We start from the raw sequence: 139,326 nt of genomic DNA on the forward strand, positions 1-139,326 counted from the left end.
GAAAATACTAAATTACAAAAAAGCAATTTTTACTGCCATGTAATTATGAATTGTATTGGCTACTCGAAATGGATCAAGCAAGCATTCATTCAATAATATTAAATATGCAGTATGAAAGTAGTAAACCTTGGTGTAAAAAAGGCTGTCAAAGTTCAAGGTGCCTTAGTTGATGAGTATGTTTTCAAGAGTCTAATGGTCAATTCTCTTATATGCATTTTTTTTTATCAAAACAACATAATAACAATCTTTGGCCTTGTGAAGAATATATCAAGGATGTAACAGCATTCCACAGATTAAGATGCCATGTACTGCAACTGATTATTCAGGAGAATGTGTTGAAATTAATACATATTAGTGCACCCACCCTTTGGCCAGTTGTTTTTAGAAACCCTGGATCCACCCATACTAGCTACTCAAAAATGAATGCAATGGAGGAAAATACTAAATTACTGAAAGTTCTTAATTCCATTTTTTTATTTCAAACCAAACCATGTCCATTGACTTATGGTTGGGGTAGAGAGGAATAAATAAACAAATAAACAGAAAGTCAATGGGGAGTTGAAAGGGAGAAATGCGCCTCTATTTGAAAAATAACGTGAATCTACTTTTAAAAAATATATGACAAAAATGCAATAATAGCTTGACTGAGCACTTTTCTAACATTTTCCCCTTTCCCTATTACCTTTAGGTTTGATATAAAACTGTTTTCTTTACAGATTTATTATTGAAAAAGCACAAGTTTGTTATTATCTTTATATAATTTATTAAGTATGTACCTTGCCCTAATGAAAACCCTTTTATAGAAGTTCCATTAATGTAAACTTGTATCAAAGCTACATTCTGACCGGCTTTGCCCTGAATGGTAGTGTAGAGCCTCTCCTCTCTTAGTCCTCTGCGGGATTTTACATCGGCTTTTACTTCAGACAAAACGTTTCCTTAAAAAAATTCGGCCCATTAAAATCCGCTTATTTTCTCATTAAATACTATTTCCAAGCTGCCTTTCTTCTGTGAACATATACGAACTTTGCAGCACAAAGCGAGGCGGCAAAAAACACACAACAGCGTAAGATCGAGTGGGGCCTGAGAGTTGCACGATTGACTAGATGGATGGATTGTGACACCACAGGGTAACCGCGCGATTACCGCAAAACCAAGTCGCTAACTATACCATATTTCTATACCTATGGAGCTCCGCGCGCGGCCCGCTATAAGTTTATTGTGAATTATAGGTGTATTTACTGTACTTACCATCCTCACTATCCTTTGCGCTTACAGGGACAAATGGTTCAGGCATACTGCTGCATGCTTGATCTATAATAGAAACAGTGAGCAACAAGTAACACTGAACCATTTCGTTCCCCAGCCTTTCAGTCATTCAGATAAGCCCTCCCCCAAAAAAGAGGTCCTGTCTCCTGACACTTACCTTATAATAATTTCATTATTATGATCACTATCATTATCAATATTATTATCAATCATATTATATTATCATTATAAATAGTGCTGATTTTTTGCATTTTGACCTACATTTTCTGGGAGAAAGCATGTCACAATCAATTCTACAAACCACAGCAACACCCAATATTTGACACTAGGGCTGTGGTTTAATTTTAGAGTCAACAAGAGGAATAAAACTGTAGTGGAGTCTCACCAGGTGCTTGAAACATGTAAATAACATTTTTGGCAATAAACTAAATTACATTTTTTGCCAATTACAATCAATGAATAATTAACTACAACTACGTAAGTGACTATGTAATTACTTCAGGAGCTCAACTTCCGGAACACACTCCCCCCTTGACTCCTATAAGTCAAGCACAGCCCCGATCGCTATCTTATCCTGCGCGCGCAACGCTGCTGCTCGCGTAGACTGGGCTCTGGCTTGCACATTCCCTCCGCTGTTTGCTCGCGTGCCATGTGTTGCGTCTGCGCATCTAATCTCTATGGGGTACAGTCGCTGGACTGGTCGGTCTAGCCGTTGCGGCTTGCCTTTCGTAACAAGTCCTACTCTAGCTCCTCTCACTATGTCATCTCTACCTTTAATCAACTGCTCCACTACGGCCATTTTCCACTGGTTCCGCTTACTACCGTCGTCATGCATGGTCACTACGTCTCCCACTTGCACGGTCTCCCTGTGCTCGTTACCTCGATGAGCACAGTGGAATTCCCTGGTCAAGTACTGGTCAAGTACTCTCCACTCCATCCCTTCCAGAAATGAGACAGCTTAGCACTGAGATACTTGAACCTACTATTGTGGTCTCCATCACGAACATCATCCGGTTCTACTACCTCATCGGGCAAACTATTTAAGTGTCTACCATACATAAGATGGGCTGGCGTAAGTGCCTCGTCTCCTATCTCATCGTACACGTATGTCAGTGGCCTGTCATTAAGGGTGCTCTCTACTTCAATTAAAACTGTCAGTAGCTCGTCAAATGTCAGCCGAGCTTCACCAAGGGTCTTCCTCAAACATCTCTTAATGCTACCAACCATCCTTTCGTAAAACCCTCCCCACCATAGGGCCTTCTCTAGATTAAACCTCCATGTTATTCTGTGGGTCTCTAGGTAAGCCTGTACTTCTGGGTGATCATACAACCTAATGTCTGGGCTGTGGCTTTGAATGTCTTGGCGTTGTCTGACACTATCAGAGTCGGAGCTCCTCTTCTAGCTGTAAACCGCCTAAGGCACCTTCTAAAGGTGATTGCCTCTAAATCTTCCACTAAATCTAAGTGCAAGGCTCGCGTCGCACAGCACGAGAAAAGCGCTACATAAGCTTTCTGCATCCCTGTATTACCTTTGTAATAGAGTGGGGCTGCGAAATCTACTCCCACCTTAGAGAATGGTTCTGCCTGTCGCACTCTAAAGTCTGGCAAGTCTGCCTCTGGAGGTGCCGCGTAGGCCTTTCCCTCTAATCTTCTACACGTGACACACCTACGAAGGAGTCCTTTCACTACTTGTCTCCCTTGTGGCACCCAGTACCTCGTCCGTAACTGAGTTAAAGTGCCTCTAACGCCACAGTGATGGAACTTCCTGTGACAGTCTAATATGAGCATCACTGTCAACCTATGTTGTCTAGGTAGTATTATAGGCATCCGAGCATCTGCCTCGAGCTCAGAGTTGATATCAATCACTGCAGAGATGTCTTCAGCCTATCTCTCGTTATTGACAACCATACATACTGTACTCTTCTCTTCCTCAGCCCCAGCAGTGGTTTTCCTTATGTCAGTTTTAGGCCATTCTTCCTCGGTCTCAGAGAGCCATGATGGTCCGTTCCACCATAGCGTACTGCTCTTAAGCTTAGAGGCTAGGGCACCTCGTGACCCAATGTGAGCTGGGTTCTGTTCACCTGGACAGTGTTTCCACTCACCTTCTCCGGTTAGGCGCAAGATCTCATCCACTCGGTGTCGCACGAACTGTTTCCATTCGCCTTTGTTTTCTAACCAGTATAACACTGTCATGCTGTCTGACCAGTATAGCTGCCTTCCTACCTCTACTAGGTCACCTAGAGCCTCTTTAACATTGTGCACAAGGCGCCCAAGAATCAACGCAGCCATTAATTCTAGTCTAGGGATTGACAAATCCTTTAGAGGGGCTACCCGTGTTTTGCTGCAGAGCAATCTTACCTGCCTCTCTCCCCCCTTGTCGTACGCAAGATAGACAACTGCACAGTATGTCTTGTGACTAGCGTCTGCGAATCCATGGATTTCTACCTTGCCATTGAATGTTTGAAGTACACACCTGGGAAGGTCAATATTAATTACCCTCTCCAGGTCCTCGACCCAGGCCTCCCATTGTTTTCTAATTTCCCCTGTCAACTCCTCGTCCCAGGTCAACTCGGTTGTTCGGCATAGGGTCTGGAACAAAATTCTCGCTGCTACCGTTATTGGCCAGTGGGTCAAACATACCTGCGAGAACACTCAGCACATTCCGCTTGGTTGCCTTTAGCTGCTGGGCCTTGTCATAGATACCCTGAAACGCTATCCCTATGATGTCTCTCTTCCTATCCCAGGGTAGACCTAACACCCTTTGTACCCCATTCTCACAGTTCGCACCCTGACTATTCCCTGTCTCGGTCTGTGTATCACTACTGGGTTGCGTCACCATTCAACTTACCCTGGAGCTCGCAGTCGTTTGTGTTCCATTTGCGTAAGTTGAACCCGCCCTTTGCAAGTCTCTCTTTAGACTTGTGGAACAACTCAAATGCTTCCTCTGGGGAGCGGCTGCCAGTGACAAGGTCGTCTACATAGAAGCTTTGAACTAAAATATCTACAAACCTAGGGTCAATCTCTTGAAACTTCATTAAGTGCTACCTCAAGGTTCCATTTAACAGAAAAGGCGAGGCGTTTAGACCGAATACCACTCTACAAAACCGTTATACCTTGATGACCGAATCTTCCTTTCTCGGATCCTCAGGGAACAGGAATCGCAAGCAATCTCTGTCCTTCAGGTCCACCTCGATGTTCAAGAAAGCCTTTTCTATGTCCGCTGTCAAAGCTATCCTGTGTAGACGGAATCTCAACAACACATTAAACAAAAGAGCGTTCAGAGACGGCCCTACGTGTAAACAATCGTTGAGCGACACTCCCCCCTTACCTGTCTTCGCCGACTCATCATAGATCACTATAACTGGTGTACTAGTGGGAATGTGTCTACGCACTACAGCTCTATGTGCCAAATAATGTATCTTATTACCCTCTTCTAATGCATGAACTGGCTCTATCACTCCCGCTTCTAACTGATTCTTGATAACTGCCTCATACTGATCAAGCACTTCTGGCTCCTGCCTGAACTTTCTCATCGTGCTATGAAGGCGGCCTAAGCTACTTTCGTTATTCGTAGGCAACGGCTTATGATTGACCTTCCACGGTAACTTCACTGAGTACCTCTCTCCATTGAAACTAATGTTATCTAAAAACTCCTCTTGTACTCCCCGCGTTTCCCTGATACCTAACGTCTCTAGGTCCCACAGTTTCGCTATCTCTCTATCTAAACACTCGGTCTGCTCTGAAGGCTGGTCTTGAACTAGCAAATTCGTTTGAACTATCTCTTCATGATTACTATCAGCTGTCATAGGGCCTGACAATACCCATCCTAGCTCTGTTTCTATGGCAACGGGTTCCTCTGCCTCGAATTACACAACCTCTCTGAAATTGCCAAAGATTATCGGCTCCAACTAAAACCTCTATCTCTAGTCTCTCCTCACCTCTATTTACATCTGAAAACCACAAGCCCTCTAAGTGTGGAAACTGGTCTCTGACTAACTCGACATGACTATTATGAATGTAAGAGATCTCTGGCACTACAAACGCCTGCATGCTAATGCTATTTCCCCCATTAACAGGATTTACACTAAACTCCACGACTTCCCTGAGCGCGCCCTTTTGGTTGCGCTGACCAAACGCGTTGATGCATACCCATTCACGCCTGACTACCGGAAGCGTGGCTTTGCGCGCCCCTGATTGGGTAATGAACGATCGGTGACTACCGGTGTCAAACAAAAACCTTGTCCTTGAAGTTCCGCCCCCTTCGCCTTTTACAATACCCTGCGCTGTTTGTAAAGCTACGCGCGTGCCAGAGCCCACATGCAAATTATCCGTACCCCCCGAAGTTACGTGATTAGAAGTAATTTCATCTAACTGTTCATTCTCCCCCCGTTCTTGCTGCGACTCTTCCTAACCACTAGCTTGCTTAGCCTCGTTACGTTCACAAATAGATACATGATGCGCGCCCCCATCTCTTACATTTGTTGTCTTTAGATCTACAATCAAACGATCTGTGATTCTTTCTTAAGCATCTAAAACATCTAGCATACCTAATAAGTAGCTTCTTACGCTCTACAGGAAGCTTGATCTCCTCGCATTTCTCTGAGCTGTGTTTTCCGAGACAATAGACACAAGTTCCCTGTCCATTTGATACAACCAGCGAGCTTGCTGATGATTTGACGGCCGTTCCCTCCTGCGGTTTCTTGTTCGTTCCCGCTGAGACTTTGTGTTCTTCCCTCAGCTCTACCTCTGCTCTGATCTGTTCTAGTAATTCCTCCATACCCCAGGCCATGAAGTCCGGGTGTCCACGTGTAATTGTCAATCGAAATGTGTTAGGCAATTTTTGGATCAACGCCGGCACCACGATTCCCGAGTATATACTTTCGTTTACCTTCAGCGCTTGTAATCCGCGGTAATGCGTTTCGGCCGTATCAAGAAATCGCCTCAGCTTCACCAAGTCTCCATCAGTAAACACGGGCGAGAGGTTTAAAAGGTCGGTAATGTGTTACCTTTGAATAACTTCGGGTTTCCCATACCTTTTTCGTAGCAATTCCACTGCCGCGTGATAGTTCGCCGCCGTCATTGCAAAGCCCGCGATCGTGGGTTTCGCTTCATCTAGCAGAAGCCCCTTCAAATAGGCGAACTTGTCAGCGTCCGAGAGACACTCATTGTTATGAATAGCGCTCTCGAACGAGTCCCAGAACTCGGGCCATTCTTGAATCTTCCCTCCAAATTTTCTGACTTCAAGTTTAGGCAATCTAGCCCTCACCTTGGGGTTGTTTTCGTGTTCGCTCGAGGCGACTGAAGTAACTGAGCCTCGGCACTAGTATTCATCGTTTTCTGAGATAACAGTTCTTCTATCTTGAACACTATCTTGTGGAGTTTCCCCCGCATCTCATCTACTTCATCGAGGAACTTTTCTAAATCTTCGACCAGGAGTTTTAAAATCTCGTCGTCCAACGCGCGCAGCGTGGCGATCTTCTCCTTTGCACTACCGCAAATCTGTCTTAAATCATCTTCGGCGTCTGATTCTTCTCCATCTAAAAGGGCATGTGCCTTCTGTATTAGTCTCGTAGCTGCACCTCTGTGAGCTCCCCGGACTTTCTTCTTTTTTGCGAGTTCCGCCATGGCGATCAGCACGCTTGAAACTTCTCGATCTCAACTCTTGAACCGCTCGCGATCACAAATCCGGCTCGAAGGACCACGTGTTGGAAATGTATCTATCCAAATGACACTGGGAACGATCTCCGTTTTCTCTTCTTTATTCTTCACAATCTCTTCGATATTCGGTAACAATCTCGTAGCAATCTCTCTTAACAATCTCTTTCACAAAAAAAACCCCGATCTAACGCATGTCCGTTCTTATATACCATGAGTATCAAATAACAATCAATTACAATCAATGAATAATTAACTACAAAGATCACCGGTTATCGCAACAGTGTTGAACCTCCCACGAACTAGAACGCCCCAAATCTTGTTCTGTAACGGCGGCCCTTTGTGTAGACAGTCATTAAGTGATGGCGCCTCCCTGTGTTCCTTAGCTGACTCGTCGTAGACGATACGTAATTTACTGCTTTCAGCTTGAGTACGTAAGACGGCTTTGTGAGGGATATAGAATTCCCTGCCTATGCTCGGTCCTTCGGCGGCCTCTACGATTCCTTCGGTAATTTGTTCTTCTATTATCTCTGCGTACTTTGCTGTGAGATCTTGCCGCTCGAGCTTCTTTGTTAAACTAGCCAGTCGCTGTAAACTTCCTGCCTTGTTGCTAGGCAGTGGCGGGTGATCGCCTTTCCATGAGAGTCCAGTTTTATAACAGCCGTTTTCATCTCTCGCTAACTGTTCTTTGAACTCTTGATACACTGTGTCTTGACTGTTTGTAGGCGTATCCTTGAGTCCCAAAATGTCAAGCTTGCATAACTCTTCGTAGTCAACTTGCGTAGTTTGACATGCCAACATGTCAATATCGATAGGTTCTTTTCCAGGAGATATTATAGTCCATCCAAATCTAGTAAGTTCTGCGACCGGTTGCCCCGGCATTCCAATCTTTGGTGCAGTTTCTGTTTTGACTTTAGCGTATTCGCTAGCCCCAAGAATAATATGAATGGTTAATTTGTCCTTTGTACTTGTGTCTTGAACATTGACTTGATTTAAATCCGCATGTTCTCCAATCAGCTTAATGTAGTTGGGATTATCGATAAACAAAAGTTCTCCTTTGTTTACTTTGGTCACCTCGACACACATTTCAAACTTGCCATTTTTTGAGTCGATCAAGCAGCGCGGCTGATGCGTACGAACTCCCGGCACCCGTGTCCAGTAACGCTCGGCATTTAATTGCTTCGACATCCACAATGACCACTGGATATACAACTTGACCAACGGGGACTCCTGCGGTGACAAGTAGTGGGTTGCTGTTGGACTTTACATCCGAATCGCAGATAGACGTGTGGTGGCGCTGTTTGCACTTAAAACAGTTTGACTTGCTTTTGCATTCTTCAGCACGATGTTTTCCCTTGGTGCAATTAAAACACAGTTTCTCTTTGAAGAGTATCCGTTTTCGTTCCTTTATGACAGTAACCTTTGCACAATCAACCCCTTTGTGAGCACCGCCACAATAAACGCATGTAAGGTTATTCACTGCCCGTTGACCTTCAGAACTATTAACGGTACTTGTTTGATATAGCCTAGATGATCGCGCTTGTTGAAAATTGTTAGACTTGGTTTTATCCTCAAAGTTACTTTCAACAGGGTTAATCTCTGTCCAGCGCTTAAGTTGTTGTAATAGATGATTGAACCCAGATTGGACTTAATCCCCTTCAACTTGTCGAGCGTGCCACGAACATTTCCTCGAACGTCGTGCAACCGTCCCAGTGTTTCCAAGCTCTGCACATTAAATCGCAGTGTTTTATAAAAGTCTTTCACTTTTCGTGGGCTTGTGCCTGTTATGACCGGCAAATCCATAATGTTTTTGATATAGATATTTATAATATCGTTGGAGTTCCCGTACTCTTCCTTTAGAATGGTTTTAGCCTTTTCATAGCCCTCAACAGTGAACGGCAATCCATCAATATCTTGTCTGATTTCGTGTATAAGATACTCTTTGAGTTAGGCAAATTTCGTTACTGGGGATGCGTTTGTGGCGTCAACCTCACAGCTAAACTTTCCCCAGAACGACAGCCAATTCTCCGACTTTCCATTAAACTTCGTGATGGTCAATTTCGGAAGTTTAGTGTTCGTAGCACTGTTGTTGCTAGCTGAGTGATCCATGCTCGAAGTGGTGTTTTGATCCTTCTCAAATGTTGCCTTTTGTTGAAGTAGTTCCTGCTGATACTTCAGCTGCTTAAGATGGCTCTCGTAGCATCTCTTGTCTTCTTCTTCTTTTTGCGCATATTGTATGGCAGCCTGAAGTTTTGCGTTAGCGGAATCTGCGTCCTCTAACTCCTTCTCTACGCTTTCGCCCCATTGTCCTATTTCTTCCTCGCTCTCGCCCTTCGCGCATTTCTTTTCTTCTAGCGGCTCTTTGATATCACTCACCGCATTAATCCCGTTCGTGATAGAGTTGTAATGTCGCTCCAAGGCTTGTTTATCCTTTGTCAGGACATCGTTTGTTTTCAGCACTCGAAATCTCAACGTTTTAAGCTTCGCTTCTAACTCCTTAGTTAGCTTCTCCATCTTGACAAATCCGTTCTTATCCGCTAGGTTCTTGCTGTTTAAGCCGTGTGTCCCTTCGTGGTCGCCACTTTGTGTTGTGAAATTAAAAGAACATTTATTTGAAGATGGATAATGATTTTGTAGTAGTTACAGTTGATTTCTTGATCTGCTCGCTGTCTCTGTTCACTGTCTTCTCGTTCTATCGTTCTGTCGTACCAGCGTGATTCATACCGTTTTATCAGGAAAAGGCTAGGCGTCTATTTACACAGCTGCAACAAGTATCTATTGTGATCAACTAATCTCTTAATTAAAAATAGTTTAGATAATTAGATCTCAGGAATAATTTACATAATCACTCAATCTCCGACAACACTAAGGTGAAGTAAAAATTAATTGTTCATATTAAACTGTTGTAGAAGTTCGTTCCCAATGTTAAGGGGTTCAACAGGCTTATTGTAAAATCTAGCGAATGTCAATTCTGTTGACCAGGCCCCTGCTTTCAGAATATCTTGCAAGGGTAACCCTGCACTAGCGCTACAAGATGCGGCTGCAGTTCTGCTACTGTGCGCAGAAAATACGTTCGTGTCAATCCCACTGTCTTGTAGTGTAGATTTAACCCATCTGGCGACAGTGGCATTCGTGACAGGGTTGTGCGGCTTTGCGTGACTAATCAGTAGGGCCGTGTGTTGACCTCGTAATGTTTGCGTACGCTGAACGTAGCTATTTATAAGTGTAACAGGGCATAATCTATTATCGGCCTCATAAGCGTGAAGCTCTATTGGTTGTATGTGCTTTCCTGGTCTTGAAGTTTTTAGAGTCTCCCTAATTGTGAACACGATCTTTTTATCCATGATTTGCACGTATTGAGTGTCAAGTTTAACTAGAGTTTGACATCGTTGAACTGTTAATATCGCCAAGAGAGTTGTGAGTTTTTTTGGTCAGTTCCTTAAGTGATAGTTCCATATGGGGCGACATAGATCGAAGATACCGAAGCACTACCCCTATGTCCCAGATATGTTTATACCTAGGCAGCGAAGGCCTCAGCTCGAAAATACCTTTCAGGAAACGTGTCACTAGGGGGTGTTCACCGAAGGTGCCGTTGCTAGTGGTTATGACTGTAGATAATGCGGACCGGGCTGTGTTAATAGCACTATAGCCCAGACCCTCATGGTATAGCCGTGTGAGGAAAGTTAGCCCATCTTGCACTGTTGCGCGTTCCAATGAGATTGCGTTATCTTTGCAAAATGCCAACCAACGCTGTAAATACACATTGTATTGTTTACACGTGCCCGTCCTCCAGGACGCCATAATAATATCGATAGTCTCCTTTCCTAGATCGTTACCTTCTAGGGTTTGCCGGATAAGAGGCAGACCAGCAGGCGAAGGGACTTGTGCAGCGGGTGTATCTCGTGAGGGTGACCCGGCAATGACAGCATGTTCCTCTGTAGGCCGAGGGTGATCGGTTGCTTGAGACACATGGTCTTGACTTTCGGGTACCAAGCCTGTGTCGGCCAGACGGGGACGACACAGATTCCCGTTGCGTGGTCCTGTTGGACTTTCTGCATTCAATGATGATAGCGTCAGTGTAAACGTGTCTACTGCTAACGCTCCCGGGTCGGGTTTGAACGACACATAACGAGTGAATTGTTTATTAAGCCTACTGGCAAATAGATCAATGCTAGGGCTGAATTCCAGCTCAGAAAGTGCAAATGACACTAGATCTGTATTGAGCATCCACTCTGTTTGTCGTATTTTGGTTCTAGATTCCCGGTCTGCGAGGCAGTTAGCGATCCCGGGGATATGGGCTGAGCTAAGCCATATGCCTCTAGTTATACACCACTCCCAAATAGTCTTCCCCAGTAGGTTAAGTTCTGGAGAGTGGCTCGTTCCCATGTAGTTTAGAACTGCGATGGCCGTTGTGTTATCAATCATAGCTCTAACGTGCGCATCACGAAGATCCTTACAGTATGTCTTTAACCCTAAAAATACCGCTAACAGCTCGAGATTGTTAATATGGTGTTTTTGATCCTTTACGGACCAGGTACCCCCTGTGCTATCATTCTCAAATACCGCGCCCCAGCCTAGATTCGACGCATCGGTCGTGAGGGTATGCGACGGGGCCCCGTGGGATATGACATTTTTGTTGTCAAGGACATTATTTTTTTCCCACCATTCAAGCTCTGCGGTTGAACTTCGTGACAATGTCATGTACGCATCAAAGTTACCTCGGTTGGATTTTAGCGCCTTAGATTTATCACTCTCAAGGCATCGATAATATAGTGGGCCATACATAACTCCTGGGAATGAAGATATAATTTTCCCAATAATAATAATAATAATAATAATAATAATAATAATAATAATAATAATAATAATAATCGTTTATTCATACTTTTGTAGCATAAGCTAAATTACAGTATGTCGGCCGATGCACACTACACTTAACAATGTATAAATAAATACTGGAATAACTACTGGAAACGAATTGTGATAAAGTTATTATACCTTTCAGTTACACCAACTGATTTATCCAAACGGCTGCAACCCCCCCTTAGCGAATAACCATGGGCGACCTCAGTCCCAGATTGTATTATATATTTTATAGGCTCAGTGCATCTTGCTTTAGCCATGAATCGACGGCACAGTTCTGCTCTGCGGACTGTAAGTGAGTCCATTTTTGCTACTTTGAGCCCTGATTCATAGCTAAGGCAAGGGTAGATTATTCGAATAGCTTTTCGTTGTACTGTTTCGATAAGCTCTGCAAGGTACTCAGGAAGGGAGGCCCAGACAGGAGCAGCGTACTCAAGGACTGACCGAATTAACGAGCAATAGATAAGAACCATATCTGACTGCTGGACACCTGCCTTCCTGAGTACCCTGAGGGCATAGAGGCGCTTGCTAGCCTTCTTAACAATGTGGTCAACGTGAACATTCCATGACAGATCTGCTGATATATGTACACCTAATAGCTTGTAATGTTCAACTTTCTCAACAACTGCGCTCCCTAGGATTAATCTTTGGGGGACAGAAGGTTGGTACTTTAAGAAATTAATTTGAAGCTCTTTGCATTTCTTGGGGTTCAGACGCATTCCCCTTGATGACGCATATTCCTTGATATCATTAACAATAAATTGTATGTAACTGGGAGAGCATCTTGGAACAATTTCAAATACGGTGGTATCGTCAACATATTTAACTCTATTAGGCCACCTTGCAAGCATACGGTTGACTAAGATTGCAAACAAAAGCGGAGCCGATTTCGTGCCCTGGGGAATACCCCCATTGGAAACAACTACAGATGACAATGCATTGCCTACTCTTACACGTTGAGGCCTATTTGAGAGAAAACAGCAGATCCACCTTATAATTACATTATGAACGTTAAGCAGTTTCATTTCGTTCACTAATGCATTATGATCAACCAAATCAAAACCTTTAGAAAAGTCTGCAAAGAACACTCTTATAAAGCAATTACCTTTGTCTAAGGCAGCTAGTATAATATGGAGCATATAAACTAAGGCATGTGTTGTTGATCTGCCTGGCATCGAAAACTGCTTAATGTCCAGGTTCTCTGCAACTTGATTCATCAGGTGTTCGAGAGTGAAGCCCTCTAGAATTTTGGCCAACGGTGACGTAAGAGTAATTGGTCTGAGATCATCCTCAACTGTCTTGGGTGGGGTGACCTTGGGTGTAGGAATGACCAGGGATGTCTTCAAGATCTCTGGAACACGCCCTTCTCTGAGAGAGCTGTTGTACAAATCACTCACAATCGGAGCTAGTTCAAATGCAAACTCTTTCCAAACTCGCGACGGCACTTGATCTGGGCCAGGGGACTTGTTTGATTTGATTGAGCGCAGAGCTTTATACGCCTTCTCATCAGTGACAAGGAACCCAGGGGGGACATAGAGGTTTTCATCCGCCAGACTACTGATATCGAGTGGGGCAAACATATAACACAGGTTAGTTCGCGAATGGTCAGGCGTGAAGCTACCCTGAGATCGTGACAGCGCTTTTGAAGGCTAATCGCTTTTTCTTGCGTGAGCCTGATTGACATGCCGACTGAATTAATTATAAACCCAAGCAGTACTAGGCTCTGTGACGGAATAAACACGGATTTTTCCGGGTGGATAACAAAGCCCAAGGAGTCGAATAGTGTAAACGTTTCAATAATGTTGTTTGTACATTCGGCATATGTTTTGCCTTGTAGGAACAAATCGTCAATGTAACTAGCGACAATATGACCGTTCCTATGGAGCTCTGCGAGCGGAGGCTTAAGCAGTTTTGTGAATACCCGAGGGCATGAGGCTAACCCGTTGGGGAGGCAAGTGAATTGGTAAAGTTGATCGTTCCAATAAAACCGGAGGTATCTACGGAACGAGGGGCTGACTGCGACTGAAAAATAGGCGTCTTTAAGATCTAAGCTCGCCATATAGCAATTCTGATCGACCAGTTTAAGTATTGACGCTAGTGTATCCATCTTAAAGTGGTGGTACGTCACGAACTCATTGAGCCCCTTAAGGTTAAGGATCATGCGATAACTACCGTCCTTTTTAGGGCGGACAAAAATATTAGAGATAATCTCCCCGGTGAATGATGTGCTGATTCAATAATAGCTTTTTTGAATAGCTTAGCTATCTCAGCCTCGATGATACCTGACTCATGTTCGGAGAACGTGATCTGCGGCCGGTGGCCATTATGCGGCGTGTCATCAAAACTTTTCCTTATCAGAGGTGATACTATGCCAAACATGCAAGCGGTGGTGTAAGCATCCGGCCACAAAGCTGTCACATTTACTTTTAAGATATTGTGTAACGTTAGCTATCACTATGGGTATGACAACTTACCGAATCTTTTATATCTTTTAGGCGGCGTATTAATTCTTGTCCTTGCGCGGTTTCCCCCTGAACGGTGTTCGGGGGCCCTTGGACAAAAAAGGCTGTCTGTCCCTTGACCGGTTATGGTATCCACCGCGCCCCGTCTAAGAGGAGATAGGCTTTCCGCCCTGCTTTCCTTTGTTTGAATTCGGGTCTCGTCCCTAGCGATTTTGAGATGCTGTTCATCTCCTTGGCGTCCCTGATTTGCTTCGCTAGGTCTTCCCCGAATAACAGGCTACACTTATCCTGATCCGGGCCTGGTTTAGCGCACAGGGAGGCGAACTCCTTGTTCAGGACGGGCTTGATTTGCTCCCGTCGCACGTGCGAGAGCTCAGCTGTGGCATGACCAACAAGGCGGATGGCGTCTATTGCCTTCGACAGGTTGTCAGTGGTGTCCGCTTTTTTAGTTTGCTTGAGTAAGCTATCGCAGCATTGTAAAATGCTGAATGTGGCTTTCTGCAGGGTCTGCTGGACATTGGCCACTTTAATGTCAGCTTTCCGCTTAAACCCCGGCATTTTAGCCCAAATTTCGGAGTTCACTCGAGGCACTGTAATTTCGTGGCAGTTCTGCGGTTTCGCATGTTTTGTTAGTAATGGCTTCAGCCTATCGGCCGCAATGCTCGAACCCCATAGCTTTTTCGCTATTTTTGCTATTCGGTCGTTGACCGCCTCACAGACCGCTTCCTCGTCTTCGATATCGGCCTCTAGGACCTCGAAGAACGTGTCCTCACCCGGGTAGGGTACATTTTCGTTGGGATTGCCCTCGTTAGTGTCAGGCTGAGTAGACTTTAGAAATTCCTCGATTTCCTCGTCCTCCACGGTTTGGCTAAGACGGTCCGCTCGGTCGCGCCGCTTGGGACCTTTTGCCCCCTCTTCCTCGTCGTCCGAGCTACTGAGCGTGTTATCCGGCGGTGCCGTTTTGCGCTTTCTTGAGCGTTGACGCCCTGTGCTGTGTGGGCACTCATGAAGGAGACCATGTTTCTGTTTAAATCGTTCAAGGTACGGAGTACCTCGTGGCTTTCGCCATTACCCTGGCGGGGTTCAGTTTGCATCGGTGATGCCGTGTGGGTGTCCGATGGACCGCTAGCCTCATCTTCGAGCATGTGCTAAAGGGAGGCATTTTCAGCTTTGTTCGACATGTTTTAGTAAGGTACTAAAAATATATAGAACAAGTGACGATTAGTTAGTACTTCGGGGTTAACAACCCCGGTTAACAACGATTACAAAGGTAATAGTTGAAGTGGATGTAGAATTTTTGAAGTAGTTGATCTGCGATCAGGTAGGCGTGTAGCTGCTGTGAAAGCAAGCGCGCATGCTTCTCATGTTACTCCGTAGTGACGTATGACTGATGACAGATAGAATGGGTTTTATGCCGGGACGCGAAGAATATCATAAGAGGTTTATCTGATGGCGGCCTCATGACAAGGGTGATTGATCCTGGCGGTAAAAGGTATGTTGATGGCCCTGTCGTTGACAGGGTATATAAACACTTCTCTGACCCCTTTGCTCATGTTAAGCGCAGTTATAGAAAAAACCCGTATTTTAGTGCTTGGTCATTCCTTTATCCGCCGTCTCAATGATTTCTTACAGGACGAGAGTCCTGAGATACGAGCTAAACTTTATGATTTAGGCTGTGTTTGTTTACATGGTATAGGCGGTCGGACAATAGACAAATGTATTCTTAGGGATCTAAATTTCGTCCGTCGTTTTCGCCCAGATATTGTTATTCTAGAACTGGGGACGAACGACCTAGCTAGCCTGCCTCCGCAGACGGTTGGTTCTAAGCTCGAGGGTTTGATACGTCTTCTGCACGACTCGTACAGCGTGTTGATTGTGGGAGTGGTGCTTCGACGCGGGAACCACCCTGCCTTTAATTCTAAACTGAGAAGGCTTCAAATGTATCTAAAAGTGGTCTTAGAAGACATCCCTTATTGCTTTTACTGGCATCATAGGGGTTTCTGGAATTGTACTTCTGACATTTTCCTACCAGATGGAATACATTAAAACCGTCTTGGAATTTATAAATTGTTCTACATTCAACTACATTCCTAGCTGAAGGCAGCGAGTCATCAGGCGCGTCGACGCCTTTGAATCCCCAGCCCCGAGAAACACTCCTGCAAGGCGAAAATCCGGGTTTATTGTGCCTTGATCCTGTTCACTCTAAGAAAAAGGCTTTGTTTCTCCATGAGTAGGTGACAGCTTTTAACATTTATGTTGCCGTTTTTGTGTCAAAGGAGCCCACTGCCGCTTCGGGGTTGTTAAAATATTCCGCAGTAGTGAGGGATATCGCGTCCCGGGGCGGAAATTGGCGTTTTTATGACGAGCAATTCCGCTTAATTCGACAGTCACAGCCTAATACCTATGGCTGGAACACTATTAATTGGGAATTGTGGAACCAGGCTTGCCATCCGATTTCAGTCCCACGATCAAATCCCACCGATAACAAAGTCGCCAATCGGCGACAAAACCAAAACCGGCCTTTCCCGTCCATGCCAAAAGGGTACTGTTTTCGTTTCCACACCGGGCAATTCTGTGACGGGGGCTGTCGCTTCAAGCATGCCTGCTTTCGGTGTGGCGCTTCCCACTCCGCGAACCTCTGCTCAAAATCCGGACCAAAAGTCACCCCCTCTTCAGGCATGGACGGAGGAGGGCCTTCTTTACCAGCGCGGGCCCTCGCCGGCAAAAGTGGTGCCCCTCGCTCTTTATCTGCAGGGGTACGACCCCAGCCTCTTTAATTTTATTTGTAATGGATTTCGGAACGGTTTTCGCATCAATTTCATGGGAAATCAATCCTCTTCGGGATCCAAAAATCTCGACAGCGCATTGCGCAACCCTCAGGCCGTAGCAGAAAAGATGGCTCAAGAAATAGCAGCAGGGCGAATCCTAGGACCCTTTGACGCTCCTCCTTTTAAAAACTTTCGGGTTTCTCCTCTAGGCGTAGTTCCGAAAAAGTCCCCTGGAGAATTTCGGCTTATACATAATTTATCCTTCCCCGCTGGACTATCATGAAGGCTTTGTTCCCCAAGAACTGAAGGAGTCGATTGTCCATCCAGTGCCAAAGTGCTCCCCTCCAAAGACTCTGAGTGAGGACCTTAGACCCATTACCCTGACCTCTCAGTTAGCTAAAGTTAGGGAGGGATTTGCACTTAATTCGCTCTTCGCATGCGTTAAGGATAAGCTTGACCCTAAACAGTTCTCTGTAACAGGGAAGTCTACTGTGCAGGCCCTGGTATATTTTATCCATTGCATCCTTGAACCCTGAATCGCTTGAAAGAGGCGAAAGTTATGTGCGCATATTTTTTGCCGACTTTTCAAAGGGCTTTGACCATAACGTCTTAATGTCTGAGCTCGACCTCCTGGGAGTCAACGAGTATCTCCAAAATTGGATTGCTGCCTTTCTAACAGCCCGACCACAGCGCGTCAAAATCAGTGGCCACACCTCGTCGCCTGTGTTCCCTAATGGGGGCATACCACAAGGCACTAAGCTTGCTCCACTATTGTTTGCTATACTTGTAAAACAGGCTGGCGAGCACTTTGCCATATCGCATTAAGTATGTTGATGACACCACCATCTTTGAAGTGATTCCCATGTGCTCGCCAAGTTATCTGCCATTTATTGCTAATGATATTTGCAATTTTGCTACGGAGCGTGGGATGAGGCTCAACCCCAAAAAGTGTCGGGAATTAGTCATTAATTCCCTGCAGTACCAGCCCTCGCCAGTTAATGCCCTGCAACTCATGGGCTCCGTGATTAGAAGGGTTGGGAGCTACAAAATCCTCGGCGTCCACATTAGCTCAGATCTATCGTGGAATAAGCACGTAGACTATGTAGTTAAGAAGGCAAACAAAAGGCTCTACGCTCTCCGGCTCCTTAAGAAATCTGGAGTACCGGTCCAGGATCTTGTTGCCATCTAGTAAGATCGGTAGTGGAGTACGCAGGTCCAGTATGGGCTAATATACCAGGGTTCCTTGTCGACATTGTTGAGGGCATCCAAAAGAGGGCCCTCCGTATCGTTTTACCCCATCTACGATACAAGGAGGCCTTAGACTCCAAAGTCTTGCTGACAGCAGGCGCGAGCTTTGTATCAGTTTCATGACCTCCGCTAAGGAGCTAGAACCCCTTCGATCTGTAATTACTGGAGGCGTAATTAATAACGAGCATGGTTATTCACTAAGATCCGGAAGTATGAATACCTACAAACATAGTTCTGTAACTAAACGCTTTTGTGACTTTGTAACTTATCGATTTCTGTAATATTTTAACGCTATATGTGCTGGCCCTTTGCCGTAATTCAGTCTGTAATACTGCCATGGCAATTCAATAAAACCCTACCTACCTACCCACCCACCCACCCACCTACCTATCTACCTACCTACCTACCTACCTACCTACCTACCTATCCAGTAATATATCCTAAGAATGTTATCGCCCTTCTTTTCTGAGGCTGTTTAGCAGGAGTTATCACAGTTGCTTCTACTGAATGAAAGTTAGAGTCAGTGATATGCATAACACAGTTAAAAACATTAGCTACTGCCTGAATAATTTTGTTGTCAGCCCATGTCCCTTGTTTAGACATTTCCTCAATATGTTTTGCCATGAATTGTTTGAAATGCTTTCAATGAAAAGGTCTGGGTTTTCAGCCAGGTATGCAATACCTGCACTTCTTATTTGGTAATGCAAATCAGGTTTCCCATAAAGTTGATGTGAAACTGCTGTAAAAAAGCAATCACCACAGCCTCCGACATCAAGCGGCTCTAAGCCTATCAAACCTTATTTGCTGGCTAAACAATGATAAGGTGTAACATTTGCATCACTGGGAAACATGCCACCCGTTAAATTGGTTGCATTTTTGTTTGTGACAGTGTCTGGCATTTACAAACTTAATGTTGACCATTTTGGAAGTCAAAAAGAAGCTACTGTAAAAACTGTCTTGCCTCCGTACAAAATCGACATAGCAATACTTGTAATTAGCAATTGCATGGAAAATAACAGATGACATCGGTACCATCTTTTTCAACGCATTCTTCGCTGAGTTTCTCGTTTTCCTCTTATGGAAATTGTTTAGAAACTTTCGCTTAGCAAACCTGAAGGGTTCACGATCTCTGCGGAATTTAATATTCGATTGTTTGGAATGTTTTCTAACTGAGTTTCAGATTTCATTGGTGTCATACGAGAGTACCACAGCATTCAAAGATTTGTGATCACTAGGAGCTTTGCAGCTACTAAGGTTGCAAGTCAAGTCAAGAGAATCATAAATAGATTTTGTTTTAACAGTGTTTCCAAAAGCCATAGACTCCGTAGGCGTTTGGGCTAGAATATCCCGCCCTAATAAGCACTGGGTTAATTCTGGCTGTGTGGATTCCCAAAGCCATACAGCCATTAGGCATTGGGTTATTGTTATGGACTGGTAAGTTTTTCCAAACGCCGTACAGTTCATAGGCAAGTGGGCTAGGGTATTTAGGCATTGAGTTGGGGTGCCAGTTGTTCGTTTTGCTCGTTTTATGCTCAATTTTGTCGATATCTCCATCGACTGCGGGAGACGCGACCATGGCACGTGTGCTAGTACGAATGTTACGCTTCCGACCCGACTCATAAGTCGGCAAAATCGGTCTGATGCTGTTATTAAATTCTCCTTCAACACTCTTTGAATGCTGATGAGTAATTATTCGGAGTTTTCAGGAGGACTTGGAGAGACATCAGACGTAAGTTATAAATAATTTTACAATCTTTGCATATGTGTTAGCTAAGTTGATTTATCAAATCCCTTGTATTATAGTTTTTACCGTGGATCACACACAACGAATAAAAACGAATCAAACTCTGGTAGTGTGTATCACTGGTTAATACTGGCGGACTAGAGGAACGCGACATTAAAAGTCTGATCGATTAAAAGAGAAGTTTTAAAGTGGAGACGAATTGGGCCAACGTCCATGAGGTAAGACCGTTTTCGATTCTTTAAAACTGGACCCGTCCGAAGACAACACGGCACACCATGCGGGAGGAGCCGAGCGGGGAGCAGGGAGAGCTCGGCAAATTTTCAGAAAGGCTCTGGAAACCGCTTATACGGACAAGCGAACCGAGCTCGCTTGCTTACACAAGAAGCTAACCGTAATTCAATTTCTCGCGAGCCGGGAGCCTGACACGGTCTCCGATGAAGCCTTAAACGAGTTGAGAACCGTGACAGAGCAGTTTAGAATTACCATGAGAGATATATATGATTTGTACGAGCAGGACAAGTTTAGAGCAATAAATAAAAATGAGCTAGAACTAGCAAATAAAAAACAAACATTGAACACTGCTTTACATTTTCTTATAAAGAATAAACAATCCGACAAACCGTCGGATATAAGTCGCTCGCGCCGCAGCAAGGGCTCTGATAGTTCTGCGATCAGCTCTACACGAATCAAAGCAATAGCAGAAGCTGCGGCGGCGAGATAAAGCGCCAATTTTTAACCTTTTAATCGCACAAAGTGAGGAGGAAGAGGAAACCAGGATAAGGAACGATATCCCCGGGGTTCCTATCCTGCTTAATGGAAATAAAACGTCTGCCAATCCACAAAAGACCAATCCACAAAAGTATTGCCTTTTCCTGCTAGCCAGTCAATCGATGGTGGAACCGTATCTCCCACCATCGGATACAAGACTCAGCCTAGCGGTGAAGAAAATCAAATAATAGCAGATACCCCTTAAGCGCGCTTCCAGCAAAATCCTCTTGTTTCTTCCACCCCATGTCGCGATCTAACCAGAGAACGCTTCCTAGAATCACTTACAATTTTAAATCGGGAAAAAGTAGCGAGTCTGGCGCGACAAAACTTGCCAAAATGCCATCCAGACGTATTGTCAGGTGATCCCGTATTGTTTCACCCTTGGAAAAGGGCATTCATAGCTATGGTCAGAGATGCGCGCGCAACGCCAGATCTAGAAATAAATTACCTGGTTGGCTTCACCGAAGGAGAAGTGCGCAAAGTAGTTGATAATTATAGGAAGCGCATTCAAAACAATCCACGCACGCTACTACATAATTTATGGTCGGAGCCGGAGAGGCGTTTTGGTAGCACAGCAGTGATCACGAACACTCTCCTAGAACGCTTGCGCTATTCAGCAGCTTTCGGAGACCACGATAATCTTAAGCTTCAGGAATTCTCAGATATCTGCGCAGATGTTCTTAGTCAGATAGAACACTTACCGGGTCTAGCCTGCCTTAATTTCGCGAACGCAATCAATCCTATTGTAGAGAAGCTGCGCGCAAAAAGGGAGAAGACCGTTGTTAAGTTCGCGGAAAAACAGTTCGCACGCATAGTTGAAGAACGCGCTAAAACAAAAAAAATCATCCTAACATCCTCACCGCTGGCACCCCCACGGTAGCGTCTACGACCCCTAGGAGAGAGAGGCCTGTGAGTCGACGAGCACTTACTTACAAACTCTCGCAAGGACGCACAACCCACAGATCCGCAAGCAGACACAGTTAAGCCGCCCGACAAGTCCCCACCAAAGAACACACCAAAGTTTTGTCCGTTCCACGAGCGTGACAGCCACGGAATTTATTGCCTTCGGATAAGAAAACGGAGTGTGTTTCAGATGCTTTGCGCCACGTGACGATGCTTCATAAAAAGAACGCTCAGAGAGAAGTAAAACCGAAATGCACCGCTATTTGCAACCAAGAGGAGGGCGGTCTTTCATGCGCCAAAATCGTTCTAGTCGACGTTTTCGACGGGAAGAATCCGGAGAAACTGTTTCGCGTGTACGCGATAGTTGACGATAAGAGCAATTCGTTCATGATCAGTTCCGAGTTGGCTGACGAGATTGGTGCCGATGGCCCCCCGGAGAAGTACTTGTTATCGACTTGCACATCGAGTAAAGAGGTCAGTTACGGCCGAAGAGTCGACAACCTGCAAGTTAGATCTATGAACGATACTGTTATGAGGCTACCGACCCTTAAATGCGGTCAACTACCCAGCGACAAGAAAGAGATACCGACGCCCGACCTTGCAAAGAACTACGCACACCTTCGAGACATCGCAAATGAAATACCGCCGATAGACCCTGAAGCCGAGGTTCACGTTCCTGAAAGTTCGAGAGTTTAAAAACGGTCCTAAAGGGGCTCCATGGGCACAGAAGTTACTACTCGGATGGAAAATCTCCGGCCAACTTTGTCTGGATGCTCTCAGCGCAAATTGAGTTCAAATCAACGTGCACCGCACTAGACTGAGCAACCCTGAAAATGCCACGCACAGCGTACAATACAGTCGTGCTGCATGCACGACCTGGAAGCGTATCCCATCATGCTGTGTGCACCCGATCCTTCTTTTGGGCGGTTCAACGATTTGTCCGCAGGACACAAACAAACGAGAACGCGACACTTATACGTGAACTGATAGAGACAAACAGGAAGAAATCTGTGCTAGCAGGGTAATAAAACATTTGGCGGGTAGTACATTTTCGGCTTTGAGCCCAAAAGGGACGACGGGATTCGTCACGGGCTTAAAACGCTATAGATTCTGGGAAAGGTCAAGAATTTCGCCAAGCAGTGGACGGCACACTTGACCCTTCCCAGAATGCCTTGCGCGCATATGGTGGATATTTCCTGTGAGCATGAATTTGATGTCACGTGTCTGGTTTGTTTTACGTTAGCATGAAAAGGATGACATGCGCATTAGCTTTCGGTTTTTTTTATTAAAAAGCCTTATTTAGTTTTATCTATATAAAAATGATTATCAATACGTAAGGTATAAATGCTGTACGCTCTATTCCCATCATGCCCAGGGGGGATTGTGCCCCTCCCCCTGTATTAACGATCAGAAACGGGTGTGTTGCGTGGTTTTTGTGGTCAAAAATTGAAATAATTCTTTTATCGAGAGCACCCTCGTCTCATTATGAAATTCATGAATGCTTGTCATTTTAGAACTAGTAATAATAATAAAAAAAAACACTACAACAGTTGCAAGGAAGAAATACTCTACTCTAATGTCTTTCACGCTGGTACTTTAAACTTGCAGTTTATAGGTTCTAAACTTTAGAATGGTATCCCCGGCAACCGAGAGCATCGTGATCAAGCAAACCGCAAACGAGCAAGCAGGATTCGTTTGCCTCCTATTTTTCCGCAAACTGACGTCCTTGGTCCTTGGCAGCACTGAGGATGGGCGCACATTCCATGGGTGTGTGGATAGTAGCAAATTTGGCAGCGGTGTGCAATTTATTGGTTTGGGGTATTTTAGTAATTCAGTGGGTAGGTGGGTGGGTAGGTGGGTATGTAGCTGATAATTATGCACAGGTTTTCTAAGGGTGGGGGTAATCTAGGCATGTGAGCGCATCCCATGGTTGTCTTGAACAATCCATAACTCGTCCTGTTCAATGGAGGCAAGCTCGACACCCGTGTTTTCCCAGGTCCAGCGCAAATGGGTGTGATTCATCACTTGCAGGTGGCCAAACCTAAGACCAGAATGCCAAAAAAGGGAATGATCCTTGACGAATATCAAAGAATGGAAAATTAACCCACAACACCACTGTCTTAAGATTTTGCTTACCCATAGTCAAAAATGTATTTGGCAAGATGACGTTTGGGCCCAAGTCCATGGGAGATTTTTTCTTTTGATCCTGCAGAGCCAGCAACAATCACTGTCATGAATTTTGGATTAACATAGACATTCTTCTTATCTGGCCTGTCCACTTCATCTTGGTAATCTAAGAAATCGAAGATAATCATCAATTGACACAAAGGGAGTAAACAGGATAGCATTAGACCAGAGACTAGAGCCAACAAATGTCTCATGAAACTCATGTTAGTATGGTATCATACCTTAGAGGGAAGTGCCATGTAAGTGCCATGTAAGTACCATGCAAGTGCCATGCAAGTGCCATGCAAGTAACATGCAAGTACCATGTAAGCACCATGTAAGTACCATGTAAGTACCATAAAAGTACCATAAAAGTACTTACATGTAAGTATCGTGAAAGTATCAGGATTAAGGTTGCAATCAAGTTAGGAGGCCCATGTATGGTATATTGTACATACTCAGATTTTGGTAATAAACCATTAAATCCAGGCTTGCTTTTACTAATATGAATGCCACAACAAATTGATGTAAACTATGAAACTGCTATTTTAAACAATATTTTCCTCATCGGTACTAATTACTATTTTTATTCCTTACTAAGGAAAACATCTCTAAACTGACATAAAAGACTAAATTACCTTTTCTCAACTCGAAATATTTTGCATTTTCGCACGCAAATGTTACCCATGCCCATGACGACAAAAACGAACATAAGATACAATACACACCAACAAGGATACAATACACACCAACAAGGATACAATACACACCAACAAGGATACAATACACACCAACAAGGATACAATACACACCAACAAGGATACAATACACACCAACAAGGATACAATACAAACCAACAAGGATACAATACACACCAACAAGGATACAATACACACCAACAAGGATACAATACACACCAACAAGGATACAATACACACCAACAAGGATACAATACACACCAACAAGGATACATACAATACACACTTACAAGGATAGTGCCTCTGGTAGTTGTGAGAGTGCCCACAGAAGTGTATGTCCACTCCATATTTGTGCAACAGCGGGCTGATGTGAGTGAAGTTTGTTTCGTCCATAAAATCAATCTGTCAAAAAAGGGTAGAAGTTTTAGAGAACTGTGTTGTATCGTGGCCACTAAGTCAAAACTGTGAAGAGAGTGCTGTCAAGCATCAGTCAGTCAATGACTTGCATGACTAACCATTTAACTGCAAATAAATTTGCCATTACTTTCAGATTTTGAATTTCTATGTATAAATTTTATTATTCTATTATAATTGTAAATATGTAAATTTGCAATTCAGCGTTAGAGATGCAATATTTTTTACCAAAAAAACAATCTATCATTATCTATCTATCAAACTTGGGACAATTATAGTAATGGTAGTTTTAATGAAACTTCGGCATCTATGAAAGATAAGGCCGCAATCTAATAATCTTGCTATTGCCATTATTAACAGAAGCAAGCCTCGTCATTATACAGTACATTGCTTTCCTGTAGCGGGGCATTTATCCTTGCCATGTTTGTATCCACACTTTCCACATATTTGGGCTGGTGTCTTGTTTTGCCCTTTGTATTTTTTCGATTGCTCCTTCGATCTTGACTGTATCTTGAACACACTAGGGTCTTCCTCTGTCATTGTTTTTGTAGTGTTAGCCATTTTGGGTACCCTGTGGTACCTGCCTCGTTTTGAGGTAATAAAGATGTTGTTGATATCCAATATGGCCGTCTCGTGTTGGCTTGTGTCAGTGTGCAGGAATCTACTTCCATCGTCGTTAAGAAAACACTACAGTTTTGAGCTGTATCTGTGATTGCTCCATTGTAATGTAATAACATTACAATTAATTGTAATTGCTTTTTCTAGTGCCGCAATCTTTGACTAGAAGCTTGAGATCTGTCAAGAATTGTTCAAACGGCACATTTGCGTCTTTGTGTGGAATTTATATCTGGAGAAGATTCTGTTGGACTTGGGCTTCACATACGCTTCGTACTTATCGTAGTAAGTTTTTAGCTTTTTTTCGTCTCCTTCTTCCAGAGTCCACGTCTGAAATATATCACGGCCCTTCTCACCTACCCAGATCATGAGATAGTTGCATTTTTGTTCCTCGGACTTCGACTGCAAAGGACCACCAAACATAAACTGTGCGTGACGTTTGAACGACGTCCATGCCATTGGCAAGTCTTTACTTGTCCAATCCATTCTAGGCGTATTTGAGTTCGAAATTCCTTCCATCTTCTCATCAGTGTCTGCTTTACACTTTTCTCTGGCTTATTCCGTTTGGATTCAGGGAGGATGGGTTCTTTTTCCTTGTGGTTTCACAGGATTTTGTCTAACACCATGTAATGTCGTGTACGAGTCGCCATATTGGAATTCAAAACTGCTCTATTCCCAAGAAGCATTGCGATACATTGGTGATGGTGACATACATTACAAATACATCCATGTATCACCATCAATGCAGAGCTTCAATGTGTAATCAATACTTACATGTATCACCATCAAAGCAGAGCTTCAATGTGTAATCAATACTTACATGTATCACCATCAAAGCAGAGCTTCAATGTGTAATCAATACTTACATGTATCACCATCAATGCAGAGCTTCAATGTGTAATCAATACTTCCATGTATCACCATCAATGCAGAGCTTCAATGTGTAATCAATACTTACATGTATCACCATCAATGCAGGGCTTCAATGTGTAATCAATACTTACATGTATCACCATCAATGCAGAGCTTCAACGTGTAATCAATACTTACATGTATCACCATTAATGCAGAGCTTCAATGTGTAATCAATACTTACGTGTATCACCATCAAAGCAGAGCTTCAATGTGTAATCAATACTTCCATGTATCACCATCAATGCAGAGCTTCAATGTGTAATCAATACTTACATGTATCACCATCAATGCAGAGCTTCAATGTGTAATCAATAACTTACCTTGTGAGCAAGAGAGACGATCCAAGGCCTCTTATCTCTGTTGGTATTGGCCTGTCAAAAACAATTACTACAATGTAGTGTGTAACGGCAGCCACTAAACACATTCAATACCCTGAGGGGGGTAGGGGAGGTAAGATTTCCACTCAGGATAACATACACCATTCACTGGCACATAATTTTGCCTTCCCCCTCCCCTTACAAGACCCATACGTACTGGGTAACAAATTTTAAACAAGAGTATAGGGAAAGCAGACAATACAGAGAATATGTATAAAAGCAAAGGGAAAGCAGAAAAAACAGAAGTCGAAAGATTCCACTGTTTCAGACTTTAATTTCAGGGTGGCTATAAAACCGTTACCCCGATGAAGGACTGAAATTAAAGTCTGAAACGTTGGAGTCTTTCGACTTCTGTTTTGTCTGCTTACCCTATACTATTATACATATTCTCCAGACATTGCATCCAGCCGGCCACCAACACATTGCTGTTGTAGGTTTTTACTTTTCTGTCCAAATTGTAAACAAATAGGCGTGAAGCTTCTGATAAGCCACATACGAGTTCGAGTGAGAAATTCAAGTTTGAATGAAGCCGAGCCAGAGATATTTTAAATAGGTATTCTGTTTCTCCTAAGAAGCAAATAAAGCATAAAACATACCAAATATTTTCTATGGCAGCCATAAACAGTTTGAGTTATTTCAAGGGGATTTCCAGAGGAGTGTTAACAACCATATGATATTAGACTGAGTGTTAGCTACTATATGATCTTAGACTGAGTGCTAGCTACTATATGATATTAGACTGAGTGTTAGCTACTATATGATCTTAGACTGAAAGTTAGCCACTATATGATCTTAGACTGAGTGTTAGCTACTATATGATATTAGACTGAGTGTTAGCTACTATATGATCTTAGACTGAAAGTTAGCCACTATATGATCTTAGACTGAGTGTTAGCTACTATATGATCTTAGACTGAGTGTTAGCCACTATATGATCTTGGACTGAGTGTTAGCCACTATATGATCTTAGACTGAGTGTTAGCTACTATATGATATTAGACTGAGTGTTAGCTACTATATGATATTAGACTGAGTGTTAGCTACTATATGATCTTAGACTGAAAGTTAGCCACTATATGATCTTAGACTGAGTGTTAGCCACTATATGATCTTAGACTAAGTGTTAGCCACTATATGATCTTAGACTAGGTGCTGGCCACTAAATGATCTTAGAGTGAGCGTTGGCTACTATATGATGTTGGACTAAGTGTTAGCTACTATATGATCTTAGACTGAGTGTTAGCTACTATATGATCTTAGATTGAGTGTTAGCTACTATATGATCTTAGACTGAGTGTTAGCTACTATATGATCTTAGACTGAGTGTTAGCTACTATATGATCTTAGACTGAGTGCTAGCTACTATATGATATTAGACTGAGTGTTAGCTACTATATGATCTTAGACTGAAAGTTAGCCACTATATGATCTTAGACTGAGTGTTAGCTACTATATGATATTAGACTGAGTGTTAGCTACTATATGATCTTAGACTGAAAGTTAGCCACTATATGATCTTAGACTGAGTGTTAGCTACTATATGATCTTAGACTGAGTGTTAGCCACTATATGATCTTAGACTGAGTGTTAGCCACTATATGATCTTAGACTGAGTGTTAGCTACTATATGATATTAGACTGAGTGTTAGCTACTATATGATCTTAGACTGAAAGTTAGCCACTATATGATCTTAGACTGAGTGTTAGCTACTATATGATCTTAGACTGAGTGTTAGCCACTATATGATCTTGGACTGAGTGTTAGCCACTATATGATCTTAGACTGAGTGTTAGCTACTATATGATATTAGACTGAGTGTTAGCTACTATATGATATTAGACTGAGTGTTAGCTACTATATGATCTTAGACTGAAAGTTAGCCACTATATGATCTTAGACTGAGTGTTAGCCACTATATGATCTTAGACTAAGTGTTAGCCACTATATGATCTTAGACTAGGTGCTGGCCACTAAATGATCTTAGAGTGAGCGTTGGCTACTATATGATGTTGGACTAAGTGTTAGCTACTATATGATCTTAGACTGAGTGTTAGCTACTATATGATCTTAGATTGAGTGTTAGCTACTATATGATCTTAGACTGAGTGTTAGCTACTATATGATCTTAGACTGAGTGTTAGCTACTATATGATCTTAGACTGAGTGCTAGCTACTATATGATATTAGACTGAGTGTTAGCTACTATATGATCTTAGACTGAAAGTTAGCCACTATATGATCTTAGACTGAGTGTTAGCTACTATATGATATTAGACTGAGTGTTAGCTACTATATGATCTTAGACTGAAAGTTAGCCACTATATGATCTTAGACTGAGTGTTAGCTACTATATGATCTTAGACTGAGTGTTAGCCACTATATGATCTTAGACTGAGTGTTAGCCACTATATGATCTTAGACTGAGTGTTAGCTACTATATGATATTAGACTGAGTGTTAGCTACTATATGATATTAGACTGAGTGTTAGCCACTATATGATCTTAGACTGAGTGTTAGCCACTATATGATCTTAGACTGAGTGTTAGCTACTATATGATATTAGACTGAGTGTTAGCTACTATATGATATTAGACTGAGTGTTAGCTACTATATGATCTTAGACTGAAAGTTAGCCACTATATGATCTTAGACTGAGTGTTAGCCACTATATGATCTTAGACTAAGTGTTAGCCACTATATGATCTTAGACTAGGTGCTGGCCACTAAATGATCTTAGAGTGAGCGTTGGCTACTATATGATGTTGGACTAAGTGTTAGCTACTATATGATCTTAGACTGAGTGTTAGCTACTATATGATCTTAGATTGAGTGTTAGCTACTATATGATCTTAGACTGAGTGTTAGCTACTATATGATCTTAGACTGAGTGTTAGCTACTATATGATCTTAGACTGAGTGTTAGCCACTATATGATCTTAGACTGAGTGTTAGCCACTATATGATCTTGCCATTATACAATCTCAGACAGGGTCAGACATACCCAGGATTTGATAAGCAATAATCTGTACTGTAGTGTATCATATTCAAAAAGACAGCATTGGATGAAATTGTAATAGGTTTGATCAAGAAAAAATGTCACCTTTGCAAGATCAGCCTCCAGCCAATTGAGCTGCCTCTGGATTTGGCCCTTTCAAAAACAAAATAAAAATGAATGTCAGTTAAATCACAAATTTCGGCTGAATAATTATATACTAATGTTTTATTTCAATGCAGGTCAAGCACAATTCAACAGACAAAATTGATGTTCTATTACGAGTGGAATAACATGCAGAAAGTGAATGAATTGACACCTCAACCGGCCTGTACCGGACGAAAGGAGTACCCACAAACCAAATAATTCATCAATGAAAACTAAACGCAACGAGATAAGATAGTCAGGTATTAATCTAAGTCATAAATGGTCTTGAAGATGCTAAGGGATAAATGGTCTTGAAGATATGCATCAAGCCAAGGTGATAGCAACTACACTATTTAGCCAAATAATAACTCAGGTTCTTTGGCAAATTTCCAATCAAACAAGAAAAACGGAGAAACTACCCTCTCAACAAAATACCACACAAGGGAAAGAAATCAGCAAACACAGCTCAAGATGCAAATAGATATGTAATTTTATTCTGATACTATATTTCCATGGCCTCAAAACACAATGTCCACCCCTTGAAGGCTTCTGAAACCATCTTGCTGCCATTACAGATTGCAAAGCATTCTGGGAGATCCATGGAAAGTGAAGTGAAGGGTCAGTTAGCATGCCTCTACCCAAAAAGCAGATTTTTTTTAGAATTTTTTTAGAAGTATTTTCTCATCCCGGCAAAGCCAAACAAGAAGAAATCCTGATGAATCCACCCTTGCTTACAAACATCCGTAGGCACAGCACTCAATTATGCCCCAATAGACTTCATGATGTAATAGGACACTATCATAACATGCTCATAGCTGTATTTATAATGAAAAATACAAACCCATTAAATTGTGCTTGTATTAGCACTGCAATGAGGGTTTATTTGAAACACCTGGTGACTTGGCGATTCTCCCTCTAGTGTACATGTCTGTACCCACCCCTAGTGTACATGTCTGTACCCACCCCTAGTGTACATGTCTGTACCCACCCCTAGTGTACATGTCTATACCCACCCCTAGTGTACATGTCTGTACCCACCCCTAGTGTACATGTCTATACCCACCCCAAGTGTACATGTCTATACCCACCCCAAGTGTACATGTCTGTACCCACCCCTAGTGTACATGTCTGTACCCACCCCTAGTGTACATGTCTGTACCCACCCCTAGTGTACATGTCTGTACCCACCCCAAGTGTACATGTCTGTACCCACCCCTAGTGTACATGTCTGTACCCACCCCAAGTGTACATGTCTGTACCCACCCCTAGTATACATGTCTGTACCCACCCCTAGTGTACATGTCTGTACCCACCCCTAGTGTACATGTCTGTACCCACCCCTAGTGTACATGTCTGTACCCACCCCTAGTGTACATGTCTGTACCCACCCCTAGTGTACATGTCTGTACCCACCCCTAGTGTACATGTCTGTACCCACCCCTAGTGTACATGTCTGTACCCACCTCTAGTGTACATGTCTGTGCCCACCCCTAGTGTACATGTCTGTACCCACCCCTAGTGTACATGTCTGTACCCACCCCTAGTGTACACGTCTGTACCCACCCCTAGTGTACACGTCTGTACCCACCCCTAGTGTACACGTCTGTACCCACCCCTAGTGTACATGTCTGTACCCACCCCTAGTGTACACGTCTGTACCCACCCCTAGTGTACACGTCTGTACCCACCCCTAGTGTACACGTCTGTACCCACCCCTAGTGTACATGTCTGTACCCACCCCTAGTGTACATGTCTGTACCCACCCCTAGTGTACATGTCTGTACCCACCCCTAGTGTACATGTCTGTACCCACCCCTAGTGTACATGTCTGTACCCACCCCTAGTGTACATGTCTGTACCCACCCCTAGTGTACACGTCTGTACCCACCCCTAGTGTACACGTCTGTACCCACCCCTAGTGTACACGTCTGTACCCACCCCTAGTGTACATGTCTGTACCCACCCCTAGTGTACATGTCTGTACCCACCCCTAGTGTACATGTCTGTACCCACCCCTAGTGTACATGTCTGTACCCACCCCTAGTGTGCATGTCTGTACCCACCCCTAGTGTGCATGTCTGTACCCACCCCTAGTGTACATGTCTATACCCACCCCTAGTGTACATGTCTGTGCCCACCCCTAGTGTACATGTTTGTACCCACCCCTAGTGTACATGTTTGTACCCACCCCTAGTGTACATGTCTGTACCCACCCCTAGTGTACATGTCTGTACCCACCCCTAGTGTACATGTCTGTACCCACCCCTAGTGTACATGTCTGTACCCACCCCTAGTGTGCATGTCTGTACCCACCCCTAGTGTACATGTCTGTACCCACCCCTAGTGTACATGTCTGTACCCACCCCTAGTGTACATGTCTGTACCCACCCCTAGTGTACATGTCTATACCCACCCCTAGTGTACATGTCTGTACCCACCCCTAGTGTACTGTACATGTCTGTACCCACCCCTAGTGTACATGTCTGTACCCACCCCTAGTGTACATGTCTAAGTTTCAGTTTGGGTTCACACTAAACTTGCATGGTTTAAACTTACAACATCTGAGAAGTAGTTGAAAACCTCAGTATCAAAAGCCACAAAATGGATAAGACCAACATTAAAACTGTACCTGAAAAACACAGAAAACTTGCTTAGTCAGAAGGCTATATTTGAAAAAGGAAATAAAATAAGTACCATAGGCTTGTATCACTACCACTAGTAGCACCAGGACCAAGCTTCATGTTTGAAAAGCGATTCTTGTAGTGGCTAAAGTTGAAGCGATGCTGAAAAAGGAATAAGTTGACCAACAAATTATTAGCCCATCTCTCATCTAGCTTAGCACAAGCAATGCTTATCAGAAGGGGCCCAGGTGGAGCAGTACTTGATATGCAGTGGTACAATGACTTCACCAAAAGACCTTCACAACAAACACGACAAACACCTCCCCCCCAAAGAGGAGAATACAGATATTTTATTTGGAAGCATATACAACGTAATTGTATATTGGTTGACATCCAATTATTATTAAAGATAAGAAAAAAACATCAATTATACAGTATTTTAAGTTTGATATTGATCCCGGAGAGATGGGTCTTCCGTGTATTGTACCTCATGGTTCCCCCCCCTCCCCAATGGAAGAGATGGGTCTTCCGTGTATTGTACCTCATGGTCCCCCCCCAAGGAAGAGATGGGTCTTCCGTGTATTGTACCTCATGGTCCCCCCCAAGGAGGAGATGGGTCTTCTGTGTATTGTACCTCATGGTCCCCCCCAAGGAGGAGATGGGTCTTCTGTGTATTGTACCTCATGGTCCCCCCCAAAGGAGGAGATGGGTCTTCTGTGTATTGTACCTCATGGTCCCCCCCAAGGAGGAGATGGGTCTTCTGTGTATTGTACCTCATGGTCCCCCCCAAGGAGGAGATGGGTCTTCTGTGTATTGTACCTCATGGTCCCCCCCCCCAGGAGGAGATGGGTCTTTTGTGTATTGTACCTCATGGTCCCCCCCCCAAGGAGGAGATGGGTCTTTTGTGTATTGTACCTCATGGTCCCCCCCAAGGAGGAGATGGGTCTTTTGTGTATTGTACCTTATGGTCCCCCCCCAAGGAGGAGATGGGTCTTTTGTGTATTGTACCTCATGGTCCCCCCCAAGGAGGAGATGGGTCTTTTGTGTATTGTACCTCATGGTCCCCCCCCCCAAGGGGGAGATGGGTCTTCTGTGTATTGTACCTCATGGTCCCCCCCCAAGGAGAAGATGGGTCTTCTGTGTATTGTACCTCATGGTCCCCCCCCAAAGGAGGAGATGGGTCTTCAGACAGACAGACAATGATAATCCTTCTGTCTACTTCATGTTCCACGCCCACTCTCCCCCCATACCCACTCTCCCCCCCCATGCCCACTCTCCCCCCCACACCCACTCTCCCCCACGCCCACTTTCTCCCCCCCACGCCCACTCTCTCCCACCACGCCCACTCTCCCCCCACACCCACTTTCTCCCCCCCACGCCCACTCCCCCCCCCCCGCACCCACTCTCCCCCACGCCCACTCTCTCCCCCCACGCCCACTCTCTCCCCCCACGCCCACTCTCCCCCCATTGCCCACTCTCTCCCCCCCACGCCCACTCTCCCCCCACGCCCACTCTCCCCCCCCATGCCCACTCTCCCCCCCACACCCACTCTCCCCCCACGCCCACTCTCTCCCACCACGCCCACTCTCCCCCCACACCCACTTTCTCCCCCCCACGCCCACTCCCCCCCCCCGCACCCACTCTCCCCCACGCCCACTCTCTCCCCCCACGCCCACTCTCTCCCCCCACGCCCACTCTCCCCCCATTGCCCACTCTCTCCCCCCCACGCCCACTCTCCCCCCACGCCCACTCTCCCCCCCCATGCCCACTCTCCCCCCCACACCCACTCTCCCCCCACGCCCACTCTCTCCCACCACGCCCACTCTCCCCCCACACCCACTTTCTCCCCCCCACGCCCACTCCCCCCCCGCACCCACTCTCCCCCACGCCCACTCTCTCCCCCCACGCCCACTCTCCCCCCATTGCCCACTCTCTCCCCCCCACGCCCACTCTCCCCCCACGCCCACTCTCCCCCCATGCCCACTCTCCCCCCCCATGCCCACTCTCCCCCCCCATGCCCACTCTCCCCCCCACACCCACTCTCCCCCACGCCCACTCTCTCCCACCACGCCCACTCTCCCCCCACACCCACTTTCTCCCCCCCCACGCCCACTCCCCCCCCCGCACCCACTCTCCCCCACGCCCACTCTCTCCCCCCACGCCCACTCTCTCCCCCCATTGCCCACTCTCTCCCCCCACGCCCACTCTCCCCCCATTGCCCACTCTCCCCCCACACCCACTCTCCCCCCACGCCCACTCTTCCCCCCCCCCAACCCCCAAGGAAGAGATGGGTCTTCAGTTTACCTCGTGATTTCCAGGCAAAGCCATGTATGGAACAAGTGTTGCCACAGGCTGGATCGCATTCATAAAACTATATACAATCAAATCACAAATAAATATCACCAGAGAAATATCCCCTTATATATGGCATTAATTTCCCTCCATCACAGCTGATAACATTCTATTAACATTTCAATAAACAAATTTTCTTTAGAATATAGATGTGTAGGAGCATTTCATGTTAAAGCAATCACTTACTTATCTCCTGTATCAGCATCTTTTTGATAAAAATCATATGCCAGATCTGGAGAAGATGAGCATACGGTTATCTACCTGGTGGATAGGAACCTGGCAACGCCCACTCTACATTTGCTTGATCATTTTCTTTTTGGCAAATCATTTTCAAATCCATTACCTCCAACATGAATAACTGCCTGAAAGTGTCCATCCCGTGCCTCTTGGACAAGCTGGGGTAGGCTGACTGCATTAGAATACCCCATGTCGCCATACACCTGGGAAAAAAACATAGCAACTCATAATAGTCATGTTGTTCTATACACAGCAAACAAAAGCACCAAACTTGGTATGAATATAGCCTAGAGGATGGTAATCAATATTGAGCCCAGTGCCCACCGGTATTATTAGCAGATCCAGTCAGTGCATGAGAAAAATTTTGAACCAAGGTGCTTGTCTTCTAGTTTCCACCAGGGAAACAAATAGAAGGCAGCTCCATGATCAGCACAGGCCAAGACCAGAGTATTTGATCTCGTGATACCTAATCAACATTAGACAAGATCCATGTGGGGTGATTTTGATTGCAGTGTGCTAATGACAAAAAAAAACTAAACTGCGGATATGTAAATCAACTGTTTGATTAGAGAATTGTTTGTGAAAATGTGCTGGTCTCTATGTAGAGGGACAAAAAGAACAATGCGTATGAAATGCCCTGATCCACTGAACTGTGTTTGCTCATCCAACCTAATATTACTCGTAGTTACGAGTTTATTTCCTCTGTGATCATGGTATTAAAAGAGGTGGCTTTTCCTAAGGCACAGGAGCAGTGATTGGCTGAAAGTTATAGCATGGCATCTCGGGGAATTTAGTGATTAAATGCCCCCTAAACCTCAGGATGACTACCTTAAAGTCCCTCCACTTGCGGTGTCGGGACTTCAACTAATCATCCCTTGGTTGGGGGGACATTTAATCACTAAATTCCCCTCGTGCCATGCTATGTATAACTTTCGGCCAATCACTGCTCCTGTGCCTTAGGAAAAGCCACCTCTAAAACTCTGTCCTTTAGTAAAAATCGGTTAGTTAGAGTATTCCCCATTCCGGAAATCTCCTAATGTGTCTCATGCACATTGTGGAGCTCAGGCATCACAAAAAAGGCACATACCATTTTTAGTGGTCTCACTCATATATTCTAATAAAATCTATTCTAAGCCCGACAAAAGCTCTATACTTTTTTATCACCGGGGGGTGATACTACCTGGAGACCTTTCCATTTATTATTCTCCACAGCTTTTTCCATCCCTGAGGCTTTTCCCATCCCTGAGACGGCAATACTACAAAATATTGCAATGCTACCCACAAGGAAGCAAAGATAATTTAAAGCAGAGAATATTATATCAAAAAATTGTTTTGTTGTAGGATTTAAAAAAAGCATGCTCGTGAGAATGCTGCCATTCTTGATTGTGAATGCAGTGCGCATGCACAATGCAAAAACAATTTATAGACTACAAAATATCTGCTAAATTTTGCAGATTTATAATCTTTTGGCTACCAGGTTGAGATGTACAGTAAACATGATGGTAAAACTTGTAACCACAAAACAATCTTTAGCAATAACTAAGACAAGAAGATGGGAACTAGCTTAGCGCATGCATATATTTTCTTATATAAGTTGATTGATCTATGTCACATATGTGTGGACCTAGGCCTTTCAGTTCACTGCCTTTTTTGGAAGGTTAATCAAAATACCTTAATTCTTGGTTTGCAAACATGTGACCAAATCAAATGCAAACAAGCTAATTTGACCGGGTTTCCTGTGGATGGAGGTCTAGCAAAAATCCAATATGGCAGCCGTGTGCACTGTTTTCCGTTAATTATCAGAAGAAAATTGGTCCAAGTCATGAGACAGCCACAACGGAAAGAAGAATAATATGTTCCTTACCCATATGTACTAAAGTTTCAGATTTTTACTTCGTTTTACTATGTGCTACCGGGCATTTCTGTTGGGCATCAAGGTCGTTTGTAAACATCTTTGGAAAATTATGTAGGTTTAGATTACTTCTTTATCGCTGAGACACGCAGAAGAAAAAGGCTCACTTGAGATAAATTGTTCTTTTGGCTATAGTAGATGCATGTGACCAGTAAAGTTTTCATTTAAATTGTTTTCAAGTTTAGTTCGCCTCTGCCTTTCTCTGGATCAATAGGCCATTCCAGCTATGAGCATGCGCGCGCACTCGCCATGGAAACCTACCTCAACTACCGACATGCAGTGCGTGCTTCGTTTAGTCCAAGCTTGAAAATGCATGCGCTGCATTCTGGTAGTTGAGGTAGGTTTCTATGGTAATGCAAGCGCAAACTTATAGCTGGAATAGCCTATTAAAATAATAATATGGATGTAATTTATTTGCAGACATTTTTTTAACTTTGATATATATGTAGATGTGATTTCATTATCATTAATCTGTGTAACTCTATTTAACGCTTCATTGGTATGTTTTTTGATATAAGCTTACATTTTTTCAAGAATCATCATAGCAATTGAATTTTTAAAAGCAAAACTAAGAACATCCATAATACAAATTAAGTTAAAAACACAGGCCTGCTTTAGCTGTAGAAATTTTATACAGTAGATAAAATCTAAGTGTGTTGTAGGTACAATAATGTATTTACCTGACATATATTTAAGTGTTAGATAACGATAATTCCTGTATAGATAAATTAATTATATAGCATGAAATATTGATAATTACTGTAAATAAATTGATTATAAAAACACTTTGGTTTTAGTTCTATTGGATCATTCAATAACCGATGGCAAATTTGCTTTTGCCATTATTTCTTTCTGGAATTGCTGTAGCGCAATTGGATATTGACTATTTTTTACTATGTATTTTGAGCTTAAAAAACACGGGTAAACACCGTATGGTATGTGTGGTAGAACTCATGAACAATTTGTGGTTTCCTTTGTTGTTTACTGAAGGTCATTGTCTCTAGTCTCTGTAGTCTCATAGAGCAATAGTCACATTTTTTCTCCTATTCCATAATATTGGAGGTATAACAGTTGTTAGTTTGGAGCCACTCATTCCTGACAGTTTTCTCAATCATTTAATCATTCGAAAATCCTTTGTTATCAAGTGGGGTTACATATGGGTAATATTTTTGTACAGCTATAACAGTACAACATAACGCCCCCCTGTTTGTTTTTGATGAGTTTGTTATCAAACTTTCACACGTTCGATAACGTCGCAAAATGTGTTTGGACCTCCAACATGGCAGCTGGTGGTTATGCTAATGGGCATGAGGTCACATGCAAACCAAGAATATTACAGATTTGAGTTATTCATGTGAACACGGGTTTTATAGGGTCCATACAAACCACATACCATTTGGAAGAAATACGAAACAAACAGAGAGACTAGTTATCCCAGCTGTTGATGTGGGCATGTACTGCGGACTTGCAGAAATGAGCTGGAAATCAAGCCTGGGCTAAACATTGCTGGGCTTCAAAAGAATAGTTTCATTTACTTACTGCATAGATGATGTTGTTTTCTTTCGTGGAAAAGCTGAATGTGTCACTCATAGTTTGATTGACATCTCCCACTTTGTAGTAATACTTGGTATTCGGTTGAAGACCTGTCAACTGCAAGATACATACGGTAGCAGATATTATTGTACTTAACTTTATAGTGTTAAAGGATTTGAGAATAGTAACCAGTTTCCAATATTATTTGAAGTTATTTTATGACAACTTATTTTAAGTTGTGAAAATATATTGTTGTGATGATTATAACCACCTTCCAAACTTACCCCTCCAAAGGAACGCGATAATAAATTTTACCTTTACATTATGAATACTAAATTGCCTCGGATCTGCTTTAGAAACATTGTAGATTGCGCTGATCTCCGGGTCTTTGTGCCACAAGGGAATATCATAGACGAACGAATCGCCGATTGCTTTTAACGATAGCCTGTCTGGATCTGTTCCGTAAGCCACCATTGTCCCAAGACCTTCGTCTGTGGATTGTGTCACATAGTTGACGATTCTCTCGCTTGAGGTTCCAGTGTAGGCCAGATGTATTTGTTCAGGTCTTGTATCATCTGCTTGACAAGCCTCAACGAGGATTAAAAGTAGGCAAAGGGAAAGAGTCGCCATGCTGAATCCAAAATCACCAGGAGTTTTGGTTGAGGTGTGACGATCACATGTTTAGTTGTCTATGCACGGAGAAACACAGGCAACCCAATGCTATCAAAATATAATTATATGGAGTTGAAACTTATCAAATAATTACCTATAGCTGTTTCTCTCAATCAATTCCTATGATAATTCATTAAATATTTTTCTCTTTTTTCTTTTCGCTTACTGAGCACAGTGAATAGTTAAGGTTGGTTCTCACTAGGATGCAAGCGTAAGCGCAACACAAGTGAGAATCAGTCGAAGACAGGGGTAAGAAAATCAAGCAGTTGTCTTGCGCTTGCGCTTGCGCTTATGTTCTAGAGAGAATCGGAAAACTACGTGCGTTCCGCTTGCGCTTACGTCCAAGTGAGAACCAACCTTTACATTTTTGTAAGCGGGCTTGCTGTGGATCTCCTCATGCCCCATGATGCCCCATGAAGCCCCGCGAACGTCGCGCTTCCTTCAAGATGGCGACCATTAAACAAGAGTTGCCCCCGAAAGGCGGGTATGCTCCCCTTGGTTTCACGAAGAACCTTCCCAAAAGAGGAGTATCTGGGTGGCTAACTATTCTTGGAGGTGCTGCTGTAATGACTGGAGGTTTTGCCATGGTAATCCGCGGCAATAGACAAAGATGGTGAGCACGAAATTCAGATGTTGGCTCATTGAGCTGGTTGTGAACCTTGTTAAGGTACTCGTGCCTATTATCGGCCACTTTAGGTTCACGCTAAGATATCTCGCGAACAAAACAAATTCGTTCCCGATAATTTGCAACGAAGATTCTTTGACTATTCGACATAAGTATTCTAGAAAAAACATTTTCAATTAAACGGTTTGTTTAGAGAGGAAACAATAACATACCTGTCAACCCACAATTTTTTTAAGATTCCTCCGGGGAGGTTCGCGTATGTGGGGGGTGGGGAGAGGGGGAGGGTAGGCCTGAGTGATAATTGAATTTGAATTTGACATACGGGATAATGCACTGTTTTATTAGGTTTAGCTAGTCTATTTTGCTACAACTTTAATAACAATGCAAACAGTTTTACTTATCATAATACACATTTTCATAAATGCCCCATTTTCCACCACCACAATTCCATAACAACGATAAAAAAAACGGTGTTTTTGCTTTCAACTTTATAAAAAGGGTGCTTTTTTACGTTTTATTAATAAATGAGGCACCATTTTCAATTCACTATATAGGTCCAAAGTCTGGGCGGAGCATCCCTGTATACAGATCTTCGAAGAATAACTCTCCATGGACCCGACCGGTCAATGAAATTTTCTTCTCTCTTTCATTTAATTACTTCCTTTTGTGGATCTGCCAGCCCAGCGAACTAAAGAAAAAGGACTGGTGTCTATATAGCAGGGGATCTGTGCGGAAAAAAGTGACAACTCCAGCCCCTCCCCCAGGAGTCGAAATTGCCTGATCGGCCATGAATGAATTGTCCTAGACCTAATTAAATTCCTACTTTAAAAATTAATATATTTTGGCCGGTTGTTTCCAGCAACTTTTTTTAATCCACTTCATTACAGTGGAATCATTTATTTATGCTCCAGCTAATGCAAAAGACAAAATTATTTTTCTAAAAGTGTAGGAAAGGTTCAATGCTAGTGGAAAACGTGGGGAATTTTAAGATTTGCTGTTTGTTGGCAACGCAAAATAGTCGATTTTACTCACCTGGCGAATTAAATGCTTGCGTCTGAACGTCAAGTGGAGCTATATCTTTCAGCTTTTTCTCCACTAGGTTTGTTAACCCTATGAATCCCGAAGGAAGTGCCCCTAAAAACTCTCAACAATTCGCCAAAAATAACTCACACGTTGTGTTTTTCAAAACATTTTATTCATCATCACGACGTCTTCGGGCAGTTACAACTTAAAGTCTCCGAGAATACGACTTAACCTGGAGATTTAGCGTTAAACCTGGAGACCTGGAGATTTGCTGCAAAACCTGGATGCTCCCGGTTTATCCGGGAGAGTTGACAGATCTGCAATAACTAGTACAGAGTGTTTGACTTTCCTATTATCGGCCACCTTTACCTATTATCGGCCAGGCATGTTCTATTTTAGGCCACTCGCCAATTTCAGGAAAATAGCACAGAAAACTTGGTTCATTTTAGCCAAAATACCACAGACAATAATTCCTGACAAATGTAGTTTGCAAAAGTGCTTTTCAATTCTAATTTAAGCTTCATTTGGCTCCGTACTAAGTGATTGAAAACTGACATTACACGCGCGTGTCACACTGCACGGCGAAACTCGCAATCGCTCAAATCGCCCAAATTTGTCTTGAATCGTTTGAGTGGCCGATATTAGGACATGTGACCGAGGGCCACAACAAAGAAAAAAAGACCAGAAAGCACCCTGGGAGATCAACAACAGAATAGCCGATTTCCCGATCAATTTTCATTGCGATCGGTAAATGTTGGAGAATTTTACAGCTTCTTTTTGTCCTTGCGTTTTCATCTATAAGACAATTTTTTGTACGCTATTTTACGGTGCGTATGAATAAATTGTCGTAGCTAAGGAAATAATAAACAATAGTAAAAGGCTTTCGAAAACATGTTTCACGGGTGTGTTTCTTCGTATTGATTGGTCATTTTCGGCTTGTTCTTCATAGTTTAAGAAATATTTGACATTATTTTCAGGTGGCCGATAATAGGAAGTGGCTGATAATCGGCACAAGTACCTTACTTATTTACTCTCACTTACTATAGTATCATACCTGCCAACTCTCCCGGTTTTTTTTATCAAATCTCCCTGTTTTACCTTAAACCTCCCAATTCCCAGTCAAGTTGTTTTTGAAGTAGATGTTGGATTTTAGCCACAAAGTTCTGCTATTATGACGTTTTTAGTTTTTTCGATCGTTTCTTGTAGACCACAGGACTCCACAATACCTAAATGTTTGCAGATATCGACCATATAAGTTTGACCAATTTCGTGCGAATTGTTGAGAAATTGGCGCATACTTTGGAGCCGTTTTCGCGCTTCTTTGTAAGGCGGCATTGTAGATAATGCCAGCCACAAACTTCAAGGATCTTCAAAGAGAACTTTTAGGCGCTCTGTGATCAGGATACAATGGAATTAAAACGCTGGCCTCAAGTTGGCCTCAAGTTGGCCTCAAGTAGTTGAAATTGATGTTTAGTCCAGTCAATTTAGTGTTTTACCAAAAACTTATTGCTACACAATTAATTTCACTCTTAAATGACAGAGTAGTACTTATGTCTTTAACTTCCCAAAAGTTGTCCAAAGTTCTCGTGGAGGAACATCTCGAAAATTTTGATCAAAGATTTTGCCATTTTACCACAGGGTACCCATTTATCATATTTTATCAAATATATAATAACCCATTGACTCCTGGCTATTTTTGAGCTGAATTCACAAAACAGACTGAAAACGAATACCTCCCCCCCTATTCTGAGTTTTATACAGCCTGTCAAAGTCAAACACAGCTGCACCTAGTCAGCGGTATCCAAGCTTTCCAACAGTGCTTTGCGGTCCCCACTTTTAATCCCTCGTCGTTGTGCTGAAGCCAGCACAAGTTGATAGTTGCTTGTATTTTTCATCAAAAATACAGCTATGAGCATATTAGGAGAGTGTCTCAGGACATCATGAAGTCTTTTGGGGCATAATTGAGTGCATTGCTTATGAATATTTTCAAGCAAAGGTGGATTAATGATGATTTTTTCTTGTTTGGCTTTGCCTGGATGAGAAAATAATTTTCTAATGGATCACCACAGCTCTCCTAAATGCTGTCTTTTCTGAAACCAAATTGATTCCAAAATTGTTTACACTGCTATTCTGGGTCTGTATCATGTGCTGCGTGTGTTGCACTAAGAGAAGCTACTGGCAGACTATTGTACAAGTGAGAAGTGTATGTACTGTAGGTGCTAATAGACAAGGTGTACACTTTGTAGCATTTAGCTTTGGGAAATATTGTATTCTAATAATTCTTTTTTCTATTCAAGTGAACTAAGGAAGGAGCAACTCCAAGCAAGAATTGCCCTCTTGCCCCTCTTACAAGCAGAAAGTGATAGAAGGTAGGTAAAACCATTTGATTACCCTCAATTATCAGTACAGTGTGTTGCCCCAATTCTAGACGGTACCCAATTCCGGACAGTTTGCATCGAAAGCCTGTTTAAAATATACGGAAGCAAAAATCTTACGTGGCCTAATTATCAACAAATCTTCACACTCACACGTTGTTGGCGTTATTACCAGCGGGAAAATTCAAGTTTGTTTGAAGGTGAGTCGAACGTTTGTTCTCGAACGGTGCAGTGAATTTAAAAACGCTTTACATAAACCAGTCCTTCTGGTAAATTAGGAAAAAATACCGACTTGTTTGGTGGGAATGAAGCATAGTAAAATACTTTTACAATAGAAGTTCTTTGATCTCGCTACTAATTTAAAAGAATGAAAGCGTTTTGAAAATGTTCACAAAGTGTGCTTAACCACGGACACAAATAGACTGCTTATTGGAAATATGTTTTAAAAAATAATTAGAATTAATTTTTGCATTTAAACTACATTTTGAACGTTGTGTCAATTTGTGCAATCATATGATAAAGACAATGCTCGCAAAAAATTGCAACACTATTATCAGCTTGTAAAAAAGTTACAAATATTTAGTCTGATGGCTATTTAGACAGGTTACAGGTTAGGGCCAGGTGGCCGGGATTAGGGCAAATCAAGGACACATACCGTACTTTTCAAGCATGGCACCCTAAACTTAAAAAAATATATTTATATATATTATAAGTATTTTATTAGGTTATGGTCTAATCTTGTTACTGGCAAAATATCAAAAGTGTTCTTTTTATTGCTAAAAACTTATGGAGCTAACTGCAAAAACTGTCTGTAATTGGGGCAACACACTGTACACACAGTCAACCTAGACCTACTGCAAACTACAGACATTCCATTGTACACCATTAGGAACTGAAGTGTAATGTTTGTCTTTAGGAACTGAGTTGTAATGTTTGTCTTTAGGAACTGAGGTGTAATTTTTGTCTTCAAGAACAAAGGTGTAATGTTTGTTTTAAGAACAAAGGTGTAATGTTTGTCTTTAAGAACAAAGGTGTAATGTTTGTCTTTAAGAACAAAGGTGTAATGTTTGTCTTTAGGGACAAAGGTGTAATGTTTGTCTTTAGGAACAAAGGTGTAATATTTGTCTTTAGGAACAAAGGTGTAATCTTTGTCTTTAGGAAAAAAGGTGTAATGTTTGTCTTTAGGAACAAAGGTGTAATGTGTGTCTTTAGGAACTACTGTAAGGTGTAATGTTTGTCTTTAGGAATTACTGTAATGAGCTATGGTGTAACGTTTGTCATTAGGAACTAAGGTGTATTAATATTATCATTTGTTTTGCACTTGCACATAGTGAAAACATTTCTAAATTGCAGGGTACTGAGAGGTCTGAAAGAAAATGAAGAATTAGAAGCTTTGATCATGAAAGATGTGAAAGGGTGGAATGTTGGAGAAAGTGTGTATCACACTAATAAATGGGTTACACCAATGCCAGAGCAGGTCCTTTAACCGTGAATATGTCAATCACAATGTCAGTTTGGTGTTTTGTATATTTTATTGTTAACAGTGTTATAATGATTGTAATTATGAGATAAATTGATTTAACTCTGCCTATTCTATGGGTTATTTGTCCCAGCACACACAGCAATTGTGTTATTCCAGATTAAAACAAATTCATACTCTCCAAAGACATAATTATTATAAAAGAAGGTTGATTTAACCCCAAATAACAAGCATTGGAAAACCCCATCCCCCAATAGTTTCCATTTACCACCATAAGGAAGAAATATTCTGGAGAAATTCACACATACAGTAATTATCTTACTACCCTGTTGCTTAGTGCGCAACATAAATAAAATGGATATTCAAAAAGTATATCCTACAAGGCATCAAATTGATGGGAGTACACGAAGATCCAAATGTCATTCTTCTCAATAAGAAAAGCCTCTAATAAATCTTTTTTTTTTGCTTCTAACACACAACAAGAATGCCAAACCTTGAGTTTCCTGAGTCTCATTTCTAAACAAGCCATGACTTACTAAATCACTTTGTCATTTGTAATGCACGCTACTCTTGTTTACATTCCTTGGCACAGCTTTAATCTTGTAAGGTGCTGGGTTCTGAGTGAACCCCTTCACGGCTTTGATAATGGGTGGAGCCTGACCAATAGCCATGACTTACTAAATCACTTTGTCATTTGTAATGCACGCTACTCTTGTTTACATTCCTTGGCACAGCTTTAATCTTGTAAGGTGCTGGGTTCTGAGTGAACCCCTTCACGGCTTTGATAATGGGTGGAGTCTGACCCTCCCCCTCCTCTGGGACAAAATGAAACTTTTGGAGCATCCAGGACAAGAACAAAAACAGCTCAGCCTTGGCCAGAGCCTCTCCTGAACACACTCTTCTGCCAGCCGAGAAAGGCAACCAGTTTCCTTGGGAAGTAACAAGCTCTCCATTGGCATCTAGGTGTCGGCGTGGCTCAAACAAGGTTGGGTTGTCCCAGCACACTGGGTGTCGGTGGAGAGCCTCCAGGTCCACATTGACTACAGTGTCCTTTGGGATGCGGTAGCCTGTTAGGGTGGTGTCGCAGAGGGTGTAGTGAGGGATCGACTGGTCTGCTACATTACCAAGGCGGAGAGTCTCCATGATGACAGCTTGTGTGTACGGCAGGTGTGGTCTGTCATTGATGGAAGGCATTCTATTTGGTCCAACAACCTGAAGGGGAAAAAATGTTTATGACAAAACACTTTAGCCACATAAGCATACAGTAGCGGGGTGGGGGCAATAATGGCCATCAATTAATAATATTATTAATGATAATAATTGATAATGATAATGATAGCGGAGCTCCATAGGTATGGGGAAATGGTATATAACTATGCGACTTTTGGTCATCGCGCGGGTAGCCTGTGCTCGCCCGCTAGCCAATTTTGCGATAATTTCGCTATACGTCTCCCAACAAAAAAAAAAAAAAATTAAAAATGAATACACTTTTGCACTATCTGGGATTGCTAAATCCGTTAGAGAACCCTCACAGTTACAGTAAAAACCTACAATAATTTGAATTTCTGTATTTTGTGCTTGCACTATCACGGGAACCCTGCGTCTAAATTTTTCGCGCGTTTTTGCTCTTGCAACTCGCGGCCAACACAGTGAATATTGTTTTTTGCATTATTTTTTCGTCGTGGCTGAAACCAAGAAAAAAAAAATCGATAAACTTAACACTTTTATTAAATAAAGACGTACAAACGATGGACGGAAGGACAAGCGATGGGTTTCGGAAAAGGAGGTAAGTAAGACTTTATTTTTAGCGTTTCGCAGGATTAAAACTCCTTGTGTTGACATTTTTCTAGCAACCTAATTTAAGTGTACTCACTCAAGCATTCTTAACTTATTTATTTAAGCTTGTTATAAGTACAAACCTTACCTAACGAGTAATTCAGCTAGGTTGTTCACCATTATTTCCATAAAAAAACAATAGGGAAATCATGTGGTAATTGTTTTTTTCAATCAAAGAAAATGTTGTTAAATACAAGAAATAAGCTACTCCAGCTTTCTTTTGTGAAAGATATCAAGGGACGGTATTAGTAATTTTGTTAATACAAAGAACATTTGACATGACCATAAGATACTTTACTGTCATAAAATTCTTGACTTCAGAAAAAAAGTTTCATATTTAAGGTTATTTTACCTACAAATTTCCCTTTATGCCTATGATCCTTTTTACAATATTCCACATGAAAATATCTTGAATATCCCTGGGCACCTCAATGTTTTGATACAGTTTTGACTCAAATGCTGTTTTCCAAACTTTTTCAGGTGAATCCACCCACAAAAGAAGCTCCAAACAAGCTGCCAGCTTGGGGACATGATGTTAGGGCAGGATGTACGTATAAGGCATTGCATATTGCTGCATTAAGTTAATGCAGCTAAGGGAAAAGTAGGATAACTTGAGTAACAAAAAGATAGATTAATAGTTTTGCAAATGAAAACTTGTTATAAAATACTGTACCAGACTAATATAATAAACAAATATTTAAAGATAAATTTTGAAACCAAGTTAGAATGATCTATTCAATTCACCTAGATGGGAGTAGGGAGATGTGCTTTATGGGTGAATATCGTTATAAATGTTGGAGAGAATGAAGAAAGCACCGATTTTTGCTGTAAGAAACTATAATTCAGTTTCAGTTCTTCTATTTTCCTTAATCTATTATACCTCCATAAACAACATAAGTTTTTCCAAATTAAAGAAAATTAAAAACTATCTCAAGTATCTGCTAGTAAATATATATACAAACTCATTGAAGAGGCTACCAGGTTTTCTTGGCACCTATATCTTATCTTCATTCAGAAGTCTTCATCATGGTGATTCACATAATGCATTATGATATGGCTCAAATTGAATGTATGCTGGCCCCGCTTTTAGGCAGTGCCTAAATCTATATATTAATAATAATAACAATAGAAACCAAAAGTCATCCATTGACTTGACACTAAATAGTCCATGTTAACATATTGACCCCTCAACCGGCCTGTAGGTACCTCCCTCAACCGGGAGGTATCTGTTTTCAGTCTGTTTTTTGTAAATTCAGCTCAAAAAAAGCCAGGAGTCAATGGGCTAATCAACCATCCCTAGATTTTAATCAAAATAACTAGACCTTTTTAGACTTGTGCTGTGACATACACCAGTGGATTGGATCACATATATGCCATTTCTAGCAAGTGAATATCTTTAACCTAGAAAATAGAATTTTTTTTACTTGGACATGACTGGACTCATTGATAGGGATGATATGCATAGCTTTTTTAGGAAAAAATGCCCAAGAAAACATCAGATTCAGGCAAGGTTTTGTGATAAGATTACTTTGACGGTGAATATACAGGAAAAGTACCAAAAGTGGGTTGACACTGCTGCTTTGAATTTATAAAGGCAAATATTTTCATAGAATTTGGGCTCCCTGTGGTTTCCCCAATGGTTTTAACATAAGAATTATCTGTTAGAATATCAGCCATAACTTAAAGGAGGGTTGTTTGTCTATCAAGCAGAATTTGCTTACACTGTTGTATGCACCTAAGCTTGCGAAAAAGGCATTGTTCTCAGGCAGTGAGGCAAGCATGATTTTTAGGGTGTGTTGGTAGACACATTGACCCCTCAACCGGCCTGTACCGGCTTTGGGAAGTACCCACAACCCAAAAAATCCATAAATGCAAACTAAACACAACAAGATGAAGATACTCAGGCATCAGTCTAAGGGATAAATGGTCTTGCAGATATGCATCCAACCAAGGTGTTGGCATCTACTCTTAAGCCAAATAATAGCACAGGTTCTTTGACAAATCTCAAATCGAATAAGGAGAGAAAAGCAGAATCACCCCTCTCAATAAAACGCTCAAAATACCACACAAGGAAGAGAGATCAGCAAACACAGCTCAAGACACAAATAGATACCTTTATTCTGATCCTCCAGGTACATTTCCATGGCATCAAAACACAATGTCCACTCCTTGAAGGATTGTACAACCACGAAGATGTCTTTACGTTTTGCAAAGCATTCTGGGAGATCCAGGGGAAAATTTACGAGGGGAGGGCCAGTCAACACTCCTCTCCCCAAAGTCAGATGGTTTTTTAGAAGTCTTTTTACCCCGAAGCCAAACAAATCTATTCCAGGTCATACAGACCCAGAATAGCAGTGTAAACAATTTTGGAATCAATTTGGTTTCAGAAAAGACAGCATTTAGGAGAGCTGTGGTGATTCATTAGAAAATTATTTTCTCATCCAGGCAAAGCCAAACAAGAAAAAATCATCATGAATCCACCTTTGCTTGCAAATATCCATAAGCAAAGCACTCAATTATGCCCCAAAAGACTTCATGATGTCCTGAGACACTCTCCTAATATGCTCATAGCTGTATTTTTGATGAAAAATACAAGCAACCATCAACTTGTGCTGGCTTCAGCACAACGACGAGGGATTAAAAGTGGGGACCGCAAAGCACTGTTGGAAAGTTTGGATACCGCTGACTAGGTGCAGCTGTTTGACCTTGACAGGCTGTATAAAACTCAGAATAGGGGGGGGAGGTATCTGTTTTCAGTCTGTTTTTTGTAAATTCAGCTCAAAAATAGCCAGGAGTCAATGGGTTAAGAATACCAGATTTGGCCCTGTATTTGAACAGGGAGGGGGTTGTGACCCATTTAGTGGCCTATTTTTCAATTATCGGAGTGGACCTTTCAAGTGAATGGGGAGATTCTTCCAAACACCTGTGGGCCTGATACTAAAAGAACTTCCTGGCTATTGGCCTGGTACTACAAGAACTTCCTGGCCACGGGCCTGGTACTAAAAGAACTTCCTGGCTATTGGCCTGGTACTACAAGAACTTCCTGGCTATGGGCCTGATACTACAAGAACTTCCTGGCTATGGTCCTGGTACTACAAGAACTTCCTGGCTATGGGCCTGATACTGCAAGAACTTCCTGGCTATTGGCCTGGTACTACAAGAACTTCCTGGCTATAGGCCTGGTACTAAAATAACTTCCTGGCTATTGGTAACTTACTCCTTGCTTACTTACTTGCTACTGTTAACCTTATTCACCTTGGTTAGTTCAGCTTGAATTGTTGTCTGTACATCAGGATAGTTCACCAGGTACACAATACTCCACTTGAGGGTAGCTGCTGTTGTCTCGTATCCTGCCGCCATCATATCATATAAGCTGCCAATCAAGTAATCGTCAGATAGCAGAGCTTTCTTTTCCTCCTCATTTTCATGTTCGGCTTCAGACCTGGCCTTCAGAAGACCCATCATGAGATTATCAACTTGTTTAGTGTCATAATGTGCTTTTCCCTCTTCTAGAACTCTTCTTATAATTCCCAGCACTGTATCAAAATCTGCTTGATTCTCCTTATAAGCACTGAATGGGAAATATCTCGTAAAGTAAAACAAATCAAGGAGAAACAGTTGATCATTCAATTCAGTGTCTCCAAATGATTTGTTGGTCAGTTTAAGAAATGTTTTGAAATCTTTGTGCCAAGACCCAAAGTATTTCCCAAATGTAATTCCACAGATCACATCAGCGATGCTTGTCATGAGTATATCTGAGGGGTCAAAAGGTTGTTCTTTTTGGTATTCGAGAAACTTAAGCAGCTTTTTTGCTTGTTCGCCAACACAGGACTCCAGGAGGGGGACATTGGACACATATTGCCGCAGACAAGTGGAGAAGAGTTTGCGATGAAGTTTCCAGGCTGAACCATAGTTTCCAAAGGCAATGTCTTTACCACCTTAACAAACACAGGGTGGTATGTACTTAGCGGTAAACAAAACAAACACAGGGTGGTATGTACTTAGCGGTGAACAAAACAAACACAGGGTGGTATGTACTTAGCGGTAAACAAAACAAACACAGGGTGGTATGTACTTAGCGGTAAACAAAACAAACACAGGGTGGTATGTACTTAGCGGTGAACAAAACAAACACAGGGTGGTATGTACTTAGCGGTGAACAAAACAAACACAGGGTGGTATGTACTTAGGGGTAAACAAAACAAACACAGGGTGGTATGTACTTAGTGGTAAACAAAACAAACACAGGGTGGTATGTACTTAGTGGTAAACAAAACAAACACAGGGTGGTATGTACTAAGCGGAAAACAAAACAAACACAGGGTGGTATGTACTTAGTGGTAAACAAAACAAACACAGGGTGGTATGTACTTAGCGGTAAACAAAACAAACACAGGGTGGTATGTACTTAGCGGTAAACAAAACAAACACAGGGTGGTATGTACTTAGCGGTAAACAAAACAAACACAGGGTGGTATGTACTTAGCGGTAAACAAAACAAACACAGGGTGGTATGTACTTAGCGGTAAACAAGACAAACACAGGGTGGTATGTACTTAGCGGTAAACAAAACAAACACAGGGTCCCCCCCTCCCCCATCACCTTTACAACAGACTTGTGTACTCACCTAATGTCTCCACACCGACAACAGAGGTGTGTACTCACCTAATGTCTTCCCCTCCCCCCACACTTTACAACAGACTTGTGTACCCACCTGATGTCTCCACACTGACAACAGAGGTGTGTACTCACCTAATGTCTTCCCCTCCCCCCACACTTTACAACAGACTTGTGTACCCACCTAATGTCTCCACACTGACAACAGAGGTGTGTACTCACCTAATGTCTTCCCCTCCCCCCACACTTTACAACAGACTTGTGTACTCACCTAATGTCTCCACACTGACAACAGAGGTGTTTACTCACCTAATGTCTTCCCCTCCCCCCACACTTTACAACAGACTTGTGTACTCACCTAATGTCTCCACACTGACAACAGAGGTGTGTACTCACCTAATGTCTTCCCCTCCCCCCACACTTTACAACAGACTTGTGTACTCACCTAATGTCTCCACACTGACAACAGAGGTGTGTACTCACCTAATGTCTTCCCCTCCCCCCACACTTTACAACAGACTTGTGTACTCACCTAATGTCTCCACACTGACAACAGAGGTGTGTACTCACCTAATGTCTTCCCCTCCCCCCACACTTTACAACAGACTTGTGTACCCACCTGATGTCTCCACACTGACAACAGAGGTGTGTACTCACCTAATGTCTTCCCCTCCCCCACACTTTACAACAGACTTGTGTACCCACCTAATGTCTCCACACTGACAACAGAGGTGTGTACTCACCTAATGTCTTCCCTCCCCCCACACTTTACAACAGACTTGTGTACTCACCTAATGTCTCCACACTGACAACAGAGGTGTGTACTCACCTAATGTCTTCCCCTCCCCCCACACTTTACAACAGACTTGTGTACTCACCTAATGTCTCCACACTGACAACAGAGGTGTGTACTCACCTAATGTCTTCCCCTCCCCCCACACTTTACAACAGACTTGTGTACTCACCTAATGTCTCCACACTGACAACAGAGGTGTGTACTCACCTAATGTCTTCCCCTCCCCCCACACTTTACAACAGACTTGTGTACCCACCTAATGTCTCCACACTGACAACAGAGGTGTGTACTCACCTAATGTCTTCCCTCCCCCCACACTTTACAACAGACTTGTGTACTCACCTAATGTCTCCACACTGACAACAGAGGTGTGTACTCACCTAATGTCTTCCCCTCCCCCCACACTTTACAACAGACTTGTGTACCCACCTAATGTCTCCACATTGACAACAGAGGTGTGTACTCACCTAATGTCTTCCCCTCCCCCCACACTTTACAACAGACTTGTGTACCCACCTGATGTCTCCACACTGACAACAGAGGTGTGTACTCACCTAATGTCTTCCCCTCCCCCACACTTTACAACAGACTTGTGTACCCACCTAATGTCTCCACACTGACAACAGAGGTGTGTACTCACCTAATGTCTTCCCTCCCCCCACACTTTACAACAGACTTGTGTACTCACCTAATGTCTCCACACTGACAACAGAGGTGTGTACTCACCTAATGTCTTCCCCTCCCCCCACACTTTACAACAGACTTGTGTACTCACCTAATGTCTCCACACTGACAACAGAGGTGTGTACTCACCTAATGTCTTCCCCTCCCCCCACACTTTACAACAGACTTGTGTACTCACCTAATGTCTCCACACTGACAACAGAGGTGTGTACTCACCTAATGTCTTCCCCTCCCCCCACACTTTACAACAGACTTGTGTACCCACCTAATGTCTCCACACTGACAACAGAGGTGTGTACTCACCTAATGTCTTCCCTCCCCCCACACTTTACAACAGACTTGTGTACTCACCTAATGTCTCCACACTGACAACAGAGGTGTGTACTCACCTAATGTCTTCCCCTCCCCCCACACTTTACAACAGACTTGTGTACCCACCTAATGTCTCCACATTGACAACAGAGGTGTGTACTCACCTAATGTCTTCCCCTCCCCCCACACTTTACAACAGACTTGTGTACCCACCTGATGTCTCCACACCGACAACAGAGGTGTGTACTCACCTAATGTCTTCCCCTCCCCCCACACTTTACAACAGACTTGTGTACCCACCTAATGTCTCCACCAAGAAACTATAAAATGGGGGTCTCCCAGCATAATCAGCACTCTTGGAGATGAGGATTTCTTTAATAGCCTCTGGAGTACCAGCCTGAACAACCTTCCAGCTACCAACTTGGAATGAAAAAACCTCACCATACTTTTGCTTGAGACTAAGAGAAGGCAAAAAGATACCTTTATTAGGATTTTATTGCAACAGGCTCACAAACTGTGTTATAAGGGAACCTTGGGGAAGTGATTTTTGATTTGCTGAAAAGCTAGGGCATGTGTAGGACATGTGATCAACAAAAAAAGATGACATACTCTATGACAATTACATACTCTATAAAATGGCGTAATACAACAGTACCATTTCTTTTCCTTGCACACTATCTGCCAATATCCCAGACGCCAGAAGGGTTTATTTTAACTTATAGCATGGCACGAGGGGAATTTAGTGATTAAATGTCCCCGCAACCGAGGGATGATTAGGGAAGTCCCAACGCCGCAATCAGAGGGACATTTAATCACTAAATTACCTGAGATGCCATGCTATTACTTTGTAATCTTACGTTATATGAGCGAACACTGTTAAATGAATTGACGCTTTTGTATGCATCGTTTTTTACCTCTCTAGAGACCACCCTATTTAATTGCACAAACAATCTTAAATGAATATTCACACATTCAAAATTATTTTAAAAAAAATACAATCAGCTCTACAGTTTTGTTCTTTGACGTCATAAGTATGCATGCGTACAGAAATCAAAATCATCCCACAGGGATCCAGTCCTTGTTAAGGTATCACAAGATCAAGTACCCTGCCCTCTTGGCGCAGGGTCTATTCCTGGGCTAAGCAGGTTGCTGCCTTTTATTTGTTTCCCTGGTGGAAACTAGAAGACAAGCACCTTGGTTCAAAATTTCTCTCAGACAATGATGTAGAGGGAAATTCAGAAGACAAATTATTCTTTTGTCATTAATGCGTGAGGGAAATTTTGAAACTAAATCTGCCTCATCATTTATACATTAGGGAAATTTAGAACCATCTATTGTTGTCAAGGGAATTTTGCTTGTAATCGTTTCTCAGAAAACAAAAGATTCCGAGGTGATCATGGTAATATTTACTAAATATAAATCTTAATATCTCGCAAATGTATATCAGAATTGTAAAAGCACATTTAAGAACAAGAAAAATGGAAATAATTGTTAGGATTCAATAAATTTGAGTGTTGTAATCCATTTCATTAGTGTTTTACCAAAAAGTAATTTCAACACAAAAAAATTTGCTCTTAAATGACAGAGTAGTATGTCATTTTTAACTGCACAAAAGTTCTCCTATGTTCTTATTTTCGCCATTTTACCACAGGGTACCCAATTATCATATATTATTAAAAAGATATTAACTGAGATTGTACTGTAATAATATTGATTGAATATATTATTCTGAATATGATTAAAATAAGTTTGTTATTGGAGAACCAAAACCAAAATTATTTTGCGTAGCGTACATCATTTTTTCTTCCGCTTCACCACAGGGTACCTATAATAACAACAATAAGAGTTACAACGCCGTATGTTCGGGCATGTTATGTATAATAACAACAAGAGTTGCAACGCTGTATTTTCAGGCGTGTGATGTATAATAACAATAAGAGTTACAACGCCATATTTTCAGGCGTGTGATGTATAATAACAACAATAAGAGTTACAACGCCATATTTTCGGGCGTGTGATGTATAATAACAACAATAAGAGTTACAACGCTGTATTTTCGGGCGTGTGATGTATATATTATAATAATCACTTTGAAAAATAGACAAAACATATATTCGACTTAAATGTCAATAAAACATGGGAAAAGTAATCAAATTCATGGGAAAAGTCATAAAATAACATGAGGATGCTATTTACATCATCCTCAGAGAAATCTGGCATAGAACCCCAGTAGACGAGACGGACAATAACAAAAAGCATAGAATTATCATGGGACACTTCCAAATACGAATATCTGTGCAGCAACAGCAAATTGAGAACTCAACCATAGCATGTAAAAATGCAATATTTTTTTATACATTTCAGTAGTCACTAATTAACTTGAGACATTGAACCAACACACTTCGATCACAGTCTACCGAGGACGCCGGTGTAAGCACTGTAAAAAAGCTCCAAACTGCATTTGCTTTTTTTAACTCAATTTTAGTATGTTATATTTCATTGTGAATGGGGTTTGAACTCTCCACTCAAACCATACAAAGTGTTAAAGAGTTTGCTGTCTAGCATTATCAATCTATCTTTTTTTGTTTCGCAAGCCCCCAAAAATAAAGAAACCAACCATTATGTCTTTAAAAGAGAGAAAAACGTATGAATTAATGCACACTACATAGTGCTTACTTTGCATGGCAAAGTGTGTCTCAGCCTCTATGAATTCAAGACTGGTTTCAAAACTGGTTTTTGTTATTATCGCTTTTTACACAACATTAAATATTTTCTTTGTTATGCTTTTGTGTGTATGCGTCTTGAAGATCAGCAAGTCTAACCTAAAGCTTTTTAAGTTATTAAAGTTTTTGTGAGGTATTTTCGTTCGCATCTAGTCGGAAATGGTTCAAGCGTATAACGGAGGTCGAGTGGATAAATATTGATTTCATATCTGAATGAGCATTTGAGCCGATAGTACTTCGGCAGGGGATCGAGTAATTATTGATCTGTTATCACCAGAAATTTATCCGCCAAAGGACAAAATGGCGACCGGCTATCTCTGCTTTGAAGGGAGGAATTTTCTAGCACATCCGTAGTTTCTTGAAGATATCTATCAGGAGGAATCCACAAGAATTGAATGAGTACCATTTTCTTTTTTGTTTTTCATTTATTTAAAAATCCTGAAAGAAAATGTTTAGTATAGATTCAAGTAAACTTTCTATAAAATCCATCAACATTAGTTTGGTTTTTGTAAAGTGAATTTATTAGCTTTCAAAGTCAGAGCAAGCGTAATTCTAAGTCCACTTTGCTGTGGTTCCCAATTGATCAGCCGTAGGCCAACTCTATTTTATATATTCACAAATCCTTATTTTGTTATTTAAGAGTTTTTTGTAATCCACTTCTAAATCAGCACAACTAATTCAAAAGAAACGATATTCCTGAATTGATTTTGCTCTTAGGGCCCTACACCGAATGTAGTTGTAGAATGTCATCTCAAAGGTGGATCACACTTCCAGGTTTTTGTGTGTTTTATTTTAACTTTTGGAAAGTAACAAGTCAAATATCTATTTCATTTGTATTAGTGCCTTCAGATATGAAAAAAGGGTGTCCTTTGAATAATAAGTAATGCTTTGCTCTTATTTTTTGAGTGACCTATAGAGAACTTGGCAGGTAGGCATACCTGATCCCCCCCCCCCCCCCCTTTTGCTAATAAGATTCCTTTGAATTAAAGCAGCTGCTAAACAACTGCTCTAGAAGCTAGATCAGGGATTGCTTTTTCTATTTCCACTCGACTATAGGTCTTTACCAAAGCCATCCTTAGTCTCACAGGAAGGACAGCTGCGCAAAAGACTATGGCATTTCATCAATAGTTATGTAAATGATGTGTCTGTTCTCAACAAACTTTATTTTAGGACAAAAATTATTTTAGGACATGTAAGGAAAACTACGTTCACATTTGGCATTTAGACAATTTAACAGGTATTCTAAGCCATTGTACAGTTGTTAATTACACTGTAAATACACAAGGCCATGCCATAGCTTGGAAGGCTTTCATGAAAAAGATGAACTCTCATATCAAGGATTTTTATGACTGCTTCAAGCTACAAAAATGCTAATTAGGCGGGAGTCTCAAGATTTTGGACCCCTTCTCCCGCTCTCGCGTTGAGCACCAAATCTCCCGCTTTTTAGCTATTTTTATTGCTTCCGAAAAATTATTCTATAGAAAATTGTCATTTTGCCTATTTTCTATAATTGAAAATATTTGAAACAATAATTCCTTTGCGTAGCACACTTAATCTAACACCCTCGTGAGATCAATACGTGGATTTGTTCGTGAGAGCTTTCTATACTGCAAACGCCTGCAAGGCTAAACCCACCACTTCCCCCCAAAAAATGAATATACCCCACCCCTCCACCCAAAAATTTTCAAGCCTTAAGATTTTCAGAGGTTGACAGGTATGCGAATCCCGCCAAAATTATTTCTTTAGAGAGTCTCTAGCTAATCATAGAAGCCCATTTTTTTTGCTGCAGTGTTTTTTTTTATCTTCCACTTTTAGTTGTTTTTCTTTCTAAATCTAATAATCAGTCTACAGAACAGATGCACATTTGCATAAGCCACTGTCTGGCGTCCTCGATTCCATGCGACGCCATTTTAAGTCATCGTTTCACAGGGATGAGATAACTTATCAAGCTTACTACCTAGCTCAATGATAATAAACCCAAGCCTGTACTTGAGCACAAACTTTGAAACATTTCAATGTTTAGCGTGAGCTACTTTTCTAGCCGAATTTTTTCACATTTTTTTCAGGAAACGCAGTAAAAATATTGATATGGTGGAAGAGAGCTTCTGGGGAGAAATACGACCGAACAGTGCATTTGGGGGTTTGGGTTGAAGGCTGTTCTACTCAAAGTTTCTAAGCTGATCGCCAAACTTCGTAAATCATTTACTTTAACATGGTCATTTTTTAGAAATCTTGAAGATCGGACGTATGTGGTTCTTTCCTTCACTAAAATTTATAGCATTATTGTTCACAACAACAAATAACAATTTCAAAGGCGCATTACGCCTTTCTGGTCATTTAAAGCTTCAATTTAAAATTATAAAATTAACTATTAGTTGGCTCACGGGGGTTTACCTTTGATCTAGCATACGGTTGATGTGACAAAGGCTGTCTGATTTGCAACCACAGCTAAAAATGGGTCTTCTTACTTTTTTTTTCACTAACCTTTTTGTAGCACTGCAACATGCACTGCGTGTTTTAAATTACTTTTTAAACAACGACTCTCTCAATTTTAACTGCTTTAACCTGACAAATTAAGGACTATGGGTGACATGACAGTTTGATTACCTATTTTGCAAGTATTTTTTTTTGGTTAATATCAATCCTTGTTCATATGTTTACATTTTGATTCGATTGAATTGCTTTGCTTAAAAGCTGGTAAAACAACTTTCACAAACAGACAGGCATAGCCAACCTCACAGTCAGTCTCCAGTCAATCCCAGTAACTAGCTCGAATATTTTCACGATTTATCACCTCCTGTAATTGTCCTATAATTGTCTTATATCCTAGAATAAAGGTCACAATAAACTCTCATTGCTTTGTGGTGTGTATTTATTCAGAATAACCGGTATTTCTAACGTTTGAGCAGTTGAGGGGTTCCGCGTTACGTTAGAAATACCGGTTATTCTGAATACAATACACATCACAAAGCAAAGCCTCCTTTTTCTTAACGCGTTTATTAGCGGAGCCAGCGCGGCCGCAGGCCGCCCGCGGAGCTCCATAGGTATAGAAATGTGGTAAGTTATGCGACTTGGTTTTGTGGTCATCGCGCGGTTACCCTGTGATGTCACAAATCAGCCACCCAGCCAGTAATCCAGTCGCGCAACTCTCAGGCCCCTCTCGGTCTTACGCTTTTATGTGTTTTTAGTTCAAAGTTAAACAAGTTAAACAAGTTAAACAAGTTAAACAAGGATGTGTATTGGCACCAACCCTCTTCAACATCTTCTTCTCCGTCCTTCTGAGACATGCATTTGGCTCTGCTGATGAAGGCATCCTTCTACGTACTCGCTCAGACGGGAAACTATTCAATCCAGCGAGACTACGTGCTAAGACCAAAGTCCGCAAGTGCACGATACGTGATCTTCTCTTCGCTGACGATGCTGCTTTGGTTGCACACAGTGAGAGTGAGCTACAGTCCCTTTTGGACCGTTTCTCGAACGCTTGTGCGGACTTCAGTCTTGCAATCAGCCTTAAGAAGACGAAAGTGATGCACCTAGGCTCTGAAATTGCGCCTACTTTTACCATCAACGACTTCACCCTAGATGTTGTTCCTCAGTTTACCTACCTTGGCTCCACCACCTCCGCCAACGGATGCCTCGATGTCGAACTCGGCAAAAGAATCGGTAAAGCAGTGACAACAATGACAAAGCTTTCCTCTCGAGTGTGGGAGAACAAGAAACTTACCATCTCGACGAAGATCACCGTATATCGCGCCTGCATTTTGAGTACTCTCCTATACGGAAGCGAATCTTGGACCACCTACGCGCGGCAGGAGAAGCGATTAAATACCTTCCATATGCGATGTCTTCGCCGCATCCTCGGTATCCATTGGTCGGATAAAGTTACGAATAACGAGGTCCTCGAAAGATCAGGTTTACCGACGCTTTTTACCCTACTTCGTCAACGCAGGTTGAGGTGGCTAGGCCACGTTTGTCGAATGGAAAATGGCCGTATTCCCAAAGATCTTCTTTACGGCGAACTTGCACACGGATCAAGACCTGTAGGACGCCCGAAGCTCCGCTTCAAGGACTCATGCAAGCGTGATATGCTCGCAATCGGCCTCGACGTGGACAACTGGGAGAAGCTTGCCGAGGATCGCAGCAGATGGAGGTCTGAATGTGCTGCCGCACTCAACTCAGGGGAGTTAGAGCTGAAAAGAGAGGCCGAAGAGAGAAGGCAGAGGAGAAAGGCATCCGAAATTCGAACTGGATCAAACCCATCTCAGACGTCTGTCCTCGTTTGTCGTTCATGTGGTCGCACATGTGCTTCGCGCATCGGGCTTTTTAGTCATGGAAAGAAATGCCAACGTTCATCGCGCTGATGTCATGGACACTGACTGTCCGAAGACTGCCTACTAGTTCAAAGTTCGTATGTTCACAGAAAAAAAGGCAGTATTTAATGAGAAAATATGCGGATTCAAATGGACTGAAGTCATTTAGAAACCGTTTTGTCTGAAGTACGAGTCGATAGTAAAATCTACCCTAGTATTCGTGAATCCCGCCCGTCGCAACAGCTAAAAAGAGGACTATAGAGGAGGACTATGGAGGATCTACATTACCATTATATATTCATTCACGTCTAAATTTATGTAAGGAGATCCTGAGAAGAAAGGGCCTTGATGTTTGTTTTCAGCTATAAAAATCATTCGCTTGTGTCGACGAGTTCCTTGCTAGCAGAAATCCGACAACTTCACAGTTTACAACAAAAGCGAACAACACAACAACAACAGAAAGCGAAAAAAAAAACTGCCAAGGTGAGTTTTAGACGACGATTTGTATTGAGAATATGAAAGTTATTTTTCTTTTATTGTTGTGCTTTTATAATGCTCGTTTGTTCGGGTTTTTTTTTCCATAACCAATCGCTCAGACACCGTACCAGCTTTAGTTTGACGTCAAGATGCCATATCAAAGTCATATATCCTTGTTTTGATTTAAATACGTAAATACTTACAAGTTCTATAAATTCAGGCGTATATTCCTCACGGTAAGTACGAATTTAACGACAGAAATACGTAGTAGTCTAGTTACTGTATCAATGCCACTTAGCTTGTTGGATTTATACATTTGTTTCTAGAGTTTGCTTTGAGAATTCGTGGTCTAATCAAACATGTTTAGCATAACACATCCTTTGATATTCTTTGTTCTCTCTATACTTTATTGACTGCGTTGAGATATTTAAGGAAGGCTGACAAATATCATCCTTCAAATAGTGCAAAAATAAATGATTGATTGATTGATCATATATTGCTAAAGAATACCTTTCTTGTCTTTATATTCTGTGTATTTAGTCTTTTCAAAGATACAGCAACATTTTTTTTAACATTATCATAACTTAACTTTAACTTTACAATTACAAAAGAATTTTCTCTTCGAAAATAAAACAAACAAAATGCAACCCTTTTTACCTATATTGCTTTTGCTTTTATATTGTCTGCATCTCGCATACTTCCTAATGTGTTTATTTATTTTTATTCAAATAGTTGTCGAAAATTAGTAAGGTTATAAATGGCATGATGAAAATATTGTTTTGAAAGAAAAAAAATAATGAAGTGTTTTCACTTTTATCTAGGTAAAACCAACCAAGGACTACCTGAGGGCCATGATTGATTCTAAAGGCTGGAAGGCATAATAATAGGCAAATATTAAGATAATATAGTAGGGGATTTCTTACTTTTATACAACAGTATAAGTGTAATAGGTTTTTTAGAGCAAGATACTTGCTCTCAATGATAAATCTGTAAAGAAAACATTTATCTATCAACCTAAAGATAATGAGGAAAGGGGAAATGTTAGGAGAGTGTTGTTGCATTTGTTATTTTTTTTATCAAAGAAATACTCCCATTTCTTCCTTTTTTTCTCTCTGCTGACTATTTTTGTATGCAATTGATATTATTTGCTGTTTCCCCTCTGCACCCTAAATAAATTAAAATATGTTAGGTTTGAAATAAGACATTTTCTTTTAGTACTACTTTCAGTAATGTCAAGGATTTTTTTTAGAATTTGCTTCCCAAGTAAATTTGTTCTTCTCCATTGCATTTAATTTTGGAGTAGCATTAGCATGTGTGGATCCAGGGTTTCTATAACAGCAGGCCACATGCTAAAGGGTGGGTGCACCAATATGTAATGCATGACTGTAATATCCTTGGTGATGGAGTATTACCAGTATGTGATAGACAAAACTTCCATATGGCACCTGAAATGTATAACTATATCATTATATTTTTAGAATGCTGTTTCATTCAAGGGCAAAGCTGGTCAGAATGTAGCTTTGATACAAGTTCTATACTTCTATAAGGGGAAGAGGTTTTTATTAGATCAAAAGTACTTAAATTATATAAAGATAACAACAAACTTGTGCTTTTTCGATAATAAATTTGTAAAGAAAACAGTTTTATATCAATCCTAAAGGTAATAGGGAAGGGAAAAATACTAGGAAAGTGCTCAGTCAAGTTATTATTGCATTATTGTTATAAATGTTTTAGAATAGAGTAACATTTTGTTTAAATAGAGTCACATTTCTCCATTTCTCCGCTCCCAATTGACTTTTTGTTTATTTGTATATTTATTCCTCTCTTCCCCCAACATAGATCAACACTATTGGGTGATAGGATGTGAAAAATAGTGTAAAGTTTGTGTGAAAGGAGAAATGGTGTGAAATTGTGTGTGAAAAAAAGGTGTGAAAGTTTTGTTAGTGTGAATTTTTCCCCAACTATTTCACACCAGTGTGAAATTGGTGTGAAACTTAAATCACTTGATTGACTATAGTGCGAGATTGGTGTGAAAAAAAACATATTTTGTTTATAAAACATGTAAGGCCCCTTTAGTGTTTATTTGACAATAGTAACACTTTTTTAGTGATAACTGTATTATATATGATAACAGCTTGATTAACAGTACGGGAGTGAGGTTACTCGTTTATAGAAATGTGGTGGTGTTCATCAAGCTTATTACCATTCACCTATTCACGTTCTCTTTTTTCTACTAAAATATGTTCGAGGTTTGACCTTACGTAAATGGCGTTCCCTATTATTTACATTTCCAATAGATTTCTAAGGTTTTTAGGAATTCCTTTTTTTCCCTAGATTTTGCCTTAGATTTCCCAAGTTCGATCTCTAAAGGTGTGAAGAGAATAATCAAACTTCCTAAAAATTCCTAGGATTTCCTAGCATAAGCGATAGACCAGAAAATCGGAAGAATTTGGATTGGAAATCTTAGGAACCCTAAGGAAGAAGATTTGAAGCATTCTGTAATTTAGTAACCACTTATTAGTAAATTCTTACAAAATAATAATAGAACATTTTCATCACCAGAACAGACCTCACCAAACAACAATAAGAAACGTGATTATTATGTGGTGTACTTTTTTCAGAATTAGTACTGCAATTGAAAAGAAGGATTTGAAAAGGGTGATAATTGTTAAGAAGTTTTAGAAGTTTTAATGCTACTTGAGATAATAAAAAAAAAGAAGTCCCGCTTTTTGCAGATAGAAGACGGCTCAGCAGGGCCCGCCGTAAAACCAAAATGTGCCGGGCCTCCTTTGCTTTAGTGGCCGAGCGGGGCTTGAGCCCAAGGCGCAAAGCCATTACGGTCGAACGAACGCCACATTATTGTAGCCTCCAAATAGATAGCCGTTTATGCCCGTCTTTTCTACGCGTAATCTACCTATTTCAAGAATTTGATGAGCAGAATATTGATTGAAGTTAAAGGTTAGTGTGCAATGAGCTTTATAATGTGATACGATCAATAATACATGTGATTTTTGCGACCAACTCTAGGATTAATCATCGTTCGTTAGCGGACTTCTCAACTTGTGTTTCTTTTTATTATCTTTGCAGGACATATGAAAGAGAAAGCTAAATGTGCTCGAGTTGCAAAGCCAGGAAAGAAAGAAATTTGAGGTACAAGGAATGTATCAATAAGTAAATCGCTAGAATCGAATTTTAAGCTTAAAACTTTGTAAACTGATTCACTGACATAAGTTCTTGAAGTACATTATGATGAAGCGCCTATATCTTTATGAACTGTTTCTAGAAGCACACACTTGCCTAATTTTGCTTAATGAAATATAATCTTGCACCTAAACTTTGTCCAGATATTTATTTTGAATAAGCTTATCTAATGTACCTGTAGTTTTTTTTTTTTTTCAGATATTTTTTTTATATTCTGATCACAGTAGAACCCTGCATATGCAGAAACTAGTTAATCTTTTCAAGCTATCGTGCTAAGTTCGAATTTAAATGGTGTCTAGGCTTCTAGGATATTGTACTAATTCTACTCTAGCTGGTATCCTTTTTTCCTATGCTATTTTGCTTTAACCTGAGGCACTAGGAGTGCTTGAATTGGAAATTTAGTCCATTCATTTTTTTTAAGGCTAATTTCTTTTTAACAGTAGAACTCTTCTAAATGGGACTCCATATACTTAATATATTAGTTATGCTGGCATACATGGGACTGATTTTTAAAGTCCAGGATTTCGCACAAATAGACAATAATCACAGGCTGTGAGTTCTATTGTATGTTTGTATTTACTACATTATCCTGCAAAAAAATGTGATGCACCTAAACTTTGAATAAAAAGAATCTTGAATGTTTTCATTGTATGTGATTCTGTGTTTATTATTTCCTCTGAAATTCTATATTGCAATCCTAGGAAAATCCTAAGAATTCTTAGCCGTTACAAGCAATTTTCTTCTGAGGAATTCCAAGGAATAAAATCGTAGCATATTCCTAGGTAGATTTTGCTAGTCCATCTCACAAGGGTTGGTCCTTGCTTCATTTTTTCATGCTACAAATTTATTTAGGGAACCCACCCTTCTATTATTATTTCTCTAAAACCTCAAAGTCATTTTACGTCCTATGCAACAATTTACGTAGCAATTGCAGGAAGCAGCTGTTACTATGTTGACTGTTGGTTTTCAATGGTGACACAGTGGCTTTCAGTACAGCTTCTCAAGTCTTTTGGTGTTGAGGATCCAGAGAAAGCCATGTTTGTCTATAGCAATTACAAGTGGATTTTTTAAATTTAAAGTATATTTTTAAGTATTTGGAGTTTAGTAAATATGTATGAAACAAATTTCAAAGAGAAAATATGAAGCGTATTAAAATGTGTTCAAAATATTCCTGTAAGACATTGATATCTATTATAAAACATATATTAAACATTTATTCTTCTCCTTTTTATGGGATATTTCACACCATTTTTACAATTTTGTGTAGCACAATTATTTCACACTATTTTTCAACTTGTGTGAAATTTTACCAACTATTTTCACACTATGTGAGCTCTAGAAATGTTTCTTATTTCACACTCTTTTTCACACCTTTTATGGTGTGAAAAGGGCCTCACCATTTCACACTCATTTCCCACCATGTTTCGCACTATAATGGTGTGAAAATGTATGTGAAAAGTAGAGGTTTTCACACCATTTTTCCCACCTATTTCACACCTTATGCCACAGTAGTGCAATGAACATGGTTTGGTTTGAAATCAGAAACTTTCAGTAATTTAGGATTTGCCTCCATTGCATTCATTTTTTAGTAGCCTGTATGGGTGGATCCAAAGTTTCTAAATAGAGGCTAAAGGGTGGGTGCACCAATATGTAATGCATGTCAGGAGGTATATTTGTGGAGTTTAATTTCAACACATTCTTTTGAATAATCAGTTGCAGTACGTGAAAACTACAGTATGGCATCTAATTCTTTGGAATACTGTTACATCCTTGATATATTCTTCACAAGGTCAAAGCTTGTTAGAATGCTATTTTGATAAGAAAACAAAATATAGATAGTGGAGTTAACACATTGACCCCTGAACCGGCCTGTACCGGCTTTGGGAAGTACCCACAACCCAAAAAATTCATAAATTCAAAATAAACACAACAAGATGAAGATACTCAGGCATCAGTCTAAGGGATAAATGGTCTTGCAGATATGCATCCAACCAAGGTGTTGGCATCTACTCTTAAGCCAAATAATAGCACAGGTTCTTTGACAAATCTCAAATCGAACAAGGAGAGAAAAGCAGAATCACCCCTCTCAATAAAACGCTCAAAATACCACACAAGGGAGAGAGATCAGCAAACACAGCTCAAGACACAAATAGATACCTTTATTCTGATCCTCCAGGTACATTTCCTTGGCCTCAAAACACAATGCCCATTCCTTGAAGGATTGTACAACCACGAAAATATGTTTACGTATTGCAAAGCATTCTGGGAGATACAGGGGAAAATTCACGAGGGGAGGGCCAGTCTACACTCCTCTCCCCAAAGTCAGATGGTTTTTTATAAGTCTTTTCACCCCGAAGCCAAACGAATCAATTCCAGGCCATACAGACCCAGAATAGCAGTGTAAACAATTTTGGAATCAATTTGGTTTCAGAAAAGACAGCATTTAGGAGAGCTGTGGTGATTCATTAGAAAATTATTTTCTCATCCGGGCAAAGCCAAACAAGAAAAAATCATCATGAATCCACCTTTGCTTGCAAATATCCATAAGCAAAGCACTCAATTATGCCCCAAAAGACTTCATGATGTCCTGAGACACTCCCCTAATATGCTCATAGCTGTATTTTTTATGAAAAATACAAGCAACCATCAACTTGTGCTGGCTTCAGCACATCGACGAGGGATTAAAAGTGGGGACCGCAAAGCACTGTTGGAAAGCTTGGATACCGCTGACTAGGTGCAGCTGTGTTTGACTTTGACGGGCTGTATAAAACTCAGAATAGGGGGGGAGTTATCTGTTTTCAGTCTGTTTTTTGTAAATTCAGCTCCAAAAAAGCCAGGAGTCAATGGGTTAAAAAAGAGGGAAAATAAGAATTGACAATTAGACTCCTGAAAATCATTCTCATCAACTAAGACACCTAAACTTTGACAGCCTTTTTCACACCAAGGTTTAGTATTTGTTAACTTTCATACTGCATATTTAATATTATTAAATGAGTGCTTGCTTGATACATTTGGGGGGGCCAATGCAACAGACCCATACCGAGGGTTTTTCTTGGGGGGTGAGAAATAAAAAATGTGGACCTTATATTTCCGGGGGGGGGGGGGGGGAGTTCTCTGATAAAAATCTGACCACGCCTTTGCAGTATCTCCAGGGGAGGTTTAATGTCGGATCTGGCTACATACCAGAGTGAGTTTTGTCTACAAATAATAGCACGTCTATTGAGAACCGAAAGTGTTCCTTTGGCCGTTGTGTGTGTGTGTGGGGAGGGGACCCCTCCTAGGTACGGGCCTGTACAGTTCATAATGACATGGCAGTAAAAAATGACTTTTTTAATCTACATTTTAAAGACACCTAGATCCCCCTAAATTACCCCTATCAGTCAACACAAAAAGGTATCAAACGCTGGCTCCGCCTTTAGGCAGTGCCAAAAATCTATATATTAGTTGGAGATTCATATATTGTACATGATTTTCATAAAACAAGTCTATGACTAGGTGCACCAAAAATGTTTTTAGAAGCACCATAATTATTGGCTGTTGTTGCATGTCTTTGCTATTGAAGGACTTAATGCTCTTTATAAAGGGTGCTATGGAAATCAGACCTCCCAGACAAATTCCTGAAGGAATTCGTATCAAACGTTCAATACAAACTTTCCAGCTTTCCCCGCCTTTTTGAGATATTTAGAATATAATTACATGTATGCTTTGCGGCTTGGAGACGGTAAAACCATGCAAGCTCGTAATTGCTTAATAATTTTAAAACCAAAAAGCAATCACTTTTTGGTAAGGCTATAAATTTGCATAGATTGACCCACGCAATATCCCATACCTGTCAACTCTCCCGCATTAGGCGGGAGTCTCAAGATTTTGGACCCCTTCTCCCGCGTTGAGCACAAAATCTCCCGCTTTTAGCGATTTTTATCGCTAAAAACATGTATTAATAAAGAGACAACAGTTTGTACAATGATAATAAAAACAAGCATTCTTTAAAAGGCACCAATTTGTTAATAAAGGTATTTATTGACATTCTCTTGCTCAATTCAATTCATTCATCCATCATAATCCTGGGTAGTCTTCCTGGGGGAGTGGAGGGAGGTAAAAATATCAGTTGTTATTGAATACAAATATTTATTAATTTGATACCCCTAAAGGATAGCAGTATCAGAATAACCATTAAACACCCCCCTGAGGGATGGTAATTGGGTGAAGTTTATACCCTAAAAGATGATTATTTATGATTATCTACACCCCATCTACTTTTTTGGAGAGTCAAACCCCAGGGGGTGGGGGTCATGGCAGAAATTAGTAATGTACCCAAGACACCAGGATTTACTTGAAAATGGATATAAAATATAAAAACTACTCCAAAGCTAGTTTGCATCCCCTATATCCTTAAATTTGCTACAAGTATTGCTAAAAAGTGCATCCACGCAGGCTCCGCTTTTAGGCAGTGCCTAAATCTATATATTATTGAAATATTTGAAATAACAATTCCCTTGCGAAGCGCAATTTATCTAACACCCTCGTGAGATCTATAAGTGGATTTGTTCGTGAGAGCTTTCTATACGTCAAACGCCTGCAAGGCTAAACCCACCCCTCCACCCAAAAATGAATATACCCCACCCCTCCCCCTAAAAAAATCTCAAGCCTTGAGATTTTCGGAGGTTGACAGGTATGATATCCTCCTGTAATAAGATATCTAAAAGTTGTTGATTTCTGCTATTCCAGATGTTTCCTCTAATTCTTGCAAATGAGTACTTATTTCTCTGTCACGTCCCTCTACTCCCTCAAGCATTTTGTGCAATAAATTGGGAGAGCGAGTTTATAAACTGTACGTTCAGTTGTCTCGAGTGGATATCTGATTGTTCTTGTGCATGGCACACGCTGGCACATCAACAAAATTTGCAGATATCCTTTAGAAACGACTCGAACCTTTGCTATGAAAGCTGTCGAGTGAGCATAACAGTTTTAATCAAACGTTACCTTACCCTTTCAAGGATGAATCTTCGTAAAGAATGTCGAACAAGTTTCCAACAAAAGGCAAATACTTCAAGCGGGGTCCCGGAGGCATTCCACGGAATTCGCAAAGGTGCTTGACCAGAATGACAACATAAATGCTTATCGTACATAGGATAAAATTCCCAAAAGTCAAATTAGGGACAGACCCTGCTAGGGTTGCCATTAAAGACATTTTGTAGTAGTGGTTTGGCCAAATCTCCCGCTACGATGATTATAAACAATATTTCGATTTGCATTAGGAATGCCTAAAGCGCGATTGGGACCCAGTCTCTCCATATTCGGGGGAGACCCCTATACGGGGTTACGGGGTGGGGGGGTGGGGGGGGGAGGGTGGTAATGAAAAAATTTCCTTTCTTGTAGTACAAAGCGAAAATCCTCCCGAGTCCATAAGGCAAAACAATATTTTAGTGATAAAATTCTTTGTTGTTTAGTTTAAAGGGCTGTAGCTTCGGCTTAAAATTACCAGGCTACGTCGAGGAAAACTAGACATTCTTCGGTGTGGGGCGAACTTTACAGTCGTAAGAAACGCAAACCACGGGAAATCAAGTGCGAAGGTTAACGGCGATTTATTGTACAAACGATCGTAAACTGAAATACAATTTACTGAAGTTCTAATTAGAAGGGTGCGGGGGTGAAACATGCAATCATTAGTACCTAACCTAAATTGTCTTCGCGGCCCAAACATGAAATTAGATTTGAAATCCACACCAGTGAGAATTGTATTTTATAGCAGTGCAAGCTATATGGGTCACGTGTTGAACGACTATGGGCGAAGGGACTGGATCTACTGAATAACTTGCTAGGCATACTCATACGACTTTGTGAAAACGAAGTGGCTATTGTTAGAGACATTCAAAAAATGAACCATAACGTTAGAACCAAAATAACGGAACAACATGTACATCGCTTTTTATGGCGAGACATGAATTTGGAACGAGAACCTGACGTGTACGTGATATAGCGAGCGAGTGTCATTTGGAGATTTACCTTCGGGAACAATAGCCACAGTGGCAATGAGAAAGACAGTAGAAATGGCAACTTGGATTATCCACAAGATTCAAAGGTAATAATAGAAAACTCATACATTGATGATATCATTGATAGCATTGCAAACAAATCACAAGCAAAACAACTGACTTAGAAATAGAAAAACTTCTACAAAAAGGAGGATTCAAGATTATAGGCTGGACTCTGTCAAATGATTATAAAGCTGATAAAAAATCCTTTAACCTGAAGAACGCGCCAAAAGAGTCTACAGAGAAAGTTTATGGAATAGCTTGGAGTCCAGACCAACTAAACTTTCAAGTTAAATTTGACGATCTCACGACACAGTTTACAAAAAAGTGATACTATCTAACATTAACAGAATCTATGCCCCTTTTGGTCTCGCCTCTCATTATACAATCCGTGCCAAGATTTTAATGAGAAAACTATGGACAAGCGAGATCAAACTGAGTTGGGATGACATCATTTCAGAGGAATATCAGAGAGTTTGGTAGTAGGAAAACTCTCAAACATCTCGCCCCCTTGGGACGATCTGGGAAAGAGCCAACCTACATTACAAGGTTCTATCTCTGATTACTAGGTTCTTTCTCTGATTACTAGGTTCTATCTCTGATTACAAGGTTCTTTCTCTGATTACTAGGTTCTTTCTCTGATTACTAGGTTCTTTCTCTGATTACTAGGTTCTTTCTCTGATTACTAGGTTCTATCTCTGATTACTAGGTTCTATCTCTGATTACTAGGTTCTTTCTCTGATTACTAGGTTCTATCTCTGATTACTAGGTTCTATCTCTAACAAACGTCATCCTCTAGAAGACACAAGTAGTAGAGTAGGTATGGAATTAGCCGTATTTTTGCGGAGGAATACTAATTTTGCGGAGGAATAAATTATCTTGAGTTCAGTTCCGACGGCCAATCATAGACGGTTATTCTATTCCGACGGCCATCGCATCTATTCTATTCCGACGGCTATTCAGTTCCGACGGCCATCACATCTATTCTATTCCGACGGCCGTCGAAGGACGGCTATTCAGTTCCGACGGCCATCACATCTATTCTATTCCGACGGCCGTCGAAGGACGGCTATTCAGTTCCGACGGCCATCACATCTATTCTATTCCGACGGCCGTCGAAGGACGGCTATTCAGTTCCGACGGCCATCACATCTATTCTATTCCGACGGCCGTCGAAGGACGGCTATTCAGTTCCGACGGCCATCACATCTATTCTATTCCGACGGCTATTCAGTTCCGTAGGCCAATGCAGCCGGTGAACGTTAAACAAAACCTACCTATATTACTACCAAACGTGGTCTCAAGTCGCAGTTAGACTAAAAAAAAAATAGCCACGAAAAAAAAAATAATGCGATAAAGCGATGCGACGAAATGGAGGAAGTAGAGAAAAAAAGAAGATGCTGAATATATTGATGAGAAAACGCTTGTTTTCTATTTTATAAAGATGTGTTATTTATTGTCTTAATAAATTATAAGATTAGCCCGTCTTTTTGTTTACGGTCTTGTCATCTCAGTATGTGATCTTGTTATGCTAATACATGGTGCTCGATCGTGGGTCACGCAAAGAGCGTAAAAAAAATCGTACGGTCGCAACTGAATAGCGGTTGGAATAGAAAACCTTCCGAATTGAATAAATAATTGCCATTTCGAATTTTAATACCCATAAAAAGTTTTTCTTTAGCGCATAAACTGACAAACGATGAAAATACTTTACTACTTTTGTAATTCTACAAAGAAAGTAAACAGTTTGGTTAAACTATTTTATTACAACAACGCTCATCATACAAATTAATAAGGTTAATACAAAAATAAACCTATACATAAACTAGAGTACCTGATATAGGAAATTCAAATTTAGGGCTCTAGGCAATAATAAAGTTAATGTACTTTGATTATGGTATTTATCGCCTGGCTATCTAAAGGACTCTTCTTAAGGCTCTTTTTGTTCTCTTTTGTTTACATGTCTATTGAATATATGCTGTCAAATCCTGCAGTATGTTAATTCACTCTAGATTACATAAAGTTATTCTTTGAAACGGCTTTTTCCTCCTCCAGTGAGATGATATAGGTATTTTTTATGATGTCATCGATGACGTCACATCACGTGATTTTGCCAGTGCACCCCCCTTGCCAGCATGAACACGTCAACCAAGTCTGGTACCCTAAAGGACTGTTTTAGTGGAATGATATAGGTATTTTTATGACGTCATCGATGACGTCACGTCACGCGACTTTGCCAGTACACCCCTTTCCCCCCTTGCCAGCATGGACATGTCAACCAAGATTGGTCCCCTAGGACTCTTTCAGTGAGATAGTATAGGTATTTTTGCGTCGATGACGTCATCTATGAAGTCACGTCACGTGACTTCGCCAGTGCACCCCCTTAACCTCCATGGACAGGATAACCAAATTTGACCTTCTTACAATGTATCATCTAAAAGATATGCGCCGAACGGTATTTTGATGACATCATCGTTAGAGTCCCCCCCCCGACATACTTTAGAACCAACGATGTTCGACCTGTTTTTTAAATGAAATAATGAGTTTGTATTCAAACAAAAATCCTTAGGTTGTTACAAATCCGGTTGATTGTTGTTACAAATCCGGTTGTTAAACGTTGTTACAAATCCGGTTGTTAAAAGTTGTTACAAATCCGGTTGACGAGTTTGTTACATAACCGGTTGATTTTTGTTACAAATCCGGTTGTTGTCACATATCTGGTTGATTGATACGTCCGGGTGATACAGACTTCAGGGGGGTAATCGTAGTCGACCAGAGGACCACAGCGCATCCCGATCTTCCTTACGTACTCGAATCTGGTGAAACATCGCCTCAACATCAGCTGCAATTCCTGTTTTGCCTTGGCGGAACCGCAGGAGTACTGCCACCAGATTGTTTGTTACATCGGGTACACTCCGCAGCGCCTTATTCAAGGAAACTCTGCGGCAGCACGAAATACTATTCGCAACTTTCCCGGTTTGTTTGGGTTTTGGACCGGGTTTGTCGGAAGAAACAAGGTAATCTGGCTCTCAATTCTCGGTTCATCTTCTGTGAGCTTCCTTGCAAACCCCTTCTCGATATATCCCTCCATCACTTCACGATACTTAACAGCCAAATCCTCGTTTTCAGGCTTGGTCAGTCTTTGGCGCAACAACTCGGCTCTCCTTTCTGCCATGACTCTATTGTTAGGAAGACGGGGATCATCATCTCTCCATAATAGACCGACTTCGTAGTGACCATCAGGTGTCAGACGGGTAGTGTCGCTTAACAGGTGGTATCGCCCACGTCTATAAGAGTAGTTTCGCCCACGCATCAAGGTGTTTCGCCCACGCATCAAGGTGTTTCGCCCACGCATCAAGGTGTTTCGCCCACGCATCAAGGTGTTTCGCGGATAAAAATACGAGTTACTCTCGGGCTCTTTCATCAGAAAACATTTTGTTTCAACGTGCTGAGCCATAAAATATAGCTCTAATTAGTGGAATTATTTCGGGTGCTGTGGGATCCTGCCTGATTCTGTCTGATGCGCGTCTTTATGAGCGAGTGAAAAGACACTAGAACAGCCTTTTTGTATGTATTTTTATCCGTGGGCGAAACACCTTGATGCGTGGGCGAAGTAACTCTTGTCTCACTGGAATTACGATTAGCGACTTGTTTCTCCTTGTCTTTCGAAGCTCCCTTCTTACGGTCGCCTTGATTGTTGTCACTATAGATATCCATATGCAACAAGTGAGTCAAGTGACGCCCTAAGCATTTTTTAACATGGCAGTGGTTCAGGACATTACCTAGTTCACATTGTCTTATCACAGGGCAGTTCTGGAGCTTTGTTTCCTTAACTTACATATCTTGCAAACATCATTAACTTGGGCCTCCTTAGCCTTTCCCTCTACCCCTGTGGCAGCAACCGTAGAAAGTTTGACAGGTGTCATCTTGCTTTGTCCTTGTCTTGGGGATGTTTTAGTGTCCACTGGATCATATCTCATTAAAGCTTGCCGTTTGCCAAATGCCGCAACATCCCTCAACTGAGAAATCTTCCCACGCCTAACTATTTCATAGTTCTCTGCCTGTCATTTACGAATCAAATCATGTGGCGAGCGCTCAACAATCCGCTTGAGATTAATAGTTTTTTGAAGAGCAACATTGTCTCCATAAGCAATCTTTGGACCAGAAACAAGCTCATCAATAAATGCCTGAGTTACACATATTGTCTGTCCATCACGGTCCTCCAAGGTCTTCATTATGTCCTCAAATGAGCAACCCGATTATGCTTAACAACATCAAGGGCTTCTCCTGATACCAACTTTAGGAGATACTGCAAACGCTGGGCATCAATTAAAAATTCACCTCCCAGATGAGTGCGAATTTTTTCCCGAAAGAATGGAAAGTCTGCTGGATTAACAGTAAACTGTGTTGGTGTTATCTCATTCAACATCTGAATATTCCACATCGCTGCGACAGGATTATTAGCGTCGGGCGAAAAACCTTTATCATGGGACAACTGTGGTAAGCCAGCTGGTGCATGCTGGGAAGCAACAACATTATCAGTCAACGCCCTTCCATCACAGGTCACCCGTGAAGCGTCAGTTGGGTTAATTTTAGATGCGGTGGCATCCACAAAGTTGCTTGTGTGTTTTTGTTAGTAATGTTCTCACCCATAGTGGGGAACTGGAGAGAGTTGCTTGTGCCATTAACCAACCCCTCATCTGCAGCAGCCGAGTTGACCAGTTTATCAATGTTGGTCACAATGCCTGTCTCCTTGTCGTAACTACTCTCGATTCTCCATTCCAGATCAGCAATTCCTGCTTCCTCAGCCAGCTTAGCCAACTCCATTTTCGCATTATACTCCAACTCTTCTCTTATTCTTGACTTTTCCCTTTCGGATTTCATTTTTTGCGACTAATGAATTCTTCAATGCTGACTTACGTGACAATGCACGTGATACCTCTAATCCCATTGAGCTACGTCTTGCGACTGATAGGACATCATCCCTCAGAGGTAGATCCGCAGTTCCTGAGTCCATTCCACATTCCAAGGTTTCATTGATAATCTTTGACTCCTCGCATTTTGCAATTATTTCAGTCATTTGTTTCTTTATAGCACTGTACTGTTCTTGAACATGTTGTAGCCTTTCCCTCGAATCAATACCGGGTACATAACTCGCGTGTAAATTCTCAAAGGCTTTCCAAACAGTCAGCAAGGTATCTAAAGTCGCCTTTGCTTCCGGTAATTGCTGAGTCAACAGTTCGAGCTCCAAATCCAATAAAAGGCCCTCTATTGACTTGCGTTTATTTGCCCACAAAGTAGCGAGACTCCTTTGGTCTTGATCATTAATGAAGCTGAAGTCCAAGGATTTTTTTCAACACGCCATTTGGTTAAACACAACATTTATTCAAACAAACCTTCACTGACAAAGCGGCGATAAGCGGCGCTGAAAAACTGTAAATCATGTAAACAAAAAGTCTTAGTCTCATGTGACAATCAATATAAAACAACAGCTCATATCTACTTACAATTCTATGCGGTCTCCAACAGCATTACAAGTGGTAAATAATAGCAAATAAAGTCACTTCGCTCACGCCACGAGACGCGCGACCACGTGACCGCACAGGAATCCCGTGGCTGACTGATAAAAAGTAGGAAAACTCACAAACATACGGCGCATGCGCATATGTAAGATGGCAAACTGATGTTAACGAATACCAGAGCAGACTGGTCATGTCAAAGAATCGACTCTCTCCAGGAAAGAAGATGTCCATTGATCGAATTGAGCTTTGTGGAGCAGCATTTCTACAGAAAGAATGCAGATATCGATTCTCAAAGTTCTGACACTTAGTGGATTCTCAGTGGATTTTCGGTAGATGGGATAACTGGACTCCTTATAGCGCGCTACGGGTTCGGTAAATCGGATAACTGGACTGGTTATGGTGCGCTACGGGTTCGGTAGTTGGGATAACGCGACTCGTTATGGTGCGCTACGGGTTAGTTGATGAGATAACTGAACACATTATGGTGCGCTACAGGTTCGGTAGATGGGATAACTGAACTCGTTATTGTGCGCTAAAGGTTTGGTAGATGGGAAACGCGACTCGTTATGGTGGGCTACGGGTTCGGTAGAGGAGATAGCTGAATTCGTTATGGTGCGCTACGGTTTCGGCAGATGGGATAACTGGACTCGTCATTATGCGCTACTGGTTCGGTCGATGGGATAACTGGACTCGTTATATTGCGCTACGGGTTTGGTAGATGTGATAACTGGACTCATTATAGTACGCTACGGGTTCGGTAAATGGGATAACTGGACTCCTTATAGTGCGCTACGGGTTCGGTAAATCGGATAACTGGACTGGTTATGGTGCGCTACGGGTTCGGTAGTTGGGATAACGCGACTCGTTATGGTGCGCTACGGGTTAGTTGATGAGATAACTGAACACATTATGGTGCGCTACAGGTTCGGTAGATGGGATAACGACTTTTTATGGTGCGCTACGGGCTTGGTAGATAGGATAACGGTACTCGTCATCGTGCGCTACGGGTTCGGCAGATGGGATAACAGGACTCGTTATGTTGCGCTACGTATTTGGTAGATGGGATAACTAGACTCCCTAGAGTGCGCTACAGGTTCGGCAGATAACTGGACTTGTTATGGTGCGCTACGGGCTCGGTAGATGGGAGAGCAGGACTCGTTAAATTGCGCTACGAGTGCGATAGATGGGATAACTGGACTCGTTATGGTGCGCTACGGGTTAGTTGATGAGATAACTGAACACATTATGGTGCGCTACAGGTTCGGTAGATGGGATAACTGAACTCGTTATTGTGCGCTACAGGTTTGGTAGATGGGAAACGCGACTCGTTATGGTGGGCTACGGGTTCGGTAGAGGAGATAGCTGAATTCGTTATGGTGCGCTACGGGTTCGGTAGATGGGATAACTGGACTCGTCATTATGCGCTACGGGTTCGGTCGATGGGATAACTGGACTCGTTATGTTGAGATACAGGTTTGGTAGATGGGAAACGCGACTCGTTATGGTGCGGAGGAGATAGCTGAATTCGTTATGGTGCGCTACAGGTTCGGTAGATGGAATATCATGAGTCGTTATGGTGCGCTACGGGTTCGGTAGATGGGATAACTGGACTCGTCATTATGCTCTACGGGTTCGGTCGATGGGATAACTGGACTCGTCATTATGCGCTACGGGTTCGGTCGATGGGATAACTGGACTCGTTATGTTGAGATACAGGTTTGGTAGATGGGAAACGCGACTCGTTATGGTGCGGAGGAGATAGCTGAATTCGTTATGGTGCGCTACAGGTTCGGTAGATGGAATATCATGAGTCGTTATGGTGCGCTACGGGTTCGGTAGATGGGATAACTGGACTCGTCATTATGCTCTACGGGTTCGGTCGATGGGATAACTGGACTCGTCATTATGCGCTACGGGTTCGGTCGATGGGATAACTGGACTCGTTATGTTGAGATACAGGTTTGGTAGATGGGAAACGCCACTCGTTATGGTGCGGAGGAGATAGCTGAATTCGTTATGGTGCGCTACAGGTTCGGTAGACGGAATATCTGGAGTCGTTATGGTGCGCTACGTTTCCGGTAGATGGGATAACTGGACTCGTCATTATGCGCTACGGGTTCGGTCGATGGGATAACTGGACTTGTTATAGTTCGCTATGGGTTCGGTAGATGGGATAACTAGACTCCTTATAGTGCGCTACGGGTTCGGTAGATGAGATAACTGGACTCGTTATGGTGCGCTTCGGGTTCGGTAGATGAGATAACGCGACTCGGTTTGGTTTGCTACAGGTTCGGTAGATGGGATAACTGGACTCATTATGGTGCGCTACAGGTTTGGTACTTGAACAATAACGAGTTCAGTTTTCCGAACCGTTATCCCATCTACGATATGCTTTGTTTAGTCGCTGACATAAAGCTTCTGATTTCTTCCCATGCGTTATGCTTCAAATATCGTCGATTTTCCCACGGTCACGTGATTAATGACGTCATTGTTTTTTTCGGTTAGTTGTATGCAATGTGCTTTTTTTAGTCACTGACAGTATGATTTCGAAGTTTCTGATATCTTCTTACCAATTATTTACAAAATATCGTCGGTTTTCTCACCGTCACGTGATTGATGACGTCATGCATAATAACCCTCTTACATTGCGAGGAAAGTGATTCGTGACATGTCCTGAAATAATATAATTAGGTTGCTGAAAAGGCAAAAGGGGACAAAACGACATGTTGGAAGTACAAAAACACCAAGGGAATAGCAAGTAGTGGAGGAAATAAACATGAGTTGAATTAAAAAGCAAAAGAAGGGGGTACTAAATACCAGCACGTAAAAGAGCACGACAAATTCGTCTCGACACACAAGCAAATATGACATTGAAATTGGCTACTATGGATAAAGACTTTTTCGCGTTTTTTTTTGGTGTTTTTTATACGCTGATAGCATCATGAGAGGGGTGGATACGCGAGGGGTCGAACACTGTATGTTGCAACATTAAGATTTGATCGTTTAAAAAATCACTTTTTTTTGTTACCGAGGTCTTAAAATTACTGACTGAGGCCGAGGACCTAATACGGCTTTTTATATGACCGCGCGCGTTCCAGAGGATAAGGGACCTCACGAGAGACAATCAGAGCGCGCGATTTGATGGATACCGGATCCCGGAAAAGAATCACACACACACACTTTTATTTCCAAGCCCGTTCAAGCGGGCTATAAGTATACCTCACGTTACCATTATACAAGAGAATAAGTGTCTATGTAATATAGATATTTGAACTCAGGGAAGTTTGTTTAACCACTGGAAGCATCTCAGGCACCGACCAAAATGCGGTTACGTAATGTAACGAAATCATCAAACAGCGCATTTGGGCTTTGTTCTTGGAGGAAGCTGTAAAATGAAAACAAAATGCACTCCCATTCAAAACCATTCACTACGGAAGTGAATAAGATATTATAAGGAGGGTTAATGCAACAGTGCACACTCCGACGGCACGTCTTGATGCACTGCTACTAAAGTGAATGAGATATTATGAAAAGGGTTAATGCAACAGTGCACACTCCGACGGCACGTGTGGATGCACAGCTACTAAAGTGAATGAAATTTTGAAAGAGAGAAATAAAGTTTGAAAGTAAGTTAAAAAACAGGCCGGAAGTCGTGCAGAACCATAATTAAGTCTCGATCCTGTGTGACACGCGGAAAGTCTCGAAAATATTAATCTTGTGTGAGTCTTGTAGATTCTAGTAAATATAAATCTAACTCCCGAGCGGTAGCCTGAGCAAAATTGTCCGCCGAGATTAAAGCAGTGTTATCAAGTCACGCGGTTGGTGCCCCGCCGACCGCACTGCGCGGCTCGAACGCGGTGGCCGTAAACAGTGGGCAAGCGCTGGTAGACTCACGATGGCACTCCTGTTTCTTGCTTGTGGTCCAACAAGCGGCGCAAATGTGTCGTAGCCAGCGATTCACCCCTTTCACGCTACCATGACGATCCTTCGTGTGAGAGCACGTACCGCGTTGGAAATCCCGACAGAAGAGGACCGCTGCTGTGTTCCACGCTCGCTGCGGCTGAGTTTGCTTTATGCGGCCATATAATGTGCGACTCTCCAAACGCGAAAACGAATCACCCCATCGCAGCAAACCTCGCTCAATCTCTAGGAGGACCGCCTCTAGGAGGACCACTCGTTCTACATGGCAAAGTACATAACATCGACTAGGTGTTGCAAACGGGAATGTAATTCACCCTCGCCGAGATCAGGTCTTAAAAAAATCTGGCGATATCCAGCGACAAATTCCTCGAAGGTGAGATCTTCGTGCTTAATCTCGCCCTTAGACCGCGAGCAGCTTAGATGACTGTGCGGCCAGTGCTGGGGAATCTGAACCGCGCTTGTGACTTAAGGGACTTACCGGTAGTACGCGACCGGCGCACCATAACCACGCTCTCCTCGTCAGAGTCGCTCCCATCCGTGAGCCCAAGATCCCCCAGCGCTGATCAACTTTGTGGACCAGCTGTTCCATGTTGCGCAAATCCGATATCCTTGCGGCGGAGTGCTCAGTCGTCTGCGGCCCTGACTTTCCAGAGCCGGAGATCTTCTTCAGGGCATCGTGATCCTGCTGGAGAGAGCCAACCTTGTTAGACAGAGAGACGTTATGGCCGCCAAGACTAAGGCTCGCTCGAACTTGGAGCTTTGGCGCTTTCGTCAGTAGAAACGAGGTTCGGTGCGGCCAGAGGACCAGTAACTCCTTGCCCCAGGAGCCGAAATCATGCTAGCTAAGCTTGGTTTTGCAGGCGGAACACTTGCGAGGCATATCAAAGAAAATTTGAATACTGTATATGATACTTATTTAGCACTACTCGTGGCTGTGACTCAACTCAACTGAGCTGCCTCTGATATTCTAGACTTCTTATCTACGGTAGGCGTAACCGCTGTCATAGCGCTGCCGGCGTGGGGGAATTAATGCCTTTGATCCTTATCAGAGTCCCAAAGGGAAGGAAATTGGTGGAAAAAGTTTTATCCAAATGGAATTTTAAACATCAAAATAAATTTTATGGCCGAAACGTAGAGTATAGTTCACTTCTGGTGACGTCATCACGAGATGGGGTGCACATTGGCCAATCCCTAGACCCCCCTCTTGGCTTTCGCAAGAGTCAGTTGGCGCCTTTTAGTAAACCAACTTGAGCCCGGGTGAGTTCTTTACATTTCTTAATTATTCACCTTTATTTTTCAATTTTTAAACTTATATTTATGCTGACAAGTCTTTCTAATGGCTAACATTGATTCTTTCATGTTCCTCGATTGGAATTCTTCAACCATTTTGAGGCAATTCGAGGTATTTGTGCGCTGTTCGCGCTTACAGCTCTTTCAGTTGCGTATTTTATTACAAATTTTGTCCCGTTGTTTATGACCATTTGCTGCCTTGCTATTTGTTTATTGGATATATACCATGCTATTTGTTTATTGGACAAATATTGCTGGCAGGAATTTATTATTTGTATGTCCATGGTTCATTTTATTTATTTTATGACTCCTCTTACTATGCTGGTGAACTGTCTATTATGTTTTGCTTTTTATCTTATGCATATTATGCAATTTATTTTATGACCCCTCACACTATGCTAAGGACCCACACTATGCTGAGGACACACTATGCTGAGGAAACACTATGCTGAGGACACAATATGCTAAGGACACACTATGCTGAGGACACACTATGCTGGGGACACACTATGCTGAAGACACACTATGCTGAGGACACACTATGCTGAGGACACACTATGCTGGGGACAAACTATGCTTAGGACACACTATGCTGGGGACACACTATGCTGAGGACACACTATGCTGGGTTGTAGTCAAGTTTATGTTTTGTTTTGACCCCTAAAACAATGGCCAAGTCACACCATGGTCATTGTTCTGTTTTGCTTCATTTCGGTAGTTCTTCCCCTCTACCAACTTTCTGCTTTATGAGTACCCCCCTTTATGTTTCTTGTTTTAGCATGGCCTCCCGACGAAGTAGACGTTTGAAGCGCTCCTCGGTAGCAGATACACCGGAGACAGATGAAAAAGGGCCACCATTGGCATAGCACCCTTGCAACATGACTGATGCACAGCTGCAAACACTGGTCTTCAATGTTACTGAGGCGGTTATTCGGGAGCTACAGCCGCAGCCATTAGAGCCTTCCACCAACAATTATGTGGTAGTTAGTCAGTCCAGGGCCAGGTCGGCTGTACAGGGGTCGGTTGACTTGGTCTTGGGCAATATGTCGGGTAAGAAGGAAGGGGAGGAGACTGCACCCCCGAATGTGTTCATAGGGCCGGATGTTTCCATTGGACTTGGGGTCCCAGAACGCATCAAAGCTAAAATTATAGCATACATATACGAAAAAATTGAAATGGGATCACTTCTCGCTAATTTTGCACGAAACAGTAGTTTATACCGTCTGAGGCATTCGAATCCCTCGGCTAGCCAGGGTGCAGCCACCTTAACCCTGAAACCTAATGTTAAGTAAAAGGCAACCAGTAATATCGAGAAGTGGACTACTGCCTATCAGGTTTTTGTTGCCATAGATACTCAACAGCAGCCCAGCTTTGATGAAATATGGGGAAATCATTCGTGATCTAGCCTCCAGGGGATGCAATTGGCGCTATTATGATAAGCAGTTTCGATTTATAAGGCAGGCTAGCCCAGAAAATTTCCCTGGAGCGGTGTTCATTCTAAGCTGTGGCTTTGCTCCCAGCCATCCAATGCTATTCCTAAAGTGGTCAGTTCACATGGTGGTGCCAGTGGGTTTAAACCAGGGCAAAGGGCTCCGGTGCCTAGAGGCTCTTGTTTTAAGCCAAAATAATCTCATGCAGGGCGCAATGCCTCTTCCCACACCGGTAAAGCTAGTTTAAGAATATGGCTTTCTGGTTATGATGCAGAGAAGGCCCGGTTTTTGTTTGACGGTTTTCGTATCCACTCAAACATGGGGAATGAGAGTTTACACTCCCCTAATCTTTTGTCAGCCAAGCAAATTCATCACATTGTCCGAGAGAAACTGAATCAAGAGGTAAAAGCTCAAAGAATAGCAGGCCCCTTTGATAGTCCACCTTTCGGCAATTTACAGGTTTACCTTTAGGACTTGTCTCCGGGGGAATATAGAATGATTCACCACCTTTCATACCCCAAAGGGGGGTTCGGTAAATGATGGGATTGAACCACAATTTTTTACAGTCTCTTATGCTATTATTGATGCAATCTGGGGCTGGATCGTTTATGGCCAAGACGGATGTAAAACATGCCTTTCGCATCATCCCCATTCACCCCGAAGACTATCATTTTCTTGGTATGCAATGGGAAGGGTCCTTTTATTATGACAAATGTATTCCAATGGGGTTGTCAAGTTCCTGTAGAACCTTCGAGGCTCTCAGCACTATTTGAGTGGATAGTCAGAAATAAGCTCCATATTGAACACATTATACATCTCCTTGATGACTTTTGTATTTGTGCATCTACAAGGGAAATTTGTGAGCATAGTCTTAAATGCTCCTTAGAACTCTGTAGTCACCCGGGCATCCCTATGGCACCAAACTGTTGGTCCAGCTTCTGTTTTGACTTTTGATTGAATTAGATACAGTGAACTCGGAAGCGCGTTTGCCCTTGATAAACTACAAAATTGTCTGGAATTGGTTGGGGCTTATCAACGCCGAAAAAAGCTTACCTTACTTGAGTTGAAATCGTTGATTAAATTTTGCTTGTTCAGTTGTTGTAACTGGTAGGACTTTCCTTCGCCGCCTGATCGACCTGACCTCAGGTGAAACTGGGCCATCACATTTTGTCCGCATTACGATGGAGACAAAAAAGGATCTATCTGCATGGGGTCATTTTTTGCAACAATTTAATGGTAGGTCATTTTGTTCTGGATGATCGTTGGGAAGATAACCAATCCCTTCAGCTTTTTACTGATTCAGCTGGGGCTCTGGGTTATGGAGCCATTTTTGAAAGTCACTGGTGTTATGGGGAGTGGCCAAGTTCCTGGAAGGGTAAAAATATTGCTCTTTTAGAATTTTATCCTATAGTTTCAAGTCTAGGTATTTGGGGGGAATATATGCGTAATAAGTGTATTACATTTTACACAGACAATGCATCTTTAATCTCTGTAATCAATCCGTGCACCTGCAAGGATAAGTTCCTGATGGTTTTTGTACGGAAATTGGTTCTTATTTGCCTTCAGAACAACATTATGTTTAAGACCATATCCCAGGGGTTAAAAATTACCTTGCCGATGCATTGTATCGCTTACAGATTCAGAAGTTTAGAGCACTGGCCCAGACACACTACGATTCCAGGCAAACTCGGGGGCCGGATGGACTCCTGCCGCAGATTTGGGCCGTATAGTTCATAGTCTTTTGTCAGCGAGTCTGGAAAAATCTACAGTACCCACATACCAAAGAGCTTGGCGTTTGTTGCGCCAATTCTCAGTTGAGGTTTTCTCCATACTTCTGTGACACTTCCAGTTGACCCAGCAACCATTGCCCTTTTCATAGCCTATTTAGTTGACCGTACTTATGCACCGGCCACGGTTGCCACTTACACGGCAGCTATCGGGTATTACCATCGTCTTGCAGGACTAACTGATCCTACTAAGGTTCCTTTCATTATCGAAATGTTAAAGGGTTATACCAAGCTCGGTGGGAGGCTAGATGCTCGCCTATCCATCACGCTTCCAGTTTGAACGAGAATTACACAATCTGTTACTACCATATGTAGTTCACAGTACACTGTTAGACTTTTTACTGCCATGTGCTCACTGGCATTCTTTGCCCTCTTGAGAGTCGGTGAAATGACTTCATCCACCGGGCCCTCTCAGCATATTCTCACGCTGAATCAAATTGAGCCGATTTCTGAGAATGATGGTCAGGCTAAGGCACTTAAAGTTACCTTTTATGACTTCAAGCATCATTACAATAGTAGTCCACATTCCTTTCTTGTTCAGCGACAGCCTGAAAGTTGTCCCGTCCAGTTGTTGAATTACTTATCAGTTCGGGGTTCCAGTCCAATTCAGTTCGTTCATAATGACAACACTATATTCTCTGACCTCCTTACCCAGTGTATCAAGGCTTGTAATCTTAATCCTTGCAGGTATAAAGGACACAGTTTTCGCATCGGAGGAGCAACATTTGCTGCCCAGCAGGGCCTATCAAATACCCAAATCCGGTTGTTGTATCGCTGGAAATCGGATGCTTTTAAGAAGTCCATCCGTTTATGTTATATATCCTCAGCTTAATTATTAAGTTAATTTCTGTCATTTTGATCACTGCTTGCAGGGGTGGTAGTCACTCAGGAGGTTTTTTTTTTTGCATCCTTAAGTTTATTAACACCCTTCCAAAGTCACTGTTTGCAGGGGAAATAGTGACGATATAGTGACGTGATTAACCTGCTACGCCAGCCATTGCTTGCAGTTGTGGTAATGCCGTGAGCAGCGTGTAGAACACCATAGCTACACACAGTTAATTTCACAATTTCACAGTTAATTTCTGAATTAACTTTATTTCTAAATTTTCCGTTTAGCCTATTCATCATGTGCTGGGGTGGGGCTCCCCTTGCCCCAAGGGGGTGTGGCGTATTTGTGCCCTCACCTTCGCTCAGGGCTAGTTATTTTGTATGTCAAGAAAAATAGTAATTATGCTTAAGGGTGTACTGACATCTGTTGCTAAGGAAAGGTGAATATAGCATAAAGGCCTTGTAGGAAGTCATAAGGGTCTGATATTTGCAAAGTTGACCACCACAAGTGTGCTGGTAATTATGATGACGGTACCCCGTGACGTCATAATGTGACGTCATAGATATAGATAAAAGCAAATATTTCAAGTAAAATTACTCGAAAACAAATATTGAATACGTTTTATGAATCTTGAGGGATGGGTACATTAAGCCAAGCATGCGTTTTAGAAACGATTGAGTAATTGTTTTTTTAATGATTTTTCAAAGGTCTTGAAATCCATATTATTTGATATAATTTTGATTTCTGTTAGATTAACGCTATCCATGCTTCGCTATATGCAGGAGATTTGAATAAAAAGGAATACAAAGAAAAGACAAAGAAAATGCAGAACCGGAAGTGAAACAAAGCCCGCGCGTGCACATTCGGCCTGCTCAGACACTGATATCTCACATGATGAAATGGAAATGAAGTTTAAAAACAAATCCCAATAGTGTTTCGTGGTATTTACACTTCAAAGGAATCCGGATCCCGTCATGTCAAGATGTAAATTGAAAAAGTATTTTAAAATTCTGATACAGCGCGCGCTACTTTGAAATAAGATTTTCAGTGCGTGCGCGAGTGTTTGAAACCGGTGTTTGCAGCTCGCGCAGGTAGTGAAAATTGAAAACTTTGGCTCCAAAATAGTTGGCTTGACTAAATCTTCGCTGAATCTTCGTTTTTACAAAATATGGGAAATATCATAACCCGAAAAGGCTGAGATCAACTTAAAGTCAATTTTAGGGAACTTGAAACGCATATTTTTTGTTTCTTTTACTTTAGGAAAGCTTGTGAATGACGAATTCCGTGTTATGCGCGCGCTCAACGCCACTAGCGTAGCAACGTCGTTACTGAGCAACACTAATGACAGTACACCCTTAATTGATGTTTATTAAACTCCGTCATTTACGTAGCCAATATTCTCCGTCTTTGACTACTGTTGTTTCCTTCGCGAGCGAGCGCAGCGGTTTACAGTCACTTCGTCCACAAACCGTGTCGTCCACAACCAACACGTCCACAAATTGAGTCAACTCGTCCACAAAAATAGAGTCAACTTGTCCACATATAGTTTTCACAAAAATGTAGCCTCGTAGCATAAGTGTTTCATAAAAAAACGTCTAACTGTGAAAAAGAGAGTCTTTTTTAAATTCATATGCACAGTTATTCTCAACGCCAATTCGACATAAAACATTGCATTAAACGAACCCTTACGAAACCCTACGTAACTAGAACCGAATTAATCGTGTAGTTATTTTTATGCGATTTCAGCGAAGCGGCTACGATTAGCAATGTCTTTCACGCCGCTACGACCGTTGTGTTTCTTTAACAAAAAAGTACTGCCGACACAATTTTTATTCCTTTAATATATCACGAACCCCTACATAACTAGAACCAAATTAATCCCTGGAATACGTAGATTAAGGATTGTGTAGTTATTTTTGTGCGATTTTAGTGATGCGGCTAAGATCAGTAATTTCTTTCACGCCGCTTCGAGAGGGTTGTTTTGTTTAACAAGAAAACACTACCGACACAAATTCAACACGAAAATTTCGCTCTTATTCCTTGGAGACATCACGAACCCCTACGTAACTAGAACCAAATAAACCCCTGGAATACGTAGATTAAGGATTGTGTAGTTATTTTTGTGCGATTTTAGTGATGCGGCTAAGATAAGCGATGTCTATCACGCCGCTCGAGACCGTTGTGTTGTTTAACAAGAAAACACTGCCGACACAAATTCAACACGAAAATTTCGCTCTTATTCCTTGGAGACATCACAAACCCCTACGTAACTAGAACCAAATTATTCCCTGGAATACGTAGATTAAGGATTGTGTAGTTATTTTTGTGCGATTTTAGTGATGCGGCTAAGATAAGCGATGTCTTTCACGCCGCTTCGGGACCGTTGTGTTGTTTAACAAGAAAACACTGCCGACACAAATTTAACACGAAAATTTCTCTCTTATTCCTTGGAGACATCACGAACCCCTACGTAACTAGAACCAAATTAATCCCTGGAATACGTAGATTAAGGATTGTTTAGTAATTTTTGTGTTATTTTAGTGATGCGGCTTAAGATAAGCGATGTCTATCACGCCGCTCGAGACCGTTGTGTTGTTTAACAAGAAAACACTGCCGACACAAATTCAACACGAAGATTTCGCTCTTATTCCTTGGAGACATCACGAACCCCTACGTAACTAGAACCAAATTAATCCCTGGAATACGTAGATTAAGGATTGTGTAGTTATTTTTGTGCGATTTTAGTGATGCGGCTAAGATAAGCGATGTCTTTCACGCCGCTTCGGGACCGTTGTGTTGTTTAACAAGGAAACACTGCCGACACAAATTAAACACGAAAATTTCGCTCTTATTCCTATTAGACATCACGAACCCCTACGTAACTAGCACCAAATTAATCCCTGGAATAAGTAGATTAAGGATTGTGTAGTTATTTTTGTGCGATTTTAGTGATGCGGCTAAGATAAGCGATGTATTTCACGCCGCTCGAGACCGTTGTGTTGTTTAACAAGAAAACCCTGCCGACATAAATTCAACACGAAAATTTCGCTCTTATTCCTTGGAGACATCACGAACCCCTACGTAACTAGAACAAAATTAATCCCTGGAATACGTAGATTAAGAATTGTGTAAATATTTTTGTGCGATTTTAGTGATGCGGCTAAGATAAGCGATGTATTTCACGCCGCTCGAGACCGTTGTGTTGTTTAACAAGAAAACACTGCCGACACAAATTCAACACGAAAATTTCGCTCTTATTCCTTGGAGACATCACGAACCCCTACGTAACTAGAACCAAATTAATCCCTGGAATACGTAGATTAAGGATTGTTTAGTAATTTTTGTGTTATTTCAGTGATGCGGCTTAAGATAAGCGATGTCTTTCACGCCGCTTCGAGACCGTTGTGTTGTTTAACAAGAAAACACTGCCGACACAAATTCAACACGAAAATTTCGCTCTTATTCCTTGGAGACATCACGAACCCCTACGTAACTAGAACCAAATTAATCCCTGGAATACGTAGATTAAGGATTGTTTAGTAATTTTTGTGTTATTTCAGTAATGCGGCTTAAGATAAGCGATGTCTATCACGCCGCTTCGAGACCGTTGTGTTGTTTAACAAGAAAACATTGCCGACACAAATTCAACACGAAGATTTCGCTCTTATTCCTTGGAGACATCACGAACCCCTACGTAACTAGAACCAAATTAATCCCTGGAATACGTAGATTAAGAATTGTGTAAATATTTTTGTGCGATTTTAGTGATGCGGCTAAGATAAGCGATGTATTTCACGCCGCTTGAGACCGTTGTGTTGTTTAACAAGAAAACCCTGCCGACATAAATTCAACACGAAAATTTCGCTCTTATTCCTTGGAGACATCACGAACCCCTACATAACTAGAACAAAATTAATCCCTGGAATACGTAGATTAAGAATTGTGTAAATATTTTTGTGCGATTTTAGTGATGCGGCTAAGATAAGCGATGTATTTCACGCCGCTCGAGACCGTTGTGTTGTTTAACAAGAAAACCCTGCCGACATAAATTCAACACGAAAATTTCGCTCTTATTCCTTGGAGACATCACGAACCCCTACGTAACTAGAACAAAATTAATCCCTGGAATACGTAGATTAAGAATTGTGTAAATATTTTTGTGCGATTTTAGTGATGCGGCTAAGATAAGCGATGTATTTCACGCCGCTCGAGACCGTTGTGTTGTTTAACAAGAAAACACTGCCGACACAAATTCAACACGAAAATTTCGCTCTTATTCCTTGGAGACATCACGAACCCCTACGTAACTAGAACCAAATTAATCCCTGGAATACGTAGATTAAGGATTGTTTAGTAATTTTTGTGTTATTTCAGTGATGCGGCTTAAGATAAGCGATGTCTTTCACGCCGCTTCGAGACCGTTGTGTTGTTTAACAAGAAAACACTGCCGACACAAATTCAACAAGAAAATTTCGCTCTTATTCCTTGGAGACATCACGAACCCCTACGTAACTAGAACCAAATTAATCCCTGGAATACGTAGATTAAGGATTGTTTAGTAATTTTTGTGTTATTTCAGTGATGCGGCTTAAGATAAGCGATGTCTATCACGCCGCTTCGAGACCGTTGTGTTGTTTAACAAGAAAACACTGCCGACACAAATTCAACACGAAAATTTCGCTCTTATTCCTTGGAGACATCACGAACCCCTACGTAACTAGAACCAAATTAATCCCTGGAATACGTAGATTAAGGATTGTTTAGTAATTTTTGTGTTATTTCAGTGATGCGGCTTAAGATAAGCGATGTCTATCACGCCGCTTCGAGACCGTTGTGTTGTTTAACAAGAAAACACTGCCGACTTGTGGACGAAGTGACTTGATACCAGCGCAGCACATGTTGCATAGGATTAATGAATTTATTGGGTTATTAACTACTTTGAGGCCATAAATGGAATTTTGAACATCAAAATAAATTTTATGGCCGAAATGTAGAGTATAGTTAACTTCCGGTGACGTCATCACGAGATGGGGTGCACATTGGCCAATCCCTAGACCCCCCTCTTGGCATTCGCAAGAGTCAGTTGGCGCCTTTTGAGCAAACCAACTTGAGCCCGGGTGAGTTCTTTACATTTCTTATTAATTCATCTTTTATGTTTCGGCTATGTCATTTACATGGCCAATATTCTCCATCTTTGACTACTGTTGTTTCCTTCGCGAACGAGCGCAGCACATGCTGCATATGATGAATAACTACTTTAGGCCATAAAACTTATTATTTAGTTTCCGAAACTCATGAAACTCACAATAAATATTCTTGTGCTCATAATCTACTTGAAGGAGACTAAACAAAAAGAAAACGCTTTCTGGGCTTCGGGGGCAGATGTAGACAATTAAGCAGCATATATAATTCGGTGATTCCGCTTCATACTATATCTGAATTGTAACATTGTAAATAGTAATATTATAATGCCATCAGAACCCCTAAAACAGCAGGGGCGTAGCCAGGGGGGTGGCCCAGGGGGCCCGGGCCCCCCTTCTAGCAGCCAAAAATACAGTAAATGTATGAGACATTATCTAAAATACAGGAGAAAATGTCTGGAAAGGACCTTTTGGGCACCCTCCTGTTAAAAATCCTGGCTACGCCGCTGAACAGTTCCGTAGTCCTATTGTAGAAGACTAAATTTGTTGTTTTGTTACGAAAGCAGACGTACCACTGCTCTTGCATGTGTGGACGGGGAAGAACAAAACCAACCTGAATTATGAAAAAATAAAAACAAATAAAATGCTGACATAGCCAAACCACTAATAAACTTATTTCTTGCTGTCAATTGTAAAGCAAAGTTAGCACATTATGCATATCAAAATGGTTCCTTGTGTGAATGCTGTATTTTGTACTCATCTTCATTATATGTTATCGATAATAGAAAAAAGGAATAAAAAGAAGTGATATATTTGCAACGCCTTCTGCCTCTGATTTGTGCAAACAACTTAGCGAAGAAAAGAAATTCTTGTGTAGGAGCTTCAGTTACTAAGTAACTTTTTCTATTAACACGTTTACATAGTGCTCTCTTACTCTCTTAGCAAAACCAAGCTAGCGCAAACGGCTGCCTTTCCCCAAAGGTGGTCTTTTCCAGCAAAATCAAGACAATGCGACATTAAACATAATATGTCAGATGCTGTCTCATGCCTGCTGAAGTCCTTTTAAAACAAGTATAGATTTTGAGTTTCAAGGTAAGTAATCTGTTATTTCCCTTTATTCCTTTTCTTTTGTGACCATTGTCGAAGACAAGACAACATGCTATAATTTTGCTACATATAAAAGTTGTGTAAGCTCTAGTTAAATAGTTCAAAAAGCAGCTGCTTAATTTTGATAACATTTTATCTCGCTAATTTTTTTAGCGCTTCGCGCTGTCCTGTTTTTGTTAAATTGAAAGAAATATTTGAATTTACAATCCTAAAATGGCCACCATGAACTAGATTTATAAGAAAAATGGCGTTGGCCAAGATGGGGTACTTGGGGGTTCGAGGCTTTGCAGATCGATGGAAATGATCTTTTATGTGTATTTTTTTGCTTCCCTTGGCACCATTCTCTTACAATTTGCAGTCTTTTTTTCTCCATATGACGGTATTGTTTTAGTATACAGCTATTTAAAAAAAACGTCGAACTTTGGTTATCGCGGATGTATGTGTCATAACCCGATAGGCAACGTGGGAGAAATTAACTAAGTTCCAAACAGTGCTAAAAATGCACGCTTCGTATAGTCCCAAGATCTTAGGTAGCGGGTTATTTAGATGAGATTTTTCTAGGCTTTTCAATTGATAAAGTGTGGTTTTATTTGGGAGGTCAAAGTAAACACTGTGGCGATATTCGCAAAATTTGGAAGCATTGATTCACAATTCGTACGGACGAGTTGGGAATTTGAAGTTTCAGGAACATGGAGAGCTTTGTGCTAGAGTCGATCTTAGAATAACTTTTACTTTAGCAAAGATAGCTAACATCATCTAAAGAAGCATATGATCTGAATTTGCTCTATCCTCAATACATTTACTACTTAAAGTTTACGTGGTATCTGTAATTTTAGTCAAACCTACTTGCAAAATATTTCAATTAATTCGATCAAATATAGACGAAAAGAACTTAGGGCTGATTACTGGGCAACCATCCTTATGTGAGACCCAGATATGCTGGTGTTTTGGACGAGTCTGGTTTTGTAAAGCTTTTTCTTACGACAAACGCGCACTTCGAGCCTCCCGCATTTACTTAAATAAAATATTCTTTGCGTGCCTTTATTGAGTTTTGAAAACCGGGGTGTTTTTGTCTTGGAGAATTCGAGAGCAGATCAGTGGAGAGCACAAGACGGCAGGTACAGTGCTTCACATCTGCTCGAGATTTCTTCCCCAAACAGACACCGAGGTTTTCAAAACTTGATGAAGGCACAAAAAGAATGTTTTATTTCTATTATAAAATTATTTCTAATCCTACGCAAAAGACAAAAAACTTTACAACAGCACGCGCTAATGGCGTCATTCAGTGCCATTTAGCTCGCGCGTAGAAAACAGTTTAAAAAACTGAAAAACTGGCTTCAATATCAAGCAATATCAACTTCATCGTTTGGTTGTTCATTTATTAGGATTTATTTTGCACATTTTCTCCCGCAGAATTATATTTTTCAGTGTTGAAAGGTAAAAGTTGTTGGGTTGTTGACTGAGGGTGCACGAATTCCCTTTACACGATTTTATGCTGCGTCATCGCATGACCTTCATCATGTTATGAAAGTGACCAATCCCACCAATCAGAATGCCTGTATTATCTCAATTATTTTATAAAATATACACCTAAACGGCTTCTCTCATCAACACTAAAATAATAATTATTTTTGTTTGTTTTTCGTTATCGCTCAAAAAGGCTAATGTTCAAATCATTTTCAATCGTGTTTTTTTTTATAATCTGTAGTTTTCCATTACCGTAAGGAACTCTAGAAACTTAACTTATATTTTGTACTGTTTTTATTTATAATCATGGTGCTCCTATAAATAATATATCTCTAAAATGCTAACTGTTCGAAGAAAAATAATTCCGCTTCTGCCATTTCTGTCCAAATAATAATTTCTCGTGTCAATTTAATTCTTTAGGTTTCCGAGCTAATTTCTCAAACAACGAAATACGAATCTGAGACGGACTAAAAGGCAAAAAGAGTAAACGAATGTATGTTATATCTCATATTTTCTCTTCTTTGATTTTTGTTTGGTAAGAACAAAAATCAAAGTTTTGTAAATAAAGTAGTTTTGTAAATTCTTTGTTTGTGAGGGGGATTTTTTTTTAGTTTATTTCACCTCACCAACTAGTTTGCACTAATCCTAGAAATTAATCAAACAATGAATTTATAGAAAAAAAGGTACATAAAATTCACTGAACTTGGCAGTACATAAAAAGAAATGAACAAAAGTGATCTGTTTTTCAGCAATATCAAACCTATCAAAGCAAGTCGCTGCACCTCTACTAATACTGCTGTGTCTTGGCAAATAACTCTTGATAAAAGCACTGGATAGGCAGGTTAATTTATTATTAAACCACACCGGTAGGGCAACCAATTTTCCAACAGATTACAGGAGTGTTTCTTGTTTATAGTGGCCATAAAATTATATGAATGATTTCCTATGATAGATAATTAAATAACAAATTCAGAGGTAGAAATTATAAAAAAAATCATAAAAAACTATGTAAAATATTTGGAAAACAAATGCTTTAGGCAATGCCTAAATCTATATATTATCTTCTAGGACAAAACGAATCACAAGAAATTACGGCCACAGTTTCACCGGTCTTTCTAGTCTTTTCGGGATCCCAGTAGAAACCAGTTTTCTCCCGACAATTTTTCCGCAGTGTAGCGAAAGTAGAAATTGTGTCCACTCACTAAAATTTGTGAACTTTTTCACACCCATAATTCTATACCTGTCAATGACATACTTTTTGTTAGCCGAAAGAACGTTGAGGAAAATGTTGACGGCATATTTTGAATCTACCGCCTGTCTAAAATGAGATCCCATGATACACCGCATCCACGAAACGAAGTGCAACCTTTTTTAAAATAGATGTATACAAGTACGACAAGCATCACTTCATCTAAAAATTGCTATATCTTTTTGGGGGGAGGGCGCAATGCTTATGCTTATTAGTCATTTTTGTTGCGAAAATGCTTTTTTGGCTTGTGATGACGATGATATCGTCCTACGTGTTCCAGACAGGTGAAGTGATCCAAACAATTATGAAAATTGCTTCGAAATAAAAATACTTTCTGAACAAACCATTCGATGAAATAAGCTGGATTTATATCTCAGGAAGGGTCAATAGTTTTGTACCATTTAGGTAGTTTTGGATTGTTCAAATTTACAATATTCGAGGCAAAAATATAAAAACAAATTCTGAGTGATGCTTAACTATAACTACACGGAACTACGATACGGTACAAGTACTTCCCCAGGAACAATGGTAGACGATATCAATGATATAGAACAACGAAAATCAGAGAGGGGAAGGAGTAATTACCGACTAGACTAGACTATATTCTAACTTTATTTTCTATTCTGTATTACAGTACACTTCTTATTACAGAATGTCAATGCGGACTGTTCTTGTGCTCTTTGCGATTCTTTTCTTGATACAAACATATCCTTGTCATGCTTGGAGAAGACGGCGAACAACTACGCGGCCAAAATATGTAAGTGTTCTAATAACAATATTATAGTAAAATCCCGCAAGTAAAAACCTAGGATTCAAGAGCCTGTCATGCCCCCTAAAGAACCTGTTATGCACCCTAAAGAACCTGTTATGCACCCTTCTCATATGTGTTTGACCGATTCTCACTTGTGTTTGACCGATTCTCACTTGTGTTTGACCGATTCTCACTTGTGTTGCGCTTGTGTTTGACCGCTTCTCACTTGTGTTTGACCGATTCTCACTTGTGTTGCGCTTTTGTTTGGCCGATTTTCACTTGTGTTTGACCGATTCTCACTTGTGTTGCGCTTGTGTTTGACCGATTCTCACTTGTGTTTGACCGATTCTCACTTGTGTTGCGCTTGTGTTTGACCGATTTTCACTTGTGTTGCGCTTGTTTTTGACCGATTCTCACTTGTGATGCGCTTGTGTTTGACCGATTCTTACTTGTGTTTGACCGATTTTCACTTGTGTTGCGCTTGTGTTTGACCGATTCTCACTTGTGTTGCGCTTGTGTTTGACCGATTCTAACTTGTGTTGCGCTTGTCTTTGACCGATTCTCACTTGTGTTGCGCTTGTGTTCGGCTGATTCTCACTTGTGTTGCGCTTGTGTTGACAGATTCTCACTTGTGTTGCGCTTGTGTTTGACTGATTCTCTCTTGTGTTGTGCTTGTGTTTGACTGATTCTCTCTTGTGTTGTGCTTGTGTTTGACTGATTCTCTCTTGTGTTGTGCTTGTGTTGCGCTTGTGTTTGACTGATTCTCTCTTGTGTTGCGCTTGTGTTCGACCGATTCTCACTTGTGTTGTGCTTGTGTTTGACTGATTCTCTCTTGTGTTGTGCTTGTGTTTGACTGATTCTCACTTGTGTTGTGTTTGTGTTTGACTGATTCTCTCTTGTGTTGTGTTTGTGTTTGACTGATTCTAATTTGTGTTGCACTTGTGTTTGACTGATCCTCACTTGTGTTGCGATTGTGTTATGATCGATTCTCACTTGTGTTGCGATTGTTTTTGACCGATTCACAGTTGTGATGCGCTTGTGCTTGACCGATTCTCACTTCCGTTTGCGCTTGCGTCGTAGTGAGAACCAACCTTTAGAAAATAATCACTGCCACTCGACCAACCAGAGCTCTCCATTTCAACCCCCTAAATCTCAAAATAATTAAGGTGTCAAGCGGCAAGGGCATTGAACAATAAGGAATTAGTTGGGAATGTACCTAGTAATTAGTGGTTATTGCTTTAGTGGTTAGTATTCCCTAAGTTGCACCTATAATTTGATTGTTTTCCGGGAAGAAACAATAAAAACAAAGTTGCAACTTAGGGATCCTCACCCTGGCACCTACAGATGCTGGACGACACTAATCCTACTGCCAACGACCTTGCCTAACCTTCAACAATTTCATCGCAAGTCTTACTTCTGATTTCATCCCACTGACTCCCCCTGACCCTGGCATGATCTACCCTGCTCCGAGTGAGCTACTGGTCGACGATCGTACTGCTTTCCGTGCATTAAAGGGCGTAAAGGCAAATAAATCCCCAGGCCCAGATCCTATACCCAATAAGTTTTGGTAGGACTTTGCCTTTGAACTTGCTCCTGTCGTGCGTGATATTTATAACGCGTCCTTAAGCCAAGGCTTCATACCTGCTCGATTGGAGGAATCTATTGTTACGCCCATTCCGAAGTGCAGCCCTCCAAAAGCTTGGGACTCTGACTTGCGCCCGATTTCACTCACCTCACAGTTATCTAGGGTACTAGAGGGCTTTAGGCACGGTTGTTTGCGGTACTTGTGAACAGGCTGGCACAGGATTGGAGCACTAGGTTGAAATACGTGGATGACGCAACTATTACTGAGTTAATTCCAAGGAAATCTCCTAGTTACCTACCACTAATTGCTTCCGACATCAACTTGTAAATGTAAGGAGATGGTGGTTAACCCCTTGAAATACAATTCGGTAGCCTAAGGGCCTCGGATGATCGGAGGATCTGTAATTGAACGAAGAACGAGTCTCGACACATAAGCTGCTAGGGGTCCACATCGCAAACGATCTTACTTGGAAAATCCACTGCGATTCCATCTACAACGGCGGTTAAACGACTGTATGGCCTACGGGTTTTTAAAGAGAGTGGTCTTTCAACCCAGGATCTTGTGAGCGTTTACTGCTCAATAGTAAGATCGAGTATCGAGTACGCTTCCCCGGCCTGGGCCGTGCCCCAGTACCTCAGTGATATGTTGGAACGGGTGCAAAAGAAAGCCTTGCGGGTTATTTATCCTAACCTACAGTATGACCAGGCGCTTAATGCCGCCAGTCTGGAACCCTTGCATGTTCGCATGCCGAAGATTTGTTAGGTCATGTAGGGAAGATGGTTCACTTGTGGGGATTATTCAAACCCCAGAGGTCATGTCCTACGGTCGTGTCCTACGCTCCGGTCACCAGTCAATTCGCCTGACTGTTGCGAGGACAAACCGCATGAACGACTTTGTGTCATTTAAATTTCAAATGTATTAAATATTTTTTGTGTCCTGCTGACGGGCCCTGTAATTCAGCCCTTGGCTGCAAAAGGATGGAATAAACCATTGATTGATCGACCCGTCAGTATTACCTAATGATGTTGATACCTTGCTGACAACCATACAATGGCCTTCGACAGTAAGATATTATTTCAATTTTTTTACATTTAATGATGTTGATTTGCCAATGTCATAAAAGCATTTCTCGTGGCAGTGTTAATTTTCTAAAAAATTTAGATACTAGTGTTCTATGGAATTTAGGGCACTCATTAACAAAACCCTTACTAAGGCATTCTCAAACGTACTCACACAACATCCACCGTTTCTCTTTATTCACTCGCTCTCTATCTCGCTCATTCAACAATACCTTCCTCTCTAACTCGCTGTGTTTCAACTTTAGTGTAACTCAGAGTGCCTAAAGAGTCCTTACTGCATGACGGTGTTTGTTAATGACCGCGGACAGCATCTGTGGTTTCGTTTCGTGGACTGCGCCTCCTCTTCTTGCGGCTATGGTTGCAAGTGTGTTTACTTCCAAAGTAGACAGATGAAGTTTGGCAAGATGGACTACTACAGGTGCAGCACATAAAACACTCAACCTGGAACACTAACAAAGAAACAGAAAGCTTTAATGATTGGGTGGGAAGGGGGAAGGGCTTGTCTCTTGGCACCGAAAGAAAGGAGGGCTTGAAATGATATTTAGAATAGTTTAAAATCAGTGACGTGGGTTTTTGTAGCATAACCTCCCAGGAAAGGGGAGCTCTTTCGGAAATGTGCCCTCATTTATGCCTTATCCCACAATCGTCAATAATCTAAGAGATGATGTACATCCTTTGTTTGAATCTGGCTAGGATTAGCCGCTTTACTCAGTTTATTACTGATTAACAATACAACTCAGATAATAAACTAGTGTTGTCTCCTATTACAAATAAATTCGCACAAGCTAATAGAAATGCCCCAGGAAAGGTGAGGTCAACATAGACCCAATAGCGCACGAACTGGAGCAAGTGGAGGTGGCGGGATTTCTCGTTGAAAAATCAAAGTGAGTGAATGAACAGAGTGACACTTCCGGTAATGCATCCTTTGAGAGGAATCAATGAAATGACCCCCTGCTCGCGCAACAGACACGTGTCGTTGTTTAATAATTTCATAGTCGCGTGTACAAGACTCGCGTGTAACTTTGACAATAACAATACGTTCTGGGCTTACATAAAATTCTTTTTTTGCACGCAAAAGTCCATTTTTGATAGCATGGTGCATAGTCCTTGACAATTTTTTATCATGTATGACCATATCCTATTACATACATGTCAGTGTTATAATGTATGGCCATATCGTATTACATACATATCAATGTTATAATGTATGACCATATCGTATTACATACATGTCATCGTTATAATGTATGACCATATCGTATTACATTCATGTGAGTGTTATAATGTATGACCATATCGTATTACATGCATGTCAGTGTTATAATGTATGACCATATCGTATTACATACATGTCAGTGTTATAATGTATGACCATATCGTATTACATTCATGTGAGTGTTATAATGTATGACAATATCGTATTACAAGCATGTGAGTGTTATAATGTATGACCATATCGTATTACATTCATGCCAGTGTTATAATGTATGACCATATCGTATTACATTCATGTGAGTGTTATAATGTATGACCATATCGTATTACAAGCATGACAGTGTTATAATGTATGACCATATCGTATTACATGCATGACAGTGTTATAATGTATGACCATATCGTATTACATGCATGACAGTGTTATAATGTATGACCATATCGTATTACATGCATGCCAGTGTTATAATGTATGACCATATCGTATTACATGCATGTCAGTGTTATAATGTATGACCATATCGTATTACATGCATGTCAGTGTTATAATGTATTACCATATCGTATTACATACATGTCAGTGTTGTAATGTATGACCATATAGTATTACATACATGCCAGTGTTATAATGTATTACCATATCGTATTACATACATGTCAGTGTTATAATGTATGACCATATCGTATTACATGCATGTGAGTGTTATAATGTATGACCATATCGTATTACATGCATGTCAGTGTTATAATGTATTACCATATCGTATTACATGCATGTGAGTGTTATAATGTATGACCATATCGTATTACATTCATGCCAGTGTTATAATGTATGACCATATCGTATTACATGCATGACAGTGATATAATGTATGACCATATCGTATTACATTCATGTGAGTGTTATAATGTATGACCATAACGTATTACAAGCAGTGAGTGTTATAATGTATGACAATATCGTATTACATGCATGCCAGTGTTATAATGTATTACCATATCGTATTACATGCATGTGAGTGTTATAATGTATGACCATATCGTATTACATTCATGCCAGTGTTATAATGTATGACCATATCGTATTACATGCATGACAGTGATATAATGTATGACCATATCGTATTACATTCATGTGAGTGTTATAATGTATGACCATATCGTATTACAAGCAGTGAGTGTTATAATGTATGACAATATCGTATTACATGCATGCCAGTGTTATAATGTGTGACCATATCGTATTACATGCATGTCAGTGTTATAATGTATGTCCATATCGTATTACATGCATGTGAGTGTTATAATGTATGAACATATCGTATTACATGCATGTGAGTGTTATAATGTATGACCATATCGTAGTACATACATGCGAGTGTTATAATGTATTACCATATCGTATTACATGCATGTGAGTGTTATAATGTATGACCATATCTCATTACATGCTGTCAGTGTTATAATGTATGACCATATCGTATAACATGCATGTGAGTGTTATAATGTATGACCATATCGTATTACATGCATGTCAGTGTTATAATGTATGACCATATCGTATTACATACATGTCAGTGGTATAATGTATGACCATATCGTATTACATGCATGTGAGTGTTATAATGTATGACCATATCGTATTACATGCATGTGAGTGGTATAATGTATGACCATATCGTATTACATGCATGTCAGTGTTATAATGTATGACCATATCGTATTACATGCATGTCAGTGTTATAATGTATGACCATATAGTATTACATACATGTCAGTGTTATAATGTATGACCATATCGTATTACATGCATGTGAGTGTTATAATGTATGACCATATCGTATTACATTCATGCCAGTGTTATAATGTATGACCATATCGTATTACATGCATGACAGTGATATAATGTATGACCATATCGTATTACATTCATGTGAGTGTTATAATGTATGACCATATCGTATTACAAGCAGTGAGTGTTATAATGTATGACCATATCGTATTACATGCATGCCAGTGTTATAATGTGTGACCATATCGTATTACATGCATGTCAGTGTTATAATGTATGTCCATATCGTATTACATGCATGTGAGTGTTATAATGTATGAACATATCGTATTACATGCATGTGAGTGTTATAATGTATGACCATATCGTAGTACATACATGCGAGTGTTATAATGTATTACCATATCGTATTACATGCATGTCAGTGTTATAATGTATGACCATATCTCATTACATGCTGTCAGTGTTGTAATTAATGACCATATCGTATTACATGCATGTGAGTGTTATAATGTATGACCATATCGTATTACATGCATGTGAGTGTTATAATGTATGACCATATCGTATTACATGCATGTGAGTGTTATAATGTATGACCATATTGTATTACATGCATGTCAGTGTTATAATGTATGACCATATTGTATTACATGCATGTGAGTGTTATAATGTATGATCATATCGTATTACATAAATGTGAGTGTTATCATGTATGACCATATCCCATTACATGCATGTCAGTGTTATAATGTATGACCATATCGTATTAAATTCATGTGAGTGTTATAATGTATGACCATAACGTATTACATACATGTCAGTGTTATAATGTATGACCATATCGTATTACATGCATGTGAGTGTTATAATGTATGACCATATCCCATTACATGCATGTCAGTGTTATAATGTATGACCATATAGTATTACATACGTGCCAGTGTTATAATGTATTACCATATCGTATTACATGCATGTGAGTGTTATAATGTATGACCATATCGTATTACATACATGTCAGTGTTATAATGTATGACCATATCGTATTACATGCATGTGAGTGTTATAATGTATGACCATATCGCATTACATGAATGTCAGTGTTATAATGTATTACCATATCGTATTACATGCATGTGAGTGTTATAATGTATGACCATATCGTATTACATGCATGTGAGTGTTATAATGTATGACCATATCGTATTACATGCATGTCAGTGTTATACTGTATGAACATATTGTATTACATGCATGTCAGTGTTATAATGTATGACCATATCGTATTACATATATATGAGTGTTATAATGTATGACCATATCGTATTACATGCATGTCAGTGTTATAATGTATGACCATATCCCATTACATACATGTCAGTGTTATAATGTATGACCATATCGTATAACATGCATGTGAGTGTTATAATGTATGACCATATCGTATTACATGCATGTCAGTGTTATAATGTATGACCATATCGTATAACATACATGTCAGTGGTATAATGTATGACCATATCGTATTACATGCATGTCAGTGTTATAATGTATGACCATATCGTATTACATGCATGTCAGTGTTATAATGTATGACCATATAGTATTACATACATGTCAGTGGTATAATGTATGACCATATCATATCACATACATATGAGTGTTATAATGTATGACCATATCGTATTTCATATATGACAAAGTTATAATGTATGACCATATCGTATTACATGCATGACAGTGTTATAATGTATGACCATATCGTATAACATGCATGTGAGTGTTATAATGTATGAACATATTGTATTACATGCATGTCAGTGTTATAATGTATGACCATATCCCATTACATACATGTCAGTGTTATAATGTATGACCATATCGCATTACATGAATGTCAGTGTTATAATGTATTACCATATCGTATTACATGCATGTGAGTGTTATAATGTATGACCATATCGTATTACATGCATGTGAGTGTTATAATGTATGACCATATCGTATTACATATATGACAGTATTATAATGTATGACCATATCGTATAACATGCATGTGAGTGTTATAATGTATGACCATATCGTATTACATGCATGTCAGTGTTATAATGTATGACCATATCGTATTACATATATGACAAAGTTATAATGTATGACCATATCGTATTACATGCATGACAGTGTTATAATGTATGACCATATCGTATTACATGCATGTCAGTGTTATAATGTATGACCATATCGTATTACATATATGACAAAGTTATAATGTATGACCATATCGTATTACATGCATGACAGTGTTATAATGTATGACCATATCGTATAACATGCATGTGAGTGTTATAATGTATGACCATATCCCATTACATACATGTCAGTGTTATAATGTATGACCATATCGCATTACATGAATGTCAGTGTTATAATGTATTACCATATCGTATTACATGCATGTGAGTGTTATAATGTATGACCATATCGTATTACATGCATGTGAGTGTTATAATGTATGACCATATCGTATTACATATATGACAGTGTTATAATGTATGACCATATCGTATAACATGCATGTGAGTGTTATAATGTATGACCATATCGTATTACATGCATGTCAGTGTTATAATGTATGACCATATCGTATTACATATATGACAAAGTTATAATGTATGACCATATCGTATTACATGCATGACAGTGTTATAATGTATGACCATATCGTATTACATGCATGTCAGTGTTATAATGTATGACCATATCGTATTACATATATGACAAAGTTATAATGTATGACCATATCGTATTACATGCATGACAGTGTTATAATGTATGACCATATCGTATAACATGCATGTGAGTGTTATAATGTATGAACATATTGTATTACATGCATGTCAGTGTTATAATGTATGACCATATCCCATTACATGCATGTCAGTGTTATAATGTATGACCATATCCCATTACATACATGTGAGTGTTATAATGTATGACCATATCGTATTACATGAATGTCAGTGTTGTAATGTATGACCATATCGTATTACATGCATGTGAGTGTTATAATGTATGACCATATCGTATTACATTCATGTGAGTGTTGTAATGTATGACCATATCGTATTACATGCATGTGAGTGTTATCATGTATGACCATATCCCATTACATACATGTGAGTGTTATAATGTATGACCATATCGTATTACATGCATGTGAGTGTTATAATGTATGACCATATCGTATTACATGCATGTGAGTGTTATAATGTATGACCATATCGTATTACATGCATGTGAGTGTTATAATGTATGACCATATCGTATTAGATGCATGTGAGTGTTATAATGTATGACCATATCGTATTACATGCATGTGAGTGTTATAATGTATGACCATATCGTATTACATGCATGTGAGTGTTATAATGTATGACCATATCGTATTACATGCATGTGAGTGTTATAATGTATGACCATATCGTATTACATGCATGTGAGTGTTATAATGTATGACCATATCGTATTACATGCATGTGAGTGTTATAATGTATGACCATATCCCATTACATACATGTGAGTGTTATAATGTATGACCATATCGTATTACATGAATGTCAGTGTTATAATGTATGACCATATAGTATTACATACATGTCAGTGGTATAATGTATGACCATATCATATCACATACATATGAGTGTTATAATGTATGACCATATCGTATTTCATATATGACAAAGTTATAATGTATGACCATATCGTATTACATGCATGTCAGTGTTATAATGTATGACCATATCGTATTACATATATGACAGTGTTATAATGTATGACCATATCGTATTACATGCATGACAGTGTTATAATGTATGACCATATCGTATAACATGCATGTGAGTGTTATAATGTATGAACATATTGTATTACATGCATGTCAGTGTTATAATGTATGACCATATCCCATTACATACATGTCAGTGTTATAATGTATGACCATATCGTATTACATACATGTCAGTGTTATAATGTATGACCATATCGTAGTACATACATGTGAGTGTTATAATGTATGACCATATCGTATTACATACATGTCAGTGTTATAATGTATGACCATATCGTAGTACATACATGTGAGTGTTATAATGTATGAACTATCGTATTTTATACATGTCAGTGTTATAATGTATGAACATATCGTAAAAAGACACATGTGAGTATTAGCGGAGCTCCCACGCGAAGCACAGCGTGAGCGGAGCCCTATACCTAAGAAAATGTGGTATAATATATAGATTTAGGCACTGCCTAAAAGCGGAGCCAGCATTGAAAGAATGTTTTTTAATGAGATTAAAAAGCAATTTTTATTGCCATGTTATTATGAATTATATTGGCGCCTCCAAATGGATCAAGCAAGCACTAATTCAATATTAAATATGCAGTATGAAAGTACTAATCCTTGTGTAAAAAAGGCTGTCAAAGTTCAATATGCCTTAGTTGATGACAATGTTTTATAAGAGTCTTATGGTCAATTCTTATTTGTTCCACTATGCATAATTTTTTTTATCAAAACAGCATAATAACAATCTTTGACCTTGTAAAGAATATATTAAGGATGTAACAGCATTTCAAGGATTTAGATGCCATTCTGTAGTTTCCATGTACTGCAACTGATTATTCAGAAGAATGTGTTGAAATTAATACATATTAGTGCACCCACCCTTTGGCCAGATGTTTTTAGAAACCCTGGATCCACCCATACTAGCTACTCAAAAATGAATGAAATGGAGGAAAATACTAAATTACTGAAAGTTCTTTAATTTCAAACCAAACCATGTTCATTGAGTTATGTTTGGGGTAGAGAGGAATAAATAGACAAATAAACAGAAAGTCAATGGGGAGTTGAAAGGGAGAAATGTGACTCTATTTGAAAAAATGTGAATTTACTTTAAAAAAATATAGGACAAAAATGCAATAATAGCTTGACTGAGCACTTTCCTAACATTTTCCCCTTTCCCTATTACCTTTAGGTTTGATATGAAACTGTTTTCTTTATAGATTTATTATTGAAAAAGCACAAGTTCGTTATTATCTTTATATAATTTATTAAGTAAGTACCTTGCCCTAATAAAAACCCTTTTATAGAAGTTCCATTCATGTACACTACTACACTAGCACTAGGTGCATTCTGACCGGCTTTGCCCTTGCAAAGAAACAAATAATGGATGAAACAGCATTCCAAATATAGAATGATATAGTTAGATACACTTTAGGTGCCACTTACTAGTGATACTCCATCACCAAGGAAATTAAAATCCACAAATATACCTCAGTCATGCATTACATATTGGTGAACCCACCCTTTAGCATGGTGGCCTGCTGTTTATTTTATTTTATAGAAACCCTGCAGCTGGATCCACACATGCTAATGCTACTGAAAAATTAAATGCAATCAAATGGAGGAGAACAAATTGACTTGGGAAGCAAATTAAAAACAAATCCTTTATATTACTGATTAGTGCTAAATGAAAATGTCTAATTTCAAACCTAACATATTTTAATTTATTCAGGGTGCAGAGGGAAAACAGCAAATAATTATCAATTGCATATAAAAATAGTCAATAGAGAGGGAAAAAAGAAACTGGGACTATATTTTTGATAAAAACTTTAACAGTATTGCAACAACTTGATTGAGCACTCTCCTATCATTTCCCCTTTCCTCATTATCTTCAGGTTGATAAAAAATGTTTTACAGATTTACGGTATCATTGACACAAATTATCTTGCTCTAAAAACCCTATTACACTTATACTGCTGTTTCAAAGTAAGAAAGCCCGGCTACATTTGCCTATTCTTATGTCTTCCAGCCTTTAGCATCAAGCATGGCCCTCAGGTCGTCCTTGGTTGGTTTAACCTAAATAAAAGTGAAAACAATTAACTTGGGTATTTGTTTTTCTTTAAAATTAATATTTTTATCATCCCATTTATAACCTTACTAATTTTCCATAACTATTTGAATAAAAATAAATAAACACATTATATAGTATGCAAGATGCAGACAAATATAGCTTGAGCAAAAAAAATATAGGTTGCATTTTTGGTTTTTATTTTCGATGAAGAAATTATCTTGTAACTGTAAAGTATTTATGATAATGTTGAAAAAGTTGCTGTATCTTCAAAAAGACTAGAATCAAAAAGCCCAAACTGTCGCGATCTCGCACCAGAACAATGAATACAACAAAAAGACAAAAAGACTAAATACACAGGATATAAAGACAAGAAAGGTCTTCTTTAGCAATATGTGACAGGATTATATTTGTCAGCCTTGATTAAATATCTCAACGCTGGCAATAAAGTAAAGAGAGAACGAAGAATATCAAAGGATGTTGTTATGCTCAAATTGCTTGTTAGACCACGAATTCTCAGTTTTAATGCTCGGTTACTGCAAGCTGAGTTGCATTATACCAAGATAAATTAATATACATAAATAAATAAGACTAAAACAGTACATTATAATAATTTATACAGCTCTATTTCGAAACTAAGGTCTTAAAAGTAATGAACTGGCACTAGCGGTGTGTGCTGGAAGGCTGTTCCAATCTGGAATAGTGTTGGGGGAAAATGAAAACTTGTAAAAATATGTACTCTAAAAACATATGTATGTATAAATCGAACAAGCTAAGTGTCATTGATACAGTAGCTAGACTACTACGTATTTCTGTCGTTAAATTCTTACTTACCGCGAGGAATATACGCCTGAATTTATAGAACTTGAAAGTAAGTATTTACGAATTTAACATCTTCATGGCGATTGTCAGTTGAATAAAAGCCATCCAAGTGCCAAAATTATAAACCAATCGGAATTCAAGTAGATGGTATTTTAGCCAATCAAAACAAGGATAGATGACATTGATATGTCATCTTGACGTCATACTAAAGCTGGTACGGTGTTTTAGTCTGAGCGATTGGTTTTGGGAAAAAAGCGAACAAACGAGCATTATAAAAGCACAACAATAAATAAAAAAATGTCATATTCAAAATGCAAATCATCGTCAAAAACTCACCTTGGCAGTGTTTTTTTTGTCGCTTTATGTTTGTCGCCTAGTGGTTGTGTTCGCTTTTTGTTGTAAACCGTGATCTTCCTGCTAGCAAGGAATTCGTCAACACAAGTGAATGATTTTTATAGCTGAAAACAGACATCAATCCAAGGCCTTTTCCTCTCAGGATCTCCTTACATAGATATAGACGTGAATGAATGTAGAATGGTAGTGTAGAGCCTCTCCTCTTAGTCTTCTTTTTAGCTGCTGCTGCTGCCACGGGCGTGAATTTCCATCGGCTCGTACTTCAGACAAATGTTTCCTCAAAAACTTCAGCCCATTTGAATCGGCTTATTTTCTCATTAAATACTATTTTCAAGCAGCCTTTCTTCTGTGAACATACGAACTTTGCAGCACAAAGCGAGGCGGTTAAAAACACACAACAGCGTAAGATCGAGTGGGGCCTGGGAGTTGCACGATTGACTGGATGGATTGTGACACACAGGGTACCCGCGCGATGACCACCAAAACCAAGTCGCATAGCTATTGGCTCCGCCACAAAAAAATATAGTAACAAAAGTTTGTTAACAAATCTACTCAAGTTTTGGTGACGCGATGTCCGTCCGTCCCCAAAAAGCATCGTATGACAACCAAACTTGGCAGGTGTCATGTATGTGTCAAAGGAGGTGCAAAACTGTGGTCATGTGGTTTGTGACGTCAACGATGACGTCACTAGAAGCAAAAGCATGATGACGTCATCAAAATAAAAAATATATTTATATTTCACGAAGGAAACATCGTATGGCACCCAAACTTGGTAGGTGTCAAGGGGGATGACAAGGTTTGGTCACGTGATGCGTGACGTCATGTATGACGTCACTTTAAGCAAAAGTATCCCGATGTCATAACTATTGGTCATATCTCCTAAACGAAACATCATATGACAAACAAACTTGGTATGTGTCATGTATGTGTCAAGGGGGATGCACCAATATTGTCACGTGACTGTGACGTCATCAATGACGTCACTAGAAGCAAAATATGTTGACGTCATAAAAATAAAAAATATTTATATTTCACGAAGGAAACATCGTATGGCAATCAAACTCGGTAGGTGTCAGGTTGGTGTTAAGGGGGGTGCTCCAATATGGTCACGTGATTGTCATGTCATTGATGACGTCACTAAAAGAAAAAAAACGTGATGAAAAGCAAAAAAAATCATATTTCATGAAACATCATGACAACCAATCTTGGTATGTGTCATGAAGCTGTCAAGGGGATGCACCAATATAGTTATGTGATTGTGACGTCATCGATGACGTCACTAGAACCACAAATATGCTGACGTCATCAAAATATTTATATTTTATATTTTAATGAAATATTTATATTTCATTAAAAAAACATCGCATGACAACCAAATACAGTAGGTGTCATGTTGGTGTCAAGAAGGGTGCTCCAATATGGTCACGTGATTTTGACGTCATCAATGTAGAAAACATTCATATCTCGTGAAAGAAACATTGTATAACAACCAAACTTGATAGGTGTAGTGTTTTGTGTCAAGGACGGTGCGAAAATATAGTAACGTGATGTGTGACGTCATCGATGACGTCACTAAAAGTAAAATACCTGACATCGAGACATCGTATTACAGCTAAACTTTTTATTTGTGTGTTATGTGGGGGAAGCGGGTTTAACAAATTGGACATCTGAGCTTTCTTTGTTATTGTTTGGATCAACTTCACCTATGATAAAACCTGTAGCTTTCAAAAGGTGCAAATAGAAAGAAAATACCCCGAAAAGACGCCCAATTACTTAGTTGTTGAATCTTTTCACTCATTTGCATTTTTGATTTGGCAGCGCGCGAGTGTTTCTTGTTTTCCCGCCTATTTGAAATCGATCGATAAACTACAGTACGATGACCAGTTCCGTATCACTTCATATTAAAATTGCTCTATCTTTTTTGCGGAGAGCCCAATGCTCATAATTTTTTCTAAGACGACTACAAATTTTCTAATGCTTATAATATGCACAGAAAAGACTACACATTTTCAAATTTTATTGATTTATATGGTATTTTCTGTTTGCACATAGTGGGAGTAGTTCCGTAGCAGCGGGCATAAGTTCCGTATCACTCAAAAATTCTCTCGTCTGGTACGAGATTTTTCATTTGAAAATCAATAAAAAACATATTTATCCTACAGGATACCTGTTATAAACATTGAAAATACAAAAAAGAACGTTGATTTAAATTGAACGGATTAGATAGTTTAGACAATTGTTTAGTTGAGTTACCACGGCTTCCTCTATTTTTGAGCACAGCCGCCCTTTCCTATGATTAGACTGATAAGATTTATTGTAGTTTACGCATTTCCCTTTGAGTAACAGTTTAGGAATGAGGCACGTCCTACTTTAGGACACGTCCCATCTGCCTATAAATTATAGTACCCATTTAGCAATCTTTAAGAGTTGAGCAGAGAAACCGAAGAGAGAAGAGTTGAGTTGAGAGCCAGAGAAGCAGAGTTAGAGAAGTCAGAGTAAAGTTTGAAGAGTTACAAGCTTACTTGGAGTTGTACTTCTTTAAGCCCCGGAGACGAGGTCAGACGTAAGTTGAATTTGTAAATATTGATTTAGCCTTTTTGCGATTTACAGAACTGCCTGTAGTCCTTAGGTTTTTATCCTAAATTTGTGAATTGTTAATTACTTCATAGTTGTCACCGCATGTGTTCGATAGTTGGACGAGTTGATTGTAATAAACGCTGTTAAATCAAGCTTGGATGACTGTTCTACACTGTGGTTGACACTAAAACGAACCCACTGCACACTTCCCACAAGTCGCTGCTTTGGAACAGCTTACAGTGATAAGTCTGGTAGAAAACAACGTTGGAAGGTAGGCCCTTTCAAGTTTATACCGAGATGAGCGAGAGAGGAGATCCCCAACGGCACGGCGCTGAGACAGGCCGAATTACACGCCGAACCACAAAAATGACGCAAAAAGCCCTTCAAAACGCGATCGAACGTAAAAGTATAGAGATTGACAGGTCTAAAAGAAGGCTCCTTAGCGTTATCGAAACATCTAAAAGTCTAAGCCATGATAGTAACTTAGATATAGTTTTGCACGACCTCACAACTGAGGGGCAACAATACGGGATTATTTTGCAACAGCTACTGGAGCTGCACGGACAAAATACTAACGGTGAACGCGGACACGAGGTCCAACTCACCGAGGAAAACGAAATCCTAAAACTAGCCTTCAAAGAAATAGAGAGACTTAAGTATATGATAAGTGTTAAGCAAAGCGGTAAAGAGATGGATGCGAAATCTGAGCGTTCGTATCGATCCTCGAGATCGTCCAGTTCTAGAGCAAGTAGCGCCCGCATAAAAGCTTTAGCAGAGGCGAGGGCCGCGCGCGAGGAAGCCGACTATGCACGCGTTTTGGCCGAAAAACAAAAGGAACTCGCTATTCTAACTGCAGACAAAAACGCGGCAGTAGCCAAAGCAAAACTCGATGCGATAGAACAAGCGATAAACGAGGAGGAATTTGGGGAAGGACCCGCAGAAAAAGAGGACGCAGAGAACTTCACGGGACAGTGGGTCCATTCCTCCCCCGCACTCGAAAGCGATACGCCAAATGTACGCAACGCCCTTGGGCCCAAAAACACGTCCGAACCACACACCCTGTCGTTATCCCACCTCCCACGGTCAGATAACGTACCAAAAGAATCAACCCCCGCTTTGCCCTATCGAGAACACGTACAACCCCAAGACCGGATGTTTACCAATCACGGCCATGACAAAGACGTCAATTACCATCCAGTCATATCAGCACCTGATAATCCGTACAGAGACATCACGCAAAGCCAACTAATGGATTCGCTAACGACGGTCAATAACCAAATAGTAACGAGCTTAGCCCGTCAACGTTTACCAATTTCTGAGCCAGATATATTTGACGGTGACGCCACGCTATTCCAGCCCTGGAAAAGAGCCTTCAAAGCTATGCTTTCTGATGCGATAGTTTCACCGACCCAAGAGATCAACTATCTAAGAAAATTCACCAGCGGCCCCCCGCAAGCCCTGGTCGACAATTACAGAAAGAGATTGCGTGATCCCGCAACGCTACTTGAGCAACTCTGGGTCAAATTAGAGAAGCGTTTCGGCAGTCCAGCGATGATAAGCAACTCGCTCCTAGAACGACTGAAAAACGCCGCCCGCTTTAGTGAAAACCAGCCAGAAAAATTGCAACAGTTTGCCGATCTCTGCGCTGACGTCGAGAGCCAAGTCGCACAACTACCAGGCCTTGCCTGCCTTAATTTTGAAAACGCGATGCAGCCGGTAATTGATAAGCTACCAAAATCTATCTGCGCAAAATGGGAGAAAGAGATAGCGAATTTCTCTGACGCTAACGGCGGCGTTTACCCTCCATTTGAGCGTTTCGCGAAAATAATCCAAGGGCAGACTGACATTAAAAACAACGCCAATGTTTTAGCCAGCAAGGCCACTACTACCGAAGTTACACCCTCCTCTGCGCACGCCCCCGGACCTCGCAGAGAGCAGAGAACGTTCAAAACTAACGCGCAGCCCCAAAGAAAAGGGAGGGAAGGACCCGAAAATAAAAAAGTAAACCGATGTCCCTATCATGAGAAAGACGGGCACACCCTAGCCGAATGCAAAACGTTCGCAGCTAAAACCGTCAGTGAGCGCAAAAAGTGGCTAACTGACGCTACCCTATGCTATCGCTGCCTCGATCCGTCACACTTTGCTCGCGACTACCGCGCTCCTATACAGTGCGCAACCTGCGGCGACTTACGTCACAACACAGTGCTGCATAGAGACCCACCCGCTCCCAAGGACAACCCTGACCCCGAGAAGCCGGTCACCGCCAAATGCACTGCACTCTGCGACCCCGTCGGAGGGACATCCTGTAGCAAAATGGTCCTAGTAGACGTCTATAGCATACACAAATCATCTACCGCTCAGCGCATTTACGCCATTATCGACGAACAGAGTAACACCAGCAAGCTCGCCGACGACCTTGGCGCCGATGGCCCTAGAGAAGTCTACTACCTGTCGACATGCAGCAACGAGAGAGAGGAAAAGAGTGGTAGACGAGTGACAGGCATCGAGGCACGATCAGTCAGCGGAGCTGCATTTTCGCTGCCTACACTCGTTGAGTGCGACGTCATCCCAGGGGACAAGCGCGAGATCCCCACACCTGAGATGGCGAGGAGCTTCAAGCACCTTAAACCAATCGCCGACCAGATACCCCCCCTAGACGATACGGCAGAGGTTCACCTCTTGATAGGTCGCGACGCGCCAGAACTACTGAAAGTGAGAGAGTTCAAAAACGGCCCCAGAGGAGCCCCGTGGGCACAGCGACTAGCCCTTGGATGGACCATCAGCGGCCAGATGTGCCTCGACTTCGCGAACGGTCCCGCACACATTCTGAGCCGCCACACCCATGTGTCCAACCGTGAGCGACAGGAGACCGGGGACGAGAACTACGAGATAGTGCCGTGCCCCAACATGCTCAAAGTCGATATCCCAATTGACAGCGATAACGTCTTCAAGACAACGCGAGACGACAACGAACCAAGTCTATCTCGAGAAGACCGACAGTTCCTAGAGATCATAGAGAAAGGTACACGCAAAAATTCAAGCGGTAATTGGCAGATGCCCCTACCCTTCCGCGTCCCAAACCAGACCATGCCGAACAACCGTGCACAAGCGATGCACCGATTAAAAGGACTCTTCAAGACATTCGAGAGAAAACCAGAAATGAAACGAGAGTACCTTGAGTTCATGGGAAAAATCCTCGAAAGAGGACACGCCTCCCCCGTCCCCCGCGACGAGCCCCCGCCAAAACCAGGCCATTCCTGGTACCTAGTGCACTTCGCAACCTATCATAACACTAAACACACCATAAGTGTAGTTTTTGATAGCAGTTGCGAATTTCAAGAAATCTCACTGAATAAAGTACTTCTACCTGGTCCCGACTTAATGAATAACCTCATAGGCGTATTGATGCGTTTTCGAAAAGAAAACACCGGTGTCATGTGCGACGTAGAACAAATGTTTCACTCCTTTCATGTCGAACCCTCTCACAGAGATTTCCTCCGCTTCCTGTGGTTTGAAGAGAACAACCCAGAGAAACCAGTCACAGAGTACCGCATGAACGTTCATCTCTTCGAAAACGGCCCCAGCCCAGCGATAGCCACATACGGCCTCCGTAGAACTGCGTAGGATGGCGAGGAGGAGTATGGCGAGGAGTCAAATAATTTTATCCGCCGCAACTTCTACGTCGATGACGGACTGGCTTCGCTTCCAACAGCCCAACAAGCGATAGATCTGGTTAAAAAAGCACAAGCCACCTTAGCTACGGCCAACCTCAGACTCCACAAGGTCGTATCCAACTCGGTAGAAGTCATGGAAGCATTCCCCGCTGATGACAGAGCAAAGGACGTGCGTGACCTTGACCTGCGCCAAGACGTCCTTCCCGCCCAAAGATCCCTTGGAGTATACTGGGACCTAGAGACGGACGCGTTCACATTTAAGGTGACAGTTCAAGAAAAGCCTTTCACGAGAAGAGGGGTCTTGTCTATCGTAAACTCCGTATACGACCCTCTAGGTCTAGCGGTACCCGTGATGCTCGAGGGCAGGAAAATGCTGCAAAAGCTAGTGCTTATGGGTAAAAGAAAAAGCAGAGACGACTCCCCACTGGCATGTGATGACCCGCTCCCCACCGCGATGAAAGACCGATGGGCAAGATGGAAAGACTCGCTCCCAGACCTCCAAAATGTGTCGGTACCCCGCTGTCACGACCAAAAAAATGTTTGGCACTGTCTCCACGGCAGAACTACATGCGTTCTCAGATGCGAGTCAAGACGCGATCGGGACCGCCGTTTACCTCCGACTCGTGAACGAAGCAAAAAAGGTATCCGTCTCCCTAGTGTATGGCCAAGCAAGAGTCGCACCAGCAAACTCAACCAGCATACCACGCCTAGAGCTATGTGGAGCAGTCCTAGCAGTACAAGCCGTACAAAAGGTAATGGGAGAGATCGACATCGAGATATCCCAAGTCAAGTACTACACCGACTCGAAGGTGGTACTCGGTTACATAACGAATGAAAGCCGGCGCTTTTATGTCTATGTAGCCAACAGAGTTCAACAGATAAGAAGCTTGTCTAACCCAGAGCAGTGGAGGTACGTGGAGACCGAGCTCAACCCCGCCGACCTAGCGACGCGAGGAGTACCCCCTAACAAACTAGGAGAAACCAGCTGGCTTAGTGGTCCCACATTCCTCAAAAATATAGATACCGCTGACACCCCGAGTGAAGCATACTTACTCGACGCAAGCGACCCCGAGGTGCGCAAAGAAGTGGTTTGCGCCAAAGTCAGCACAGATGAAGACACAAAGAAGCCGGGCCTTGGCGCACACCGATTCTTGCGATTCTCGACCCTGAAGTCCCTACAGCGCGGGATCGCCACCCTAAACGTGAAGGTTAAGAACTTCAAGAACAAAAGGGACACCAGAACCACTAGAGCCAACACGTTGAGCCATCGTCCCAGGGTACAAGGCGAGCAACAGAAGCGCAGAGCCCCTACAGTAGAGGAATTAGATCAGGCCTTGCGAGTCACAACACAGAGAGAAGCATTCAGCGCTGAACTGAAAGGCGCAAATACAGACCCCGAAAACCCAAGAGAAACAAAGAAAAACGCGAAGAAAGCCCTCAGAGGATCACCGCTATACCGCCTCGACCCATTCCTTGACAGTGACGGAATTCTGCGCGTCGGCGGCCGGCTTAGAAGAGCTGAGATGAACTACGAACAGAAACACCCCGTCCTTCTACCCAGAAAGCCCATGTTTCACAGCTAGTCGCCCTCCACCATCACGTCAAAGTGCACCACCAAGGCCGACTAATCACAAGCGGCGCCACACGCCAAGCCGGGTTCTGGCTGATTGGAGGCCACACCACCGTCACAAAAGCCATCAAAGACTGCGTGACCTGCAAGAAGCTGAGGGGACGCCCACTAGAGCAACGAATGGCAGACCTGCCTCCCGGCAGGAATGAAGTCTGCAGCCCGTTTACGAACGTCGGCTTCGACGTATTTGGGCCTTGGTCGGTGAAGTCACGAAAGACAAGAGGATCCATAGCTAACGCAAAGCGCTGGGGACTAGTATTCACGTGCCTCAGCCCTGCTAAACTGCTTAGGTGTGATTGCGGCACTAATTTTGTAGGAGCTAAGACCGAACTCGATAGCGCAATGAAGGAGCTTAATAAGGAGGGTGCAGAGAGATTCGTCAGAGAGCAAGGATGCGAGTGGATCTTTAACCCCCCACACGCGTCGCATTTCGGAGGTGTGTGGGAGAGACAGATCCGCACAATACGACAAGTCCTCGACGGCATGTTCGCACGAGTTAGGAGACCACCAACTGACGCATGATTTGCTAGTAACGCTAATGGCAGAGGTCGCTGCGATCGTGAACGCCAGGCCAATATCAGCTCTACCGATGGACGCTGACCAGCCGCAGACCCTCTCACCTGCGATGCTTCTAAGCATGAAAGAGCGCCCTACTGGACCCCCTCCAGGCCGTTTCGTGCCCACAGACATCTACGCACGTCGCCGCTGGAGACGCGTCCAGTACCTGGCGGAGCAGTTCTGGTCGAGATGGAGAAGGGAGTACCTCCAGAATCTCCAGCCCCGCCAGAAGTGGAACGGAGCAACGGAAAGTCTGCACGCAGGCGATATCATACTACTAAGGGACAAGACGGAGCACCGCAACGACTGGCCAATGGGACGAGTAACAGAGGCGGTGAAGAGCGAGGACGGTAGAGTTAGGAAGGCGAAGGTAGAGGTAGTTAGAGACGGAGTCAAGAGGACCTACTTGCGCCCCATCAAGGAACTCATCCTGCTTATCCGCGCAGATGACGACAAAGAGAGCCAAGAGTAGGGTAGAAAAGATTAGAATAGCAAGGATTGAAATCCTTGGGCGAGGAGTGTTATGAACATTGAAAATACAAAAAAGAACGTTGATTTAAATTGAACGGATTAGATAGTTTAGACAATTGTTTAGTTGAGTTACCACGGCTTCCTCTATTTTTGAGCACAGCCGCCCTTTCCTATGATTAGACTGATAAGATTTATTGTAGTTTACGCATTTCCCTTTGAGTAAGAGTTTAGGAATGAGGCACGTCCTACTTTAGGACACGTCCCACCTGCCTATAAATTATAGTACCCATTTAGCAATCTTTAAGAGTTGAGCAGAGAAACCGAAGAGAGAAGAGTTGAGTTGAGAGCCAGAGAAGCAGAGTTAGAGAAGTCAGAGTAAAGTTTGAAGAATTACAAGCTTACTTGGAGTTGTATTTCTTTAAGCCCCGGAGACGAGATCAGACGTAAGTTGAATTTGTAAATATTGATTTAGCCTTTTTGCGATTTACAGAACTGCCTGTAGTCCTTAGGTTTTTATCCTAAATTTGTGAATTGTTAATTACTTCATAGTTATCACCGCATGTGTTCGATAGTTGGACGAGTTGATTGTAATAAACGCTGTTAAATCAAGCTTAGATGACTGTTCTACACTGTGGTTGACACTAAATCGAGCCCACTGCACACTTCCCACAAGTCGCTGCTTTGGAACCGCTTACAATACCGTTTTCTTCACAGCCCAAGGCTAAATGCAAGAGGTGGTGGTGTTGCACTGCTCTTTAAAGATCGTCTTGAAATCAACAGCCGGATTTGTGAACAGTTCAACACGTTCGAGTTCATGGTTGTGCGGCTTCGTGATTCTGTCCAGCTCAGGATTTTTGTTGTCTACAGACCACCTGAATCCACATACACATTGTTTTTTGATGAGTTCTCTCGATTACTGGAGCAGGTTCTCGCTGAGTCTAATGGTCAACTATTGTTCATTGGTGATTTCAATCTCCACATGGATGATGCTAATGACAGATATGCTAAAAAGTTTTCCAACATATTAGATGCATTTGACCTAAAGCAGCACGTCAAATGTATAACGCATAAAGATGGCCACATCCTAGACCTTGTAATAACTAGGTCTGATGATGACATCATCAAAGGGATTTCTGTCCGGAACCCGATGATTTCTGACCACCATGCCATACACTGTGAACTTGACCTTTGCAAACCACAGTTTGAGAAGAAAGTCGTGAATTTCAGAAAGCTTCGATCGGTTGACATAGACCAACTTTCTGAAGACCTCCTCAACTATGAACTTTTTCAAAACCAACAAGTGAATATTAATAACCTGGTTATAAAGTATGACAACACCCTTAAGGCACTGTTAGACAAGCATGCCCCACTAAAGGCGAAACTTGTTACCATTCGCCCAAAAGCTGCCTGGTATACACCCGAGGTCTCTGAGGAAAAGAGAAAGAGACGGCGCTTAGAGAGGAAATGGGTTTCCACTGGTCTTTCAACTGACCGTGCTAATTATGCTTACCAGTGTGGGGTAGTCAATAATCTTATTGATTCACTAAAGACCTCATACTACACATCGATCATACAGGAGCATTCTTTGGACCAAAAGGTTCATTTCAAAACCATTAACAAACTTTTTGAGAAGAAGTCAGTTCAATATTACCCAGTTGCATCCTCTAGTGAGGTGTTAGCCAACAGCTTTGCTGATTTCTTTAATGAAAAAATATCTAAAATCCATCTAGATCTAATGGAACAGCAAACCATGGTTGGCCCCAACCCTTATTGTGACCATACGTGTACAGTGGAAATGAGTGAATTTGATGTAATTTCAGAAGATGATGTTAAGATCCTAGCTCACAAGCCTATATCGAAGTCTTGTAATCTTGATCCTTTGCCGGCCTCCCTCTTAAAGGAATGCTTTAGTACACTCCTTCCTATAATAACCAGGATTGTTAATGCCTCGCTTTCATCAGGTGTAATGCCTGACCCAATGAAAGTTGCTGAACTTCACCCCTCATTGAAAAAGCACAATGCCAATCACCTACTTTACCCTAACTTTCGTCCAGTCTCTAACCTACCGATGGTTTCTAAGGTGATCAAAAAAGCTGTCGCTGAACAATTGACAAAGCATATAGTTAGCAATAATTTGGATGTTTCCCTCCAATCTTCTTATAAGAAATTCCATTCCACGGAAACAGCTCTTATTAAGGTGCAGAATGACATCTTATGTGCCATTGATGGTGGAAACTCGGTATTGATGCTACTGCTTGACCTGTCGGCGGCATTTGATACCGTTGATCATTTCATTCTTCTTTCACGTCTCTCATTGAGTTATGGCCTGACTGGCAATGTTCTCGCTTGGTTCCGCTCATACCTTACATCCCGCAAACTGTATGTACGGGTTGAGGACTGCAAGTCATCTTTGTGTGGCCTGGAACGAGGTGTTCCTCAGGGCTCTGTCCTAGGCCCGCTACTCTATCTTGCCTATACTTCGCCCATTGCTCAGATCATAGCACGACATGGCATTCTATACCACCTTTATGCGGATGATTCACAACTTTACGTTTCTTTTCGAGGTAATTCACAAGATGAACTTTTGACAGTGCCGTACATTACTATTTTTGGTTAAATCGATTTACCTACTTATTATGCAAATATTCAAAATGGCCGCGCGGAGTTTGAAACTTGAATTTGTTTTGTTAGCGAGACGTCGCATCGCAAAAATCGACCAAAACAGCAAAATATCCTGCTCTATACCAAGTTTGATATTTGATTGATGAGTTCCTGTGCTCGAAAGTAAAATATCGTTTGAGAAACCTTTTCAAATTGAGCGCTTTTATTACCCTGCCGTAAAATCGAACTCTCTTCGTAATGTTTACGTTTAGAAAAAGAGAAATATGAGTGTGATGGACCAAATTCTACGGCTTAGGACCTTGACAGGACTAAACTAGGATAAATGAGGATCATGGCATACTAAAACAATCTTCACCACAAGCCGAAACGAGTGCCCACAGGGTATGGTGAAAGTTGAGAAGAGCGGAGGTTGAATTGTGAGGACGAAAGTGCGAGTCAAGGCCCAACGTCTATACAACAGGGAAAATCGCCGAAGAATAGGTATGAAAATTTGTGTCAACATTTAGCCGAAAAGCATTTTACCCTACCCTTGTCTCTCGGGGGTTCGCTTCTTGTCATTCTTTAGCTAAATGTCTTGCCCTGCGACCACCACAACAACATGGGGGGGGGGCACTCTAGCTGTGAACATGACTGTTGATTCCGACAGATACGAACATTTTATGCCCCCAAAAGAATGGAACCGCGCCACCACTAAGAATATACCTTCATCTGAACTCTATACCCAAAACTCCACCAAGAATAGATAGCCCCCCCTTCCCCCTCAAAAAAGTAACCCAAATCTGAGTTCTATTCGTAAAACATACAAAAGCTTGAAACTTGCCAGTCCCGTAAAAAAGTTTTAGAAGGAAAATTTGCTTATCAAATTTAATTTATTTTTATTCCCTTTTTTTTAAAAAAAACTCTATCTTCCTCACCTCCAAGGCCCTAGTCATAAAACCCGGTACAATTTTACTTCCTTGTCTTCGCACCTTGTGTGAGCACACCACATGTGACATGCCCTCAGTCATCACAACCTCACTCCCCTTACCATGCATTTCTCAACCTTTAATTTTACACTCTATGCCTTTTCATATTTGTCTGGCACACACCATAAAATAGCCCTTATTGAGTAAGCGCATTACATAGCCACTCAAACCAGTGCCCCCTCTAAAATCTAATGCTAGAGGGGCATAATATGTTAAAATAAGCATTTGTGATAAGAACTTTTTGATGAATTAGCCCCCCCCCCTACTCATCCTCAAAAATACCCAAACCTGAGTTCTATACATAAAATATACCAAGCATAGAAACTTACCTCCCAAATAAATAACCAAACTTAAATTCTATAGCCCAAGCATACAAAATCTTGCTATAAGGGAGCTTCAACTCTCAGATTTGCTTATTAAATAAAATCAATTTTATTCCATTTTTATAAAAAAAGACAACAAACAAACTCTGTGCAATAGGCACTGAGATAAAAAATGCTCCTGAAGTATCACCAAATATAAATATTTATTTTCCATACAGTATGATATCTATAACTGCACAATCATACTCCTAGAATCTCCAAGGCCTAGTAATCAAACCTGGTACAAGAGGGGTAAAAAGAAGGGCATAATATGCTAAAATAAGCATTTGCGATAAGGACTTTTTGTCAAATTAGCCCCCCCCCCCAAAAAAAAAAAAAAAACTACCCAAACCTGAGTTCTATACATAAAATATACCAAGTATAGAAACTTCCTCCCAAACAATTACTCAAACCTATATACCCCAAACATATAAATTCTTAATATCACTATAGTTTGAAAGGGGAGCTTCAACACTAAGACTTGCCTATCAAATCAAATTAATTTAATTCCCTTTATATATATATATAAAAGACTCTTTGCGTATATAATAGAGACTGGCGAGAAAAAAATAAGCCTGAAGTATCACCAAATATGAATAGATATTTTCCATATGATATCTGCTCTAGTGAAGCTTGGAGCCTCTGGTACCCAGGGTATGACTAAACTCCCATTCTCCTATTATCTCCAAGCCTAGTAATCAAACATGGTACAAGTTTACTTCATCTTCACAACCTGTGTCAGCACCCCTAATTAGACATACCCTTAGTCACCACTCCTTTGCCCTTACCATGCCTTTTCCTCACCCTAGTTTACACTTTATGCCTTTTTCCATTTGTCTGCACACACAATGAAATACACCCTCAATGGCTCTATCTTGGTGTTAGAACCTGTGTATTAAGCACGATTTGTGTCACAAAACTTCGGTCAGCGGCACCTCCACGGGTTGCCCCACGTTAGAATTTGTCTGTCTGTTTTTGTCCAACGTTCAATTTCAAGTCTATCTTGCGGCCGGCATGTGGCCTATTACATCAGCTAAATGGCAGTCCTTATTCCTGGTGTGTTGGTGGCCCTGTTTTATCATCATCTGGCCTTGTTTCAGTCAAGATCATGGGTTCCCGAATCCGAGTGCACATGTCCGCCATCTTGGAAATCCGATACGTTCTCTGAGCTCGAGAAGGGTTTATGACAGCGCTACGCTGAAGTCAATTAGGAAAACACAACCCAAGCAACGTATTGATAAAGAACTGTGGCTTCGTTTGAAGGATCTAGGCATTAGAAAACCTTTTAGATCCTCTCGTAAGTCCCGAGTCAACCGTTCGGATGGTCTCCCTGTGCCTGAGACCACAGGTACCCCATCAGTCGATGATGTCGCTGCTGGAACTCTTAAAGCTTCAATTCCTAGTTTGGTTTACAGTAATATCAGATCAATTCAACACAAGATCGATGAGCTTCAAACTGTTGTTAATCTCAATAGACCCCAAATCGTCTGCATCACAGAGTCTTGGCTGCACCCTGACATCCCGGATGCTGCAGTTAACCTCCCCGGGTTTTCGTGCTTCAGGCGCGATAGAACACACACGTCTGGTGGTGGTGTATGCGTTTACGTCGACTCTAACATCTCGTGCACAAGACTGTCTGACTACGAATCACAGGACATCGAATCGATATGGATTGATGCTAGACCACGCAGGCTCCCTCGCAAAATCTCCAGGATATTACTTGGATCTGTATACCACTCCACTAGTTGTGACGAGGTTGAGAACTGTAGGCTCCTAGAACATCTGCAGTCTAATACTGAGAGCTTCCTACGTAATCATCCAGAGGGACTTGTTCTTATCTGCGGTGATTTCAATCCCACAAGTACTCGGTTCAGTGTAGTCGCTACAAAGCGTGCTACGGGTCTCTCTCAGATCGTCAAAGTACTGACCCGTGATACCGGCATCCTCGACTGGTGCCTTACCAACATGCCCAACTCCTTCGCTCCTGTGTGCCAGCTGCCAAAGATTGGAAGATCCGACCACTACACGTTGCTTATAGCGCCTATTCTGAGGTCTCTCAAACCTAGGGCTAAGACAACCATTTGGAAACGTGACCTCCGGCCCAGTAAGATCCGGGACTTTGGCTGTTGGATAACGCAGCAGCGCTGGACCGAAGTATTTGACAAACAGCTGGTCTCTGAAAAATTCCAGGCATTTTCGGATGTTTTGTATATGGCTGTCGATAAGTATCTCCCTCTCAGGAAGATATCGATCTGCAGTAGTGATAAACCGTGGGTATCCAATAAGCTCAAGTACCTTGTTTCCAAACGCCAAAAGGCATTACATCAATTTGGAAATGACTCACCGCAATTCAAAATGTATAGAAACTCTGTTCAGGAAGAGAGCAAAAAAAGCAAAGCCTCTTACTATAAGACCAAAGTCGCCAAACTCAAGAATACCAATGTGAAAAGGTGGTGGAAAGAAGTCAAGGGTCTATCTGGGGACAGCGGGTCTTCACGTGACTGGTCTCAACAGATGTTGTGTGACGACATTCCAACAACCTCTGACCTAGCTACTAGATTTAACAATTTTCTCGGTAGTTTAACTGCGCACTTTGAACCACTCCCGCCTCAAGCACCTGGGTCTTTTCACCAGGTCCCTGATGATCTGTTGATCGATAATAGGCGTGCGTACCAGGCCCTCCGGCAGGTGAAAACCAACAAGTCATCTGGTCCTGATCCAATTCCAGCTAGGATCTGGAACACCTTTGCAATCGAACTCGCTCCTGTGGTTTGCGATCTATACAATGCGTCGCTCATTCAAGGATACGTCCCTGCTCCACTAAAGCAGTCTGAGATCTCGCCCATCCCCAAGTGCCCTCGCCCTAAAGTAGTCGAAGATGACCTACGGCCGATCGCCTTGACATCACAACTCGCCAAAGTACTGGAAGGGTTTACGCTTCAGCCACTATTCCATCAAGTGCTACATCAACTGGACTGGTTACAGTTTGCAGTCGCTGGGAAGTCTACTACTGAAGCGCTGGTCTATGTGATGCACATAATTTTCGAGGCTCTCGACAAAGGGGACTGCTGGGTCAGACTGTTTTTTTCTGACTTCAGTAAAGGCTTTGATTTAGTGGACCATAACGTTCTAATAGCAGAAATGAGTCACCTAGGTGTCCATGAATGTATCATTCGATGGGTGTCGTCATTTGTATCCAACAGGAGTCAGTATGTTAAGATAAGGGATTCACGCTCCCATGTAATATCACCTAAGGGAGGAATCCCACAGGGCACCAGGCTAGCTCCGTTACTATTTGCAATATTGGTGAATAGGTTAGCGCGCGACTGGCAGTATCGCATCAAGTATGTAGATGACGCTACAGTTTTTGAAATTGTTCCAAGAAATTCTCCTAGCTACCTTCCGTTTGTTGCGAATGACATAAATAGCTATGCCCTTGCACGCAATATGCGCCTTAATGCCAAGAAATGCAAAGAAATGGCCATGTGATTCCTTACTTATAATTCTACTGAGCTTGCTCCTATGTTCATAAATGGTTGTGTTATTGAGCGCGTGGATTGCTATAAGTTGCTTGGTGTCCACATCACCAGTGACTTCTCGTGGAATACTCACTGTGATGCTATCGTGAAGAAAGCCACCAAGCGTTTGTATGCAATCCGTGCGCTCAAGAAAAGCGGTCTATCATCAAACGACCTTATTCAAGTATACTGTAGCACAATGAGACCTGTGCTTGAATATGCCTCGCCTGTCTGGTCGGCATTGCCAGAGTACTTGGTAGAGTTAGTGGAATCGGTCCAAAAAAAAAGTGCTGCGCATAGTGTTTCCAAACCTCTCTTACCATGAGGCATTATCACACGCTAAATTGGAAACACTATGCCAGCGTAGAGAAACGGCATGCATCGCTCTCGTGGCAAAGGCCAAACGCGGAGGCCCCCTTAAACGCTTAATTCCTATTCCTGTAGCAACGCACCATGGGTATGGTTTACGGTCCGGTACGGCGTCTGTTGTCCCCATCTGCGGCCGTACGAATAGGCTCAACAATTTCTGTACTTATCGTTATCAACAAGTTATGTAAATGTAAGGATGTATTATATATATACTGGCTGCCCTGTAATTCAGCTTTCGCTGCAATAGGGTTAATAAACACATTATCTATCTATCTATCTAAAACTTCCTTTTTTTAATAAAATGAATCATGATGAAAACAGAGCTGGATACAATGAAGTCCTTTGGGGATGGTTCTGACACTGAGGTATACATACACCCCTCATTGAATAAGCACATTACATAGCCCCTCAAACAAGTGCCCCCTCTAGAATCCATTTATAAAAAAAGCCATAATGTGAGCATTTGTGGTAAGGACTTTTTTTTACAACGAGTAATAGCAAAGTAATGCAGCAATGAATAATGACTGCCATCCCTGAGATTTACTGATCATAGCAAATCTATTTATTCCAGGATCAAATATAAACATTTAAACAGTACTTTCATGTAGTGTCTTTAAATTGCATACAATAAACAGTGACTCGCGGCCAATCTGTATACGATTTAGCTTCATTTTTTTTAAATGAGACTCGCTGCCATTCTGTTTAAGATTCATTTTAGTTTCAATATCCCAGCTAAAATTTTTCTTGGAGTGTCTTCATTCCGAGTGCGAAAGCAAGATAAATCCAGGAAAATTTTGTCCATTTGTATGACTTGATGAAACGTACAACTAGATAATTGGTGATCAATTATGGTTATAGCCTGCTAGCAGTGGCTTACCCTTCCGCGTTCATTACAGTACGATTCGGTGAAGTCGTAAAAATAACCCTGCAAATGAGGTCTGTTGCCGATGAGAAACAACACAAATAGGGTATATATGACGCACTGAGTCGGTGAAATCCCTGCTTAAACAGATAAGAAGAAATCACTGCTAGCAGAGAGTTAAAAAGCGGCGTTCAACATGATTTTCCCGATTCAACGGAACCGCCATTTTGTTTTCCCACTCTGAGTTGAGGCGTGTCCGCGTGAGACTGGGCATAGTAATACTCATCTCTGATTGGTTAATGAGATTGTTTATCAAATATAACCAAAAATGGTAATGTTCCGCACTGTTTGATGGCTAAAACTAAAGTTGAATGTTGTGTTCATGAGATTAATGCCTGGATGGTGCATAATGGGCTAAAACTAAATCATGATAAATCAGAACTTATTCGTTTTTCCTCCAAGTTCTGTCCTGCCCCAAGTCTTGAACATGTAAAGGTGGTTGATGAAATCATCAAACCTGCCTCCACTGCACGGAATATGGGAGTAATTCTTGATAAGTATCTTTCTTTTGAAGATCATCTCAAAACGGTATGTAAATCTGAAAGATTCCACCTCAGAAATTTTGGCAAAATTAGGAAGTACCTTGACAAGAATTCCACAGAAATACTTATACATGCCTTTATCAGTTCAAAACTAGACTATTGCAATTACCTCCTTTATGGATTACCTGACTACCAAATTCATAAATTACAACTTATTCAAAACACAGCTGCTCGTATTATCAGCTTAACAAAAAAGGCTGAGCATGTAACACCTATCCTGCAAGATCTCCACTGGTTACCAGTAAAGTACCGGATAATTTTTAAAGTTTTACTGACTGTTTTTAAATCTCTCAATGAAATGGCTCCACCATATATTAAAGATCTATGCAAGTATAAAACTCATTCCCGATCACTACGGTCTGCTTCTCAACAATACCTTCAGGTCAAACGGGGCAATTTGAAGACCTATGGTGACCGCGCTTTTTCGATTGCGGCTCCTAAACTATGGAATGAGTTGCCATTTCACTTAAGGACAATACAAAATCTTAATACTTTCAAGCAATGCCTTAAGACTCACCTTTTTAAAGAAGCATTTAATTTATAATTAGTTTAAAATTATTTTTTTTAATATCACTGTTAATTATACATTACATACATATATATATATATATATTTAATTATAATATCGATTTTTATAAATGTAACATTTCCTATTAGACACAATGTATTTTCAGGGTGATTTTTAATTTTTAATTGTGTAATGTTTATTTAATTGATATATAATTGTAAAGTGCCTAGGGCAATTATTGATGAGGCGCTATATAAATGCTGATATTATTATTATTATTATTATTGAATAACATATCACATCCCTTCCTTTTTGCTTAAGATTGATGTATAAAAAAGATTTTTACTTCGCAATGCAGCAGGTTAACGAACCAACAATCTTCAATGGGAGTAGATGTAAAAGGCCGATTCTGGGCCAGTTGACCTTTGACCCCTCCCTGCGTCTGACCTTGACCTTGACCTTGACCTGACCTTGACCTTTGACCCCACCCTGCATCTGACCTTGACCTTGACCTTGATCTTGGCCCACCCCTCCCCCCTGAGAGGAGAGATATTTGGCCCCGCCCCTCCCCCTAAGAACGTCTTAGCAGCCACACGCGCTATATTAACCGGCTTCGGCCCGCGTCTGAAAAATTGGGGTGGTTTAAAGACATGGATGACATAGTGTAGATGAGCATGAGTACCGTGAGGGAGTTGAGAGCCCTCGCCAAGGAGCGAGGGATCGAAGGCTACTACGGATTGCGTAGGGCGGAACTCGTCGAAGCGTTGGGTGGTGCGCCGCGTGGTGTGGTCCCTGACGTGCCATCGAGTATCCTCGATGAGCCGATACCTGAGATTGATGTCCCCATCCTCAGGCCTTCCCACCCCCCTCGGAACAAGGGGGTTCCGTCACTCAAGCATCTCGCTGAGAATGCAGCCGCGTCGGTGAAGAAAGAGTTAAGCAAGTTCGCAGATTGGGTGTTATCTTATGTGAGAAAGACTGTGGATGAGCGGGTGAACAGTCTAAGAGATAAAGTGGACCGCATATTCAAGAGGGTTGAGCGGTTCGCACCTAAAGAAAAACAAACAGCGTTGAAGGGGTATCTCAAGACCCATAGGGTAGACGGGCAGGAAGGGTATGACCCCAAGGCGTTCGTCACTGGTGTCAAACCAAAAGTTCTAGATCTAATCAATCAGCAAAAGAAGCCTATCAAAGTCAAGTTTATCTTTACTTGTAAATTCATAAAAAAAACCCTGACCACCGGCCAGATTGATGAGAACTCAGGATACCTCCATTCCAACGTTGAGATGGTAACAGAGTCAACAGATTTCTCTGACTCGTCCAATACGATGACAAATCGTATACTTGAGTCGGTTGAGCAATTTCAAAACCAAGGCTCCGGATGGCAGTTTGATCAAGTGGAGTACTTTGATATCAACATCGACCCCTTTGGACCGCTTTCTGGAAGTTCCTTTATTCCACTACCATCAAAATTAGAGTCTAAAAAGGCGATCGTCAATGTTAAGAACGAGAGCGATCATGAGTGTTTCAAATGGGCGGTAACCTCAGCCGTGTTTCCTAAAGAGGAACATGCCTAAAGACTAAATAAACAAATGAGAGAGAGCTCTGAGAAGTTCAACTGGTCAGGAATAGAGTTCCCCGTTTCGCTAAGACAGATTGATAAGTTTGAGAAGCAAAACCCCTACGCGATTAACGTCTACGGGTATGAGGGTGGTGTATACCCTCTTAGAATAAGCAAGAAACATGAAGCTCATGTGATCAACTTGCTTCTCATATCGAACGATGAAACAAGTCACTACTGCTGGATTAAAAATATGTCGAAACTGCTATCCTCTCAGGTCAATAATCACCAACACACAAGCGTGTTTTGCTATAGATGTCTTAACTCATTCCGGTCAAAGACTTCACTAGAAAAACATCTCGAGTACTGCGCTGAAAACGAGGAGGTTAAGATTGAAATGCCTGTAGATGAAGATGGGGATCCCCTCCATGCTTACTTTAAGAATCACACCAGGGGAATGCGGGTCCCCTTCGTTGTCTACGCCGACTTTGAGAGCGTTACAGAGAACATAGACACATGTTCCCCAGATGAGGGGAGAAGCTTTACTAAGCAATAGCAGAAGCACAAACCATCAGGTTACTGCTATCTCATCAAGTGCTTTGACGATCAAATATTTACACCCAAGCTTGTGCGACACACAGCTGAGTCCCCCGACGAGGATATCCCACAGATGTTTGTAGGGAGTTTAGAGTCAGACATTAAGGACGTTTACAATAAGTTCAAGTTCACTAAGAGGGTTAAGACGACTCTGAAGGATGAAATCGCCTATAACAAAGCCACTCACTGCCACATCTGTGAGGGTGAGTTAGGAGGGGACAAAGTTCTGGATCACTGCCACCTTACAGGAAGGTATAGAGGAGCTGCTCACAACGAATGCAACCTTCAGTTTAGGATTCCGAAGTTCTTTCCTGTCGTCTTCCACAATCTGTCTGGGTATGACAGTCATCTGTTTATCAAGAACCTCGGCACATCAGAAGGCGGGATAAACTGTATACCAAACAACGAAGAGAAATATATCTCGTTTACAAAACAGGTTGTGGTCGACAGTTTTACGAACAAAGAGGGTAAGCAGGTTGACATGAAACGGGACATAAGATTCATCGACTCCTTTAGATTTATGGCGACTAGCCTTGATAGTTTAGTTGGCGATCTTACTAAGTGTGGGAAGTGTGAGGTATGTAAGCCCGGAGATTGTGTGAGGAGATACATAAAAGATGGGAGGGTCGTTCGGTTCGAGGGTGTTGGTAGATGTGATAGATGTAAGAATTGCTTGTTAGCTGAAAGTAGGTGTCTTTCCCCAACGGATAAGAACATCGCTGAAGCTAAAAAGTATTTTGGGGGTAGGGTGGATATGATGTTAAGAAAGGGCGTTTTCCCATACGACTGGTTCGACGACATCGGCAAACTCAACGCAACCCAACTCCCACCAAAAGAGGCGTTCTACGCCAGACTCAACGACACTGACATATCAGAGGAAGGTTATCAACACGCCCGGGAGGTGCGGGAAGCCTTCGAGATGAAGACCATGAGGGATTACCATGATCTCTATCTTGAATCTGATGTGTTACTGTTGGCCGACGTCTTCGAGAGCTTCAGAAATGTTTGTCTCGGGAACTATGGTCTAGACCCAGCCTGGTATTACACAGCACCTGGTCTTGCATGGGACGCTGCTTTGAAAATCACCAAGGCGCGTCTAGAGTTGCTGACAGACTATGACATGCTGCTCATGATCGAGAGAGGCGTTCGCGGAGGTGTTTCCATGGTGTCTACTAGATATGGTAAAGCTAACAATCCATACATGGGGGGGTATGACCACAACCTACCCACAAAGTACATCACATATCTTGATGCAAACAACTTATACGGCTGGGCAATGAGTAAACCTCTGCCGACTCATGGGTTCAGATGGATGACTGACCGAGAGATAGCAGGTTGGGAGGATCGTCCGTGCATTCTGGAGGTTGACTTGGAGTATCCTCATCATCTACATGACTTGCATAATGACTACCCATTAGCTCCAGAGTCCGTTAAGGTTGATAAGGTTGAAAAGGTAATCCCAAACCTCGGCGATAAGACGAAGTGCGTGGTTCATCACGAGACCCTGAGGCTCTACATAAGTCTTGGACTGAAGGTTACCAAAATTCACAAGGGTATCGCCTTCGAAGAGTCTGCGTGGCTGAAGCCCTACATCGACGTAAATACCGACCTAAGGGTGAGAGCGACTAACGATTTTGAGAAAGACTTCTTCAAGTTGATAAACAACTCCGTTTTTGGGAAGACCATGGAGAACATCAGAAACAGAGTGGACATCCGCCTGGTCACGAATGAATCTCAAGCTCGCAAGTTGATATCAAAGCCAAACTATCAACACCGCACCATCTTTTGCGAGAGTCTAGCTGCTATCCACACGAAGAAAACAAAGTTAGTCTTCGATAAACCTGTTTACTTGGGTATGTCCATTCTGGATCTAAGTAAGACGCTGATGTATGATTTTCATTTCAATTACATCAAGCTAAAATATTGTGAAAAGGCGAGGCTCTTATTTACCGATACAGACAGTTTGATGTATGAGATTGAAACAAGAGATTTTTACGAGGACATCAGCCCTGATGTGAAATCTATGTTTGACACGAGCAACTATCCAAAGGACCACCTGTCTTGTATCAAGACAGGTGTGAATAAGAAAGTCATCGGTATGTTCAAAGACGAAGCAGGTGGTAAGCAGATAACCGAGTTTGTAGGTCTGCGAGCCAAGCTCTACGCATTCGAAATGGATGGTGGGAGAGAAGAAAAGAAATGCAAGGGCGTGAAGAGAGCAGTCGTTAAGAAGTGCATCAGTTTCAATGATTACAAAGATTGCCTACTCAATGAACAACCGCAGATGAGGAAAATGAATGTTATTAGAAGCCGTAAACACGAAGTTTACACCGAGACGGTTAACAAGGTCGCCCTATCTCGTGAGGATGACAAGCGAATCATTTGCGGAGATGGTATACATACTTTTGCTCACGGGCATCATTCTAACACAGAATTAGGGGGTAACTCGGTATCTTCAGGAACGACTTGAAGTTCCTCTCTAACGAAATACCTCCTTGGTGCACCCTCGGATAGGTAGTACAACACGGGCTGTCCAACCGAAACAACACTGCGCGATAAATCATAGATATTCAAACTCCAGACCGGGTCCGTCGCACGACGGTTATCACCTCCTTCGTCTTCTCCTGGGGCAAGCAAATATCTTACTTTAACAGCAGGAGGTAGTCTCACCTCGTCAAGTCCAACAGACCGCTTGTATTCGACGGGTTTAACATCGACTTCTTTGAGTCTCACAGCTTTATCGGGTTCTTTTCCACTTATCCGTCTTGGCTTACTGTTCATTGCTTCCAAAACTTTCGGCAACCTCTTCACCCATTCTCTCGACCTTTCATTTTCTGACAACATCTCTTGTGCATATTGATGACTGTACAATCTTTCAGACAAAGTTCGGTTTGCCCGCTCTACCACAGATTGAGCTTTATGGTTTCTAGCCTCACTTCGTTGAATTCGGACATCGTGCTTTTTCATGAGTTTCGTAACATCACCCATGAATTCCGTGCCAGGGTCGACAATCACCGCGTTTGGCCACTTGAGTTTCCTTGAATAGATTCTTTCAAACGCTTTGGAGAGTCCACTTGAATCTTTACTCGTTAGCGCTTCAGCATCAACATACCTTGAAGCAACATCCACCACTAACAGCGCATATTTGTAGGTCTTTCGTTTTACAGTATCGTGAGATCCGCCTGGTGGATGTGGTTTGTTTTGACAACAGCCTAATGCGGTCTCGGGATATGTTTTAAAGGGGTGGTAAATAGATTTGCCTTAATGCCTGTTTCTCAAGCCACTTCTTAGATGTAGACTGACCCACTTTAGCAGCATCTGCCAATTTATCGATAGCTTCATAGCCTTTCCAGTACCCTCTGGTACTGTAGTATATCTTTGATAACCTGCTCTCGTGACTCATTTAAAGAGTTGGCTTTCTTCTCTTAAAATCAAAGATGTCGCAAGCGATTTCTGAGAGAATAAACCCAAACAGGATCCCACGAGAGCCTTTCGGTTTGAAGGCAGAAGCCTCGCTCAATCGAATCACACTCAATCCCTCATCCGCTAGTCCTGGGGAGACTTTGTATGTGAACATCCCCCAGCTATCAGAAAATGTGGTCATCGTTCCGGGTAGTGTATCCTTACTATTCGACTTAGGCGTCACAGGGCATGCAAATAATACTCTCGTTAACAACGTTGGCCGAAACCTGGTGTCCAGGCTCAAGATTCTTTTCGGCGGTGAAACACTGCAAGATACCCAACGATACGATTTATTTCAAACGTATCATGACCTATTCATCCCCAAGGAGGAACGGGAGGATCTATTGAAACAGGGTATCTCATCGGAGAACATGAGTAAACTCAGAACAAAGAGACAAGGTTACCTCAGATGCAAAAGAGGTGGCTCTCGCGGCAGTGCATAATACGAAATACAAGATCCCACTAGACCATCCTATTCTGAATGACCATGGTGTCTTCTACCCAAAGGCACTACCACACCCACTCACATTTGAGATTACGCTCGCTCCCGTATCAGACATCGTCGTCTACTCAAGCACCACACCAGCGCCTAATTCCACCATCACAAACCTTGAACTGGAGTACCTATGCATTTCCAGTGAATACCTTGCTCGAGAGACGGCGACGTCCTATCTAGTTGGGAAAGGCTTTTTTTTATGAGAACATCATTCTTCACAAGACTTTCACCATCTCCAAGCCAAATGACTCGGGTATTAACGAGCATATCAATCTACCGAGAAAGTCAATGACAGGAGTGCTTTGTTTATTTACAGAGAACCACACAGGGGGAACACGAGACTCTGAGAAATTTATCAGCCCAGATATAAAATCAGTTCATGTCAACATCGATGGAATGCCGAACCGACTCTACTCAAAAGGAATGATACCGGTTGACTTGTGGGAGTCGGTGAAGAAACGCCTTGGGGTCACGAGCTCGCTTAAGCAAAAAGAATTTTACACCAACAACAAGTTTGCTCTGTGGATTGACTTGAGGGCGCACCCAGACAATAGCATTCACGGAGGTGGACTGGTCTTGAACAACACGCGGGACGGAGTAAAACTAGAAATGAAACGGAAAGTTGGAGGGACGGGGAATATCAACTGTCACATGTTTGTTGTGGCCGATGCGTTGATGGAGGTTATGAACTCGAATCTGAGAGCAATCATGTATTAAAAAAAGACTTGTGTGATGAAACAAAGAATGGAAGAATTACGGGGTAAAACACCATTTCATTGTATTATCACAGGGCCGACGAATTGCGGTAAAACAAGATATCTAATAGAACAACTCCGGGGACCGTTCCGCAGTGTTTTTGAGTACATTGTCTTGATTTGCCCAACCTATGCGAAGAACAAGACCTATCGAAGATTTGCTAACGGAGATAAACGCTTTATTGTGCTGTCACCGGACGCTAGTAACAGCGACGAGATTAACGAGGTGTTAGAGTTGACCACAGAGTTGCTCTCTGGCACAAACACGTTAATTATTTTAGACGACTGTGCCGTGTCGAGAGATCTGAAGCAACGCTCGAACAAGTTTATAGATTTAGCGTTCTCCGGTCGGCACGCTGGTTTGTCGGTGTGGGTGTTAACGCAGCAACTAACATCTATAGCTAAACCCTTTCGCGACAACGTCGCCTGTGTAGTCACATTCCATAATCCTTCTCAAGTAGGTGCAAAAACACTGTTTGAAGATTACGGAGGAGATTTAGGCATTGAGACTCGTAAAAAGTTTGTGGAACTGCTTAAAACCGAGCGATATTCTAGACTATGCTTCTGTTTACGGCACCCCTTCGAGACTTATTTGGAGATTCCTACGGCGATTTAAAAGAATCTACGTCTAAGATGTAGTTATTAAGTGAGTGAGATGTCAAGCGTTGAGGACTATATGAAAGAGGAGCCTGAGGTTGAGGTCTCCTCTATACCTAAAGATGATGAGGTCAAAAGAGAGTCACTGGCCATCTTGGCGACGTTGGGGGCTACTAAGGAGTATGTCGGTGTTAACATAAGTTTGGGTGATATTAGTAGGCTCCAAAACAGCGATGTTGAGAAATATTATAATCGCTACCAGACGGTCTTGGGCAAGAAAGTTAGTAGCGGATTAGTAGAGTCAGCTATTCAAGTAGCGTCCCACGTCATCTCCTATCTGGTTCCTGTGGATGATGCCGAAGCGCTCAGCAAAGACTTGCAGAACGATGAATTGGTTAAACGTGAACTGACAAACTTTGCAGGTCTCTTGGTGTTGAGAGGTGGAAGATTGGTAGCACTTGCTAGCGGTCTATTCCAGGTTGCTAAGCACATTAAGATAGCACCTTCACAGGAGGCTTCCAACAAAATACAAGAACTTACAAGCACGGCTGAGCACACTCTTAAGCACTCTTGAGCACTCTTAAGCACACCCTTGAGCGCTCTTAGGCACACTCTTGAGCACACTCTTAAGCACTCTTGAGCACACTGTTAAGCACTTTTGGGCACACTCTTGGGCACACTCTTGAGCACCCTTGAGCACACTCTTGGGCACTTTCGGGCACCCTTGAGCTGATTTAAAGATTCTTTATTCATTCATTCAAATAAAGAATCATGTCCAATGAAGTTGTTGAACAAATAACAAAGGACCCTCTTCCTAGGAAGAAGAGTGCCGCTAAAGAGAAAGACCCTAGAAAGGTCGCTGCGGGTAAGAAACTTGCCGAGTACAATAGGAAGGCTAAAGAAGCGTTAGCTAGGGAAATGAAACGTGAAGCGGAAACGGACCCAGAAGAAAATACGGAGGTGAAGGGACCCCACCCCAAAGCTGAAGCTTGGGTTCCAGAGCTGTCTTTTACGACCGTGCTCTCTATTGTTGGAATAGGGTTTACAGCGGTTGATCTTTTTATGAGGTACTACAAAAACAGAGTAGTTGATTCATCGGTTCCCGACCAAAAGCCTGCACCAAAATCACCACCACCCTCAAAGATCCCTGTAGCCACTACCCCCAAAATATGAATGTTGTGATTTAGTGATTATCTGAACCTGTAATAAAAATCATGTCAAGCGAACAAAACAAACTGGTGAAAACGCTAACCGACGCCTCTCTGCTCGTCGGTCTATCCGCTGGTGTGGGTTACGTCGGGAAGAAAGTCATGAAAGAATCGTTTATCAATGACCCCTCTTCATCTATCGTCAGTTATGCTAAGTGGGTTGCGGTTCTGTCGGGTAGTATGTACTTGAAAGATTACCTGGAAACTCAAAAGGTCATACCTAAAACCATCTAAAAAATACTGCGTTGAATGATAAATGGCGACTATAGCGTTGATGATTGGTGGGGCTATTCTTAATGCAACAGCATTTGTCGGAGGAAGCTACCTTGCAAAATACTTGTCTTCTGATGGCACTCATGTTGACGAAGAAAAAATAAGACACGATAAAGCACTTGAAAAGTATCACAGTTCTATCGTCTACGGCCATACCACTTAGAAAGCACCGGTTCTCGTCCGATCACCGAAGTTAAGCTCAGTAGGGCGCGGTAAGTACTTGGATGGGTGACCGCTTCGGAATACCGTGTGCTGTAGGCATTTCCTTTTTGTTACCAAAGTACTCACAGGACTGTTATATAAAATCTATTTCTTACACAGTTCTATCGTTTACGGCCATACCACTGAGAAAGCACCAGTTCTCGTCCGATCACAGAACTTAAAGTCAGTAGGGCACGGTTAGTACTTGGATGGGTGACCGCCTGGGAATACCGTGTGCTGTAGGCATTTCCTTTTTGTTATCGAGGTACTCACAGGACTGTTATATAATAGATAGATCTTAAACAGTTCTATCGTCTACGGCCATACCACTGAGAAAGCACCGGTTCTCGTCCGATCACTGAAGTTAAGCTCAGTAGGGCGCGGTTAGTACTTGGATGGGTGACCGCCTGGGAATACCGTGTGCTGTAGGCATTTCCTTTTTGTTTTCGAAGTACTAACAGGACTGTTAAATAATAGATAGATCTTACACAGTTCTATCGTCTACGGCCATACCACTGAGAAAGCACCGGTTCTCGTCCGATCACCGAAGTTAAGCTCAGTAGGGCGCGGTTAGTACTTGGATGGGTGACCGCCTGGGAATACCGTGTGCTGTAGGCATTTCCTTTTTGTCATCGAAGTACTCACAGGACTGTTATATAATAGATAGATCTTACACAGTTCTATCGTCTACGGCCATACCACTTAGAAAGCATCGGTTCACGTCCGATAACCGAAGTTAAGCTCAGTAGGGCGCGGTAAGTACTTGGATGGGTGACCGCTTCGGAATACCGTGTGCTGTAGGCATTTCCTTTTTGTTACCAAAGTACTCACAGGACTGTTATATAAAATCTATTTCTTACACAGTTCTATCGTTTACGGCCATACCACTGAGAAAGCACCTGTTCTCGTCCGATCACAGAACTTAAAGTCAGTAGGGCACGGTTAGTACTTGGACGGGTGACCGCCTGGGAATACCGTGTGCTGTAGGCATTTCCTTTTTGTTATCGAGGTACTCACAGGACTGTTATATAATAGATAGATCTTAAACAGTTCTATCGTCTACAGCCATACCACTGAGAAAGCACAGGTTCTCGTCCGATCACCGAAGTTAAGCTCAGTAGGGCGCGGTTAGTACTTGGATGGGTGACCGCCTGGGAATACCGTGTGCTGTAGGCATTTCCTTTTTGTCATCGAAGTACTCACAGGACTGTTATATAATATATATTTCTTACACAGTTCTGTCGTCTACGGCCATACCACTGAGAAAGCACCGGTTCTCGTCCGATCACCGAAGTTAAGCTCAGTAGGGCGCGGTTAGTACTTGGATGGGTGACCGCCTGGGAATACCGTGTGCTGTAGGCATTTCCTTTTTGTCATCGAAGTACTCACAGGACTGTTATATAATAGATAGATCTTACACAGTTCTATCGTCTACGGCCATACCACTTAGAAAGCACCGGTTCTCGTCCGATCACCGAAGTTAAGCTCAGTAGGGCGCGGTAAGTACTTGGATGGATGACCGCTTCGGAATACCGTGTGCTGTAGGCATTTTCTTTTTGTTACCAAAGTACTCACAGGACTGTTATATAAAATCTATTTCTTACACAGTTCTGTCGTCTACGGCCATACCACTGAGAAAGCACCGGTTCTCGTCCGATCACCGTAGTTAAGCTCAGTAGGGCACGGTTAGTACTTGGATGGGTGACCGCCTTGGAATACCGTGTGCTGTAGGCATTTCCTTTTTGTTATCGAGGTACTCACAGGACTGTTATATAATAGATAGATCTTAAACAGTTCTATCGTCTACGACCATACCACTGAGAAAGCACCGGTTCTCGTCCGATCACCGAAGTTAAGCTCAGTAGGGCGCGGTTAGTACTTGGATGGGTGAACGCCTGGGAATACCGTGTGCTGTAGGCATTTCCTTTTTGTCATCGAAGTACTCACAGGACTGTTATATAATAGATAGATCTTACACAGTTCTATCGTCTACGGCCATACCACTTAGAAAGCACCGGTTCTCGTCCGATCACCGAAGTTAAGCTCATTAGGTCGCGGTAAGTACTTGGATGGGTGACCGCTTCGGAATACCGTGTGCTGTAGGCATTTCCTTTTTGTTATCGAGGTACTGACAGGACTGTTATATAATAGATAGATGTTACACAGTTCTATCGTCTACGGCCATACCACTGAGAAAGCACCGGTTCTCGTCCGATCACCGAAGTTAAGCTCATTAGGGCGCGGTAAGTACTTGGATGGGTGACCGCTTCGGAATACCGTGTGCTGTAGGCATTTCCTTTTTGTTATCTAGGTACTGACAGGACTGTTATATAATAGATAGATGTTACACAGTTCTATCGTTTACGGCCATACCACTGAGAAAGCACCAGTTCTCGTCCGATCACAGAACGTAAAGTCAGTATGGCACGGTTAGTACTTGGACGGGTGACCGCCTGGGAATACCGTGTGCTGTAGGCATTTCCTTTTTGTTATCGAGGTACTCACAGGACTGTTATATAATAGATAGATCTTAAACAGTTCTATCGTCTACGGCCATACCACTGAGAAAGCACCGGTTCTCGTCCGATCACCGAAGTTAAGCTCAGTAGGGCGCAGTAAGTACTTGGATGGGTGACCGCCTGGGAATACCGTGTGCTGTAGGCATTTCCTTTTTGTCATCGAAGTACTCACAGGACTGTTATATAATATATATTTCTTACACAGTTCTGTCGTCTACGGCCATACCACTGAGAAAGCACCGGTTCTCGTCCGATCACCGAAGTTAAGCTCAGTAGGGCGCGGTTAGTACTTGGATGGGTGACCGCCTGGGAATATCTGTGCTGTAGGCATTTCCTTTTTGTTACCGAAGTACTCACAGGACTGTTATATAAAATCTATTTCTTACACAGTTCTGTCGTCTACGGCCATACCACTGAGAAAGCACCGGTTCTCGTCCGATCACCGTAGTTAAGCTCAGTAGGGCACTGTTAGTACTTGGATGGGTGACCGCCTGGGAATACCGTGTGCTGTAGGCATTTCCTTTTTGTTATCGAGGTACTCACAGGACTGTTAGATAATAGATAGATCTTACACAGTTCTATCGTCTACGGCCATACCACTAAGAAAGCACCGGTTCTCGTCCGATCACCGAAGTTAAGCTCATTAGGGCGCGGTAAGTACTTGGATGGGTGACCGCTTCGGAATACCGTGTGCTGTAGGCATTTCCTTTTTGTTATCGAGGTACTGACAGGACTGTTATATAATAGATAGATGTTACACAGTTCTATCGTTTACGGCCATACCACTGAGAAAGCACCAGTTCTCGTCCGATCACAGAACTTAAAGTCAGTAGGGCACGGTTAGTACTTGGACGGGTGACCGCCTGGGAATACCGTGTGCTGTAGGCATTTCGTTTTTGTTATCGATGTACTCACAGGACTGTTATATAATAGATAGATCTTAAACAGTTCTATCGTCTACGGCCATACCACTGAGAAAGCACCGGTTCTCGTCCGATCACCGAAGTTAAGCTCAGTAGGGCGCGGTTAGTACTTGGATGGGTGACCGCCTGGGAATACCGTGTGCTGTAGGCATTTCCTTTTTGTCATCGAAGTACTCACAGGACTGTTATATAATAGATAGATCTTACACAGTTCTATCGTCTACGGCCATACCACTTAGAAAGCACCGGTTCTCGTCCGATCACCGTAGTTAAGCTCAGTAGGGCACTGTTAGTACTTGGATGGGTGACCGCCTGGGAATACCGTGTGCTGTAGGCATTTCCTTTTTGTTATCGAGGTACTCACAGGACTGTTAGATAATAGATAGATCTTACACAGTTCTATCGTCTACGGCCATACCACTTAGAAAGCACCGGTTCTCGTCCGATCACCGAAGTTAAGCTCATTAGGGCGCGGTAAGTACTTGGATGGGTGACCGCTTCGGAATACCGTGTGCTGTAGGCATTTCCTTTTTGTTATCGAGGTACTGACAGGACTGTTATATAATAGATAGATGTTACACAGTTCTATCGTTTACGGCCATACCACTGAGAAAGCACCAGTTCTCGTCCGATCACAGAACTTAAAGTCAGTAGGGCACGGTTAGTACTTGGACGGGTGACCGCCTGGGAATACCGTGTGCTGTAGGCATTTCGTTTTTGTTATCGATGTACTCACAGGACTGTTATATAATAGATAGATGTTACACAGTTCTATCGTCTACGGCCATACCACTGAGAAAGCACCGGTTCTCGTCCGATCACCGAAGTTAAGCTCAGTAGGGCGCGGTTAGTACTTGGATGGGTGACCGCCTGGGAATACCGTGTGCTGTAGGCATTTCCTTTTTGTCATCGAAGTACTCACAGGACTGTTATATAACATATA

The 139,326-nt window shown here is 41.7% G+C and overlaps 7 protein-coding genes, 7 long non-coding RNA genes, 21 other non-coding genes and 3 pseudogenes across 37 annotated transcripts; 32 read left to right on the top strand and 6 right to left on the bottom strand.

Moving 5' to 3' along the window:
- Positions 1–4,372: 4,372 nt before the first annotated feature.
- LOC116617947 lies at positions 4,373–6,054 on the bottom strand. The gene is made up of 3 exons (XM_032381175.1): positions 5,832–6,054; positions 5,204–5,455; positions 4,373–5,022 (listed from the first exon to the last, which is right to left on the bottom strand). The coding sequence occupies exons 1-3, from the start codon at positions 6,052–6,054 to the stop codon at positions 4,373–4,375; spliced, it is 1,125 nt and encodes a 374-aa protein (XP_032237066.1).
- A 3,748-nt stretch (positions 6,055–9,802) lies between these two features.
- LOC116617948 lies at positions 9,803–13,363 on the bottom strand. Its single transcript, XM_032381176.2, has 3 exons — positions 12,889–13,363; positions 10,469–11,710; positions 9,803–10,293 (listed from the first exon to the last, which is right to left on the bottom strand). Exons 1-3 carry the CDS (start codon positions 13,361–13,363, stop codon positions 9,803–9,805), a joined length of 2,208 nt encoding a protein of 735 aa, XP_032237067.2.
- A 3,678-nt stretch (positions 13,364–17,041) lies between these two features.
- Positions 17,042–22,248, top strand: LOC125563187. Its single transcript, XR_007308200.1, has 2 exons — positions 17,042–19,990; positions 20,065–22,248. It is a non-coding gene; the product is annotated as an uncharacterized LOC125563187 (long non-coding RNA).
- A 693-nt stretch (positions 22,249–22,941) lies between these two features.
- On the bottom strand, positions 22,942–39,343 carry LOC5511807 (acid phosphatase type 7). Its single transcript, XM_032381139.2, has 12 exons — positions 38,973–39,343; positions 38,664–38,774; positions 35,319–35,415; positions 35,162–35,207; positions 34,928–34,994; positions 32,697–32,785; positions 32,559–32,631; positions 29,964–30,011; positions 26,805–26,855; positions 24,831–24,942; positions 23,813–23,969; positions 22,942–23,717 (listed from the first exon to the last, which is right to left on the bottom strand). Exons 1-12 carry the CDS (start codon positions 39,285–39,287, stop codon positions 23,582–23,584), a joined length of 1,302 nt encoding a protein of 433 aa, XP_032237030.1. The 5' UTR covers positions 39,288–39,343; the 3' UTR covers positions 22,942–23,581.
- On the top strand, positions 24,940–30,868 carry LOC116617929. Its single transcript, XR_004295940.2, has 2 exons — positions 24,940–26,934; positions 30,098–30,868. It is a non-coding gene; the product is annotated as an uncharacterized LOC116617929 (long non-coding RNA).
- A 394-nt stretch (positions 39,344–39,737) lies between the features above and the next one.
- On the top strand, positions 39,738–44,939 carry LOC5511822 (NADH dehydrogenase [ubiquinone] 1 alpha subcomplex subunit 13). The gene is made up of 3 exons (XM_001632124.3): positions 39,738–39,942; positions 43,275–43,346; positions 44,706–44,939. Exons 1-3 carry the CDS (start codon positions 39,743–39,745, stop codon positions 44,836–44,838), a joined length of 405 nt encoding a protein of 134 aa, XP_001632174.2. The 5' UTR covers positions 39,738–39,742; the 3' UTR covers positions 44,839–44,939.
- On the bottom strand, positions 44,866–69,056 carry LOC5511823 (steroid 17-alpha-hydroxylase/17,20 lyase). 2 transcript variants are annotated; one of them, XM_032381149.2, is made up of 5 exons: positions 68,777–69,056; positions 53,378–53,535; positions 49,924–50,606; positions 45,574–46,044; positions 44,866–45,431 (listed from the first exon to the last, which is right to left on the bottom strand). In XM_032381149.2, exons 1-5 carry the CDS (start codon positions 68,977–68,979, stop codon positions 45,381–45,383), a joined length of 1,566 nt encoding a protein of 521 aa, XP_032237040.2. In that variant the 5' UTR covers positions 68,980–69,056; the 3' UTR covers positions 44,866–45,380. The 2 variants fall into 2 exon arrangements, with proteins under 2 accessions (XP_032237040.2, XP_001632199.2); XM_001632149.3 differs by having other exon boundaries at positions 44,866–46,044.
- On the top strand, positions 46,044–47,376 carry LOC116617935. The gene is made up of 2 exons (XR_004295947.2): positions 46,044–46,618; positions 47,149–47,376. It is a non-coding gene; the product is annotated as an uncharacterized LOC116617935 (long non-coding RNA).
- Positions 62,280–64,430, top strand: LOC116617934. The gene is made up of 2 exons (XR_004295946.2): positions 62,280–63,545; positions 63,675–64,430. It is a non-coding gene; the product is annotated as an uncharacterized LOC116617934 (long non-coding RNA).
- A 2,513-nt stretch (positions 69,057–71,569) lies between the features above and the next one.
- Positions 71,570–75,404, bottom strand: LOC125563188. Its single transcript, XR_007308201.1, has 2 exons — positions 75,331–75,404; positions 71,570–75,256 (listed from the first exon to the last, which is right to left on the bottom strand). It is a non-coding gene; the product is annotated as an uncharacterized LOC125563188 (long non-coding RNA).
- Positions 75,405–89,631: 14,227 nt separating this feature from the next.
- LOC116617940 lies at positions 89,632–97,729 on the top strand. The gene is made up of 4 exons (XR_004295949.2): positions 89,632–89,719; positions 90,686–90,835; positions 94,201–94,323; positions 97,227–97,729. It is a non-coding gene; the product is annotated as an uncharacterized LOC116617940 (long non-coding RNA).
- A 7,350-nt stretch (positions 97,730–105,079) lies between these two features.
- On the bottom strand, positions 105,080–107,456 carry LOC125563158. The gene is made up of 2 exons (XR_007308170.1): positions 107,056–107,456; positions 105,080–105,905 (listed from the first exon to the last, which is right to left on the bottom strand). It is a non-coding gene; the product is annotated as an uncharacterized LOC125563158 (long non-coding RNA).
- Positions 107,457–107,479: 23 nt separating this feature from the next.
- LOC125563157 lies at positions 107,480–116,592 on the top strand. 2 transcript variants are annotated; one of them, XR_007308169.1, is made up of 3 exons: positions 107,480–112,566; positions 114,098–116,426; positions 116,533–116,592. XR_007308169.1 is itself a non-coding variant. In XM_048728059.1 (2 exons), exons 1-2 carry the CDS (start codon positions 109,948–109,950, stop codon positions 114,905–114,907), a joined length of 3,429 nt encoding a protein of 1,142 aa, XP_048584016.1. In that variant the 5' UTR covers positions 107,480–109,947; the 3' UTR covers positions 114,908–116,592. The 2 variants fall into 2 exon arrangements, 1 of the variants encoding a protein (XP_048584016.1); XM_048728059.1 differs by having other exon boundaries at positions 114,098–116,592.
- A 4,354-nt stretch (positions 116,593–120,946) lies between these two features.
- LOC125562958 lies at positions 120,947–123,421 on the top strand. The gene has a single exon (XM_048727320.1). The coding sequence runs from the start codon at positions 120,947–120,949 to the stop codon at positions 123,419–123,421; it is 2,475 nt and encodes an 824-aa protein (XP_048583277.1).
- Positions 123,422–134,882: 11,461 nt separating this feature from the next.
- LOC116617976 lies at positions 134,883–135,001 on the top strand. Its single transcript, XR_004295968.1, has one exon. It is a non-coding gene; the product is annotated as a 5S ribosomal RNA (ribosomal RNA).
- Positions 135,002–135,068: 67 nt separating this feature from the next.
- Positions 135,069–135,187, top strand: LOC116617973. Its single transcript, XR_004295964.2, has one exon. It is a non-coding gene; the product is annotated as a 5S ribosomal RNA (ribosomal RNA).
- A 67-nt stretch (positions 135,188–135,254) lies between these two features.
- On the top strand, positions 135,255–135,373 carry LOC116617986. The gene has a single exon (XR_007308666.1). It is a non-coding gene; the product is annotated as a 5S ribosomal RNA (ribosomal RNA).
- A 67-nt stretch (positions 135,374–135,440) lies between these two features.
- Positions 135,441–135,559, top strand: LOC116617978. The gene has a single exon (XR_004295970.2). It is a non-coding gene; the product is annotated as a 5S ribosomal RNA (ribosomal RNA).
- A 67-nt stretch (positions 135,560–135,626) lies between these two features.
- On the top strand, positions 135,627–135,745 carry LOC116617967. Its single transcript, XR_004295958.2, has one exon. It is a non-coding gene; the product is annotated as a 5S ribosomal RNA (ribosomal RNA).
- A 67-nt stretch (positions 135,746–135,812) lies between these two features.
- On the top strand, positions 135,813–135,931 carry LOC116617963. Its single transcript, XR_004295954.2, has one exon. It is a non-coding gene; the product is annotated as a 5S ribosomal RNA (ribosomal RNA).
- Positions 135,932–135,998: 67 nt separating this feature from the next.
- LOC116617980 lies at positions 135,999–136,117 on the top strand. Its single transcript, XR_004295972.2, has one exon. It is a non-coding gene; the product is annotated as a 5S ribosomal RNA (ribosomal RNA).
- Positions 136,118–136,184: 67 nt separating this feature from the next.
- Positions 136,185–136,303, top strand: LOC116617965. Its single transcript, XR_004295956.2, has one exon. It is a non-coding gene; the product is annotated as a 5S ribosomal RNA (ribosomal RNA).
- Positions 136,304–136,370: 67 nt separating this feature from the next.
- On the top strand, positions 136,371–136,489 carry LOC116617975. The gene has a single exon (XR_004295967.2). It is a non-coding gene; the product is annotated as a 5S ribosomal RNA (ribosomal RNA).
- A 67-nt stretch (positions 136,490–136,556) lies between these two features.
- On the top strand, positions 136,557–136,675 carry LOC116617974. Its single transcript, XR_004295965.2, has one exon. It is a non-coding gene; the product is annotated as a 5S ribosomal RNA (ribosomal RNA).
- A 67-nt stretch (positions 136,676–136,742) lies between these two features.
- LOC116617981 lies at positions 136,743–136,861 on the top strand. The gene has a single exon (XR_004295973.2). It is a non-coding gene; the product is annotated as a 5S ribosomal RNA (ribosomal RNA).
- Positions 136,862–136,928: 67 nt separating this feature from the next.
- LOC116617966 lies at positions 136,929–137,047 on the top strand. The gene has a single exon (XR_004295957.2). It is a non-coding gene; the product is annotated as a 5S ribosomal RNA (ribosomal RNA).
- Positions 137,048–137,114: 67 nt separating this feature from the next.
- On the top strand, positions 137,115–137,233 carry LOC125565717. The gene has a single exon (XR_007310728.1). It is a non-coding gene; the product is annotated as a 5S ribosomal RNA (ribosomal RNA).
- A 67-nt stretch (positions 137,234–137,300) lies between these two features.
- Positions 137,301–137,419, top strand: LOC125567059 (annotated as a pseudogene).
- Positions 137,420–137,486: 67 nt separating this feature from the next.
- LOC125564345 lies at positions 137,487–137,605 on the top strand. The gene has a single exon (XR_007309364.1). It is a non-coding gene; the product is annotated as a 5S ribosomal RNA (ribosomal RNA).
- A 67-nt stretch (positions 137,606–137,672) lies between these two features.
- Positions 137,673–137,790, top strand: LOC125564630. Its single transcript, XR_007309649.1, has one exon. It is a non-coding gene; the product is annotated as a 5S ribosomal RNA (ribosomal RNA).
- Positions 137,791–137,857: 67 nt separating this feature from the next.
- On the top strand, positions 137,858–137,976 carry LOC125564757. Its single transcript, XR_007309777.1, has one exon. It is a non-coding gene; the product is annotated as a 5S ribosomal RNA (ribosomal RNA).
- Positions 137,977–138,043: 67 nt separating this feature from the next.
- Positions 138,044–138,162, top strand: LOC125566113. The gene has a single exon (XR_007311120.1). It is a non-coding gene; the product is annotated as a 5S ribosomal RNA (ribosomal RNA).
- Positions 138,163–138,229: 67 nt separating this feature from the next.
- Positions 138,230–138,348, top strand: LOC125566617 (annotated as a pseudogene).
- A 67-nt stretch (positions 138,349–138,415) lies between these two features.
- LOC125563289 lies at positions 138,416–138,534 on the top strand. Its single transcript, XR_007308308.1, has one exon. It is a non-coding gene; the product is annotated as a 5S ribosomal RNA (ribosomal RNA).
- Positions 138,535–138,601: 67 nt separating this feature from the next.
- On the top strand, positions 138,602–138,720 carry LOC125565815. Its single transcript, XR_007310825.1, has one exon. It is a non-coding gene; the product is annotated as a 5S ribosomal RNA (ribosomal RNA).
- Positions 138,721–138,787: 67 nt separating this feature from the next.
- LOC125566161 lies at positions 138,788–138,906 on the top strand. The gene has a single exon (XR_007311168.1). It is a non-coding gene; the product is annotated as a 5S ribosomal RNA (ribosomal RNA).
- A 67-nt stretch (positions 138,907–138,973) lies between these two features.
- On the top strand, positions 138,974–139,092 carry LOC125566620 (annotated as a pseudogene).
- Positions 139,093–139,159: 67 nt separating this feature from the next.
- LOC125563300 lies at positions 139,160–139,278 on the top strand. Its single transcript, XR_007308319.1, has one exon. It is a non-coding gene; the product is annotated as a 5S ribosomal RNA (ribosomal RNA).
- The last annotated feature ends 48 nt before the right edge of the window (positions 139,279–139,326 follow it).

Source organism: Nematostella vectensis, chromosome 5, assembly GCF_932526225.1.
Source record: "Nematostella vectensis chromosome 5, jaNemVect1.1, whole genome shotgun sequence".
Taxonomy (NCBI): domain Eukaryota; kingdom Metazoa; phylum Cnidaria; class Anthozoa; order Actiniaria; family Edwardsiidae; genus Nematostella; species Nematostella vectensis.

Coding starts and splice junctions, on each gene's coding strand:
- LOC116617947 (XM_032381175.1), bottom strand. CDS start 6,054: ATGGCCTGGGGTATGGAGGAATTACTAGAACAGATCAGAGCAGAGGTA. Junction 5,456..5,831: donor GATCAAGCTTCCTGTAGAGC/GTAAGAAGCTAC, acceptor TTACCCAATCAG/GGGCGCGCAAAGCCACGCTT. Junction 5,023..5,203: donor GTTTTCAGATGTAAATAGAG/GTGAGGAGAGAC, acceptor CGAATTTGCTAG/TTCAAGACCAGCCTTCAGAG.
- LOC116617948 (XM_032381176.2), bottom strand. CDS start 13,363: ATGTTTGCCCCACTCGATATCAGTAGTCTGGCGGATGAAAACCTCTAT. Junction 11,711..12,888: donor ACTAGCTGCCTTAGACAAAG/GTAATTGCTTTA, acceptor CTTCATTCCCAG/GAGTTATGTATGGCCCACTA. Junction 10,294..10,468: donor AGTGACACGTTTCCTGAAAG/GTATTTTCGAGC, acceptor GTCAAACTCTAG/TTAAACTTGACACTCAATAC.
- LOC5511807 (XM_032381139.2), bottom strand. CDS start 39,287: ATGGCGACTCTTTCCCTTTGCCTACTTTTAATCCTCGTTGAGGCTTGT. Junction 32,786..34,927: donor CTTTGCCTGGAAATCACGAG/GTAAACTGAAGA, acceptor TTCCTTTTTCAG/CATCGCTTCAACTTTAGCCA. Junction 32,632..32,696: donor GGTAGTGATACAAGCCTATG/GTACTTATTTTA, acceptor TGTGTTTTTCAG/GTACAGTTTTAATGTTGGTC.
- LOC5511822 (XM_001632124.3), top strand. CDS start 39,743: ATGAAGCCCCGCGAACGTCGCGCTTCCTTCAAGATGGCGACCATTAAA. Junction 39,943..43,274: donor CGCGGCAATAGACAAAGATG/GTGAGCACGAAA, acceptor TTTCTATTCAAG/TGAACTAAGGAAGGAGCAAC. Junction 43,347..44,705: donor CAAGCAGAAAGTGATAGAAG/GTAGGTAAAACC, acceptor TCTAAATTGCAG/GGTACTGAGAGGTCTGAAAG.
- LOC5511823 (XM_032381149.2), bottom strand. CDS start 68,979: ATGTCTTTAATGGCAACCCTAGCAGGGTCTGTCCCTAATTTGACTTTT. Junction 53,536..68,776: donor GAAGATTCATCCTTGAAAGG/GTAAGGTAACGT, acceptor GCCTTCTCTTAG/TCTCAAGCAAAAGTATGGTG. Junction 50,607..53,377: donor TTTCTTGGTGGAGACATTAG/GTGGGTACACAA, acceptor GTGTTTGTTAAG/GTGGTAAAGACATTGCCTTT.
- LOC125563157 (XM_048728059.1), top strand. CDS start 109,948: ATGAGCGAGAGAGGAGATCCCCAACGGCACGGCGCTGAGACAGGCCGA. Junction 112,567..114,097: donor CGTGCCCCAACATGCTCAAA/GTCGATATCCCA, acceptor GAGATCGACATC/GAGATATCCCAAGTCAAGTA.
- LOC125562958 (XM_048727320.1), top strand. CDS start 120,947: ATGTGGCCTATTACATCAGCTAAATGGCAGTCCTTATTCCTGGTGTGT.